Genomic DNA, 144179 nt, shown 5'->3' with positions numbered 1-144179 from the left:
TGTTCTTGGCCTGCATGTCAGTCCAGCAGGGAGGTGCTGAATCTGTCTTGCACACACCACAAAAGGCAGGATTTTCAAAAAGCGCTCAGCCTCGGCCGAATGCTGCTGTCCTTGAAGCCAGTGGGAACTTCACCATCTGCTTCAACAGGGGACAGCTACATCTAAAGCTAAACGATCTGGGTGCTAAACTCTTGGGGATGCAGTTAATCGTTTTGTCTCCCATGCTGCCTTTCCAATGTTGACGTTCAAGGCCAATGGGATGCTCACCTAAAAGTAGATGTGGTCAGGGAAACTCTAAGGTCAGTTTGCTGAGGGAGAGCAGAGGCAGACCTGCCACAGTATAAAGAATTAGGATGAGTACAGCATTGCTAAATTCTACTCACTCCCAAGTTCACAGTGAGTAATAATGTTGCGACTGACCTGAAGAACAGCTCTGTGTAGCTGGAAAGCTTGTCTCTCTCATAGGGTTGCCAACCCTCCAGGATTGGCCTGGAGTCTCCTGGAATTTGCATTGGTCTCCTGGTGACTATTGAAAGCAATCCAGGAGATTTTAATAGGATATTTTAAGAAAATGACATGGTAGGGGAAAAAAATCTCCCGAAATAGCTTCAGTCAGAGTTGGCAACTCAACCAGCAGAAGTTGGTCCAGTAAAAAATAGTACCTCACTAAGGTAAAGTACCACCATTCATTGTGAAAGATGGATTAAAAAACCAAGTCACCATTGTGGATGGGCTAGTAAATGTTCATGACCGTTCTTCAAGGTGGGATTAATATTCAAAGGGTCTTGTGTTCAAATGAGCTTTGCTGATATTTCCTAGATAGTATTTAGCCTGGTTCCAGAGATGTTGTGGAGGGCAATACCCAAGGACAATCTAATCCAAACACACAAAGCCAATAACACCTTTCCGCTCAGCCAGCTGAGATCCATCTCCTTATGAGTGTGCCTTCAGGGTGCACAACGCATACCACAGGAAATTAAATATAGATACTTGCATCATCTTCAGGCTGAGCTCAAACATTGCTGCCAGTTGCCTCTGGATACATCAAGCATGGAGAGTGAACCATTATGCTCTTCCTGGTACTTCAAGAGTTATCCCTGAGAGATGAGGTTTATGTTCATACCTCATACAGGACAACTCATGGAGATGCCTTGAATTAGCATGCTCCTTTCCTCTGTGCTGTTCCTGATCAAGGATAGCTGGAGCTGTTGCCTGGGTGTTGGAAGACCATGATTTTTAATGTCTAGCAAAGTTATGAATTTAAACTCCCAGGTTTGTCTTTTGAAGGTGTGCAGGTTTCCTTTGAGGCTGAGGAATGAGAGGTCAGATATAGAGTGATCACTTTGTGAAAAGTGTTCACACACAGATGATAACATTGTGTCTTTTTTTGTCTTTTATCATTCAGATCTGGGAATGGTACTCAGTATCACAGCTAAATACAAGGTGGAACAGATTGTTTCGCATAAGAAGTTAATACATATTTCAAAGGACCTTTCAAGATGAAGTGGACCATTTAACACCTCTCTAGGAAGGGGGAAAAAGAAAAGCGCTGAGTGGGGTGTGTGTAAGTTGGTTGTAGATTGTTGTAATAAGCCATAAATTTATGGCTTATTACAACAAAGACATAAAATCCAGTGGTTGGAAGCTGCAGCTAAACAAATTTAGACTAGAAATAAGGTGCACATCTGTAACAGTGAGGATGACTAACTATTGGAACCACTTACCTAGGGACATGGAGGATTCTCCATCACTTGTAGTTTAAGTCAAGACGGAATATCTTTGCAAAGGAGGTGCTCTGGTTCCAACAGAAGTTATAGGCCTGTTGCAGAAATTGAATGCAGTTTTTTTGGCCTGTGTTATTCGGGAGGTCCGACTAGATGATCATAATGGTTCCTTCTGGCCTTCTAATCTGCAAATCTATGAAACAGTGTCCAACTCTTGGGTGTCAGCTCACTGCAGCAGTAGGACCCTCGTCCCTAGAACTGGTGGAGCGAGTCCTGGTAAACAGTTCGCTTCATGATTTTAGCCTTTGTTCTGTTCACAGACAAACCTTCATTTTTTAAAATTTATTTTTACAAATGTATCTGTTGTTTGGAATTGGTCGCTGGACAGTTTTGTGAGCAGTATTTCAGTCTTTGGGGCAGGCAGCTTGTGAACTGTGCACCTTGCATAGGATGTGCGTGCTAATGGAAAAAACAAAGAGCAGATCCTTGTGCAACAAGAGCATCCAGCATTCACTAACCCCCAGTGCGAGGAGGTTTACAGGGAAAAGAGGCTAAAAGATTACTGCTCCCTCACAGGGAAAAGAGGAATAGCTCGCTGTGGCAGTATTGATTTACATAAATTATAACAGGTTTCAGAGTAGCAGCCGTGTTAGTCTGTATTCGCAAAAAGAAAAGGAGTACTTGTGGCACCTTAGAGACTAACCAATTTATTTGAGCATGAGCTTTCGTGAGCTACACTGAATGCATCCGATGAAGTGAGCTGTAGCTCACGAAAGCTCATGCTCAAATAAATTGGTTAGTCTCTAAGGTGCCACAAGTCCTCCTTTTCTTTTTATAAATTATAAGTTCACCCCAGTGCAGTTCTATATAGCGTTTTATGCGGTACACTCTGGAGTTTGATTGTGTTCTGCTTTAAGAAATGATGTATTTTTGGAACAGCTAGTGAGAAACTGGAGTTTTTGCTTCCTGGGAAATTCTGACACTTTATGAGAAGAAATTTTTATGAATGGGAACGAAAAGCTACATTTTCCGCAAAATTAAAATCCTGACACTTTGCTCTGGGGCCATCACAGTGCTTCATTTTTGACAGTGTTTAAATGGAATGAAACAAAACATTTCTGCTTAATATATTAACATTTAATACCCTAACATTAATTTAAAAGTCAAAATGACAAAAAGCCAGGTGCTATGTTAGAACAGCCATTCCCCAAATCCTTGTGCAATGAAAAAGCAGTCCATGAATGGCTAATAATAATTTTAAAAAGGGCATGAACGTGACGGAACAGCTGCTCAGTTCAGTACTTAAAATGAATGTTTGCAATCACTGTGTTGCAGTATCCGTCTGTCTGCATCCTTGACCTGTGGCCTGGCACACACTGGTTTAAAGTGGGTTAACTTGGGAGAGGCAGCTTGCAGTGCCTTTCACTGGCTCCTCGCCATTGGAACTTCAGGCTTAAGTGGCTAAATCCTACAAGTAACATAGCGACACTGACGTGCTCTGTTTCCACAACATGTAATTTGTGAGTCACCGCTTAGTGCTGTGCATGGCAGGCGCTCTGGAATCCTGCGTCCAGTGCACAGGAAATGCTCCGTAGGCTGCCCTGCGGCTTCCTGGCTAAGAGCAGCATTTTTGCCATTTCCTCTGGAATTCCAGCAGCGTTTCGAGACACACCCGGCTGCATAATGCTGCGCTAAGACACATCTAAACAAGTGCCACTCCACGCACAGGAGGGCTGTGTACTTATTTACCTTTTGGTTTGGAAATAGAGGGGATGCTGTCAAAGGGGAAGGGGGGCTATGCCCAGAATTTTACCTATGTTTAAAATACTATTTTTATATAATATTTTTTTCCTAATTAAAAAGTCCTTGCAAAAGTGAAGGCTGCACTGGGGTGCGGGGGGGGGGGGGGGGGACGGGACTCCCAGCATGGTCCAGGGTGAAAATCATGGCTCTGTACTCTCTGGTGGGATATTAGGATGTAGAGGAGTTGCCCTCTGCAGCATTGGAGGAGTGGGAATCTCATCTATCCCAATACCCGGCCAGTTCCTGAGGCACGAGCCAGCAGGCTGAATAGAGTGGCAAGGGGACAGCTGTCCTATTGGCTGATACCCAGCAACTGAACCAGGGACCTCCAGAGCTAAAAGCACGAACTGCTACTGGTTGAGATTAAGAGTCACTGGCCTCTAGCTGGGGCTGTGACAGACTCATCTGCTGTGGATTGGCTCAAAGGGAGACAGATAACCACACTCCCCAGAGGCTTACAGCAGCACATGGCACTAGGGTTGCCAGCTTTCTACTTGCACAAAACTGAACACTCTTGTCCTGCCCATGCCCTGCCCCTCCTCGAGACCCTGCCCATGCCCCACCCCTTCTATGAGGCCCCCTCCCCCACCACTCACTCCATCGCCCCCTCCCTCTGTCTCTCGCTCTCCCCACCTCACTCATTTTCACCGGGCTGACTCAGGGGACTGGGTGCGGGCTCCAGCTGGGGGTGCAGGCTCCAAGGTGGGGCCAGAAATGAGGAGTTCAGAGTGTGGGAGGGGGCTGCAGAAGGGGTGAGGGCTCTGATATGGGGCCAGGGATGAGGGATTTGGGGTGCAGGAGAGAGCTCCGGTCTGAGGCCAAGGGGTTCAGAGTGCAGGAGTGGGCTCTGCACTGGGGCAGAGGGTGGGGGTGCAAGTGCAGGGGGTGGTGAGGGCTCTGGCTGGGGATGCAGACTCTGGGGTGGGGCTGGGGACAAGGGGTTTGGGGTGTAGGAGGGTGCTCTGGGCTGGGCTGGGCTCACGGGTTTTGGAGGGCAGGAGGGGGATCAGGGCTGGGGCAAGGGGCTGGGGAGGGGGTCAGGGATGCAGGCTCCGGGCGGCACTTACCTCAAGCGGCTTCCAGAAGCAGGGGCATGTCCACCCTCTGGCTCCTATGTGGAGGCATGGCCAGGTGGCTCTACATGCTGCCCTGTCTGCAGGCACCGCCCCCGCACTCCCATTGGCCGTGGTTCCCAGCCAGTGGGAGCTGCAGGGGCGGCGCTTGGGGCGGAGACAGCATGTGGAGCCCCCTGGCTGCCCCTACGTGTAGGAGCCAGAGGTTGGATACGCCACAGAGGCTAACAGAGAGCCTGCCGTAGCCCCGCTGCATGGCGGTGCCAACTGGATAGTCAATGGTCCGGTCAGCAGTGCTGACCAGAGCCACCAGGATCCCTTTTCGACTGGGTGTTCCAGTCGAAAACCAGAAACCTGGTCACCCTACATGGCACATGTGTGCCTGCAAACCAAACCAAGGGGTGTAGATCTGATTTCTAGGCCTCTGATCCTTGCCAATGATCCTTTGGTAAGGAAAGCAAAGAGCAGCTTTCATCAGGGCCGAACACCACTCCTATTGATTCTGCCAGCAGAGCTGCTGCCTCCCTCGGCCACAAGCTTTGGGATGTATTTGAGTAGAGCGCACATGCTGTAAGGTCAGCCGCCAGCTGGGGCCTCTGCTAATGGGTGAGAGAGACTGGCGGGCAAACACGCCTCTGAGAAATAATTGCTGAGTGGGTGCTGGCAGTGGCACACGTATAGCAAAGTATCGGGTGGCTTGGAGAGAAGAGCCAGGATTGCCAGGCTGGGCTGGACATCTGATGCTTTACGTGCCCACTCTCTGGCAGGGAGCCCATGACTCAGCACTGTCGTAGGCTTCTGTCTCTGTAAGGCTATGGCCCACCATCTCTTTTCAGTGGAGCTTATTTTTAAATAAACTTATAAAAAAAAAGTCAGTCACAGGCCCGGCTCTATCTCTTAGTAGCCAAAATGGTGGGCGCAAAGTGTAAGCCAGCGTGTGTGTGTGTCAGGGGGAGATTTGCAGAGTTCTGGCCAACCAAAGCTGAGACCACTTCCAGAAAATCCATCCCAGGTTTCACACTTGGCCCAGTGCATGCTGGGACAGGACTTCTGGAGTTTAGCCAGTGTTGGCTGGATACCTGCAATAGTTCCTACAGCTCACATACCACCCCCATCATGTCCAACAGTGATTCCTGACCAAAGCATATCACCCAGTCATCTATGGGGGCACGCAGAGACACACACACAGACATAAACCCAGAGCAAAGAGCCACAACAACCGAGACATCAACACCAAATGGGAAAGCAGGTACACTCTGCAAAAACCAGAGCGATAAACATCCGTATAGATGCACTGGATACACACAATGAAACCGGCCAATGCCTAGCATTATAGACGAACGTGCGGAGAAATAAACACAAACCACATTACAGACACACCCAGAGATGTGAAACACTCCACACAACAGGCATGAACAGGACACTACAGTCACACAGCACAGGCATGAGCACACGCGCACACATGCGAACAGCTGTTCTCCATGGCTGAGCTGTTATTTTAGGCTTGCCTATGAGCTGACTCTGGAATCATTGCACTGAATTTTTGAACCAAAGGCAAGGACTTAACTCTGGCCTGTCAGCAGGTCCTCTGGGAGACTTGACAGCCTGCAGCTGCAGTGAGTGAGCTTGACACAAGTCAGATCCTGAGAGCCTCCATCTCGTACAAGCCCTGCAAACCTGCACCGAGGATTTCATGGTTCCTTTTCCCCAGATGGGTCACTTTTAACCCTAAAAGCCAATGGCCCTGATCCAGATCCCTGCCTGTCCAGCCTCTGGATTTTGCCAGGTTAGAAGTGTTGTACAGCCATGTTCTGTGTATCTATCTTTGTTGGGCTAGCTCTTTCTGGGCTATCCGTGACGAAACATCAGTCAGTGCAACGGCTCAGTGTGTTTCTCTGCAGCATGCCTGTTCTGATGAGCACAGGGTTGTGTTTTCTGTAAGCAGCCGGGGCTGCGGCTGGTCTGTATGACTGTTGGGTGAATCTTCTTGGAAATAGTCAGCAGCTGCTCAAGAGCTAGGTTTCACAGGCACATCAAAACCACTCAGCAGCTTCCAGCCATGGTGCCTTTTTGATTTCCCCACTTTGTTCCATTAACACTGAGCGGCATTTACTGCTCGGGTCATTCCTATTGCACAGTCCCCTTGGACATGCTGCTTTTTCTCTGGATCTCTGAGGCATTACAAGGCTTTTGGGGGGGATGGGCCTTTTGTCCTTCTGTAGCTCCTCCACTCTAAGGTTCCCTGCCAATGAAGGTCAGGAATGCAGGATCACCGCCTCCGCAAACCCGGCTGAAGGCCCCTATGTTCTTGTCCTACCTGAACAGTAGCCTCTTTCTGGACATGCTGACCAAGAAATCGCTACTCCTGATGCCTGGAGGAAAGTGCCTTCACTAACCTCCCTGCTCTTGCAAAGAGCGGTGCAGGATCTTTAGTGGGCACAGGTGTGTGTAACAATACTTGGCACTGCTAGGGTGCTTTTCAGCAGTAGATCTTAATGGGAGGGATGAGGACCCTCTGTTTTACCGACAGAATAAGTTGAGGCAGCAAGGGGCTAACTGATTCAATTGAGGGCATGCAAGGCATCCGTTCTAAAGTGGCGCAAGTCACTGACTGTGGTGTTCAGGACTCACTCTAGGCCCAAGGTACTCAAAAGAGATCCCCCTTCAGTGATGCATTCCACCTGTGTAACAATGCATGGGCTTCGGCCATGCCCCATCGCAGACTTCCTCTCCCCAAAGGTACCTCTACACACGGTTGATTGCAGCGTGGGTAGGCCCACCTGTGCTCGCTTTAATCTAGCGAGCGTTGGTAACAATAGTAGTGAAGATGCGGCAATATGGGCACCAGCGTGGACTAGCTACCCGAGTACACGCCCAGTGGGGCCTGTGGATACATAGTGTAGCCCGCACTCAGGTCTCTGCCTCTCGTCTTCACTGCTATTGTTATCTGCACTAGCTAAAGTCAAGCTCAGACCAGAAAGCAAGTCAAAAGAACAGCCCAATGATTGCTGCTATAATTTTAAACCAGCCATGTTTGGCATCTGGCTCATCATTGGTGCACACGTGGGGCTGGCAGGGCTCTTTCTGGGGGCCTGTAGATGGCCTATGCAGCAAGGCTGGAACTCATCTGTGCTTCACTCACTCACTGCTGGCAAGTCATGCTCTGCAACAGCACTCCCGCTCTAGCCTGGCTTGCTACAGCCTAGTTTGTGGATACTCAAGGCTTTGAGTGAGCTGGGATCCGGATGGGAACTGGATGGCTCAGGTCTGTCCTTCTCTAAACACACATTCTAAGTAAATTCCTCCTCTGGCAAAGCCCTTCAGTTCCACTCTTGTGGTTTATGAGGACACTGGACCTCTGACTTACAGCTGTGCAGCTCTAGTAATTACACAAGAGCAAGCAGCACACCTAAAACAGATGGGAATTATCCCTGCTCCTGTCCTCTGGCTGGGGTTGGAAGCCATCTGTATGATCCTCTCCAGGGTCAGAGGGGAGACATTCCATTTTCCAGTGTCCTCCCTAATAGAAAAATTAATTGTCTGGGCACTGTTCCAAGGCCTATATGTAGAAGGGAGGGAGGGAGAGATTCTGTAGCTGACTTTAGTGGTCCCAAATGGTATCCATTCGATGGGCCTTGGGCCCTGTCAACACATGAGCCAAGAATGTGTGTCATGTTTCCCTCAAGAAAGAACAAAAGCGAAGTGTGCCGTGCAAAAGCTCAGTGTGCATCTCTCTTTTGTACAGGTTACAGCAAGAATAGCTGCTGTCTCTATACACTGAGGGAGTTCCTGGAAATTTAAAGTACAGAACACTGGAAACAAAGATAGTGAGGCTTCAAGTTACCTACCATGCAGTGTGGGCACCTGTCCATCAGGAGCTGGACTAAGCTGTGAAACTGATTTCACAAGATGCCAGAGAGTAATGACCTTCAGTCATTGCAAACCTGATTTGCATTCAGTTAAAACCAGTCACTTGGCAGTGCCAGGCCACATGTCCCATTTCCAACCCGGACAGTTTCTTTGAAAACAATGGATTGTTCCTTCTTATGCCGGCTCTGATTGTACACCCTTAAGTGATCATCCGTTGGGTTTGTCCACGGGATAAAATGCAACATATTTGAACAATTGAGTTAGCTGACATTATGCTGGACATGCAACTGACTGCTTCGTGTAGGCCAGGGCTATTAGCTATCTGCACCATGCTGAGATCAGTGTAGGGTCACAGCTGGCACAATGGTGATTGTCCATTGTCCTGGTCAATACAGACCCCTTCGTGATTGTCTGAGCAGCAAGGAGTCTATAAGCCCAGGGCCCTCAAGCAGGGCTGGTTATCCAACAATCAATAGTCCTGGCTGGTAACCAATCAGGGCAGCAATTAGTCTATCTGCCAGGGCCCTTAATCAGGGCAGGCAATCCACTTAGAGAGAGAGATAAAATGAGTCTGCTCTACAGCCTTAGATAACAGCCAGTTGGCTTTAAGCTCATGCTGTTGAGGCTCATGCACTAAGCTCCAGAGATCCATGGTTTGATCCTGCCCACCGACGACCGGGGTCTATTTGCGTTACACAAACACAGAACAAAAATCTTACAATCTAAATATAAGACAAGAGATGACAGATGGACAGGATGCACAAGGAAACAATAAGACAATATTGACCAGCCAGATAGGCAGTGGTTTCAGCACACCAGGTGCCTCCTCATCAAGTTTATGGGACTAGTTTAAGTTTATGAAGAAATGTGGCAATTAATTTGACATGTCTGTGCCTCCAGATGACTGCTCCCCAGTGATCAGCAGTTCCAGTCGGAGACAGGTTTAGCATAGTTTTGCTGGCTGTCTCTAAGAGAGACTCCATGATGCTATTTTCAGACTATGAGGATCTTGGATTTAGTCTCACAGGCCATGGAGGATGAATGATGCCTCCTTCACTTGAGAGAGGATACCTCAAGAACAGCTTGCAAGGTGCTGTGACTCGTGTGGGGTCAGGGATGCTTGCGCTGCCTCTGCCCATGATGTGCTCATCCTGTGAACAGAGGAATTCACCCTTTATGACTGTCAAGCTGACACCTTCCTCTCTGAAGGCAGCAGCATTGTCCAACGTTCTTTGCTTGGTGTCCCTTTCCAGGTATCTTACTTTGCACCTATGACCTTCACCCTTTTCCTTGCTGTGTCATCACAGTACTTAGCTGACCCCTGAGCTCCGTGGCTCCTCCCTCACCTGACGGGCTGGGCTGTTTGTTCTGGGGGGCTCATGCTCACTTTCCCCTCCAGCCTGGAAACCACCTAACTGAACAATAACCTGAAGTAATGGGCTGATGACATGCTTTCCAGTTTCCTGAGGCAGTCTGGGAAGAAGTAGAGGAAATAGCCCTGGGACGGCCGCCTGACCTTGGATCCAGGCAGGAAAGAAAGCTCTTAACTCGCCCTGCCCCTTGGCAAACCATGAACTTGTTTTGATATGTTTAAGAAGAGTTATTGTTCATTGAGATGAATGCTTGTCGAGTGCTCCCACTCTACCTCATGGCCAGAGGTGACTCATGCTTCCTGGGGATGAGCTTATCGTCCTGCCCAGTGCTCACCCATCAGAAGAGACAAAGTAATAGACCCTGGAAAGTGCGGCCTTTACTCTTTCGCAGGGTGACCAAGTGTACACTGGCCCTTCTAGTATTCTGGTTTGTTTCCAGTCTGTTTCCTGGTTCTGCACCTCCCTACTTAGCAGCACCGCTGTGCAGTCCAAGAACAGTGTCTCATTCTCTGTTGCCACTCAACTGTGAGACTAGCTTTAAGGAAGAAACTGGGGAGGTGGCATGTGGCTGGCAGGTGACGCTAGCCAGGTTGCAGGGTGGAATCAGGTGATCCCAGATAGGGATGAATTCTGCTGGATGGGCGAGAGGAGTGGAAGGTGTAGTTAGAGGAGTGCATGAATATTCTGTGTCTCACTTGGGCAGGCAACACAGCAAGTGCCCATCCTGCAACCCAGGAAGAACGTGCTTATAATCAGCAGTGGACAAACCTCAAAAGATGTGGTGGTTCAGATCAGATTGACATCCCCAAGCTCAGGATGGCTGTGCAGCAGACGGGTCTGCGTTAATGTGGGTTCCAGGTACGTTCTAAGGGCTGCTACGCCATCTCGTGCCTGACTTTGAGAGCTGTATTGGGCCCTTAGGTGTTTGCCTTGGTACACTTCAAGATGTTGTCCCGGTGTAAATCACTGGGCCTCGTCATTTAGCATCTCTTTTGCTTTCATTATAGAAGGACGTAGGGATGGTAGAGATGAAAGGAGAAACTGATCACCTTTTCTAGAGTTAAATGTCAGCTGAACTTGGGCTGAAAGAAATAGGTGTGTGTGGGGGGGTGAGGCTGGTAACATGCATCAGTTTCACTCCCCTGCAGTGTTCTGGTAGGATCTACACAGTTTAATTATTATCAGTTTGTATTGTGGTAGCTCCAGTCATGGACCAGGTCCCCATTGTGCTCGGTGCTGTACGAACCCAGAATAAAAAGACAGTCCCCGTCTCAAAGAGCTGACAATCCTGCCTTCAGAAATGCTCTTTGGATCTGTAATGACTCTTCCCCACTCCTAAAGCCATTTTTTTTACGCTTTTGTGTTTTACTGTCTAAATAGTAAATATCCCATTTCCAAGCCCGAGCCATCCAGACCTACTTCATGTCATGTCCAAGAACTGTGCAAAATGGCCAGTTTCCACTTGGCTGGTACCATGTGTATGTGTGGGGGAAAGGAAATTGTCATTTCTATTTGCATAACAAGAGAAAGCCAGTGAGGAGAAAAAATATCTCTTTTTTTGCTTGTCTTTTCTGCAGAAATATGATTTTTTTCCCCCCAGCTGTCTTATCAGCAGTGAGAATTTGTCCAGCCAGTTCTTACTGTTTAATGAGCCCCAACGGAGAACTGGATGGTTTAGGAAGTGGGTAATAGGCTATTGCCTGCTTTTACTGCTTGATGGGTGATTCAAATCCCCAGCCCAGTTTAGTAGCAATCAAAAGCTGTTATTTTTGGGTAGCTCCTTATCTGAAATGAGTTGGTGATTTTACCGTAATCTCTAGCAGACAACTGTCCACATCACAAAGCTAATCGATGTCTGCCCTTTATTGCAACTCATTGAAGTTTCTCATCTTCAGATTCAAAAAACTTTGTCCGCTCCTATATCTCTGCTTTGGTTCCCTCCTAATCCTCTCTTCTTATTACTCACCCAGCCTCTATGTTTTGTTTCTCCGTACTCAAAGAACAAGCAGATATGTTCAGTCTGAGTGACCTCTGTTTCAAATTGAGAGAGCATCCAAGTGTGGGAACAGAAGTAAAAGGGAGCAAACCCAGTGCATGTACCTTAGGATTGCCACCTTTCTAATTCCTGGTCACTGGACCCCTGAGGCCCTGCCTCTTCCGCACAAGGCACCGCCCTGCCTCTTGCTCCCCCCCCACTTCCCCCTCCCCCGTCACTTGGGGGTTTGTCTCAAGGAGCCTGCCTGCAGGTAGGAGGTGGCGCACCAGGCTTTTGGTTTGGGTGCCATTTAGGGTTGCCAGGACCATGAAAATGGGGCACCTGGCAAACCTAAATGGCATCTGGACACAGAAGCCAAAAACTGGACTGTCCGGGTAAAAACCAGACGGATGGCAACGCTAGTGTGCCTCCTCTGGAACTGTCTGTGCTGAACTGACCACAAAATGGCTACCCCTCTCTCCTCAAAGAGAAGTTCTGAGAAAGGTAAAGATGCACACAACCAAACAGAGCCTTTGCAGTTACATAGCTCACTACGCTGCAGTCTCCTCCCTCCCTCTCACCTTCGCATCTTCTTCCTTGTTCCCCCTCTCTTTGCTTTCCCTCAGGCAATCTCCTTCCTTCCCACAATTTTCAGTGTTCATCTCCTCACCAAGTCATCCTCGCGCCCTCTGGGTATCATTTGGATCTTTCTGAATGAGAACACAACAGTGCTGCTCCTGCCGCCGGGTGAGTTATGCATTTGTAGTGTCCCATGGATGCTTAGGGTATAGCACTTCATAATAAGGCTGAAGTGTGAGGTTTTCAAAAGGAATTTAGGATCACAAGACCCACAGACTTTAAAGGGACTTGTATTCCTACATCCCTTAACCTCTTGAAAATCTCCCCCTAAATATTCGTAACTGTCACCCTTCTTGGTCATCTCAGCAAAGAAACCAAGAGCCAAATGGGTGGTCCTCCAATAGATGAAGAATTCTTGCCCCGTACTGCGTGGCTGAAGCTACAACTGAATACTCTACTATGACTTGTGAAGGGTTACCGGGCTGGCACATTCCATAAGCTCTCAGATATTAAGCTATTGACATAAAGAAACAAAATATAACAACAGTAGCTCAAAAACTTGGATCCCTTGGATAGTGTCACCATGATGTGAGAAGCACCCAGGGAGCAATGAGGGACAACGTTTGTCATGTAGAATAATCTACGGCTTTCCAGAGCTACCTCCTAGCATGACATGTAAATACTGTATATGCTTCCTACAGTAGAGCACTAGAGCCAGAGGAATTAAGGAATGTAGCTGCTTCTGCTCCATAAGCCCCTGTTTTCTTGAGGTTGTAAACTCAACTGTAAATCCTTGCTCTGTACGAGATCTCAGCCAGGGAGTCAACATTTTTGATGCAAACATTTGGCCATTATTGAGTTTTATGATTGCAAAAAATATTGACCTCATCCCAGATCCTCAAAGGTACTTAGACTCCTTATTTCCACTGAAGTTAATGGAAATTAGGAGGCTGAATACCTTCGCTGATCTGAGCCCTTGTGTTTTCCTCCTGCCCGGGGATAAATGTAGCTCTTCTTCTGAGCCAGCTAGACTGAGCTCTCCAAATGAAACCTAGAGCTCAAATGAAGAACGAGGGGAGGAAGTTGGCTCCATTTCTGCCTGTTCCTTGATATGCACTATGCTAATTTGAGGGGTTCCATCCCTTTTTACACTCTCCAGTCCCATCTCCATACAAGCTCTCATCCCACTGGGTGGTTAGGAGACTCCGTTTCCCACTTCGGGGTATGGTTTCACAGATCCAGTGGAATGGCAGGAAGTCTTTTCATGGGGGTTGTTTGTCCAGAATTAAGCAGCAACACCACTAGCTGGAAATGGACCCATTCAGGGCCTCCACTAAAGGACAGTTGACCATCTCACTCTCCCAATCTATCACATTAACAGGGCAGGAAAATTCCCTGACCAATCCACTCTTCAGCGTCAATCACTGGAAGCACATCTCCCACTCCTGCCTCCCCCCCCCACATGTATGGATTGCTAGTTATTTTAGTGAAAGGGGATGCGAGAAGTCTTGCAGAGTGAGTTCATGGGTCGGGGTGGGGAGTGTGGGCTAGAATCTGGATTGCAGACTGTGCCAGAGGAAACCCAGATTTCAGAGTAGCAGCCGTGTTAGTCTGTATCAGCAAAAAGAACACATATTGAATCTATTTCCCTGTGTTAACTATCCTCCTCACACCTTCTTGGCAACTGTCTAAATGGGCCATCTTGGTTACCACTACGAAAGTTTTTTTCTTCTGCTGATAATAGCTCATCTTAACTAATTAGCCCCTCACAGTTGGTATGGCTACTTCTACCTTTTCATGTTCTCTGTATGTGTATATATACACAGCTTCTTATTATATGTTCCATTCTATGCATCCAATGAAGTGGGCTGTAGCCCACGAAAGCTTATGCTCAAATCTCACCTGACCCAGTGCACAGCACCGTTGCTATTACTGAGCCTTGCCATGCCATTAATATAGATATTCTGGTCAGAGGGAGGGAGAGATTCTGCATTAATGCAATAACTCAGACCTCATACTTGTCAGTTGAGACAAGACTCCATCTGTCCAAAATATCATCCTTTGCTTTGCCCATAAATCTAAATATATCCCTGCAGTGAATGAAAAAGTGTATCTATGTAACTCTCAGCCAAGAGGGATGCACTGTGCAAACACAGCCAGGAACTGTAAATTACAGGAATATTTTCAAGCCATTTCTTGCTTTTAAAATAAGGACCCGCTATTCCACAGTTTTTTAATGCAATGTATTCTATGGGTAGCCCTCTTTCAGGTGAGCAAATCATTCCCAAACTGATTGGGATATTCTTTGAATGTGTTTGTGATTCACAGTTGCCATGTAGTTCATTCGGACAAATAAATTTCACACTGTTTGAGACTTGGTTCAAATATTGGTTATTTGTGGTGTGCGATTAGTCCCTTAAGCCACATGGAATTAACTGCTCTGATTGGATGTCTGTAACACTTTAAAAATAACAACAGAGAGCAAATCAATCACATTATTTTGGGTATTAATTTTTGGAGGATTAATAATTTTGTGCTAAAATTGGTCACACTTTTGGAATTCGGGAACATGCCAGCCATCAATATACTCGTGAATAATAAACAGCAGGCATCATGGCAAAGTGAACTCTGTGATGTTGTTCACAAATCAGTGTATCACTAACCAGCCAGCCCTAATTAATAGATGGATGGATGTGTGGATACATGAAAAAATTTCTTTTTTCTTTTTCCCAAACATACTCCTGCAACACTAAACCACAAATCCTTCATTTTGGGCAGTTCCAACATCATTTCACATTTCGAGAAAACTGAGTGTAATTGCACTTTGTAACTACAAACAACAAAGCTGCCAAGCAAATCCAAACAGTGCCAGGTAGAGAGATGAGTGAATTGTGCCAAGATCTTATGACTTTGTGCTTACGATGGTAATAAATTCTAACCACCCTAGCAAGTATTTTGTTAACTTTACCTTTGTGTTTTTTTTATCCTAACTGATTCATAGATTTTAAGGCCAGAAGGTATCATTCAATCATCTTGTCTGGTCTCCTGCCTGACATAGACCAAGGAACTGCATCAAGTAACTCCCGTATTGAGCCCAACAACTTGTTTGACTAAAGCACATCTTCCAGAAACACATCCAGTGTTGCTTTGAAGACTTCAAAAGATGGAGAATCCATCACTTCCCTTGGGAGTTTGTTCACATAGTTAATCACCCTCACTATAAAAAAAAATAAATAAAAAAAAAATAAAATAAAATTGGGCCTAATTTCTAATTTGTCTGGCTTTAACTTTCAGCCCCTAGTTCTTATGTCTTTCTCCACTACTTTATAGAGTCCTTTAATATCTGGTATTTTCTCCCCGTAAAGGTACTTATCCACCCTAATCAAGTCTCCTCTCACTCTTCTTTTTAATAAGCTAAACAGATTGATCTCCTAAATCTCTCATTGTAAGGCATTTATTCCAGCCTTCAAATCATTTTTGTAACTCTCTTCTGCTTCCTCTCTAATTTGCCAGTATCCCTGGGCACCAGAATTGGTAGTAAGAAAAGGAGTACTTGTGGTACCTTAGAGACTAACCAATTTATTTGAGCATAAGCTTTCGTGAGCTACAGCTCACTTCATCGAGAGCTGTAGCTCACGAAAGCTTATGCTCAAATAAATTGGTTAGTCTCTAAGGTGCCACAAGTACTCCTTTTCTTTTTGCGAATACAGACTAACATGGCTGTTACTCTGAGAATTGGTAGTGAAATCTATGCGCTAAACAAAAAGTATGTCTTCTATAAAAAAGGAGGTCCCATAACAGCAATGTGTAGCAATTATCCAGTGCTCTTCATCCATAGATCTCAAACTGATTTACAAAAAGGTTTTAACCACAGAGTGAAGACTGTCAACTTCACCTAATGGCAGAATTTATTTCTTGGGGACTTTGATACGAAGGTGATAAATGCATCACATTTTTGATATAGTGCGGAAAATTAAATGAAGAGTCCACCACATCTTCACCCATCCTTTCCAAAATATACATTTTTAATAAGGAGCGTGTTGCAGATTTCACACCCAGATTTTGACCATCTCAAGCTGTATGTCTTTAATATTTGGTTTGGTGCAGTGTAAAGATAAGGGCTATTTGCAAAATTCAGACTGGGTTTGGTGTTCAAACAGGCTCAAAGTCCACGGGTAGCTTTGGATCTAGAATTTGTTTCAGTTATTTAATGTCCTTTATCAGTTTTAAACAAGAAATAAGGCCCTGGTTCAGCAAGGTACTTAAGCAGGTAGCTTTGACTCCACTGGGACTAAATCTATGCTTCATTAGGGCCTAAATGCACCTACCCACTGCTCTAGAAAGCACATATGCACTAAAAACATGCAGATCCTGCAGCATTTCCAATTTTTAACAGAAAGTTCAGGCTGGTTTGATTTTTAGGGCAGGTGAGCACGTCAGTCCCACATGACGCTGGTAATTAGGTAACCGTTAGGATTTTGTCTTGTAGATGTGTGTGCTTGGAAAGCTGTTGTTTTGTAAAACAGAGATGAAACAGTAGATTACAGAAGAGACATACACGCTGTACTCTTCGGGGAGGGGGGCATTCCTTTAATTCATTCTTGTTTTTTTCCCTAAATCTGAGAGCCATTTGGTCTGAAAGCATACGGTTGCTCCTTGTGGACAGAAAAACATAACACTATAAAATAAATTATTTTACAAAACAAATCAGTGCCATAAGCAGTTAGGGCTAGATACAGTTCATGGGCCATGTATGCAAATCCCAGTCATGGCAATGAGAACTCTGAGTAGGGATTTAGGGCAAAATATGGCGCTGGCTCGACATCAACATGTTGACTCAGATTAGCATCCGCATGTTCTGCGGTTTAGCTGAACCTTTTGGATTTAAATTCAAGGGAATAGGCACTTCCATGAGTTTCCCAGAACTTCCTGGTACTGGGCCCAGAAGGAAAACGTCGAAAACCACTGTGGGGTTCAGACTGAGTTTGGGGCTGAGGATCAGATATTGTTTTTTTATTTTATCTGAATTGACTTGCCTGTTCCTCGCATCACATGTAGGAAGTAGTTAAGTTGTCCCAATGATGCATGAAGGACACTGTCATGGGATCTCTCATGATTCACCACAGAGTTTAGAGGACTGAAGCTGTGAACCATGGGAAAAGGGAAGACCCATTCTCTTCTCTTAGTCCCTCGGTCTCATGACCAACCCACAGTGTGTGCGCATTTCCTCAGTGAAATGAATGCCTGTAGTATGAAGAACTGAGGAGAGGGCACATAGAGGGACGGGTGCTATATTTGTCTGAAGGAGTATTGAGTGCTGAACACACATTTGTGGTGCTTGAGGCACTGAACATTCCAGGATCCTTTGGAGAGAGAGCATGAGCTAGCAGTTAGACTATGGGCCGGGGATCACAAGTCCTGGGTTCTAGGCCTAGTTCTGCCATACTCTCACTCTTGTGGCTTTAATTCCTCGGTCTGTTTCCCCGTTGATAAAATGGCAATAAATGGTGAAGAGACTTTCCTAGAACACATCAAAGAGTGTCGTGAAAAACGTGTCATTATTATGGGCCCCGTAGTCGTTAATATTTTCACTAGAGACTTGGATAATGGGGTGGAGAGCATGCTTATAAAATGGGTGGATGCCACCAAGCTGGGAAGGCAGGATTAGAATTCAAAATGACATTGACAAATTAGAGAATTGGTCTGAATTCAGCAAGATGAAATTCAGTAGAGATGAGTGCAAAGTACTTTACTGAGGGAGGAAACATTAAATGCAGAAATACAAACTGGGGAATAACAGGCTAGGTGACAGTACTGCAGAAAAGGATTTGGGGGTTATAGTGAATCACCAACTGCATGAGTCGTCAAGGTGATGCAGTTGCCAAAAAGGCAAGTATCATTCTGGGATGTATTATCAGGAGCATCATATGTAAGAAAGGGGAGGTAACTGTTCCATTCTCCTAGACACTGGTAAGGCCTCAGCTGGAGTACTGTGGTTGGTTTTGGGTGCCACACTTGAAGAAAGATGTGGGCAAATTGAAGAGAGTCCACAGGACAGCAATAAAAATGATAAAACGTTTAGAAAACCTGACCTGTGAGGACAGGTTTAAAAATCTGGACATGTTCAGAAAATATGATTGATTAGGGACCAGATAAGTCTTCAGATGTGCTAAGGGCTGAAGGGTTGAGTGATGCTAGGTGGGTTAGATGACACCTTGAGGTCCCGTCCAGTCCTACATTTCTATGATTATTTACAAATACTTGGCATTTGGACGGTGCTAAGTCCTGCATGTGACTTGGAGATGGAGGGGTGTAGCCACAACATGCAGTGCAGTGGTGCAGTGAGAATGAATGGGCAGCCTTGCCCAAAAGAAGCCGCTTGCAAGAGAGACACAAAATATTCTTCTTGTCCTGTTCTTTTGACTCAGTGGATCAGAATCGAACAGAACCCAGCTACCTGACCCTTAACGGCATTGGTTCTGCAGGGCTAATTGGAGTCATTTTGGCATTAGGGTCGGCTCGCATGACCGTGGCTCCTCAAAGGGACCAGTCCGTTGAGCTACATGGTGCCATTTTAGCAGTCACTTTTCAGAGCGCGACGGGGCCACAAGGGATGTACAACCCCGCCCTAGGCCTGCAAGCTGAGCATTGTTCTGAAGGTCATTTTTCCATCTCTGTGGTGTGTTACATTACTGTCTAAATCCTGTGATTCCATGCAGAGAGCTAACCAGGCTAGCAGTGTCTAACGGTCTCTTTTGGGGGGCAGGAGGCAGACAGTAAAATATATCAGGTAAACAAATGCTGTCTAGTGCCTCTGGAACACGGATCCAACCAAAGCAAATGCCTCCTCCTGTGGGGCTCTAGGGCTGTCTTTTATGGCAGAGTGATTTTGATGGATGCGCATACATTTGACTAATAATGTCTGCTCACCTGGTGGCTCTTATTTGCTTTCGAGCTAGCTAAACTTGGCACTCTGCACAGCCATGACCGCTATTGCTCTTGAAAGGCCCTGTATAGTCGTACTGGGATTTAAGTTATTTTGCTGGCGGCTAAGACTCGCTGCTGGTCGGGGAAGGGATGCAAATGCATTGTGGCCAACTGACTCTCTCACTAATTTCATTCATGGCATGCATGTTGTGGCAAGATCCTGCTAGTGCAGCTCAGGTTTCTCATTTCCCAGCTCCTCTTTGAAATCTGTAGAGCTGGGGGCTATATTTAGGCCTGCATTTAAAGCGAAGGGTGGGTTGGGATCAATACAAAATGTCTGGCTGAAGCATGGGTTGTTATGACAGCCTCCTGGTCTCCTCACATGCTGTTGGTGTAGGAAGCCTAGTGCTTTCTACTGAGATTTGCTGCTGTAAGAGGTTACAAAAGAGCATTTCAGTGGCAGATACTCAAGCAATAACAGAAGCTACAGTAAAGCCAGGCCCCTTGCCAGAGTGCCTGCTGCCTCTGGTTTCAAAGCAGAGAATCCATCGTAAGTGTGGAGCAAATACATTTCCTCTGGATCCTGAATACTTTAATATGTAAAAGTGCTGTGGGCTGACTGGCTCTTTCCTGCTGACATTGAGAAACAACAATAGTATCCTGCCATCTCTCCTGAGAGCTCTAGCTCCCTGGTCTTTCACAGCCTTGCACCCTCAGATTCTGAAGCCTGCAGGGTTTCTGATGCTCTTATAATAACTCAGTAAAGAAGTCTTTGCATGTCTCCCAGCTCTTGCCAGCTGGGGATTTCAAAGCTCAATGAATTGAGCCTCAAGCATCCTGTTGAAGAGGTAGGGAGGATGATCGCTATCATACTGAGGCAGGGAAAGGATAAGTGACTTGCCCTTGGTCACACAGTGAGTCCACAGAAAAGCTAGAAATAGGAGCCAGGCCTCCCTGCTCTGTCACTTTTCTTAGTCACAGCCAGCTTTGATCATGATGTCCCATTCATGTCTATGCTTCCACCCACATTGCTCTTGGCACGTGCTGGGTATCACACACCCCAGCACTGAAAGTCACTGCTCTCTGATGGCTGGTCTGTGGCCTGTGTGCTAGTCATTTGGTGATCTTGGTTCTGTTTCTAGAGGACAGATGAGCACATCACAAAAGCCTCTACTACACTACTGAGGTCAGTGATGGAAAATATGGCACGGAGGGGTGAAGGGACTTGCCCGAGTTCATGCAGCAAGCCAGTGGCAGAGCCAGGATTAGACCCCAGGCACTAAACCTAGCTCCCATGCTCACCCTGCTACTGCTACTCTACTATCTAGCTTTTACTGTACATAGCGCTTTTCATCAGTAGATCTCAAAGCACCTTACAAAGGAGGTCAGTGTCATTATCCCCATTTGACAGGTGTGAAAACTGAGGCAAAAACATAGTGTGATCTGCCCCAGGTCACCCAGCAGGACAGTGGCAAAACCAGAATGAGAACACACATCTCCTGAGCTCCAGTCTAGTGCTCTCTCCACTAGACCACACTGCTTAGCATGTTAACTCATTCATTGGTGTTCCCCGAAGAGAGAGAAAAGATGGAATGAGCTCCGGAGAGTGAACAGCCCTCTTGCCTCCACAGGTGAGCTTCCCAGTTCAGGGGTTATCGTCTTCTCCTGCTGTAGGGACGAGGGTATTTCGCAGCTGCTGCCCATGCTGTACCTAGTCAGTAGACCAGCACAGGGCTCCAGTCTTTAGAGGTAGACACTGTGATGACTAGCTCTATAGAAACAGAGGCAGACTGAATCAGATATCTTTCATTGATACTACATTAAATTAGTTTTATATAAATCAGTTACCAAAATCTGAGCTAGAAGTGATTTGGGTAATATTGGAATCAGGATTCCAATGCAATTTCCTTGCAACCAAGATAACAATATGCCTTCCCCTTAGCATACAAGCATAACTTAGTGAGTTTCCACCTCCGGTGGTTGCAGAGGTGGAGCGATAAATGAAACTCACCCTACTTGTTGCCCCTCAGTTGCTCTCAAAGTAGAACAATTACCAAACACCACTGCCTCTTGTGTAGTCCTTTGTCACAGGGCAGGATTCGCTCACCCTGGATTCCTCTCTGGAAACAATCCTCATGCTCACCAGTGGCAAGTGTAACAAGTGCGTTCTAAATGCTTGCTCCCCACAGCACAAGGTTTTCCCCCAAGTCTTTGCCCCTCACCAAAGCACATAGAGGCAGAGATCTCACCTCCCTGAGATCCTGAGCTTCCCTAGCCCTTCCCTCCAGCCTTCCCCTCTGGCCTCTTTTAACTGTCCTCAGCTGAGGAGCTGAATCTCTTTCCTAATTGGTTAATCATCTGGTGCTTATCCAATTATCTCCTCAGTTTGGCCCACAAGGGGACACTTGCAAAGTGCAGGGAGTGATGAGCCAGCCTTAAGCTACTCACACTCTGTCACATCCTCCTAGGTAGGCCTTTTTTGTCACTTTCTTGTCACACTCCTGCTGCCTCCTGCCTAGGGTGACCAGCTGTCCTGATTTTATAGGGACAGTCCCGATATTTGGGGCTTTTTCTTATATAGGTGCCTATTACCCCCCAAGCCCCATCCCGATTTTTCACACTTGCTATCTGGTCACCCTACTCCCGCCTCTTGTGCAGCACTGCAATGTTACAATCTTCCCTGTCAACAAATGGGATGGAGATGGTCAGGCCTAGAAGTTGGAGCCAGAATCAGGTGCCCAGGGTAGGGGAGGACTGAGGCTGGAGCAGACTAGGAGCAGGGCATCAGCAAGAGCAGGGCTGGAGCAGGACTAGGACCAGGGCTGGAGTAAGCTAAGGCTTGGGACATCTGTTGCCACCATCAGGAAGGAGACAGTTGGAAGGCCTGAAGTGATTTGAGCAGACTGAGCTGCTGTTCTGCTTGTGGAGCTTATATACCTGGCCTGGGAGTCACATGACCAGTTCCTGGCTTGTGGATTGACTGGAGCCTAGCACAGGAGTGATTCATCACCTTACATTCCCCTTCTGACAAAACTTCTAACCACTAGGGGATCAGGATTGAGCTATTGGCACCAAACGTCAGAGAGGCACTTAGTATTCAATCCCACTGTTAATGATCACTTTCTGATGACCACAGAATGGGAGGCAGCTGGTGGAATTCCCCACATTGTGTGAAATTGCATGATTTACCATGTTAACTGTGGCTAACTCCTAACACTGGTCATTTGACTGCCAACATCTCTGACTTGATTTTTAAATGGTTGCAGTTGCAGGTGTGTTGCTCTATCTTTGTTCTTCTCAGCTGACTTAGATGTGGGGGACGACGCTTCCCTGTCATAGGGTATATAATTTGACATAGCAGTCAAGAATGAGGTGCATTGGCAGAGCTAGGTGGAGGCCCCAGGTTGAAACAGCAGGGAGTGTTGCAAGTACCTAGGGGTGACAGTGGACGAGAAGCTGGATATGAGTCAGCAGTGTGCCCTTGTTGCCAAAAAGGCCAATGGCATTTTGGGATGTATAAGTAGGGGCATAGCGAGCAGATCAAGGGACATGATCGTTCCCCTCTATTCGACATTGGTGGGGCCTCATCTGGAGTACTGTGTCCAGTTTTGGGCCCCACACTTCAAGAAGGATGTGGATAAATTGGAGAGAGTCCAGCAAAGGGCAACAAAAATGATTAGGGGACTGGAACACATGAGTTATGAGGAGAGGCTGAGGGAGCTGGGATTGTTTAGCCTGCAGAAGAGAAGAATGAGGGGGGATTTGGTAGCTGCTTTCAACTACCTGAAAGGGGGTTCCAAAGAGGATGGCTCTAGGCTGTTCTCAATGGTAGCAGATGACAGAACGAGGAGTAATGGTCTCAAGTTGCAGTGGGGGAGGTTTAGATTGGATATTAGGAAAAACTTTTTCACTAAGAGGGTGGTGAAACACTGGAATGCGTTACCTAGGGAGGTGGTAGAATCTCCTTCCTTAGAGGTTTTTAAGGTCAGGCTTGACAAAGCCCTGGCTGGGATGATTTAACTGGGAATTGGTCCTGCTTCGAGCAGGGGGTTGGACTAGATGACCTTCTGGGGTCCCTTCCAACCCTGATATTCTATGATTCTATGATTCTAAGTCAGGATTTAGGTGCCATGGCAGAACTCCGTATATAGTCAAGAATTAGTACAGCAGGTGGTACTGCAGGTCAGGTTTGAGGTGCATTGGTAAAACTGCATGAGTTCAGAACTGGAGCAGAAACGGTTACTGCAAGTTGGGATTGGAGGGCATTGACGAAGCTGAGAGGTGCATGGACCAATGACTGTGCAGGAAGCTTACAGAGCACTTGCCTGCATGATGTGCATGAGCACCATCCAGGGCTCTTATTCCCTGACTTTCCTGAACATCAAATTCACTCACCATATTTAAAAAAAAAAAAAAAAAAAAATCTGGCAGAACTTCACATTCCTCCTTGTGGCCTTTTATTTCTGGCCTGTTCCTCTCTCTCCTTGCATTGTAATGTGACCAGTGTGACATTTGGGTTATTAGTACAATCAGTCATCAGCTTTCCCTGTCATCTGGAATCCTGCCACAACCTTCTCATTCTTTGAATATTGTACATTCCTCACTTGAGAAGGGATGATGCCTCCTTACCACACTCAGGAACGTGAGCTAGAAAGACCTCAAGAAAATATCTGCCGTGCTGTTCAAGCTAATATTTATGCATTAGAGGAAATCCCATTATCCATGCTTATGGTTTGAACCATTAATAATAGAAAAAGTATCATTATCCATGCAGTGCAATATATGTCAGTAAATTCTGCAGTGCAAACATTTAAAAGGCCATTTGTTATGTCCCAAAGGTTCCTTTAATTTTGTGGAAAGGGAAGAAGTAATATGGTAGGAGAGATCAGAATTGTTGAATACGTCTCCTTGCCTGTATTAACTCTACATCCCTTTTCCCTACAGCTAGATTGCCTTTGGATGGGGTTTTATTGCTCTTGGTTTGTTTCATGACTTGTGAAACTTTTCAGAACTTTTCTTTTCAGAAAAACAAAGGACATTTGTATCATTCCCAAAATATTTAATATGCAGCTCTACTCTGAAATGTTACTGTGTAAAAACAGTACCTTCTTTTATTATGATTAGGCTTTACTGCAATGTACATGTTAAATACTAAAGGCCACAACCCTATTAGGCCCCATTGTGCTAGACGCTGTACAAACATAATAAATGATTGTCCCTGCCCCAAAGGCTTGCATAACACATTGGCTCTTCATATGTATTCAGAGTCATAGACTGTCCTGTTAGTGATAAAAATAAGCTTTGACTACTCTGTACTACTGGTAGCTCTACAAAGCCAACCCAGCTCTAGGAGAGAGAGCTGGTTGCTGTTCTGACTCATGCATCATCACCAGAAATATTTAAAAGGGCCTAAATTCTGCTCTCACTATAAAACAGAGGAATCCATTGGCATCAGATACTCCAGAGTTACATCGGAGTAAATGTACTTTCCAACTGCAGGATCAAACTCCACCCTCCGTGATTCCTGTGCATCCCCACGGAGGGCAGAAGTTACTGATTGGGCGGGAGGGTTATTAAGTGCAGAAATGGTCTGCAGAATCTTTGTTACCATTTGCAGCAGGGTGTGTGATCCATCTGGACCTCAGAAGGACTTCAGATGCTAGACTGGTGGATGCCTGTGAAGAGTCTGACCTGTAAACTCCACTCTCTCCTATGCTTTTTGGCAGGATTCAGGGACCAGGCAGGAAAGGATTAAGAGTCTGGAAGGTGGAGGCACCAAGAACTCACCTGGTGATCAGATGCAGGAAGCTAGGAAGAGGAAAGTGGGAGCCAGAATTGGAAGGAGGTTGGTTTAATCCTAGGAGATGGTGGATCAGAAATTCAGAATGCAGACGTCTTTGTCTGAGCAGTTTCACAGCGTAAGCTGGCGTTGTTACAAAGAGCCCTTATAATTAGTATACTAACCCCACCCCAAATAGCATGTTCCAGGAAACCTGGTTCTTTCCTGGTTCTGCAGAACCTCTAACGTGGGGCTGATTAGACGCACCCAAGTGTTGCCTTCCCTCCCGCCTCCGCTATTGCTTTTGCTTGGCTGCCACTGGTGTTTTAATTTATGACTTATTTACATTTTTCGAATGCTTCCAGTTCTGGGGATCCTGGTAAATATGGAGTATGAATGCCAGATGGGCAACCACGGGAGGCCCAGGATGTGATAGCTCTTAGGCACACAACTTGCCTTAAACTGGCATGGCTTGGTTGGCAAATAATCTTGTATAATCATGAAATGAGACCTGCCTGATTCTGACAAGGTGCAAAGCAAAGGAATAGGAGGAGGCAGTGAATAGCTCCTGCTCTGCAGCCCCAGCTCCATGAGGATGGGGGGCAGAGAACTGAGCAAAATTCTCTGGCCTGGGCCATGCAGGGGGTGAGACTAGATGAACATGATGGTCCCCTCTGGCTTCTCTCCATGGTATCTCTTGCTTGCCCCGCAGCAGCCAGGGGAGCGGAGCCCAGCACTGGGTTTGGGGCACAGAAATTGTTCCCCAGAATAGACCTCTGGCACTGCATAGGGCCCTCTAGCAGAGAGAGGCCAAGATATTATTTGGCTATCTCCAATTACAGTGGCTGGGGACTGTGGTTACTCACAACTGGATTAAACAACTGCACACAATCCCAGTCAATGGGCGAGTTGGGAATTCAGCCATAAGGCTGTGGGAGCAGGGACCGTGTTTTCTCATGTCTGTACAGTGCCTGGCACATGCTGGGTATAGCTGCAATATAAATGAAGTGTAATGCCACCATCATTTTCAACATGGAGCCAAATTCACTGTTGGTATGAATTGCCCAGAGACCACTGAATGGAGCTGGACCAGTTTACACCAGCATAGAATTTGGCCCAGGGCTTTCTAATAGCTGCAAAATTGCTCATCCTTCACCCTGGTGCTTAAAGCGGCAGCAACGGTAAGTGCCATGGGTTTAGTCTGATTGGAAACAGTGTAATGTGGGAGATTTGTGATTGTGAGTTAGAAAGTTCTGCATTCGAATTCTGGCTCCGATACTGACTCTTTCTGTGGCCTTGAGCACGTTACTTCCGCTCTCTGCCTCACTTTCCCCATTATCAAATGGGGATAATAAGTGACCTACCTCACATGGGTGTTCGGGGGCTAATGTTTGTGCAATGCCGGGAATATGTTTTACACCTTAACACTTGGCATTTTATCACATGGGCAAGTGCAAATCATTTCAGGGCATGGACTTAGCCTGAGTATCAAGCGAGTGAAACATACCCCCACCCTCCATGCTCCATATCTAGGAAGTTCCCCAGGAGGAACACGGAACCTAGTCACTATGCAAACAATCAGTGTCACTGACTAATGTCAATTACTGAAGGCAACTGTCACTGCTAAGGTACACATCACACAGGCATTCGGAAAGGGAACCCTGCCCGGGACGGGAGGCTCAGAGACTGGCCAAACTCTGACGTCTGGTTGAAAGGTTAATGTGACTCTTCAGGGGGTGTTCTCAGAACAAATGATTCAATGGTGTATCAGAACATACAAGATCTGTGCCAAAGAGCCTAGCACTCAGCAGCATTCCCCTCTCCCGGCTTGCAAATATACTTGATTTCTTGCCTAACTGAAGGCCAGTGCTTAATGGTGACATGTCATATTGTCCTGTCCTTTCTTTTTGTAAGTCCTGAACAAAGCAGGGAATGTCTCTCTAAGATTCTGGGAAATCAGGAGAGGAAGAGATGATTCACTCCCAGGAATATCTGAACTCTAGAGAACTCTTGGCAGCTCTGAAGTTTCTGGTGACAATGAGTTTCCCGAGATGATGGATCACCACATCTAGCTTCACAGATCCAGTAACCACCCCAAACACACCAGGAAATCTGCTAACTGCAGCCAGGCACTCAGCTACCACAGAATACGCTCCAAAGAGAGTGTCTGGGATATACACCTTAACACACTTAAAACTGCCTTCACCAAACAAGGGCACTCCACCAGTGAAGTAGATCGCATCATGGAACAGGCCACCCAAATACCCCAAGAGAAGCTGCTTTAATATGGAAATATAATCTCCTCCAACTGCACACCCTTACTTCTGCCCTACCCTTACCAACTATCTGAAGGGGGGTTCCAAAGAGGATGGAGCTTGGCTGTTCTCAGTGGTGGCAGATGACAGAACAAGGAGCAATGGTTACAACTTGCAGTGGGGGAGGTCTAGGTTGAATATTAGGAAACACGATTTCACGAGGAGGGTGGTGAAGCACTGGAATGGGTTACCTAGGGAGATGGTGGAATTTCCATCCTTAGAGGTTTTTAAGGCCTGTCTTGACAAAGCCCTGGCTGGGATGATTTAGCTGGGGTTGGGCCTGCTCTGAGCAGGGGGTTGGACTAGATCACTGGTTCTCAAACTTTTTTTCCACGGACCACTTGAAAATTGGTGAGGGTCTCGGTGGAACACTTAATGATCTTTTCAAATGTTGTTTGTACCATTAGCTAAGTACTGTAAAGTGCTTTGGATAAAAGCGCTATATAAAAAAACCCTTAATAATAATAATAATTAATATTTTTTTGTTCTACAAATAAAAGCACACAACTCATATTTTAATATCAGTAGTCTTACCTTTCTAATGTGATGGATGTGCCCTCTCTCCCCTGCTGTGGCAGCCCCCAAGCTGGGGCTGGGAAGGAGGGGGGTCTCTCCCTCTCTCCCCCACCATGGCAGCCCCCAAGGTGGGGCTGGGAAGGAGGGGAGTTTCTCCCCCGCCACAGCAGCTGCAGAGCTGAGGCTGGGAAGGAGGGCTGTCTCTCCCTGCCAGCCGCAGCCCTGGAGCTGGGGAAAGTCGCCTCTTTCTCCAGCCGCCACAGCCCTGCACATCCCAAATTCCCCGCACCTCTCCCTCTTCTCAGCCCATTGCCCCCTCCCACCTACCCTATTCCCCCCAAGGCCACCACCTCACCTTACAGGTGTGTCTTCTCCAGGGTCCAGGCACCTAATTAGTGGAGCCACGTCTGTGCGGCTCCACTAATTAGGTGGGTGGCCCTTCATTCTCTTGTGTGCTGCCACCCAGGCACACACCTTAGAGGGAACTATCCGCGAACCACCTGAATGGAGCTCGCGGACCACTGGTGGTCCGTGGACCACAGTTTGAGAACCTCTGGACTAGATGACCTCCTGAGGTCTCTTCCAACTCTAATCTTCTATGATTCTTGTGACGGGATCCCTGGGGTGCAGCCTGGGACCATGGGACCGCTGTGCCCCCTTAACTCTCTCCAGCCTGAGCCATCTCTCACCATGCCTTTTCAGTGACCAGCAGCAAACCCCTCCAGGCGCTGTGATCACTCAGCACAACTGCATGTGGAGCCCCTGAGGAGAAGGTTCTGGAGGAGCTGGAAAAGGGGCTGCAGCCTGGTGTACTCAAGATAGATGTGCACCAGGGTCTCCCTCATGCTGCAAAAGGGGCAAATATCAGGGAGGGAGGTGAACCACACCAAATACATGGCTGTGCTCACAACTTTGTGAAGGAGCACCAACTAATATCCCCGGTAGGCCGCAGGATTAGGGTGGAATACAAACTGACCCACCGGGACTCCTCACCTTCCATGGGTGATCCCGCCACTTGGTGTCAGGGCAGGACACAAGGGTGAGGAAGGGTATGGAGCATGAGTGTGTACAGTTGTTACCCAGGCCCAGTTTGGAGACGGCCCAGCTGCAAGTCACACAGCTGGCTTAGGTATTGTAAAGTGAGCGGCTGGGGGATGGTTCGCGGGGCGGAGGTTTGATGGCAATGTCCGAAGGGCCAGGGGTAAGGGGGATCAGGGAGCATCCTTCCACAGGACCCGCTTGAGGAAGGCCTGAGAGGCGGGCATGTAGGAGTAAGACTGTATAGTGCAGAAGGGTGGTAGAAATCCGCATTGTAAATAAACTGCACCGGGTGTTTTACCAGCATAAAGGTCTCTGAGCGGTTTGTGGACTTGAGCAGAGAGAGGAATGAGTGGTCCCTGCCATACTTATTCACCTTTCTATTCTCATATTAATCCTCATCTTCTCCAATTTAATAATTTATCATGTGGAACTGCTTCGAATATCTTACTGAAATCCAGGTAGATTAGATCTACAGCACTTCCTCTGTCTCGAAAATCACTTATCTTCTCAAAGAAAGAAATCAGGAGGGTCTGGCACAATCTACCTTTTGTAAAACCATGTTGTATTTTATCCCAATTACTGTTTACCTCTATGTCCTTAACTACTCTCGCTTTCAAAACTTGTTCTAAGACCATGCATACAATTGAGGTCAAACAAATGGACCTTGCATTATTGGTTTTAATTTTCTTTGCAAGGTCCAGCTCTACCCATCTTCCGTTCCTTGTAAGCGTTTTGCTTTCTCTGAATAACCTCTTTGAGATGCTTGTTCTGTAAACCTTCCCTATGATTTTTTCCTCTTTGCTTGGAATGCAGGCTTCAGATAGCTTCTGCAACTTTGACTTAAAGTAATTCCAATCCTTCTCCACAATCAAACCGGTGAGTTCTTCAGTCTAGTCTAATTCCCTTAATATTTTAAAGTTGCCCGTTTGAAATCAAGGACCTAGTTTCAAACCTATTTTTGTTTATCCTTCCTTTTAGCTTCCTCAGAAAGCAGAGGACATTGGGTCACTCGCTGAGGGAGGGGGGCTCGCAGGAAGAGAGAAAATAGCCCTGTGTGCTGGAACAGGAAGCAGGAGTTCACTGATAGGTTCCGCCCCAATGATGATCAAGCTTACTCAGAGCCTTTACTGGACTTCAAGGGAACATACCCCAGCACAGGAGGGAGAGCTGGGGAACTGAGCACACAGCTGTGCCATTGTGGTTTCTTAATCTACAGCTCGCCCTCATGTGCTGTCAGCCCTTTTGTGTGAGATGCAGCATCACACACACAGTTCCTGAGCTGGGGCGGGGATCCTGACAAATGTATTACTTAATCCAGGCATACCATGTGGTTGAGTCTTTCCCGTGTGTATTCGTATACTGAACCACACCCAGCCTCCAGCATCAAATCTTCACCCACTCACTGAAGGTGAAGTATAATTTCTCTGCAAATAGAATTGCTCTCCATTTTAGTGTAATAGCATTTTTCCTGGCCAAGCTGCTCCCAGGCAGACACTGATCCTAACAAATACCTTGCCCTCACCTGAAGTTGACTATGAGCTGCTAAATGGAAGTTCCAGGAGGACTCATAAGCGAATAGATTTAAGATATAGAAAAGACTGGTTGACTCCACCCTACTGCCAGAGCAAAATTATTCCCTTGTCTGTGCTCTGTGTCCCCTGTAGCTACAGAATTTACTCTGTTAACTGTTTCATTGCTGATCATTCAGAGCATGTTACTAATACATTAAAACTATTAAGGTTGTTTAGCTTGCAGGATTGCATTATGCAAATATATTAAAGCCAGCTGTAGTGTGTAATAACAGACTAAGTGACCTCTTAGGTCACAATGCCTGCTCTCAGCAGTGACCTGCTGCCCCTCTTGAGAAATATCCAGACAGAGGCAGGAGCTGTGGTCCAGGAGGGCACCTGGAGTGAAGCAGCGGGGTAGAACAACAGCAGATGTTGCATGGAATAGACAAAGGCTGGGGCTTCTTTCAGAAGAGCACCCATCATGCCAAACCCTGTGATTCAATCCAGCTAGTGGACTAACACCTGGGAGAGATTTTGCAAGGAGGACTTTAGGATCCCTGCTGTGCCCTCTGATAGGACTAGCCATCTTTCTCGTGCCAAGGCAAAGAAGAGGATGGTTACAACAGCAGCAAAGGTACCGTGTACACCCCTCTATAGGAGTAAGGTAAAGGAATAATGACAGGTTTCTGAGGAGCAGCCGTGTTAGTCTGTATTCGCAAAAAGAAAAGGAGTACTTGTGGCACCTTAGAGACTAACCAATTTATTTGAGCATAAGCTTTCGTGGGTAAAACCCCACTTATTCAGATGCATGGAGTGAAAATGACAGATGCAGGCATTATATACTGACACATGAAGGGAAGGGAGTTACCTCACAAGTGGAGAACCAGTGTTGACAGGGCCAATCGGTCAGGGTGGATGTGGTCCACTCCCAATAATGGATGAGGAGGTGTCGAGACCAAGAGAGGGGAAATTGCTTTTGTAGTGAGCCAGCCACGCCCAGGCCCTGTTCCAGCCCAAACTGATGGTGTTACGTTTACAAATGAATTTCTGTTTCTGAAGTTTTTTGTTCAAGTATAGCCACTTTTAAATCTGTTATCGAATGTCCAGGGAGGTTGAAGCGTTCTCCCACTGGCTTCTGTGTGTTACCATTCCTGATGTCCGATTTGTGTCCATTTATTTTTTTGTGTAGAGACTGTTCGGTTTGGTCAATGTACATGGCAGAGGGGCATTGCTGGCCCATGATGGCATAGATCACATTGGTAGAAGTTTCAGAGTAACAGCCGTGTTAGTCTGTATTCGCAAAAAGAAAAGGAGGACTTGTGGCACCTTAGAGACTAACCAATTTATTTGAGCATGAGCTTTCACGAGCTCACGAAAGCTCATGCTCAAATAAATTGGTTCTGTTCTTATTAAAGGCCATAAAATATCCATCCAGCCTGACCTCCTCACCTTGAGAGTCATAAAGGATCTAAGCCATTTTTTCCCCCCATTCTGGTTTCTAATAAGCAAACATGGATCAGCGGTGGATTGTAATGGAAATCCCTTAGAAATGCATGGGACAGCCCCATGTGAGGCAAACAAAGATTTCAGCCTCATTGGGCTGAAATTTTCCATGCTGGGTGTCTATCTTGGGCTGAATATGTCTGGAAAAGTTCAGCCAGCCTCCTGGGAAACCTGAGTCCCAAGCCAATTCAGCAACACTGCAGGCTTTGTGCAAAGCACACTTGGCTGAAAGATCACCCCCTCCCTCCCCCCCGGAATTTTTAATTTAACATGCAAATTACACGATTCCTCTGATCGGAGGAGTTCAAAGCCCTTTACCAATATGGATTGTTTCACAACCTGTCAGTGAAGTAGGTCTCTAATTATTTGTATTATAGTAGAACCTAGCAGCCTCAATCAATATGAAGGCCGCATTGTGCTAGGTACTGTACACCCATAGAGTGGAAAGACAGCCTCTGTCCCAAGAAGCTTGAAATCTAAACAGACAAAGGAGCAGCGGGTGACGTGTCTTGGACACCATCATCGCGCCAGTCAGTGGCATAGCTGGGAACCCCTGCTCTGACTTCTAGTCCAGTGTCCTAGCCACTGAATCACATTGCCTCTGCATATTATATCTGTTATATATCTGAGAAACAGGCACAGGGAAGTGTGACTTACCCAAGGCCTTCACAATGCGTCACTCACAGCACGTAGGATGTAGGATTTGTGTCTCTGCTGAACTGCTTGGGATCTGGTCCTTCAGCCCCTGGGTCAGTGGGACTGTTCACAGTGTTGGGGCCTGGCGGCCATAACACTGACAGAAACTGCACAGCGCTTCTAAGTGGGCATAACCGCTGCCAGATTCCGTGGAACGCCAGCGTTCAGCGGCGGCTGTGAAGGTGCTTGGCCGCGCGTGTGGGGGTCTGGGAAAGGGAGAGCCGTGTCCACCCTGTCGCCAAAGTGCACACAGGAGCTGGGAGGATCCAAGGCAGTGGTATCAGAAAAGTGCCAACCTGCCAGGAATCAGGGCCTGCAGCAGAGCCAGTCTCTGGGCCACCTAACGAGCACAGCTGGCTTGTATTAGGCCCTGAGATGTGGGAGGATCCCGAAGCTCAGGCTGCAGCCTGAGCCCAAATGTCTACACTGTAATTAATCAGCCCCTTAACCTGAGCCCTGGGAGCCTGAGCCAGCTGGCATGGGCCAACCTTGGGTGTCTAATTACAGTGTAGACATACGCTGAATCTGGCTCTGACCTGGGGCTCCAATTCCTGACTCATGACTCCTGCTCGAAGCACCAAGCATGACCATCCATGTCATGGGCGGTGCATGAGCTCCCCCTTTGGGGAGGCTAGCCATGCAGCCCCCGCTCCTGCTGCTCCTACCCCGCCCCCTGTCTGCCGGAGTCCCGAACCTTCTCCTCCCCGCCACAGCCGGAAAAGCCCCACGCCAAACTGCCCCTGGCTGCCGGCCGAACCATCCCAGGTTGCTGGCCGGCCCAGCTCTGGGTCGACTGCTGACCCCAGTGTCAGCCCCAGCTCCAGGCCACCGGCTGGCACCAGCTGGCCTCCAGCGGAGCTCCTGCCGGCATCAGCGGAGAGGTTGGAATGTGAGTGGGGCCAGGGCCTGGGATAGGGGAGGCTTAGCCTCCCCTGGCCTATTATACCTGTTGCCCATGACCCAGTCCCAGTCACTGACACAGGCATATTGGATGTCTGGGGCAAAAAAAAAAAAAAAAATTCAAGCAGCCCAGGGCTATGGGACAAAGCTGGACTTTTCTCGTAATGGCTGCTCTGGGCCAGGGTGCGGCTGGGCACCTCAACTGGCAGCTGGGAGCCTGTCTCTCTTGTTTCAGTGTAGCAGCCGTTAATTGTATCCAGTTTGCAAATTAATTCCAATTCAGCAGTCTCTCGTTGGAGTCTGCTTTTGAAGTTTTTTTGTTGAAGAATTGCCATTTTTAGGTCTGTAATCAAGTGACCAAAGAGATTGAAGTGTTCTCTGACTGGTTTTTGAATGTTATAATTCCAACGAGAGACTGCTGAATTGGAATTAATTTGCAAACTGGATACAATTAATTTAGGCTTGAATAGAGACTGGGAGTGGATGGGTCATTACACAAAGTAAAACTATTTCCCCATGTTTATTCCCTCTCCTCCCCCCCCCCGCCACTACTGTTCCTCACATGTTCTTGTCAATGGCTGGAAATGGCCCACCTTGCTTATCACTACAAAAGGTTCCCCCCCCCCCCCACTCTCCTGCTGGTAATAGCTCACCTTACCAGATCACTCTGGTTACACTGTGCATGGTAACACCCATTGTTTCATGTTCTCTGTGTATATAAATCTCCCCACTGTATTTTCCACTGAATGCATCTGATGAAGTGAGCTGTAGCTCACGAAAGCTTATGCTCAAATAAATTGGTTAGTCTCTAAGGTGCCACAAGTCCTCCTGTTCTTTTTGTCTCTCCTGTGCTCTCCATGGCCTCCTGCTGGCACATAAGTGGTGTGGCGGAGAAGCCAGTGGATGCCTGTGCAGCGGGGACAAAAGCCAGACTGGGGGAGGGAAAGGAGGAGACTGAGATGAAGTCTGGTGAGACTGGGACTGGAGGGAGATGGGGAGAGAAATTGGGTCTGGGACTGGCTGGGCGAAGAGCCTGGGAGTAGGAACTGTGGAGAGCGGGGAGGATAGGACAGATTGGACAAGGAAATTGGGAGCTGGATGGAGACTGGGATTGGGAGCTGGTGAGGGAAAAGGGATTTACCGGGAGCCAGTTGGATGCGGGACGGGGGAACAACAGTGAGATCAGACAAGGAGCTGGAGGGGGGACAGTGGGACTGCCCGGGCAAGGAGACTGGTGCGGGGGGAAATGGGAATGGGGGAATGGGAACAAGGGGAGACAGAACTGACAAGGAGCCGGGGTGCGGGGAGGGACCTGGGCAAACAGACTGGGAGAAGGAGCCAGGGAGGGGGGAGCCTGTGGCAAGGAGACAGAGATGGAGACTGAATGAGGAGCTCAGGGAGGGAGACTAGGATGGGGAGTCAGTGGGGGATGAGTGAGACAGATTGGACAAGGAGCTGGAAGGGGTGAACTGAGACTGGCTGGGGAAGGAGACTGGGACTGAGAGTAGGGGGGTCTGATTTGCAAAAGTGCTGAGGGTCATGCATAGGAATAAAAATTTGGCCGCTTTTGGAGGGGCACTTTCTGTGCCCCCTATGGCCAGAGGAGCTGTCTCTTCCTCTCCCTCCTCCATGGCCCCGGGGCTGGTGGGGCTGTCATCTCCTGCCCTGGCCCGGGGCCAGGCTGATGCGGGGGGCATGTCCCTGCTTGCCCCCACTTGCGCACGCCCCTGCTGAGCACTCACAGCTACAACTGATATCAGTGGGAGCTATGCTTTGAATGTATAAAGTGCTGTATAACGCTAAGTACTCTGAAAAAATCCTATACTAATTGTCTCCAGCCAGACACCAAAATTAGCGGATAGTTTTGACTTTAATCTTTCTGTGCCTCAGTTCTCCATCTGTAAAATGGGAACAATACCATCCCCACAGCTCACAGGAGGTTGTAAGAAAAAATCAGTTAATATTTGTGAAGCACTTGGATACTGTAGTGATGAGTCATAGGCTGGGTCTGCACTTAAAATGGTACAGTGGCACAGCTGTAGTGCGGCAGTGTAGACACGACTGTGAAAGGGGTGGTTCTCCAGTTACTGTGAAGAGCCACCTCCTCGAGAGGTGGTAGCTAGGTCAATGGAAGAGCACTGAAGGAGGCAAGGGTCCTGTGGAAGAAATATTATGTGATTGTGTAATTAAAGACTATCATGCATACACATAAGGGGTCTGAATTAAAGTTGCACAGGCAATCTTCATTCTGGCATTTCCTAGTTTTTGAGTGCTTGACTTTGCAACATTAATAATGGGGTGGGTTCCCCCCTTGTATAATGTGTATTTAAGGTCTGATCCAATACCCACTACAGTCAGGGGAATGACTCTGATGAGCATTTGTTAAGGCTTTGTGCCTGGTGGTATACAAAGTAACTACCACAATTCCCCATGAATGGTAGTAATGTGACATCCCTATAGTAACACAAATTGTTTACTGGCACTTGTACAACTTCCTTCAATCTGCTCTCGGCTTGCAGGCCTCTGAGAGAGGAAAATAGCTGGAAATGTTTTTGGTTGCGTAGCCGTCTGTGATCAATGTTTTGCACCCCTCCTGCTTAGTGAGAGACAGAAATGGATGTTTTTTTAAAGGAAATCTTGGAGCCTTCTCAACGGGATGCGTTCAATCACCTGACACAGATGGAAACGGCCACTGCTTGCGCCTTTAAGAACTCAGTGAAAGGTAAGATGACTGCACTGTGGGTGATGTAGCTTGTACCTCCCCGGGTTTAATTCTGCTGCCATTGAAGTCGATGGCAAAGCTCCCTCTGAGATCTGTTGGAACAGGAGTGGCCATGCAAGCTCAAAGGTTAAATTCATCTACAGCTGAGCAAATATTGGAAAAAAAACAAGCCCTCTAAAATACAGTCAAACTTAAATAAAGTCACTTTGACTGTGCTCACTCCCCTTGTGTGCTTGCTTTATGCTGGGGGGAGGGGGATTAAGTTCTGGGATGGACCAGCCCTTAAGCTCAACTGCTCAAATATTCACCAAAACCAAATTGCAAAATATGGAGCCAACGAGGGACAGTGAGAATTGTTCTCTGTGAATTTTTCCCTTGACTATGCAGTTTGAAAGTTGTGCTCTTGTTGGTTAGTTCATTCAATCAATCAGGAAATTAAATCAATGCCATGTTTCTTACGGAACTCAGCAGGAAATTTGAATATGCACTAAAAGCTATTTGGAAATTATCTGCAGACCTATCATTATTCACTGACGAACTCTGTGATTCATTTCCAATATACTGGAGAATATTGGAATTTGTTCATGGACAATTAAACAGAAAGAGGTGATACTGATCAGATAAGTGGCTTGTCACAAATCATTTGCCCACCTGTAAATTCTGCTCTCTGAAGTCCCCACTGAGTGACGTACCTGAGTGGAGAAAATTGGTCCCAGGAATTTAAGTATTAGCTTATTCTACAGGGTCTTGCCAGTTAGGATCACAAGGTGTGTAACTTTCAGCAGATAGCATGAAGAGGATTCTCAGTGTAAATGAGTATGGCTCAAATGAGAACCTAGCCCAAAGTTGTCTAACATTGATTAGTCCTCTCTCTAAGCAGGTTTAGTATTAACACAGTCGTGGTTAAACTTATTTTCACAAGGCAGGCTTACTGTTTCCCTAGCTGAGTGCACTGTTTTGTAGTTGATTCAGTCCAGGGAGTCAAATATCAACACGTTATTTGTTTATTGCATGCTGTATGAATAGGTGCAATTGTTCTTTACTGGGATTCTGCTCTGTTGGCTCTCAGTGAAATTGGCAGTAGGAGTGATGCCAGAATCTCAAAGCAGAGCATTGAGCTGGCAAGTCACCCACTATATGACTGCCATGTGCTAGGATTGATTTCATGGAAGGACAGATGCAGCCTGGCTTCCATTCCCACCGAAGGCCTTGTACGGCCATTATGTGGTTACATACATACATGCCAAGTCTCCCTGCGCTACAGAAACAGCAGCAGCATCTCTGCACGGTCTGCTGGGCACAGGATTTTGAAGTCAGCTGTTGGTAGCAGCTTTTAGAGGAATGGCTGCGGGGTGGAGTGGGGAGAGGGTTAATCTGTTATATTTGGGCATTAATGTCATGAAGCTTTCCGTCCTAAAGAGAGGTGATATTTCACAGAGAGTACTGGTATTCTAAAGGTGGAAGAGCACAGCATAGCAAAATATGGATGTGTGACTTATTGTTTTAATTTAAATGTGTGCAAATACAGCCATACAATCTGTGATGTTTGGACATCTCTACTCCAGACCTGTCTTCTGTCCAAACTACAGTCTCAGCCTGTCTCTCTGGCATCTCCTTGTGGATGTCTAGCTGTCAGCTGGAGCTCAGAATGGCTAAGATTGCACTCCCTCTCCCCACTCCAAGCCGGCCTACTACTTCCTACTGTGGATAACACCGCCATTCCACTTGTCACTCAGGCTCGTAACCTGGGTGTCATCTTCGACTCGGACTTCTCTTTAGGTCCTCACAGCCAGACTGTCTGAGTCTTGGAGATTCTTCAGCAGAACTTCTAAGATCTGGCCTTTTCTGTCCATCCACACAGCCAACACTCTCTCCTCCTGGCTCTCAGCTCGCTTTTTCATTATTGCAGCATTGTTCTCTGCGGCCTTGACAAAGGTAGTCATGCCCTGTTCATATCCATTTAGAAGGCTGCTCCAACAGTCATTTCCCTTGCCCATTGCTTGGACCATGTCATCCCTCTCTTAGCATCCCTCAATGGGTTCCCCTTTCTCTATTGCATCAGACCTATCTCCACCTGCCTATCATCTCTCATTGGTTACTGAAAGGTCGACTCCCGCCTCTGATCACCCGGTCATGATGCCAGCCTTCACTGCCCCCTTGTTCGATGTTAAATCAAGCACCTTTCTGCTTTCTCCCATGCTGCCTCACACACTTGGGAGGTGGCTGAGCATCGCCTCTCTGTGCCTCGGTTTCCTGTCTCTCAAATGGGCATAATAGTATTTCTCCACCTGTGTGTTGTGAAGACAAATTAATCAAAGATTCTGAGGCTCTCAGACTCTACAGCAATGAAGCATGGGTGGTAGTACTGCCAGTGACTGATAGAGGGTCAGAACTTCAGCCCTGGAAGCTCACAGCAGCTCTAAAGCCAACGTAATGGTCCCTTGAGAATTTCTCCCGTGGTGGGGCATCCTCTGGGTGCTGCAGAGGTGCTGTGTAAAATAGCCATTTGTGAGAGGCTGAGAAAGAGACCAAATGGTCTGGGGGCTGGGTAATGGTCTACAGTCTCTCGGTCACTAGTGTGAACACACTTACTTGGTGGGGACTAAAAGTAGTTACTGTTCAGTATGAAATGAGTCTGTGAAACAAATTCAGCCCTCGCTTAAGTCATCATCAGGAGGAGTTACACCCGCTGGCTAATGTTACTGTATGCTCCAGAGCAGGCTGGCAGCTGGGGGGATTGAACCTGGGACTTCTAGATCTAAATGCACGAAGCTCTACACCCACTGGTGAAAGAGCCTGCTGTGTTAACCCAGGCTGCAGCCAGCTCAGCTGTTCTCTGTGACCCGAGCGCCACCCAGAGTGGGTGTGGATTACAACAGGGATGAACTTGACCTTCATGGTGCGTGGGTATATGCATCATAGAGCCCACTTCCACGGCTGGCACTAATTAATACCCTTAGTCTCAGCACAGAGGGCAAGGGCTGGTGGTGACCAGCCAGCCCTGGTGCCGATGGAGACTGGGCAGTAAGATGAGGGTTGCTAATATCTGTGCTGTGGACAGATGGAAAATGGCATCCCGCAGAGCCGTCAGCGTGACACCTTTCTCCTGTGCTAGGGCTGCGATTTTTCAAAGGCTGTCTGGCACCCAGCTCCCATTGGTCTTCAATGAGATTTGGCCACATTTTCACCAACAGCTTCAAAAAAACGGAGAGCTTAGTCCAGTTTGTGTTGGTGGAATTAGAATGAAAGGAAAACTCCAAGGAGGGCAGCTGAGACGAGGGGAACAAAGAGCAAAGGGAAGAAGAGCGAGAAGGCGTATAGTACTTTCTCCAAGAGATGCTCGTCAGAAATTGGATAGATAGGTCGGGAGCCCCTTGTGGGCCCTAGGAAGGGACAATTGAAACAGGAGGAACTCTCACTCAGGAGACCACTAACAGCACAAGACGTGACCCTGAGCCACTGGGCTAACAGGGGCTGCTGCTCAAGGCAATTAGCTTCAGTACCAATCATTAATTGGTTAATCATTAACCCTTACCCATTAATTTCCATACATGATTTAAAGCACCCCACCTGCGGCCGCTTTCTTTTAGCGAGTGCACATTGCAACAGTGCCTGGATGTCGTGTGTGTGTGTGTACACACACACGCATGCATGCACCATGCAGCAATTAACCACAGCTTCAGCAAGGCAAGCACATATCCTAGAGGTATATCTAGGAGTCACACCCAGAAAGAAGGTCACAGCCATTGTACTGTCCATAGGCACTTTGGTCTAAATCCTCTCCCCCAAGCCCAACTCACTTGGCTGCATGCTCATGGACTACAGGGGGGAGGAATCTTTCCTCCCAGGAAGCCATGCCCAGTAACCCATCGGTGAGTGTGTGACAGGTCCCCCTCTGTCCCAGATCTGCAGGGGATATGAGTCTAGCTGGGAGTCTTGGCTCTTTAGCTGTAGCAGCTTATACTTGTAGTCATGGAGGTTCCCGGTTCAATCCCACTGTGTGGGTCAAGCTGGAAGCCACCACACCACTCTGCAGCAAATACTTCAGCTGAAGATCTGGACTAGTCACTGCAGCCTTAGCAGCCCCTCTCTGTGGCATGGGGAAGGAAGGGGGGATCCACATAATAGCCTGTTCCCCATGCCTGCCCCCAGAGAACTGCTGTGCATGAGCCCCCCTGGAGCTGGGCCCTGTGGCACACAGGAAGCATGCCTCCCTGGCAGTTCCTGCAATCTAGCCGTGCACAGACGTAGCAGATCTGCAGGGTTTGCTCCCCCTCCCCTGCTGCAGAAGGGAGCAGGAGTTGGGCAATTGCATTTAACCTCCTGTGGGGAGCGAGTGTGACTCTTTACAATTGTGGGACCAGCTGGCTGAGGAAGGCAGAACCCAGCCCCCTTCCCTAATGAAAGACAGGCTGTCTCCAAAATGCAAACAACACGCAGCGGAGCAGTCACGCTCTGGACATCTTGAGGTGGGTGGGGCGAGTTTCCTTTCGACCACTTATTTTTCTTAGCTCACGTGGTACTGTACGCGTCCATCAGCCTGCAGATGTTTCTGTTGCCACCCACGCGGTAGGGGTTATAATAACACTGTCTGAACCCTCAGGCTTAGTGACCGTGGGCTGCGGAACACCACCTTAGAGAAAAGGATGCTCTTATAAAGCCAGCAAAACCATTAGCATTCACTTAGCAGGGCCAAACTTTACGGCTTCATTTGACAGGCAAAAACAGTGGCTGGTCTGCTTGCCATGAGGCCTGCAGTTTCTCCCTCAAGGCAAGGTGTGCATAGTTGGCAGGACACAACAGAGAGTCCATCTCCAAAGACTTGCTGGCAACCGCTGGCCATCAGAGTGCTGGAGGAGGCAAATAACATGTACTGTATGGAGACAGATATATGCATATGTTGTTATAAGCTTGGACTCCTGCCCAGGGGGACACAGAAAACAGATGGTGCTAGAATTGTGACCTTGCAGCTAAGCTATAGGCCTTCACTGGCAGCCCCCTGACATCAGTTTCCTTCTTACATGGGAGGGCCTAAGCAGTCTGGCTCTTGGCCTGTTACAGAGGCCACAAGGCTGTAGCTAGTAAACTGAGGCACGTTTACCACAGCTCCAGTCAGTTCAGCTAAAGGTTTATGCCTCATCTAGCAGAACTGTTAGGCCAGGTTCTCTGCTGCATGCAGAGCCAGGTGCTATCAAGGAACTGGTTAATACTCCCTCATTCTTTGCCCCAATAGCCTGGGGGCCGCTCTGTTATACCAGCTGGGGACCATACACCAGGCTGGAGTGCAGTGTGCTCTTCTGGTCACCTCCCATACATTCCACCCGACACACCATAGACTCATCGACTTTAAGGTCAGACAGGACCACCAGGATCATCTAGTCTAACCTCCTGCATATTGCAGGCCACAGAACCTCACTCATCCATTCCTGTAATAGACCCCTAACTTCTGGCTGAGTTACCGAAGTCCTCAAATCCTGATTTAAAAAATCCACCATTTACACTAGTTTAAACTTGCAAGTGACCCATGCTGCAGAGGAAGGCGAAAAACCCCAGGGTAGCTCTGCCAATCCTACTCAGGGGAAAATTTCTTCCGGACCCCAAATATGGCAGTCATGTGGGTGAGACCCACCAGCCAGACACCTGGGAAAGAATTCTCTGTAGTAACTCAGAGCCCTTCCCCTCTAGTGTCCCATCACCAGTCATTGGAGATATTTGCTGCTAGCAGTCGCAGATGGGCCACATGCCGTTATACGCAATCTCATCATACCTCCCCTCCATAAACTTATCAAGCTCAGTCTTGAAGCCAGTTAGGTTTTTGGCCCCCACTGCTCCCCTTGGGAGGCTGTTCCAGGACTTCACTCGTCTGATGGTTAGAAGCCGTCATCTAATTTCAGGCCTAAACTTGTTGATGGCCAGTTTATATCCATTTGTTCTTGTGTCCACGCTAGCGCTTAACTTAAATAACCCCCCTCCCACGCTGGTAATTATCCCTCTCATGTATTTATAGAAAGCAATCCTATGACCCCTCAGTCTTTGTTTTGTTAGGCTAAACAAGCCAAGCTCTTTGAGTCTCCTCTCATAAGGCAGATTTTCCATTCCTCGGACGATCCTAGTAGCCCCTCTTTGCACCTGTCCCACCTGCGTTAGGGGCTGCAATGAGGAAGCATGTTCAGTGAAGGATCCTCAGTTCTTGAACTTGCTTCCACAGCTGCTCGAGCAGTCTGAGGTGCATGAGTGAGAACCAGCTGGGGCGTAGATTCCAGTGCACATCAGCATGTTGCCCACTAACTGTCCGTGTAGACCTTGCTGGTGTGCAGTAAAAGTTCCCTAGCGTGTGCTGACGTAGTCCAGTTTCACAGTATTACGTCATTGTGCACTAGGGATCATATACTGCACCAGCAAGGTCCGCACGGACAATTAGATCATGGCACACTATTGTACATTAGAACTCACAGCCCAGGTGGTGTGCACTAACACATGGGGTAGCCAAGCTCTGAGTTTGTGGTGTATCTAATCAGACCTTTTCAAAAGGAAAGATGGCTGTTTGGGAGGAGGCTGTTGGTTCCTTTAGTTGAGTGTCCATTTTGTCTTGTATTAATTAATGATGTCTTTGGTATCTCAGACTACAGCTGGTTGGGGCTTGTATTTCCCCCTGAACCCCCCCCCCCACTCAAATCCTGACAGAAATGAAACCTTTTAGTTTTCTTCTAAATGTTTCCATCTCAATTTTTGGAGGTTTATTTAAAAAACTGAAAAGTTTATAGTTTTTTGGCAACAGAAATTTTTTTAGGGGTTGATGTTTGAAAGAAAACCCCCACATTTTAGATTTTAGCCATTAAAACAAGTGGTGTAAATTTCCATTTTGTTGACAAGCCACTTTTCATCAGCCTCCCTGCAAAAACACAAATGCAACCCCTCCCCAATTTCAACATACAATTTCCAACCATCTACAAAAGCATAAAGATTTATATAAATGGCGTCCGTCCGTTGTGAGTTCAGCAGCATCTTCTCTGGTCTTTGAACTCACATTTTATTTGTTCCAGGAAGTGGTGCAGATGCCAGAGGGGTGACAATGCCTGGATGATTGTCACTCACATGATCACTGCTGGCTTCTTGAGTATCTATCTTCAGTGGGTGGAATACATGAATTCAATTAGAAATGACTGACGTTTTCTTTGGGACTCTAGCACCTGCCAACATACAATGTGCTTGTTAAGTGTCTGAAGCACACGCTATGCAAAAATGCAAGGTACTGGAACCTCCTGCTGGAATAGATATTTCATCAAGTTTTCTTGTTGGGATTGGGTCAAGATTTCTCTGGGCTGGATGAAATGGGAAAGTTTCTACTGTACTCACCTAAGCCATGCTTCCCATCTACACAGTTATTTATACCAGTGCTAGCTGGGAGGGCAGTGTCTGAACTCTACATGCTTCCATAGATGTACCCTAAGTGGGTGCTGGAAAGTGATAATATTGAGGAGCTTGTAGACAGAATTTCTCTATCAACAGAATAAATAAAGCTTGAGGCAACAGCAGTGCAAGGTTCTCCACATACTACTGTTCATCTGCCTCAACCTTGACCTGGAGAAAGAAGCTCAAGGAGAAAAGTACAGTCTTCATGACTGTTCAGTCATTGGTCTCACTGCTGAGACTACCTAGATGGGAGGGTGGGTTTGGCAAGATGGACATCCGTCTGTTGGAAAATAGACCAGGACCTTGATTCGTTATTCCACACAGGCCATCAAATGGACAGTGGCAAACAGAGCTGACTGAAAAAATGTCTTTTATTTCCCCAGCAAAACATGTTGAATGAAACATTTTTATTTGAGATTCTTCAGGGAGTCTTTTGAAACTAAATAAAACTAAAAATGTTGTTTCATTTTGATTCGAATTGAAATGTTTGTTTCTTGTTGTTTTTCGAGTACCAAACTGAAATGAAAAATGCAGTTAGAAACCAAACCAAAGATTTTGTTTAGAAATTTCCTATAGAAAATATTAGTCAAAAATGTCCCTTTCTTGCAAATATATATATATATATATATATATATATATATATATATATATATATATATATATATATATATATGTTTTTGGATAAAATTGCATTTTTCGGCAGAACATTTTTTGGGAGACAAAAGATTTAGATCAGCTTTAGTAGGAACTTTTAGTCATGACTTAACTGGATGGGATTGAGGCAAAGGTTTTATATCCCATTACCAGAACCTGCGCTGCACCCTTCAAAAGCCTTTCCTGGGGAAGTGCTGCATGTCTTCTGAGGAAGAGCTGGAGAGGGGAGGCTTGGTAGATTGGAGAGTTGCCTCATAATTGGTGAGAGCCACTGATTCACATGTCCATAGCAATGTGAGCATGCATGTTTCAGCTTCATCAGACCACACACTTCATCCTTTGCAGCACATCTTCAGAGAGCTGTAGAGTAGCCCTTTGGAGACAAGGCATGGAAGAGCAGGGAAACACAAAATCAAGGGTAGGACTGGCCACATTTGAGAAAAGTTCTGTGGAGGGGAGTTGTGTCAGTGTATACAATGTCATATGTTATTATGTTCTATCCTGCAAAGTCAGGCGATGGGAATGGAAGACCGAGTGGGGCACATATACCCATGAAAAGTCTGGGGGGGGGTGTAATTGTCCCCCTTGCCCTATATCAAATAATGCCCCTGGAATAGGATGCAGCCAAACTTTATTTTTTTTAAATGGTCTTTCTGGTGCATTACAAAGGCAGAACATCTGACAACATCATTAAGCAATGATTCCATTTCAAGACTATGCAGGAAACACTTTGACCTGGCTTTTCATGTTCAGTCTCTCACGCCAGGTAGCTCAACTTGCCAAAGACACTCAAGGTGCAGAAGGATCTGGCTTCATGCATAACTTCTCTTGAGAACGTTGCTAAGCAGATATGGGTGGGGCAGTATGTCCTCAGATAGCTCTCCAGAACTCAGAAATTGTCATGTCTTCTCAATCTCACTGGTCTTCCCAGTCTTCTTTCCAGCCAGGCCCATTATGGTCATGACCTATTAAGCCCCACAGAACTGGTGTTTCATCACCAATATCCTGTCCTTATGACAGTTGTATGCAGCCCAGAATACGTTTACTAGATCAATGTAAAGCAACGTCCTGACTGCTGATCCTTTTTTTGTGTGCATGTGGCATGGCAAGCAGGTTTATTAAGAGGAACAACACTGCCCGCAAATAACAGAAATTAACCTTTCCCCGCTGTCTCTTGGGTTTCTTTCTGTTCAATATAAAAAATCTCATGAGCCCTTTCCCAAAATTAGCTTCAATAATATTGCATGATATATGTATGATGAATGTCTCTGATTAATGTGTTTTATTACAAGTGCATTTGAAGACATGAATAATGTATGTGTACTGGAGTTGTACAAAAGTTTTGTAACAAAACCAAGCCTGGAACTTGAAAGCAGGTTCACTGATGAGTTTCATAGGCTTTTGGTGATCCTGGCCTGAAGTTTGAGTTAACCTTAGGCTTATTTTAGCACGTCGTCCTGCCTGGAAACCGTTTACATTCAGTGGCTTGCAAAGAGATATGGACTGAGAAGCTGCTAGTTGTATGTGAGTTAGGTTTAGTCCAGTGTCTGGATTTGATGCTGCTGAAACCTTAGGAGCTAGTCTCATGAGATTTTGGCCCCAAGGAGCAGAAACTTCACCAAACCAGCTGGTCTCACAAGATCTCATCATCTGGGGCGAAAATCATGTGAGAACCCTTATTTCCAGGTTCTGGGGGGCACATCTACCCTGGAATCAGAAAGCGGGACACTCTGGGTTTTATAAACTGACCAGTTTCATCTGAGTTTCATTTTCGACCCATCTTCAGTTTTGCCTGATTCCACCTTGAAACGAAACCAAAACTGGTGCTTTGGGCTGAGTTTTTAGGTTCATTTGAACCCCAGGCTCAAAGTCAAACAGAAAGGGGCCAGATCCTCAGCTGCAGTCCATAGAGCTGTGCTGCTTTACCCCAGCTGGAAGTCTAGAGGGGCAGACTCCACTCTCCTTCATGGAACTCCTTTGCCTCTCACTGGTGCAAGCCATTGAAGTGAGAGGAGAATCTAGCCCAGAGGGGGCACAGAACATACACATGCATTTGTGCAAACACAGATGCCCGTATATTATTAATCGTTAGGGTCTCATTGTCCTGCCTGTGCTCATGCTGAGTAGTACCTTACTACGAGTGGCCCCTATGGACTGTATGCACTAAGGGACTAGTAAGGATGGCACAACTGGGCCCTAATGAAGTGCCATTCAGGAGGTGTAGTAGACTTCGCTCCCCATAAGATACGATGTAGTTCCTTCCCCTTTGTTTCATATTAACAAAGCATTCTTGGTTATGTCATACTACGTGTGCATTCTAACGTACATTACAATAGTCCCTTGTTTTTGCTGAGTTCTTACCAGCCCATGCAAATGAAAATAAGTAGTCACTGAACTCTGTAAACATACTAGCTAGTGTCCCACAAGCTAAAAGAAACCCAGACTCAGAGTCAGGACAGACTGCAGTCAGTGGCCAGAGGCACGCACGCCAGGTTTGTATAATTTTTGGTGGTGCCCAGAATGGGTCGTAGAGCCGTCCCATCCATAGGATGGATCGGGGCAATGGCTCTGGGCCCCGCGCTTTGGCAGGCCCTGTGCTTCAGGGGGACATGGGGTCCAGGGTGGCCTGGGGGATTAGCGGGGGGCCTGGTGCCGGCAGCAGTGAGCGACCCGGCCCCAGTCTGCCCCTGCTCCACCCTCTCCCCACCCCCATTCCACCCCTTCCCGCCCTGCCTCTTTTCAGCTTCTGTTCCCTCCCCTGAGCGACACCGGGAGCCGGCAGAGCAGGCTGGGGCCGGGTCACTCGCTGATGCCAGCACCAGGCCCCCCGCTAGCCTCCCAGGCCACCCTGGACCCTGTGTCCTCCTGAAGCACGGGGCCCCCCAAAGCACAGTAAGCCCGAACATTGATGGAGCGGGGCCCACGTTTCTAAGTATTGGTGGAGCACAGGCCCCACAGGCCCATATAACTTGCAACCTATGGCCAGAGGGGGACACAGACAAATTTCGGTGAGCTAGCTTTTCCCCATAAACATGTAAATAGGGTTAAGTTATCCTGGAACACATGAGGACCCCATTTCCTTCACATTGGTTCTGGCACCATTCTCGTACGGCTTGGATCCCTCTTAGCAAAAGTTGCTGAGCTCAGTGTAGTGCTGGCTCTGCATTCCTGGATGATGAGTGAGGGGTTCCAGTGTTTACTTTGAACACTGTTCCCTGTGTCTGAATCCACCGGGTGTTAAATTCTTCCAGATTTCTGGCTCTGTGCTGCAACTCAGACGTGGAAAGGAAACCGTTCTGCTGCAGAATAGGGAGGTCTCTGTATGAGCTACTCAGCCTACTGCTCCCTGATGTTTCTTTGAGTAAAACACAATCGAGAAGGGATTCATTTAATTCTGTTATGCTCATAGGCTCCATTTACCATTAGATTTGTAAGGGGTATCAGAAGTGCACAGCTGAAAACAGGATGGAAAAATCCCAGTAGAGAAAGCACTATTGTAGAATTCATTGATGAAGAAAGATCAGAGGTGCTCACAAGGATTGTTCTTGGGTAGCGAAAGGCAGTATTTGGGAGGTGGTTTCTCATGTCTTGCGTTTTACAGTCAGCCACATCTGTCTTTTCCAAAGGAGAAGAAAATATACTGCACCAACCCCTTAATGTGGCCCCTAGACTTTTGGAGTCTGAACTCTAGAGGCAAATATTGTGTCCATCCTTCGTAGGTTTGGGTCCTTGTGCGGGAATCAACAAAGAGTCTGGTCAAGATTTCCAGAAAAGTGATCAATGATTTTGGAAGCCCAACTTCAGACACCTTAAAGGGACCTGATTTTAAGGAAGTGTTGAGCCAACGCTCTCACTCAAGCCGAGCAACCCAGAATCACCCGTCGCTTTTGGAAATGTCAGCCAGTATTTTCATTTGTCAGCACCTCTTTTCTGAAGCACTCTGTTGTGCTGTGTATAAAGATGCTGTTGGAAAATGTATTGTATTGTGCTGGCCTTCTTTTAATTCCAAACACCCTATCATCCAGCAACAGGGGAGAAAGTGTAGGCTAGTGGTTAGAGCAAGGCCCTTGCAGAAAAAACTCCTGCATTCTGATTCTGGCTCTGCTTCGACTTGCTGGGTGATTTTGGGCAAATCATATAACATGCTGGGCCTCAGTTTCCCCATTTGTAAAATGGGACTAATTATAATAACACCTCTGTACCAAATGGAGGATGACATGAGGCTGAATTAAATGTATGTAAAAGACTCAGAAGATCTCTAAGGAAAGGCCCTGGGAAGTTCAAAGTGGAACTTTGTTGGTCCAGCCAGGAAAATGGCCAATAGTGCAAAAAATAAAAATCAATAGTTCAAATTTGTAAACAAATTCAGTTCACCTCTCTGTGTGGCAAATAAATTTCCCATCAGAAATGTTTGGTGGACCAGCAAATTTTTAAGTGACTATCTTAGAATATTTGCAAAAAGCAAATTTAGCTTTTGGAATGGCAAATATTCACTCTGGAAGCTTCCATCTGAGAGTCACATTTATTCAGTCATGCAACAGAAACATAGCAAGTGAGCTATATGTCCAATCAAAACCGCTCAAATATGACCTATGTGTCTGACCAGAATGACTCAGAATATTGAATACTCACAACAAATTGCTACAGGACAATATATGGGCCTAGAATCATCTGAGGAAATGAGTATGTATCAAGAGGGCAAATGCACCTTAGCCCATCATTGATCAGATTGCAGATGGTTTGTAAGAGACAACATTTGTCTGATAAATTATTATGAGTTGTTGCTGAGCTCTAGCTATAGCCCTTCCAGGGGTGTATGTGTTTGTGTATTGTGACAGGGTCAGGCCCGCTGGCTACAAAGGAGTGGTTGACGGTAGATACATTAGTTCCAGGTTAAGCAGGTCCCTTTTCCCTGGGTAAAATAACAGGGACTATTCCAGAACACTCAGGAACTTTCTAGAACTAATTAAGGCAGGCAGGCTAATTAAGACACCTGTAGCCAATTGGGAAGCTGCTAGAATTAATTAAGGCTAATCAGGACACCTGGTTTAAAAAGGCTCTCACTCCAGTTAGTGAGGTGTGTGCAAGGAGCTGAGAGTGAGAGAGTGTGCTGCTGGAGGACTACAAATGCTATCTGCCATCAGGTGAGGATACAGAAGGTGTTGGGAGGAGGCCATGGGGAAGTAGCCCAGGGAGTTGTAGCTGTTGCACAGGTGTTACACAAAACACTGTAGACAGCTGTGATCCACAGGGCCCTGGGCTGGAACCTGGAGTAGAGGGTGGGCCTGGTTCCCCCCATTCCCCCAACTCCCTATTGGATACAGGAGGAGTTGACTTGGACTGTGGGTCCCACCAGAGGGGAAGGTCCCTGGCCTGTCCCTGACCCACTAGGTGGACCAGCAGAGACTGTGGGGATTGTTCTCCTTCCTTTTCCCCATGCTGGCCAGTGATGAGGTTATCTGAGTGAATGGCAGATTTGAGCCATGAAAGTGGCCAAACTGAGGGCTACTGTGAAGCTCTCAGGTGAGCAAAATCCACCAATAAGAGCAGGACCCACCAAGGTAGAGGAGGAACTTTGTCACAGTATGTGTGTGTACACATGCATGTGCTTTGCTTTTTCCTGTCTCCTCCTTTCTCTGCTGTGATCTGTGTCCTCAACACCCACTTTTGATGCCTTAAATCCTTCACTGGATCACAAAGTATAAGCAAATCTTTTTTTGTTCAATCCACATGTTCAAAAAGTTTCAGAGAGTTGCTGCCACCTATAGACTAGAAAAAATACAGTAACAGAAGCATGCAAGCAGCTGCCTTCTAACTAGACAAGGGCTGCTGATATAAAGCTGGGCTTTTCCTGCAGCATTATGAAAGATGGGCAGGGGCCAGTGGACAGGACGATGGGTACAAATGTGACTCTCGATAGCTTCCCTGGGAAGCTGGGTTCTTTCATTAGCCATCTTCCTCTCTGTCTTCCTTTCCCAATAAAATTGATTTCTCATAAGTGGGCAGCAAGGTAGAGATTGGCAAACAGCCAAAGAAGCTCCACCTTTCTGGAGGCTGCTGATCTTTTTCTTTTCTCCTTCTAGAGTTACTCCTTTCTGAGGGTCCACTGACATTAATGAATGGAATCTCACTACCTGATTGTGCGCTAGGGAAGTAACATTAGCCCCATTTTACTGGTAGGGAGCACTGAGGCCCAGAGAGTTGCCCACAGTCCTGTGGCAAATATGTGGCAGAAATGTGGCTGCCTCTCAGCTAGGGGGGCTGGAATGAGGGGTGCTGGGGGTGTGGCAGCAGCCCCTGGCTTGAAGTGGTTTCCATCATATACAGGGTTTACAATTTTGTTCAGTAGCTCTCAGCACCCCCACTAGACAACTTTTTTGAATGTCACTGCTCTCAGCTCCATGCCTTAACCACAAAGCCAGCCTCACTCCCTTCTCATCTGATATTCTGCAGAGTCACAAGGATGCGCCCATCTTCCCCACTTTAATCCCCCAGGCCTGTAGATCCTTGTGCCCTAGCCACTGCCTTTCTCTGCAAGAAGTCGACGTCACATCTTTCAAAAACCCATCAGCGCAGCTCTGTGGAGCAGCTGGCAGGGGACACTGATGAGCGGTATGAGACAATCCCTTTATCTCAGAGACCCAGGGCCTGATCCAAACCCATTGTGTTCAAGAGAAGTCTTTGGATTGACTTCAGTGAACCAGCGACAACTCATAACTTATCAGACAAATGCTGCCTCTTACAAACCATCTGCAATCAAATCAATGCAGCCTTGAGAGATGGGATTTGGAAATGAACCCACATCTCTCACATAGCATACCCATAAAGAAGTTTGCCAGACTAGGTCAGACCAGGATTCTGTTTAATTCAGTACCCTGTGTCTAACAGTTGCTTCAGAGGAAGGTGCAAGAAACCCCCACTTCATGGATAACTAAGGAGAAACCTGTGAATACAGGAAGTTTCTTTCTATCTCCTAGCAGTCAGTAATTGGCTCATGACCCCAATTACTCCTTATCAAATGTTTTCTTGTTAACATAGCTGTGGATGTTCTTGTTGTTTTTATAAATGTCTTATCCTTTCTTGAACTTTACTAATTTCTTGTCCTTTGTGATATATTGTGGCAGGGAGTTCCACAAGCTAAGTATGCATTGTGTAAAAAAATTAGTTTATTTTGACCGTTTCTTATCCCAAACCGGGCCATTGGCCCGTTATATCTGTAGTGGTTCAGTGGCATCTCTGCCATCAGCATCCTACAGTCCTTAAAATGTTTTAAATGTTTAAACTTTTAGTGCACACACACACAAATCTAGAAAATGCACTATCAGTGAAAAAGTCCCTCCTGACCCCAGTTAGGAAGTTTGGTGACTCCCAAGAACAAAGCTGATTAACTCACCCTTCACTTATTAAATTCCACATAACCATCCAGATGGGAGGACAGTGGGATAGCCTAAATCTGGTATTTTGGGCCCTGATTCAGCAAAACATTTAAGCATGTGCTTAATGTTAAACATGCTTCAGTGATCTGAGGGGTATGTGCTTAAAGTTCAGTTTGTGGTTAAATGCTGTGCAGAATAGGGATGGAATTACCCACATACTTGAAGTTAAGCATCTGCTGAAAAGCTTGATCTTGATCCACTGAAGTTGATGGAAGTTTCGCCACGATCAAGCCCTAAGTGCCTTGCTGAATTTGTCTGTCATGATCAAAGCTTTGAAATAGCCATTGGCTTGATGCACAAAGCTGGATCCTGGATTCAAATTTACCCAACGTTCTGGGTTGTTGGTTTGGACCAGTCTGTAAGTAGGAATACAGCGCTTCATAGCTTCTGGTATCTAAGGGAATATTGGATCCATTTCACAACACGTGGTTTCTGTATTAATTTATGGTAAATCCATCAATGCTTTAGTTGCTTTTGGTGCTCAGTTACCAAATCTTATCCGTCAACTGAGGTCAAGAAGAGCACTGGATATATGAGAAAAAGCACTGTTGGGTCTTCGGTGTCATCTCCTGGAATAAAAAGAAAAACTTCCTTAGCCCTATCTTCACACAAACAGGCACAGAGTTGGAGAGAACTAGCTGCTTGGGGCAAAATTATTGTCTGACCAAGGATAATCTGGGACAGCAATTATTAAGGGGACCAAGCAGTAGTTAGTTTTTGTGGTCTGACCCTTCCCCCGTCAATCCAAGCTGTTCATGCCCAGACGCATCAAAACCAAACTCCCAAGCCTGGTATACAAAGGAAGGATTTAGCTATGGACCAGCTGCTAAAACATAATAGCGGAGAGTCCTTTTTTGGTGCACCCCTCTCTTGTTGTTGGGGCCTGTGCTTCCTGCACACCACTTCAAAATGCACTGCTGCTTCCCTGTGCTCTATTTAGGCCAGGCTTCTTCTCTATCTTAGGAGTTTAAAACAACATTTATCCTCTTTGTACAGACTGGCTCCTTGACTGGAGTGGCATGGCATGGAGATGCATGGAAAGAAAAAGGAGGGGCCTGCAGAGGCATAGATGGGAAAATGGAAACAAACGCAAGAACTCAAAAGCCCCTCGAGTCAATAAATGTGACAATCCGTCTGGATAAACTGAACAGAATCCTTCAGCCTAAGGGAGGTGTCTTAGCACTGAAATGTGTGACACGTAGACAGCACAGATCCCTTCCCAGGCTATATTTGGGGTCATGCGCACGTATGGTTTCCCTTTATGCCCTTGCTGTTGTTTTCTATTCTTGTTTGTTGCTTAAGAGTGAGGGAGCTGAGAGAACTTTGTCGGGTTGTACCATGTTTCCCAGAGGCGGGATCAGGGGAATGTTCTTTTCCCCTTGGGAAGATTAATAGTGCGAAGCTGACATTTCTGTTCTCTAGGCTAATTCGTTTGGTTACTGAACGTTCCCACTTCACATGTTTAGCATGGCAGGCCTGTGTCATGGCCTCCTAGTATCTTCCTCCTAAAAACAGACTCACACGCAACCCTACAGCTCACATTTCATACTACAGTCCAGATACACTGTTTTACGCAGTAGCTTGTCCACACAGATTTTACAAAGTGCGCCTCTAGGGATCACAAGGAATATGGCAGTGACGTATGGTGGACTTTCCCTAGGTGGACGTTGATGGTGATCAGAAGGACAGCTAAGGAATGATATAACCGATAACCAATGGGTCATTTCAATGAGCTGGCAGAAACCTCCATTGCTAACTCTGGGCCAACTTCTGATACCCTTATGTATATTGGGTGAGATCCTGGATCCAGTGAAGTCAATGGAAAAACTCCCACTGGCTTCAGTGGCACCAGGATTTCACCTACTGAATAGCAACTTAGTCTGTAAAAAGTCCTGTTGACTTCAAGTTCTCAGAGAGAGAGGTACTTCCCAGTGTGAGTAAGGGTAATAGAATCTGGGGCCCTCTGAAATTACCTTGATGGCCACCAGGCAGGGTGGAAGCTAGAATAATGCATGCTCTTTTGGAAATTAGGTAATGATCGCAGAACCAAGGGTGAAAACTAGAATCACATTTTCCATAAGCAAGGTGCCTCTGAGGGCTTGTCTGCACACTGGAACATCCAGGAAAATTAATCTGAATTAACCAGAGATGTGAATTTGAAGTGCAAACTTCATGAAATCCCTGAGTACACGCTGGTATTTAGCATTAAAGTGGTTTTTAATTTGATTTTATCTTAATTCATTCTGGAAGTGAATTAAGCTATATCAAATTAAGGCCGCTTTAATTCTGAATGAGGGTGTTCACACAAGGGTTTAAGAGAGTTGGTGATGCTGCCTTAGTGAAATAGAAATTGATGTGTTTGGTAGTGCTATACCCGCATCCTGACATTCTTGGTGCCTCGTTGTAATATCTCACCACAAGGACCTCACCACAGCTCTTCCTTCACTGCCACGTCAGCAGATCAAAAACCAGCTTCAAGGCCCCAGGGGTGAATGAGTGGTAGGTGTGATACCTACACCATTGAGTGCAGTGGTTTGTCTCTCGCTAGGGGGCACATACAGAGGTTGAAGCTCTTACAGCCTTGGATAACAGAGGTGTGGCTTTTAGCTCATGCAGTAGAGGCACAGGTATTTAGACCCCGAGATTTGGGGTTTGAGTCCTGCCTTGGATGATCCACCCGAGATGTAACAGGTTAACGTTGCCAGCAGTCTCCCTCGCACAGCTGTAGTTTAAAAAGCAGCTCTGTTGCAACAGGTGATGAAAGCAAGCAACACAGCACGTTGGCAAGAGGGATTTTTTTTCTTCGTTGTGAACTAATCAGAAAAAAATAGACAGTGCAAATTTCACTTCCTGTGCAAAGCTATTTCTGGAGCTCAAACTGTAGTATTGTGTGCACCTGCCTCACCCAACGGCCTGTGCAAGCCTCCATAAAAATTCCTTCCTACTGGGAAAGCTGAGTCAGACCACCAATGGATGCTGCTTCTGGGCCTGAGCAGAGGCAGAATGAAAGAGGTGGCATCGCAAGTGCATCTCTCTTTAAGGGGCAGGAATCTCTGGCAGGGATCATAACCAGCTGTCCTGGTGGACAGTGATTTCTTTTGAAATCTTTAGAAGCAGAGCTCTGTGTGACTCCATAGCTTGTCTCTCGCTCACCAACAGAAGATGGTCCAATAAAAGATATCCCCTCCCACACCTTGCCTGTCTAATACCCTGGGACCGACACGGCTACAACTACACTGCATACAATGATTTCTACCATCGACTGTCTCCTCCAACTGTGCCAACATGTTCACAAGACATTCTGTATGGCTATTGCCGGGGATTTCAGGCTTGCAGGATGAAGCTTTGTCATAGAACTTTACACACCAGGGTTTTCATCTAGAAACAGGGTGAAATCCTGGCTCCATTGATGTCAATGCGAGCTTTGCCATTGGCTTCCATGGGGCCAGGATTTCACGGATAGGGTGAAGTCTTATCTCTGCCCAAACAACAATTAGAAAGTCCAGATTTAGGAAGCGTGAGTTTTGTCCAAAATTCTCCTATTTCTGAGCAAAAATGATGATTATTCATATTACCACCCTAAGCAGATCAAGGCCTCTTTGTTCTAGCCACACTGTGTACACACCTTAAGGGTAGGTCTACACAATAAAGCGCGTCTGAATCCAGCTAATATGGGTAGAATAGCCGTACAAGCCCTGCACAGACCCTGGGTACGTGCTCAGCTTACTAGGCTGCTCTGACACATGGGCTACATTGTCGTCTCTTTATTGTTACCGGCGCTGGCTGGATCAAGCTAGCTTGGGTAGGCTAATCCATGCACAGCTTTTGCTGTGTAGACATAGATGAAGTGAAAGTCTCCTGCTCCGCCTGTTCCCTGTCCCTTCTGGCCCACTTTCCTTCCACACTGCTAGCCAGAGCAGCAGTGGTCTGACAGGGTAGAGCACTTTCAGCTGAGCCTGAGGGCTAGCCAGGCCAGCCTCCAGGCTGATTGAGTTCAGTGCGGTCGTGGTGGGATCACCTGATTTGCTGGAGGGAGCCAGCAGCTTTTAAGCTCAGCATCAGCAGTTGGTTGCTGGTTCCTCAATGATTCCGCCCACAGCTGTGATCTTTCCTGCTCCAGCCCTGCCCCTGCCTTGTTCCTATCCTGCACCAGCCCTGGATTCCCTTCCAGGCTACTGACTCCAGCTCTGAACTTTGGCTGTGGTTTCTGGTTTCCAGCTTTGGCTCAGACCCTTGTCCTGCAGCTCTGGTTCCCAGCCTCCTCAGCCTGGTTCTCACTATTGAGCAGGATGGCCAGTACCTGCCCCATAACATGGCCTCTCACTGCTTCTTAGAGATGCATCACAATCTGGCCTTCAGTGGGAACCCAGATGCTGAGAAATTAGGTGTCTTGCTAGAAGTCATACAAGAAAAGCCAGGAATAGAACCAAGATCTACTGAGCAATGTTGGTGGTCTGTGATAGGTGGGCAAACTAGATGGTCTGCTGGTCCCTTCTGCCCTTAGACTCTATGGGTGGGCCTACACTGCAGTAAAACACCCATGGCTAGCACATGTCTGCGGACTCAGGCTGCGGAGCTATAACACTGCAGTGTAGATGTTTGTGCTTGGGCTGGAGCCCGGGCTCTGAGACTCCACAATGGGGGAGGGTCCCAGAACCTGGACTCCAGCATGAACCCAAATGTCTACACGGCAATTTTATAGCTCTGCAGCCTGAGCCCCACAAGCTGGAGTCAGCTGACATAGGCTAGCCCCAGGGGTGGTATTGCATTGTAGACAGACCCTGTGACAGTAGTTCTTAATGAGGGGTACCCATACCCCTAGGGGTACACTGCAGTCTTACAGGGGGTACATCAACTCATCTAGATTGTTGCCTAGTTTTAGAACAAGCTACATAAAAAGCGCAAACGAAGTTAGTACAAACTAACATTTCATAATGATGTGTTTAGACCGCTCTATATACCATACACTGAAATGTAAGTACAATATTTATACTCCAATTGATTTATTTTACAATGATATGGTAAAAATGAGAAAGTAAACAATGTTTCAGTAATAGTGGGCTGTGACACTTTTTTTGTATTTTTATGTCTGATTTTATAACCAAGTAGTTGTAAGTGAGGTGAAACTTGGGGTATGCAAGACAAATCCAACTCCTGAAAGGGGTACAGTCCTCTGGAAAGCTTGAGAGTCACTGCCCTATGAGACCCAAACTGTGACTTAACCCCAAGCCTATCCTTCCTTTCTGCCACATTTTGCAAGGAATTTTTTAATTCAGACCATTTACATTAAGTCCCAAAGAAGTGTAAAAACCCACAAATGTTCTTTTTCCGATTTAGTTGCTAGCATTTCTCACAGCATTAGAACTCATGCAGGCAGACATGGCACAAACAGGAGCAACTTGTGACAAAAGCCACATTTGGAGTTGTGCTCATGGCTATGGAAACCAACATGGCTCGGTTGGACTGCTTGTCAGCAGAACTAGTCGGAAAAAGGTTTCTTTTTTCCATGGAAAATTTTGACTTTTCCTTCAAAAAATGAAAACCTTAAATGAAAATGGAAAGTTCACATTCTTGGTTTGGGGTTTTGTTTTGCTGATGAAAAAGTGAATTTTTCCAGTTTGGGGGCAAGGGGTTATTTCTTTGATGAAAAGCTGAAGGTTTCTATGGAATCCAGACACTTTCCATGACAATGTTTCTTTAGTCAAAACCCTGAAGTTTTCCTTCAAATAAAATTTTTTAATCAGCCTTACACATTGGTATTATTCACTGAGGATAGGTCCCGATACTGAGTGCATTCCATGAGCTGCTGGGTAATGTTCATTCCAACTGAAGTCATGAATAATGGCTAAAAGATGTTTCTTTGGTTAAATATTTATTTCACTCTGAGAGTTGTCGCTGTACTTTTGGAAGCACATCCTCACGAACAAGTGTGTGTGTGTGTATTTCACTCGTCGTTGCTCTTTAAGGGAAATTGAAGTGTTTGGTTGTGTCCCATCCACATCCTGATAGTCTGAGTCCACGCAAAGAGTAAAGAACAATTTGAAGATTGGACAAGGCTTTTTCTGGAGTAGGGAAGGGTAAATGGGGGCTGGGGTTGCTATTCTGAATTACATGACTGAATGCTGATGAGTAGATGAATAATGAACTGCATCACAGTTTGACATGGCCTGGTCCATGTGCATCTTTCCTTTTCAGAGAGCGAGAGACTTGGTACAGATAAGGCTGTATTTCTTAAGATTAGGGTCTGACCTAAGAAGACAGCTACATTTAAAGTGAAAAATTGGGGAACACAAGGGTTTGAATTAGTTGTGGGATAAAGTGGAACTGGTTTGCTTAGTGAAAATCCTCCTGGCCTATCAAGGGAGATAAAATGACTTGTAGACATGTCATCCACCATCCTTGCAAAACAGTAATGTGTTTATTAAAATTGGTCTTACGGCAGGACACAGGGGTCTCTTTGAGATCAGGGGCCCATTTTGCTGGGTGCTGCACAGACAGTCTCTCCCTCAAAGAGCTCGGTCTGTAGAGATGAGACAGACAAACAATGGAAGAAAGAAAGTCTCATTAACCCCATTGTAGGAGCAGAGATGGAGAGATTAGGTGACTTGCCCTGTGTCACACAGGAAGTCCCTGGCAAAGCAGGGGCTTTATCCCAGGTCTCCGGAGCTCCAGTTCTGAACCACCAGACCATCCTCCTTCTCTACAATATAGTGTAATTTGAGATGGGCCAAAAATAGTGGGGATGCCCAGCTCTGGATCCATCCTTCACAGCAAGACCATTCTCTGAGGCCTAGTTGGTGCCCTGAGGGCACAGCCCTGTTTGGGAGGAACAGGAGAGGCACACAGCCAGGGGAGAATGAGAGAGCCACAGAAATGTTGGGCTGGAAGGGACCTCAAGCGGTCAGCTCGTCCAACCCCAACTGCTGAGGCAGGATTACGCATATTTAGAATGCTTTCCACAGGGCTGTCTGGTGAATGGGGAAGGGCACAAACTGCTAGCCCCATGTGAGGGGTGACAGCATGCTTCTGGCTGCTTGACTAGCCAGCTCTGCCTGTTCTCCATCTCTTGCACCCCACGGGTAACCGGAGCGCTGCCCTTGTTGGACCCCGAGTGCAGGGTCTGCAATTCTGCCTGGCCCCTGGGCTCTCCCTCCCCTCCATGGCCCACAGCGCACCAGCATAAGGCCTGGTCAGAATTCAGCCCCAAGCCAAGTGCCAGAACAGAACATTGCACGTACTCAGCACATCTCTGGGAACAGCTGCCCGTCTTGCCCCAGGGCACTCTGCATAGCTCCGTTGGCTCTCTCTTGCTGACGGCCTCTCACGCAGCATTCTGTGCCATCTTCTGATTGGCAGACAACAAATCCAAAACTGCCACCACCCACCAGCTACTGTATCACTGACCCCAATGTGCCTGCTGGGGTTTATTTAAAGGACATTTCCCTGCCTCCCCTCCCCCTCCCTCTTCCCCGCCCCCACCTCTGCCACAACCTGACAGCCCACCCTGAGACTGAGCCATTAGTTCCCAGTCTAGAAAACCCTTTCTCTGTGCACTGGATACATTGTGTTGGACTATCAGAGACTGGAGGACAAAGCAGGGGAGAAGAGTCTCCTAGCACAGGACAGCAGATTGTCAGGGACTCTCAAAATCCAAAGATTCCCAGCCAGAATAAGAGGCTTAGCAACTACATTCCCTTTAGGCTGGGAGCTGAGGCCAAGTTAAGGACAATCTCACACACACACACACACACACACACACCGTTGCAGTCTGCAGTGCTAGTCTAACCAGTGGAAGTTGCTAATTAGCCCTGCCAATCACATCCACTCTTCGCTTTCTCTGCCTAATCAATATATAAATACCCAATGTGCACATTGCCGTGGCATCCCCATCACGTTTGGGTCAGACCAAACTTGCAAGGGAAGAGCTAGGCGCACTGCGTATGAACTCCTGCCCCAGCTTCCCAGCTTGCATGCGGAACAAGAAACTGTGAAAGTTCAGAAAAGGGGAACATCAGACAAAATGAAGGCTAGGAAGGATTTCTCCAGCTGCTAAGCAGGCGACAGCTAGCTCAGGTTTCCTGGTACAATGTCTGAATTATCACTCAACCCATTCAGCACATGTCTAGATTTGAGCTCATCTAAGCAAGTTCTATTTGAATGAACTCAGCCAGAACAGGAAGCTTAGACAGTGTTATCAAGCTGAGTTTGGGTCCTAGCCACCGCATATTAACACTGGGAATTCTACATCATCCTGTCTGAAACTCATTCACTGATTGCTATTAACTCCCATGCTGTCTTTTTTTTTTTTTACTAGTGCATGGGTGGGGTAGGTTGTTGTTTGCCTTCATCTGAAAAAGAATTTGGCATTTCCCTGAATAACACACTTACTTGGGTGGGAAATTGTGCTGTGATGATTGGTGTTCGGAGCCATCAAACCAGAGAAAGAGATTCCAAAACATCCTCTTAGTTCTTGTGGGGAGCCTAGGCAGGAAGGAAAAGCAGTAGTATTTGTTTATCTGGCTTTCTCCATGATAGATTACACAAAACCTCAGCATATCAGAACGTTGCCAACTAAAAACAGGATTATTGTTCCATTATACCATGAAAATAAATACGTCAAAGATATCAGGGTAGTTTTGTAAGTGGTACATAGGTGCTGGAACTAGAGGGGTGGGGGATGCTGCAGCACCCCCTGACTTGAAGTAGCTTCCATTATATACAAGATTTACAGTTTGGTTCAATAGGTTAGAGCACCCCCACTATAACAATTGTTCCAGCACCCCTGAAGCGGCAGTTATGCTTCTGAAGCAAACGTGATTTAAACATTTATCAGCACCCAGTAAAATTATTTCACAAGGGCAGTCTAATTATTTTATTCACCCTAGATCACCCAAAATGACCTTCCTTAGGTGTGTTCTTCTGTAGGCTTTTCCACCAACTTATGTATCTCTTCAGAGCGGTTGGAAAACAGAATTTTCGTTCACAAGAAATTCTGACATTTTGGGGGGAAAAGTTTGTTCTAAATCAGAACAGAAAGCCAAAATGTTGCTGTTTCCCATGAAATGAAAATTCCCCAAAATGTTTGACTCAGGACCACTGAAGCATTTCATTGTGATAATGTTGAATCATTTAGTTTTCATAAGATAAAAATATTTCACTTCAGTAATGTCCTTTCTGCAGAAGGGACCCAATACCGTTATTCTTTCCTAACCTTAGACCTTAGTCTATCCCGTGCTTTGCTGCACATTGGGCTATCCACATTTGCCATCCTTGCCTGTCAACTGCCCTTCTCTCCAAATCTTCCCATTTCACGTTAAGGTGCTGGGTGTCATTCAGAACTATTTGTTTCCATGTTATTTGTGGTCTTCCTCTCTTTCTTCTTGCATTTTCTGGCTTCCATTCAAGGGCAGTATTTGGCAAGCGTTCTTTTTCCATTCTCAGCACATGTCCCAGCCACTGATGTTTTCTTTTGTAGATTATTTGTGGAAGGGTACCTTGTCCAGTAATTTTTCTGACTTTGTCATTCGTCTTCCTATCTCTATATGTTATCCCCAATATTCTTCTCAGACATTTGTGATGAAATGCATCCAGCTTTTGCGTATCTTTCTTGGTAAGTTGCCATGTCTCACTGCTAAATGTTGTGATGACAATAAGAATTGCTTTGTACACATTTCAGAGTAGCAGCCGTGTTAGTCTGTAATCGCAAAAAGAAAAGGAGTACTAGTGGCACCTTAGAGACTAACCAATTTAGTTGAGCAGAAGCTTTCGTGAGCTACAGCTCACTTCATTGGATGCCCGATGAAGTGAGCTGTAGCTCACGAAAGCTTATGCTCAAATAAATTGGTTAGTCTCTAAGGTGCCACAAGTACTCCTTTTTCTTTTTGTACACATTCAGTTTTGACTTGAGGGAGATGTTTTTGAGTCTTCCAAATGCAGCGTTTGCCTTCCTGATTCTTCTTCTTTCTTTAGAACTAGTACCATCTTGGCTGATGGTACTTCAAGGATACCTAAAATTGTCCACCTTCTCCAGCTCTCTTCTTCAATTTTGATTTCTGTCCCTATAGTCCCCATTAACTTGACTTTACATTTCTTTGCATTGTATCTCAAACTTATCTTCTCCATTACTTCTTTTACTTGGTTTGTGCATTTTTGTAGTCCATTGGCATCTTCACTGATAAGAGCGATGTCAGCAAAGTCTCAGTCAAATAGTCTTGAATTGTTCCATTTTAGGCGATATGTATCACTGTCGCATTGTTTAATCCATAGTTGATGACTAGCATAAACAAAAAAGGAGACAGGACGCACCCCTGCCTTACACATGTCTTGATGCTGAATGGCTTACTCAATCCATTTTAATGCAGCATTTTGATTTGGCGTAGCATGCCTTCATAATGTTAATTAATTTTGTTGGAATTCCATATTGTTCCACAATTTTCCACATTGTTTCCCAGGGTACAACAATTCCTTCTACCAATCGAGAGAATGGGGAGCTCACTGGAACCCTGCTGCCCACCCTCGGGGAGGAAAAGAGCAGGGTTATTCCTCATGTTTCCCCTTCCCCCCCAAACGATAGCCTGTCCCCCTTCGGAGTCATTGATCTCAGTGGGAGTTTTGCCCTAATATCGGCTGGATCAGAACTGAGTAAAGATGGCAAGACTTGGCTCTAAAATAACAACAGGGCCAAAAGACTGCAGGTGACAATGGTATAACTGAGAGCAGAATGTGGCCCTCTGACATGACTGGAACTTGAGCATCAGGAATAATCAAATGATCAGTAGAGTTGGAAAACCACAGGGCCAGAGCCTCAGCTGGTGTAAATTGGCTTCATGCTAATGAAACTAGCAAAGCAATGCTGATTTACACTGATTGTGGATCTGGCCCTGAATACTTTAACCACATCTAATTTTTTTTTAAAAATTTCAGGTGTTTTACATTCACACCTTTGCTTTGGTCAGTGAGGTGCACACAGATTTCCCTTCTTTGGTTAAATATTTGACACAACCAAAAATCAAACAGACCCTACCCCATTCCGCCACCATCCATTGTTTTGAAATAACTCAACAAAGAACTATTCTGTCAGCAACTGCAGATTTCACAGGCATCACACGCATGAGCCTTTTCAGAGGAAAGACACTGTCCATTTAATTGGACAGATAGGACCAAATTCTACATCTCAGCTGTTCTCTGACCTGTGCTATACAGGAGGTCAGACTAGCCGATCACAGTGGTCCCTTCTGGCCTTGGAATCTATGAACCTGATGGTGACTATTTACATGTGCAAAGTGTGAGCCAGATGTCCAGCTAGTGTGTATCAGCATTGCCCCATTAGAATGGTGCCGATTTATAGCAGCTGAGGGTCTGGCCCATATTTCCAGGTCACATGTTATGGTAATCAGACAGTTCAAGGATCCATTAAAGATACTGGCTGATGGAAACCAAATAGTAAACATGCCGAGGGGAGGCCTATAGCTGGGGTATGTGGTTCTCTTTTCCTTTTTGTAGGGAGCAGGGAAGTGTGTTTTCTATTTATCCTGGTGCCTACCCCACAAATGGTATTTGTACTGTGTGTATATCACAGACAGGCCTGAGCCATTGCGTTCACATCTACATCTGGATTTTCTCTGCGTTTCAGTAAGTCCCACCAGGGGATTAGATCTGGGCCCTTCTCCGTATTGGATTGGGGAGAACGTACGTCAGACCAATCCGTTTCTAACGCCTAGAAGTGGCCCGATGTCACAGTCATTGCGATGGAGGGGGATTCCCATAGCAGGCTGCTCAGTGGCTTTGGCGATGCAGCCTGCAGCGGGACATGAAGGTGGTGACACGGCCATAGCTGCAGCTCCCAGAGGAGGAAGCATTTTGGCAGAGGCTAGGAAAGTGCCATCAGAAGAGCTGGGGGGGTGCACACCTCTCATGGGCACTACTATCCCCTGCCTGGCTCCCTTCCTCCCCCGTGGCTCTCAGTGTCCTCGTTCATATGCAGTATTCCTGACTTGTGGAGCGGTCACATCTCGAGGTATGATATGATCTTCCATAGGCCCCTTGGGTTAGAGATCTGCTTGGCTCCAATTTAAAAGCCCAAGCTGGACCTGAGCACAGCTAACCTGAACCCAACCCAAGAGCACTGAGTCATTTTTGGAACTGACCCAATGCTTCCCCCCCATACCTATGTCAGCACCGCTGCTGCCTCGTCCTCAGGGTTCAGCCTGGTGGGGGCTTCCTGCTTCCCATGCCTGTGATCCACCTCCGGCTGCCTCCTGCCCATGGGGTCAGCGCGGTGGTGGCTCTGTGCCCCTCTCTGGCTGGCTGCCACCACCTTGCTGCCCTGTGTGGGCTGCGGAGCGAGAGACACAGCAACTTGTTGGCAGCTCATGCAGCGCAGCGAGGTGGTGGTGGCCGGCAGGAGCGGGGCACATGGCTGCCGCTGCGCTGACCACCTGGCAGAAGGAGCTGATCAGAGATGATCCAACCTGAGCCCGATGCTTGTAGTTGGATCTCATTGGGGTTGGGTCAGTTTGCGAGGCTCTACTTCAGGTGCCTGCTTTTATTACTGGGCATCTCCCACCTGCCTTTGGAGCTCCACCCTTCAAGGGAATCTTAAGTCAGATGCCCGCAAGCACCTTTTTGGAGTAGGCTCTCTGTGTTCTCCCCTTAACAGGAGTGGGGTCTCTGGGGACTTTCCATGACGTTCAACCGCAGTATCAGTCTTGTGCTCAGGCTCCAGAATACAGAAGCCTTAGGACTTGTGGTATTTGGCTTTCCCAAGTCCATTGGGATGGACTCTGACTCATTTACACTGATGTAAATCTGGAGTATCTTAACTTATTATCAGGATCTGACCCTGTGTGTATATTGCTGGATGTCAAAAGCCAAAGAAGCCCTGGTACAGTGCTTTGACGGCAGCAACTGACTGGGATCCCAGCACCAAAAGGTAAACGAGAGGAGTTAACGAAGCCACAGGTTAAGGACCATGTTCTATTCAAGGGATGAGCCAAGATATGTTTGGGTCTAACTTCGTCCAGTTTAAATCTCTTGAGCACTGGGGCTTCCATTGCCCCCCAAGTGATGCTGACCAGCAAGGGGGAGATTGTGATGGAGAAACCCTTGCTGAGAATTTCCTGTCTCTTTCATGCTTCTCAACCTGAGCTCGGCATTTACCAAGCTTTTTGGCTGTGGGAATAGAGTGAACTTTTGACTCTTTCTGACTAATACTTAAGCCGTTATCCCTCTCAGCCTGCACTGCCAGCTTGGTTTGTTTTTTCCCTCATTTTCATGATCTCATCGATAATAAGTATGATCCCTTACTAATTCCCGTACAGTGGCATGAGGATTGTAGTGCATTCTAACCACCAGCCTTCTAGCCACTGCCTCATAGGTAACATGGTCATTAACAGCTTTCTAGAGCAGTGTCAGGGCCCCCATAGAAACACAAGGGCCTACTCCCTCACCCCAGGAGAAATTCACTGCTTCCTGGGGATCCACAAAGGCATAGGGCCATCTGTATGGAAGTCCTGTGCTTCTGCACTGGTTCCTGTCTTCCCTCATCCTCCCCGCCCCCATCCCATCCAGCCTCCTGGCAGTATGGCTCCTGGAAGGACTCCCCAGTGACCTCTGGCCATGATCCTTTTAAACTGGGGATGGGGCTCCACCATCTGGAAGGGGAAAGCTGGTAAGTGAGGTATGCTGCTGAAGGATGGTTGTGGGGCACAGATGATGCTGCAGACTGTGATTAGTACTTAGTCCCTGCCCCAAGGGGCTAAAAATTTATCTTTTTGTTCTGTGTTTGTACAGCGCAGAGCGCAGTTGGGTCCTAGTCCAGGACTGGGACTCCTAGGTAGAGCAGAGTTGGAAAAGGTTCTCCTATCTTATGAGAATTTTTGAGGGTTTAAAAAATTTTCTGTCTTGAATCAGGGCAAAATGTCAAAATCAGATTTTCACAAACTGCTAATCTGAAAAGAATTTCGGGTTGAGTCAACCAAAACATTTCATTTCAATTGCAACTTTAAAAAAATTTATTTTGTTTGGTTTTTGTTAGTATAAATTAACTAAAATTTCAAAAAGGAAAGTCATTTCCATGGGAAAATGAAAGTTTTCATTTTTAAAATATTGAAATGGGATGTTTTTAACAATTTCAAAACTTTTTTTTTTAAACCCCTTCCCCCCCCTCAATTGGGAAGTTTTTCAAAACCAAGCCTTCCTGTGAACAGTTTCACTTCCAAAGATTCGGTGTTTTCCTGCGAAAAAAATGCTGTCAGAAAATTCCCAACCAGAACTACTCCTAGGTGTTATTGCAATACAAATTAATATATAATAATAAAAACAACTCTGGGTATTCCCCACACACCCCGCAGCCCTTCCCCTTTCTGTATCCTGCAGCCTGAACCAAAAGAAGTTCCCATGCATGTCCTTTCATGAACTCCTAGGAAAGGAGAAACAAAGCTGCACTTATCTCCCTTGTGGAAAAGGAGTGGGTGAAATAGCCGGTAGACATCTGAATGGAAAAAGCCTTTTAGGACTTAGCTACCGTCCTGCAAATCCAGGACCACATTTTTAGGTAATTAACCAGCCTGGTTAAAAGACACCAGCAAAGGGATTTCCCCAGGAAGCTATTACAACCTCCCACCTCATTCAGGTTCTTCATGATATTCAGCCCAAATTTTCTTGGCCTCGTTTCTTCCAAAGTTTCACAAGACTGTTGATTATTCCTGAAACAATTCTGCTCCTTCCTTGGGATTTACCCTCTTCCTATTACCGGGCATTACAGTAGGATCATTTCCAGACAGAACATGCCTAAGCACCTATTGACATGTTGTGGCAGGCAGGGGACCTTAGTGGTTGGACTTTATGTTCACATTCTGCTTTGCGGCATTCTGCTGGCACTGAGCACTTGGGACCAGCTGACATCCGTGGAACTGAAACAAATGTATTGTGCTACCACTGGAGGAAACCCACACTGCTAAACTGATGGTTTACACAGCCCTTTTTGGATAGTCCCATGGTTAAATCTCAGGACTAAGACTGGAGAGAGCAGGGATCAATTTCCGACTCTGCTACAGGCTTCAAGTGTGACCTTAGGTTCTCCTAAGAGTCACTTACTCTCTGTGCCTTAGTTACCAGTCTGTACAATGGGCATCATAATACGTCCATCATAATACTGACTTGTCCATCGTTGAGAATGGGGCTCACTGGAAGTAAGGAATGTCTCTCACTGTGTGCACAATAAGGCTCTACTTTGATCTTGCTTGTGTTATGACTGCAGTCCCTTGTAATTGCACAGCCATCTGTTTGAGGTTTTCCTGTAGCATTCATCCCCATATAAGAGCGGTTGCTTCAGTGGGCATAAAATACACCCTTTTAATTAATCAGGAAAAACTCAGTTCTCAGTCTGGATACCGCATGGCCTTGGTGGTCCAGATTTGCCTCACACTTAGAATCATAGACTTTAAGGTCAGAAGGGACCATTATGATTGTCTAGTCTGACCTCCTGTACAACGCAGGCCACAGAATCTCACCCACCCACTCCTGTAACAAACCCCTAACCTATGTCTGAGCTATTGAAGTCCTCAAATCATGGTTTAAAGACTTCAAGGTGCAGAGAATCCTCCAGCAAGCGACCCGGGCCCCACGCTGCAGAGGAAGGCGAAAACCCCCCCACGGCCTCTGCCAATCTGCCCTGGAGGAAAATTCCTTCCTGACCGCAAATAGAGCGATCAGCTAAACCTTAAGCATGTGGGCAAGACTCACCAGCCAGACACCCAGGAAAGAATTCTCTGTAGTAACTCTGATCCCACCCCATCTAACATCCCATCACAGGCCACTGGGCATATCTACCACTAATAGTTGAAGATCAATTAATTGCCAAAATTAGGCTATCCCATCATATCATCCCTTCCATAAATTTATCAAGCTTAGTCTTGAAGCCAGATACGTCTGTTGCCCCCACAGGCTGCCCCCAGTGTTCCAGAATGTCACTCCTCCAATGGTTAGAAACCTTCATCTAATTTCAAGTCTAAACTTCCTGAAGGCCAGTTTATATCCATTTGTTCTTGTGTCCACATTGGTACTGAGCTTAAATAATTCTTCTCCCTCTATGGTATTTATCCCTCTGATATATTTATAGATAGCAATTATATCTCCTCTCAGCCTTCTTTTGGTTATGCTAAACTAGCCAAGCTCTTTGAGTCTCCTTTCATAAGACAGGTTTTCCATTCCTCAGATCATCCTAGTAGCCCTTCTCTGTATCTATTCCAGTTTCATCCTTCTTAAACATGGGAGACCAGAACCGCACACAATATTCCAGATGAGGTCTCACCAGTGCCTTGTATAACAGTACTAACACCTCCTTATCTCTACTGGAAATACCTCGCCTGATGCATCCCAAGACCGCATTAGCTTTTTTCATGGCCATATCACATTGGCGGCTCATAGTCATCCTGTGATCAACCAATACTCTGAGGGCCTTCTCCTCCTCTGTTACTTCCAAGTGATGCGTCCCCACTTTATAAAAAAAAATTCTTGTTTTTAATCCCTAAATGCATGACCTTGCACTTTTCATTATTAAATTTCATCCTATTACTTCAGTTTACAAGGTCATCCAGATCTTCCTGTATGATATCCCGGTCCTTCTCTGTATTGGCAATACCTCCCAGCTTTGTATCATCCCGCAAACTTTATTAGCACATTCCCGCTTTTTGTGCCAAGGTCAGTAATAAAAAGATTAAATAAGATTGGTCCCAAAACCAATCCCTGAAGAACCACTAGTAACCTCCTTCCAGCCTGACAGTTCACCTTTCAGTGTGACCCATTGTAGTCTCCTCTTTAACCATTTCCTTATCCACCTTTCAATTTTCATATTGATCCTCATCTTTTCCAATTTAGCTAATAATTCCCCATGTGGAACTGTATCAAATGCCTTACTGAAATCGAGGTAAATTAGATCCACTGCATTTCCTTTGTCTTAAAATTCTGTTACCCTCTCAAAGAAGGAGATCAGGTTGGTTTGACACGATCTACCTTTTGTAAAACCATGTTGTATTTTGTCCCAATTACCATTGACCTCACTGTCCTTAACTACTTCCTCCTTCAAAATTTTTTCCATACTAAAATTTTGCATACTATAGATGTCAAACTAACAGGCATGTAGTTACCCGGACCACTTACACCCCGCCCCTTTCTTAAAAATAGAAACTATGTTAGCGATTCTCCAGTCTTACGGTACAACCCCTGAATTTACAGATTCATTAAAAAAGTTTGCTAATGGGCTTGCAATTTCATGTGCCAGTTCCTTTAATATTCTTGGATGAAGATTATCTGGGCCCCCCGATTTAGTCCCATTAAACTGTTCAGGTTTGGCTTCTACCTTGGGTATGGTAATATCTACCTCCATATCTTCATTCCCATTTGTCGTCCTACCATTACCCCTAAACTCCTCATTAAAGACTGAGGCAAAGTATTTATTTAGATATTGGGCCATGCCTAGATTATCCTTAACCTCTTCTCCATCCTCAGTGTTTAGCGGTCCCACTTCTTCTTTCTTTGTTTTCTTCTTATTTATATGGCTAAAGAACCTTTTACTGTTGGTTTTAATTCCCTTTGCAAGGTCCAACTCTACATGGCTTTTGGCCTCTCTCACTTTATCCCTATATGTTCTGACCTCAATAAGGTAGCTTTCCTTGCTAATCCCTCCCAACTTCCATTCCTTGTAGGCTTTTTGCTCTCTCAATCACCTCTCTGAGATGCTTGGTCTACAACTCCTGTCTATGAATTTTTCCCCCGTTCTTGGGATGCAGGCTTCTGATAGTTTCTGCAACTTTGACTTGAAGTAATTCCAGGCCTCCTCCACCTTTAGATCCACAAGTTCTTCAGTCCAATACACTTCCCTAACTAATTTCCTTAATTTTTTAAAGTTACCCCTTTTGAAATAAAAAACTGGAGACCCAGATCTTTTTTGTTTTATCCTTCCATTTAGTTTGAACTGAATTAGCTCATGATCGCTCAAACTAAGGTTGTCCCCTACAACCATTGCTTCTATGAGGTCCTCACTACTCACCAAAACCAAATCTAAAATGGCATCCCCTCTTGTCGGTTCAGCAACGACTTGGTGAAGGAATCCATTAGCTATCGCATCCAGGAAAATCTGAGCCTTATTATTATTACTAGCATTTGTCCTCCAGTCTATATCTGGGAAGTTAGTCTCTCATGATCATGCAATTCCCATTAGTATTTACTTCACTAAAACATGAAAGGGGTCTCTATCCATTTCCAAATCAGATCCTGGTGGTCTATAGCACACCCCAAGCACTATCACAGGGGAGGCTGTAGTAGCTTTTTGCCCAGACAGACTCTGTCTTATCCATTCCATCACTTCTTATTTCTTTACAGTCTACCTCATCATTGATATACAGTGCTACTCCACCACCTTTGCCTTTATTTCTGTCTTTCCTAAACAGCACAGACCCTTCAGTACCTGTACTCCAGTCATGACGACTATTCCACCCTGTTTCTGTTATCCCTATAATATCTGGTTTCATGTCCTGCACCAGTAGCTCTAGTTCCTCCATTTTGTTACCTAGGCTCCTCGCATTAGTGTACAAACATCTTAATTTTTGCTGTTTGGCTTCGCTCACATTCTGTACCCGATTAGGCACAGACATTCTACCGCCAATATCACTTATTAGACTGGTATGTACACTACCCTTCCTCCTTATGTCCATTCTCCTACCCATGGCTATATCCTTTCTTACTTCATTTTCTTCCCTCTCAATGTTAAAATCTGGCGTGGAGATTACCTGGACATCTCCCAACCATCTCCCCCAGATTCCTAGTTTAAAGCTCTCTTGATCAGTTGTGCCATCCTCCATCCCAGAAGTCTATTTCCCTCCTTACCCAGGTGAAGTCCATCCCGAGAGAACAGTCCTCTGTCCATGAATACCTCCCAGTGGCCATACATCCCAAAGCCCTCCTTATAGCACCACTGCCTGAGCCATTTCTTGGAGCATCATAATCTTGTCACACCTTTGTTGCCCTTCTCTAGGAACAGGAAGAATCCTACTGAAGATAACCTGAGCCTCGATTTCCTTAAGCATCTTCCCCAGCCTGGCATAGTTTCCCTTGATACGTTCCAGCGAGAATCTAGCCGTATCATTTGTTCCCACATGAAGGACAATCAATGGATTCTTTCCTGCTCCTGCTAGGATCCTCTTCGGCCTCAGGTCCACATCCCGTATCATAGCACCCGGCATACAGCACACCCTTCTGTTCTCTGGATCAGCTCTTGTTACAGGCCTGTCTATCCTTCTCAGTAAGGAGTCCCCAATCATGTAGACCTGCCTTTTCCTGGTGATGGTGCGATTCTCCAGTCTATCCCCTGTTCCCTCTGGCTGCAAGTCCTCTCAATTCCTATTGTCCCTTACAATCCTCTGCAACCCATCCTGTATCCTCCTGGGGCTCATATTTGGTGGTGTTATCTCCATTGACTCTTCCCCTCTTTCTATAGGACAAGTTGCTCTTCTCTTCTTCCTTGACCTCTCACCTTCAGTGACCATCTGCTGTGCCCCTTTTTCATTTTCCAACCCCGCAAACCTGTTCCTGAGCTCTGTTTCTCCTTCATTAGCCCATCTTTTCCTCTGCCTGGTTCTCTTAGTCTCATGCTTCCACTGTTCACTCTCGTCACCCAGCAGTCTCCCCTCAGAGTTCTTTGGTCCTGCTTCCATCTGCAAGTCTGAGCTTTTCCCTTCAGCCTCTTCATGTCTTTGCTCCATCATCCGCTCGAACCTCCTTCTAAACTCAACCAGAGTTTCCACCTGCATCTCCAATCCTCTGATCTTTTCTTCCATCAGCTCTATCAGGCAGCACTTCATGCAGACGAAACTCTTTTCAGGTACCCCCTCCAGGATCATGTACGTGCCGCAGCTTCCACATCCAGTCACCTTCATTGTGTCTTTCACTGCTTGGGTCACTACCACTGCTGCCTCTGTATCTGTCACCGCCTTCTCACCTAAGTCCTGTTAGTCTGGGAAACACAAACCAAACCAAAACACCACCACCCACAGCAAAACAAACCCCCAACGACCACCAAAACACTGCCAGAACACCACACACTCCGTTCACTAGCCTGTCTGTTCCTCTGCCTGGCTCTCCCAGTCTTTCCCCCAAACTCCCACTCAAACTACCCTGTTTACAGCTCTGTTTGCTGGCTCCTCTGCAGCTGTCTGTGCTGCTGCCTGACTGGCTGGCTGCCTTTATAGGACCTCTAGTCAGAGAAGCCCCGCCCCCTAAGCAGGGCTCAGCTTCTCTCCCAGCACACTGCCCCTACCAGCCTCTATAAATACCAATACAAATACCTACCAATGCCTTCTCCTCCAACAGAACTTTAAAAAGTCTTTATTTTGGAGGAGGTGGAAAACATTGTATTAAAATGAGACAATTTTCAATGAAAAATGGGCCTAATTTCAAGGGAAAATGGGCCGGCTTCTGAGCAAAATTATGTTCACAGCAAAAAGTAACATGGGTTATTTGATTTTTATTTGTGTTTATTATTTGGTTTGTGGTAGTACATAAGGCCTCTGTCAGAGATCTGTGCCTTATAAACATGGCATAAAAAGATGGTGACTCACGACCCAAGGAGCTTACAATGATTTGGTAACTTCTCACAGCCACAATTACAGTAGAACCTCAGGATTGTGAACATCTTGGGAATGGAGGTTGTTCGTAATTCTGAACAAAACGTTCAGGTTGTTCTTTTCTGAACTGACCCGTCAACCGCACATCTTATTTGGAACTGGAAGTACACAATCAGGCAGCAGCAGAGACCAAAAAAAAAAAGGTAGGAAATACAGTATATTACCATGTTAAACGTAAACGACTTAAAAAAAAAAAAAAAAAGGAAAGCAGCATTTTTCTTCTGCACAGTAAGGTTTCAAAGCTATATTAAATCAATGTTCAGTTGTAAACTTTTGGAAGAACAACTATAATGTTGTTCAGAGTTACAAACATTTCAGAGTTACAAACAACCTCCACTCCCGAGGTGTTCATAACTCTAAGGTTCTAATAAGACTGGGGCTTTTCAGCTTGGAAAAGGGACAACTGAGGGGGATATCATAGATGTCTATAAAATCATGACTGGTGTGAAGAAAGTAAATAAGGAAGTGTTATTTACTCCTTCTCATAACACAAGAACTAGAGGTCACCAAATGAAATTAATAGGCAGCAGGTTTAAAACAGACAAAAGGAAATATTTCTTCACACAACGCACAGTCAACCTATGGACTCTTTGCCAGAGGATGCTGTGAAGGCCAAGACACTAACAGGGATCAAAAAAGAACTAGATACATTCATGGAGGATAGGTTCATCAGTGGCTATTAGCCATGATGGGCAGAGGTGGTTTCCCTCCGTAGGCTCTGTTTGCTAGAAGCTGGGAATGGGTGACAGGGGATGGATCATTTGAGGATTACCCGTTCTGGTCATTCCCTATGAAGCACCTGGCATTGGCCACTGTTGGAAGACAGGATACTGTGCTAGATGGACCTTTGGTCTGACCCAGTATGGCTGTTCTTATGTTCTACCGTAGCACAGCAAGTGAGAGGGAGAAGGCGGCCCTGTGCTAGCTTTTTAGCTGTCACTTTTTACAGCCATACTACTGTAAGCAGTGTCAGGATGAGCTCCACCCTGACATCTGGTGGTGAGGTGTGGCAAGTTGTGGAAAAGAACTTCAGGGGCTGATCTCATTTGCATAGGCACACCCACCACGCCTAGAATGAGACCATAGCTGCCCAAATGGTCACTTTGGCTGCTGTGGGATCCCCAGTGTCTCTGTTATTGGGGCAGGAAGAATAAATTGTTATTACCCTGATTATGGGAACTGTGCTTGGAACTGTACGTGGCCTTTTGTTATGATGGAGGGATTCACCATCAACTAAGTAGCACTCGCTAGGCAAGGGTCATGGGTTCCAAAACTGTGTGAATGGAGAGAGGCTGGGGACAAGTAGTAGTACTTGGTGGCATGGGCCCCTTGGTGAGGGCCTTACATGCTGATTGCACTTCCTCCTCTCTCCACTGTGGAATATCAGAGCTAATTTTGATTTCATTAGAAGTCTAGTTATAGGCTGCTGAGCTCACTTTGGGCTGACAGTGCACCAGCACTGGGGCTCCCCTACTATAAGCTGAATTCACCTAAGAGCTGAAATCATTGAGTGTTGTGTTAAGTAGTGGGGGAGCCTGAAGATATATTGTGGAGCAGTTTGCGGGACGGCTGGTGAAGCAGTTCGACGCGGAGCAGTGTGTGGATGGCAGGAGCTGCTTGTGGGCCGTGGAGCTGAGTTCGTGGGGCAGCTGAGCGAAGGAGTTCGTGGGGCGGCTGACGGAGCGGAGCGCAGCGCAGCTGAGCGAAGGAGTTCGTGGGGCGGCTGGCGGAGCGCCGCTATGGAGCTATGGGGCGGTCAGCTTCAGATCACGTAAGGTGCCTCTTACCCCCGTCCCATTTCCACCCAGGTTGGGAGGTAAAGCTCCGCCGATAAACTTTCGAACTCTGGGGCTGCCCTGACCAGGGACAGAGACTTTTGGGGCATTGGACTTTTGGGACTTTGGGTGATTTGGGGTTGCTGGACTCAAGAACCAAAGGGAAAAGGGCATGCCCCAATTTGCCTGGGGTGGGGTTGTTTTTGCTCATGGGTTGTGTTATGAATCCGGTTGGTGGTGTTTCCCCAACATAATGCCACATTGTTTCTCTCTGTTATTAAAAGACTTTTGCTACACTCAGACTATGTGCTTGCGAGAGGGGAAGTATTGCCTCTTGGAGGCGCCCAGCGGGGGTGGTATATATTTGTCCCAGGTCACTGGGTGGGGGCTCGAGCCGGTTTGCATTGTGTTATTGGAATGGAACCCCTAGATATTGAACCCGACCCTTCTGCCCGTCAGAGTTGGCAGCAACAAGGGCTTGTTCTTGAGATATGCAGCCCTCGTGGGCAGAGTTTTCCTTTGAACACATCGAGCGCAAGTCTCACATTTCCTGCGAACATCTTCAGCCATTCGGGGCCAATAGAACCTACTACGAATAAGTTCCAGGGTCCTCTCCATCCCTAAATGCCCAAAGTCATCATGCAGGGCCCTCATGGCCAGGGCTCTGTACTTTTTTGGCAGTACTAGTTGTGCTCGTTGTTTTTGTAAAGGGTCAGTGGTCATTCGGTGTAGCACTCCCTGAATCAGTTTTAGTTTGGTCCATTCTCTCAATAGTAGTTTACCCTCCGGGTTAGGTGGGACAACCGCAGCTGGGCTTCGCCCCTCCCTTTTGGCAAGTAGTGTATCACGAATGTCAATATCTTGCCGCTGGGCTTCTTGCCAGTCAGCCGCATTGAGCATGGGCAAAGGAGATTGGTCTAATGCAATATAGTTTACCGAAGCAGAAGGCATGCATTCAGGGGGCAGGCCCAAAGCTTCTGCAACACATCCCTGAAAGTCTTCACGGGCCTCTGGCTCTCGGCGACTCACACTGCAAATAGCTCTCACTCCATCTGTGGGTATCACAGCAACTTCTGGAGCCTGCGGACGCCTGGACAATGCATCTGCATCTACATTGCTTCTCCCTGATCGGTACTGAATGCTGAACTCATAGCTAGCCAAGGCGGCCACCCATCTCTGCCCTGTAGCATCCAGCTTAGCACTTGTTAACACATAAGTCAGTGGATTGTTGTCTGTCCACACCTGGAACTGAGCACCATACAAGTAGTCTCGAAATTTCTCAGTGATGGCCCATTTCAAGGCCAAAAACTCCAGCTTGTGGGTGGGATAGCGAGTTTCACTATCAGACAATCCTCGGCTGGCAAAGGCTACCGGTTTACATTTGCCTTCCACTTCCTGGTACAGGACTGCTCCCATCATGACAGCTCTCTGAAGCAGTCTCTCCAGTCTCTGTATGTAGGCTGAAGCCTTCTCGCCCTTTTATTGTCGGGAATTAAGGAACTTACAGTAGCTGTCTTCAGGGCCCTCTACGCTCCCAAAGTTGTGTTCAAGGGCCTCTAGGCAGTCCTTCACACTGACCCCAGGGTCAATGAGCTTCAGGGTGCGAATCACATCTAATGCTGGGCCGCCAAGGCTCTCTATAAGGCATCTTCGCTTTTCTGCATCTGGTACGGCCCACTCTTGCAGCATTTCAGTGGTATGCTCTAACCAGGGTTCAAACTCCTCCTCCCCAGCAAATAATCTTAACTTACGACAAGAGTCTGACTCAGCATGGGGCAGCACAACCTTTTCCAATATTTGCCCCAGAGCTTTTGTCCAATCATCAGCCGCGGCTGCAGCCTCCGAGCTAGAAGCTGCTGAGCCAGGGCCCAACAAACCTGACATATTAGCCATTATACAAACAGTAATTTCCTCAAAATATAAGCACAAACAAAAAAAATATATAAATTGTTTCCCAATGTAGTGGATCACTCAACAGGTGCTTGCGAGGGGTACTGACCCAGGCGATCCCGGACGAGCCCCCAAAAATGTAACCCTTCTGCCCGTCAGAGTTGGCAGCAACAAGGGCCGGGTTCAATATCTAGGGGTTCCATTCCAATAACACAATGCAAACCGGCTCGAGCCCCCACCCAGTGACCTGGGACAAATATATACCACCCCCGCTGGGTGCCTCCAAGAGGCAATACTTCCCCTCTCGCAAGCACATAGTCTGAGTGTAGCAAAAGTCTTTTAATAACAGAGAGAAACAATGTGGCATTATGTTGGGGAAACACCACCAACCGGATTCATAACACAACCCATGAGCAAAAACAACCCCACCCCAGGCAAATTGGGGCATGCCCTTTTCCCTTTGGTTCTTGAGTCCAGCAACCCCAAATCACCCAAAGTCCCAAAAGTCCAATGCCCCAAAAGTCTCTGTCCCTGGTCAGGGCAGCCCCAGAGTTCGAAAGTTTATCGGCGGAGCTTTACCTCCCAACCTGGGTGGAAATGGGACGGGGGTAAGAGGCACCTTACGTGATCTGAAGCTGACCGCCCCATAGCTCCATAGCGGCGCTCCGCCAGCCGCCCCACGAACTCCTTCGCTCAGCTGCGCTGCGCTCCGCTCCGTCAGCCGCCCCACGAACTCCTTCGCTCAGCTGCCCCACGAACTCAGCTCCACGGCCCACAAGCAGCTCCTGCCATCCACACACTGCTCCGCGTCGAACTGCTTCACCAGCCGTCCCGCAAACTGCTCCACAATATATCTTCAGGCTCCCCCACTACTTAACACAACACTCAATGATTTCAGCTCTTAGGTGAATTCAGCTTATAGTAGGGGAGCCCCAGTGCTGGTGCACTGTCAGCCCAAAGTGAGCTCAGCAGCCTATAACTAGACTTCTAATGAAATCAAAATTAGCTCTGATATTCCACAGTGGAGAGAGGAGGAAGTGCAATCAGCATGTAAGGCCCTCACCAAGGGGCCCATGCCACCAAGTACTACTACTTGTCCCCAGCCTCTCTCCATTCACACAGTTTTGGAACCCATGACCCTTGCCTAGCGAGTGCTACTTAGTTGATGGTGAATCCCTCCATCATAACAAAAGGCCACGTACAGTTCCAAGCACAGTTCCCATAATCAGGGTAATAACAATTTATTCTTCCTGCCCCAATAACAGAGACACTGGGGATCCCACAGCAGCCAAAGTGACCATTTGGGCAGCTATGGTCTCATTCTAGGCGTGGTGGGTGTGCCTATGCAAATGAGATCGGCCCCTGAAGTTCTTTTCCACAACTTGCCACACCTCACCACCAGATGTCAGGGTGGAGCTCATCCTGACACTGCTTACACTACTATAGAAATATTCTTCTTTTCCTAATATTTACTGTGGGCCGCATTTCTCATGCTGCTGTAACATGCAGTTATAAAAACATTTTGCAAGATTCTTCATGCTGAATTATGGTGAATGAGAGTGCTCTGATTACCAGAGGAAGCCAGCCTGTAATGTGACTAGTTCCAGCTACATTGCTGCAATTCTGCCATGCTAAATCAGATTTTTGGACTAATGAGGGGATGATGCTAAGTCACTTAAAGTTTTCTCAATAGTAACAGCTCCCTTGAACTGTTGCCCAGGAGTTTCCTGATTTCCAGTGCAGATTCTGGCGCACAGGGGTGATAGGCTGCCTCTGGTCTAGCTTGCTCAAGAGGAAGGCAGTCACATTCTGCACTGGGTGGTGGTTTTGGATTGCTTCTGTGGTCAGCCCCAGGTAAAGTCCAGCCAAGAAGTAATGAGAAAATGGCTGGCTATGGTTAAGACTGAATCAGAGAAGAAAGGGAGCAGTTTTCTGATTCCTGCAGAGATCAACAAATGTGTTTATGGCCACCACTGCCCTCTGAGAATCCAAGCACAGGATTCTCCCCAGACTGCGAATGGTTTTTAACAAAGGGTGAACAAAATGCCACAGCTGATGGAGTGGACATCAACACTGGCAACAGGAAGCATCTCAAGCATTGCCAATCAGCATCACCTCTGTCTTGTCTGAGTCCCTACGTCTGCCAGAAAAGTGGAGAGCAAGGAAACAGGGCTGATAAAGAGTCACAGAGTCGAGTGTCACTTGCACGGTGAGCCTGCTGTGGTCCATACCATCTTGTTCTCTCCCGTAGTGCCTGACTTCACATAAATGAAGGACAACTGGGGATGGCAAGACAAAGTCTTATGGCCCCCTTAGCTGAGAACTCACTGGAATCTCTCCAAGAGAGGAATAAAACTGTGCTGGAACTTAGAGAGCTGGTCGGCAACCAAGAAAACAATTCAGCAAACATTTCTGAAATTTCACTTGTGGTTTCAGGTTGCAAGGTTTGAAACTAACCAATCTTCTGTGTTTTCACAACTATTTCTGCCATATCTTTTACCAGACAGTTCCTTTCCTAAAAAAAACCGCCAGTTTTCTGTAAAAAGATTCAGTTTTCAGAAGGTGAAAAATTTCAATAGTAAGCAGAGCAAAAATTTTGAAAAATAATTTAAAGGAAAACTTCTATAATGTGGATAATTTTTCACAAATAGCTTTGATTTTGAAAAAAAGCCCATTTTTTGACCAAGACATTTTTGTATGAAAAATTTCGCCTGGCTCCACTTTCTGGTTAGTAAGGTCCCGTATTCTATGGCATGGCATCAGAGCGGACAAAGGCCCAAGTCTGGGGCTCCCACAGCCTGATTCTCCATTGCTCTGTGTTTCCATGATCATTTACACCAGAGCAAATGAGAGCAAAGCTGACTGTACTACACAGCTATTGCACTATTACACCCCCTTTGTGCTGGTGGAACGGCTACCTGGAATGATTGGACAGACAGAATGGGGCCCATGGCCTTCAGCGCCTGTCGCCAGTTTGCAATTCACCACCAAAATGAATTTATGAAAAAAAATCAGACATTGACTGACTGCTCATTTCGGAACAAACAGGGTTAATCACAGTCTGAATCAGACCGGTATTATAGAGGCTTGAAAATCTGGGATGTATTAAGGCTAATCAAACTGGGAATTAGGAGGAAGAACCACGTCCAGCCAGTATGAGAGTTTTCTCAGAGGTTTAGAGCCCAACTGTTTCAAATGAAGCTCTGATCTGAAGTGGCAGTGCCAGAATTTCTAACTGGGGCCTCAGGGAAATGAAGGATGAACAGGCTGATCTGTTTGAACCACCATGCTCGCCTAGCATGTCATTTTTAAAGCCTTGTTGTGCTTTCCCTGCTTGTTCCCCAGGCTCACAAAGCACCCATTGTTTAGACTGCAGCACCACTTCCTCTTTCAGAGTGACTGGAAATTGTGCAGTCGCTTATTTTTCGTGGTCTCACGTCCTGATGGATGGGGAGGTTAGTGGCTCTGTAACACAACAGAATAGCCCCTAGGTGTATAAACTGTGGTGGAGTGCCAACAGTGAAAAGCCAAGGAGGACTCACTTCCTGAGCTTTGGGGCCCCTTGATCTCCTGAGAGAAGGAGAAGGAGCTTTCCACCTCTCAGTGATCATTTCCCTCTGTTGTGCTGCTTGGACTGTCCCCTTACAACAAACTGTGCCATTAGCTTTCTATAGGGGCTACACCCCTCAAAAAACCAGGAGAGAGCATGGCCTGCTGGTCAGAGTCTAGGATTAGACAGGTGTACTTGGTCTAAGTTGACTTGGTTCTGACTCAGCACAGGGGAATGGACTAGATGGCCCCTCACGATGCCTTCCAGCCTTTCATTTCTATGATTCTATGAAACCCAGATTCCCCTCCCAGCTCTGACCGTGATTTGTTGTTTGACCTTGGGCTAGTGACTCAGTTTGCCTGTCTGTAAAATGGGGATTATAAAATCGATATGTGGCTGTGACTGGCTTAATTAGTATTTGTAAATTGATTCGAGGCCCTTGGACGGGAAGTGCTGTAGGAAGTGCTAGATATTACCATGTGTTTCAAAGAGACACAGACTCACAGCTAGTCTGGAGAGTATTATTCCGCTAATTCCTTTTGCCTTCTACCAGGCTTAACTGAGAAAGTGAAACATCAGGTCATAGTGTGGCCACATGCCAATCACTCCAGTATCATGCGATTCACTCAGCTACAAACACAACGTAGTCCATTGTCCTTGGCATCTGTGGTCCCCATTCGTATTGTGCTGTAACTGAATTACTAACTTTTCACTGGCACTAGGGTCACAATGAGCCCTTACTATAAGAATGGTGTTTTTATTTTCAGCGTGTTTCCAGCCTCACGTACAAACACTATCCTAAACTGACCTTGTTTGCTAATAGCTTTCCTTGCTTTAAGTGTCCAGTGTGGAAGCAACAGAACTGCCAGGATGTGGTGCTGTCTAGTGGTGAGTTGCTCACCCTGTCATGATCTCCAAGAGGCGTCAGGATGAGTGGCAGGGTGGGGTCCCCACTCTGCTACCTTGTTCCAAACTCTTACAACCCTGAGGGAGGCAGGAACTCAGCCAGGAATCGCTCCAGTGCACAGATCAATCTGTGCCCTTATCAGCATGGACAGAACCTCCGAGTCAGTGCACAGGGCCGTTAACGGGAGCATGGCATAAATCCATCTGCCACAATCAGTCTTGACAGGCTCTCCAGCCTTAGCCCCTTAGTCCTGGATTCAGGCACCTCGTTCTCTTTGGGCAGTGGCTGATTCCTGCATTCAGAAATTCCCACACTCAGGCTGCTCCCTGGGCCTGTCCCTCAGCCCAGAGCTTGGGCTTTCAGCCTGCTGGGCCCCTGCAGAAGCAGCATGTTCCCTCTCCTGCAGCCTGCACAGCTCCTTCTTGAACGGCATCCCCCTGCTCCATCTGGAGGAGAGCTGGCAGGATTTCCTGTTAGCAACCTACCAGGCCAGAGCTGGTGGGAAGGCAGAAGGTGAAGAGGCCAGCTTTTCCAGTCTGCCTGCCCAGAACCCGCAGGTCTCCAGGGACAGGGCCGCTGCGTACTGATCTGAGCTGATCTGTGAAGTGGGGGTTCCTGGGTGATTTATAGCCTCTTCTCCTGGGTGCCGTTTCCTTGCTTAACACACTTGTTCTCTCTGTTCCAAGCCAATGGGTGGTTGTACATTTACTACTGTACAGCAAACACGTGTGTTGTTATTTATACCTCCATTGTAAGTGACCTAATGGGATAGCCTGGGTCACACATACACTACTGTACTTTTCGTCACTTCCAGAAGACCAACTGAACAAAGGGAAGAAGGGAGGGATTGTTTGGCTGTACTCTAAGGAGCAGGATCTAATAGGAGAGATGTTTGATATGGGATAGAACAGGATGGATCTAGATAGCAGAGATCAGGGGTTCTCAAACTGGGGGTCGGGACTCCTCAGGGCGTCGCAAGGTTATTATATGGGGGGTCACGAGCTGTCAACTTCTGCCCCAAACCCCGCTTTGCCTCCAGCATTTATAATGGTGTTAAATATATAAAAAAGTGTTTTTAATTTATAAGTGGGGGTCGCACTCAGAGGCTTGCTATGTGAAAGGGGTCACCAGTAAAAAAGTTTGAGAGCCACTGGGATAGATCAACATGCAATAGGAGCGAGTAGAAAAATAAGCCCCATTTTATAGAGAAGTAATCTGAGGCAGAGAGTGCATGTGACTTGGCAAAGGCCAGCGGATGAATCAGACAGGTGATGAGACTGCAGGAATGCCTTGCTCCCAGTCCAGTTCTCAGACCACTAGACCACGTCAGATGCAACAAGACAAAACGTTGAGGGGTAAGATTTCAAAAGTGCCATAGTGACTGAGGAGTTAAAGTCCCATTGACTTTCCATGACACTTAGGCGCCTAAACATCTAGTTCACTTTTGAAAATGGGACTTAGGTTCCTAAATCACTAAATTGCTTTTGAAAATGCTACCCTATAACTCTGAAGCAGTCTGGTCTGGCTTACACTAGATGGCCCATTAGAACAGACAGACGGCTGGGACAACTGGAGATTCCATAAGCCGCTGGATCTTTGGCCCACCCCTGGTCCAGCCTTGTGCACTGCCATGCAAGAGATCCTGGAGAATGGGGCTCTGCACACGCTCCTCTTCCAGGGTCAGGAACATGACTGACTCCTAAATGAATATCTCCAGTGCATTCATTCTCTTCCTTGCTGAGACTTTACATTAGCCATGGAGTTAGTGCTCAGCAAGCACGCCCCACTGCCTGAAACAATTCTAGACTCCCAAATGTGCTGTTGGCCAATCTCGCTGGAGTTCCAGAAGAAGCTCAGGGCTTTGGAGCAACAATGGCTTTGCCCGGGTGGAGGCTGGTGGGGGTGGCACTTAAAAGAGGCAGATACAGAGTCATATGCAAACATCTTGGCCTTTGCGTCCTACTTTGTCTGTCGCTTTCCAGCACAGGACATTGTGTCTCGGGGAGAGAGAAAATCCACAGAAATTCCACAGACCCTTCCTTGGCCATCAATATGGTTTCTGTGTGTGGCTGTTGTTTTGCTTCTCTTTTAGAGTGTGAGGGGGAAAAAAGGTCCCTTTGTGTGAGAACTGAAAGAAATAGTCCAATCCCACAGCCTGCCTGAAATCTTAATGTCAACTATTTGTCTCCTTGTATTTTCAGATAAACAACCTCTTTCCCCTGTATTTCTGACCACTCCCGGCCACTCCCCAAAGTTTTTCTCGTTGCTCTGTCCTGGAGGGCACTGGCTCGTCACCAGTGGGGATTGGAAAGCTGTGCTCGCAGGGCCCATGCTGTAGGAGAAGTCGCTTTAGGGTCTTCTCCGAAGCCCATTCAGTCAGCGGGAAGGCTCCTGTCAGCTCCAGGGGGCTTTGGAGCCATGCCCTTTGGGGTTATTTGATTCTGTTTTTAAAACATCAGGGGTGAAGTCCTGCCCCTATAGGAATCAACGGCAAACTCCTCATTGACTTCAGAGGGGCCAGGATTTTGCCCTACATTTCAGATGGAAAGATATGGGTCCAGCCAGGGAACAAGACTTAGTAGCAAACAGGGAGGAGTGAGAATCAAGCTCACTTTCAAGGGACATGAACTGTGGTCACCACCTCTTTCTTGATTCAAGGGACTGATGCTCATTTTATATGCTGCTGCTATGAATCAGCACAGCTACAGTGAAGTCAAGAGAGCTACTCTAATTGATGCCAGCTGATGCTGATGTCCATGATCTCTTTGGACCATTCATTGGGCATTGGATAGCACTCACCCTAGCTAAGGTTCCCAAACAAAACTGGGTCAGAGCTTCCTCTGGTTTAAGTCAATGTAGGAAGTCAATGGAGCTACGTTGATTTGCACCAGCTGCTGGTCTGCCCCTTCGATTGTAGCTCCTATTTATGCCCGCTCGGAAGTTTCTGAAATGTTCCGGAAGGTTTCCATGCATGATGTCTGCCCCCATTTCTTTTCTCTCTCTTTTCTTTTAAAGCAAAGAAATTAGATACAATCCCCTCCCACAAAGTTCATGCAGTGGCATGGCTGCAACGCAAAACTAATGGATGCCATGAAATGCAAAAGTCAAGGTTCCGTGGCAACTGTTCATCCAGATGCATTGCACATGTGAATTTTTTAATGTTCCTTGTCCTCTAATGTATTAACAGGTAGATTGTAAAATATGTCCCATCAAACACAGAGGATACAGTGCATCCAACTTGCCATTGCTGTTAGAACGTTAACTTTTGCATTTCTTGATGTTTTCCAGTGTTAATTTTGTAAACCTAACAGCGCTTGGATATGGGATATTTTGATATGGGATATTTCTGATGGTGGCTTCTGTCGTTAAACTCTATGAAATACATAGTTTCATAGAGTTTAAGGCCAGAAACCACCATCAGATTATCTAGTCTGTCTGCTCACTAAAGCTGCTGGATTTAAAGAGGCATAGCTGTGGAAGGGCTCTATTCTATTCCGGTTCTTATCCCGCCTGCATCATGGTAATAGCTGAACACCTTCCAGTAGTGCATTAAGTGACATGACTAGCATCTGCCAGATTAGTGCTGGATCTCAGCAACTTGGTTTTTTATCACCGCAAGCCCACCTGGTGATTGTGTTTCACCAGTCAGAGGCTGATTTGCATTAAGGGCCTGATCTAAAGCACACTGGAATCGACGAGAAGGGTTCCCACTGAATTGAGCGGGTGTTGGAGCCCTTCCGATAGGAAACCTGTAAAGAAAGAAAGTATTTGCCAGGCTGTTTTCTTCCTACATTGATTTCTCACTGTGAGCTCAGACCCCAGGTTCAGCCTTTTCCTCTTCACTGGGATGTGATGCTGGGCAATGGACACACAGGTTCTCCTGTGCTGCCTTGTCTGTCATCTACTCCTCCACCGGCTTTTGTGAAGATCACTTTCTGCCCTTGTTACACAGCTTCCCAATTCACTCGCATGGACAGGAGTTTGGCTGTGAATCAGTTTATGGAGAATTTCAAGTGGTGAAATCAGATGTATGAATAAAGGGTTTTTTGTTGCTGTTATTCCTTCATCAGCTTTATTCAGTGTCAAGCAGTACTTTTAACAGATGCCGCTATATCTGGGTTGGCACTAAGGGTGGAAGCCTTATCCCATTAATCCCATTAAAGTCAATAGCAAACTACCATTGACTTCAATAGGACCAGGATCGAATGCACAGGGAATTTCTTGTTGGTAAGATGTTAAGTTGGCTCCTGAAAAATATTACTGACATCCCTTTGTACCCTGTGGAATTACAGAGGCAGAAAATGCATTGCTTTGTTCTTGGAGTTTCATATATTTTGTTCAGGAACCTTGACCGGGGGGGATGAGGAGCTAAAAAGTTGCTGTAAAAACCAAGAACCAATAAATTTAATCTCATATTGAGAATGAAGAAATGCTCCTGGGAAGATGGGTCCATTATATCCTCTGTAAAATCTAATCTATCCATCCCATGTTCATCATCAAGGTAGCTGCATCTGCACTTCAGAGAGTGGTTTTCTCCAGGACTGAAAGCATTGACAGAATCACAGGGTTTCTTGCCTCTTTTGTCAGTTCTGCTGCAAGGCCTCACCCAATTTCTCGCCCCTGGGGTGCACTGAGGAAAACAAGGGATGTTTCCAGGATCCCTGAGGAGGGCCAAGTGGTTGGAACCAGCACAAGGAAGAAAGAAGTGAAGTGAAAGATGGCAAATAAAACCACAGTTGTCACAAAGTTTGATCACATTTGTGAGTTGACTGATATTTGCCAGGACTCATCAGTGATTTCTCCTTCTCTACAATATTTGATACAACAACTTCTTTCCTAGGGGCTGATCTAAAGAAACTGATTCAATTAATGGGCCCCTGAGTGGGTTTGGATGAGGGTTGGGTGCTTATCTGAGTTGCTTTGATCTTGCAATTACCTGGGGAAATCCAGACTTTCTTGTGCATGTTCCAGCTTTGAAAAGATTGCAAGAGGAGTCGTCCTAGCATGTTTCAGTATTTGTGTGCACCATATATGGATTAATTCACAGGAATTATAGATATCAATTGGATTTAAAATATAATGTCAATGAAAGACGCAATGGCCCCAATCCAAAGCCCACTGAAGTCAATGAGATTTTTTTCCACTGCCTTTAGTGGATCAAGCCATATATCTGTGCACTTTTGCAGTGTAAACGTGTGTCTTTCGTACAATCCATTAAAGCCACTCAAAAAGCAAATGTTTTTCATGAGGCTGATTCCTGATTCCAAAGCAAAACTAAAGTATTTCTCCCTCCTCTGTCCCAGTCTCTGGAGACATGAGCTCTTTCAGATTTGCAGACCCAAACCAAGAGAATATAGAAACCACATGGTGAAAAGTAAAATAAATAAGAGATCAGCATTTGGGAGCCAGCAGTCCGTCAGAAGGGAGCAGTGAGAAAAACTGTAACTTAAACAAAAGAGTGAGAGAAAACGAGTTCTAATTATTCCAAAGGTGGGGTTTTTTTTAACCAAAAGCTTATTAGTTTGCAAAGTTTCCCTCTGCAACATGTAATTTCATTTCCCCCTCATTTGCTTTTACTACATGTTCTGGGCACTGTCAGAACAGCCTGATTTATAACTGACAGCTTTTGCTATTTTTCATGCAAGCTCTCTCTAAATATAAGAGTGTGAAAATTGTTCCACTGCCAGGAATTCCTCTTCAAATTATAACTTGCAGCAGTTGCAGCATGCAGGAAAGCATCAGTAGCTTTATGATTTCAATGTTTTTCATAAAAAGCAAAATCCTCTTTCTTTTGGGAAATTGTTTCTCTTATCTCTTTGATTACATTGACTATCTCAACATGTCCTGGGAAAACAAATCAATGGGTGTTACTGCACTGGTTCCTGCTGCCAGCAATGCAGATTTTAGATTACAGAGGAAATGTTTATTGACCAGGATTTTTTATCTGCAGTTTTGTTCCTTGGGCTTTATTCCCATCCAATGGTATCCTGAAGCAGCTTGTAAAATAAATCAGCAACACGGACATGATACATAATGTGGTGTTTCTGGCTACAGGGACCGTAACATGGAGAGCAACGTATGGACAGCAGTCAAGTGCTGGGTTTTATTCAGTGAAATTTCAGCATCGGTCAAAAATTAGCTTTTTTTTTTTTTTTTTTTTTTTTGGCTCCTGCTGTTCATGAAAAGGGTCTCCCTGTTTGTCTGCAACAATTGCTGGTTTTACAAGGCTCTACCATTGTTTTCATTTCTTTTGTCAAAATTAGAGTGAGCTCTGAATCTCACGCCTTGAATCAGAGCACTCGTGAACTCTGGAAGCGTTTGGTCTGGACTTGAAATTGACTGCTCACATTCCAAGGTGTGGGAATATTTCTTCTCTCTTTTAGTGCCTTTGATTTTAAAATTCCTAAAGAGCCTGTATTCTTGCTGGCTCATATGGAGCGACTGGTTTGATGGGGATCTTTGTGGAGATGATCACAATGGGCCAGATTCACTGACATATGCTGGGGGCTTAGGTGACACAAAACAGCTGTAAACCTGGTTTGGTAGTGGATTCGACTGGACTGCTTGTTGCTTTGCATTACCAAAGCAGTGCAAAACAATTGGGGTTTACCAGTGAAACTGGCCTAATAATTGCAAGCTTAGTAACACTGTATCCAAAAATCCAATCTGGCATGTATCAGTGACTTCCTTGGAGTAGTTGAGTGACAGGCAGACCGTAACTGGTTCCGAATTTGAATCTGCATTGGATAAGACTGCAGAAGTATGAACAAGCTCCTCTGCTATATCTGTGTGCCTCTTGCACACTCAGGGTCAAATTGTGGGTGAAGAGCATATAAGGAACCTTCATCCTTAGAAGATGATTAGAGACAAATTGCAATCCCCGTACTATGCTAAGCTCAGAGGCTGCTCTCTGCTACCACCCTCTGTGACACAAGCCATCCCACAAGGGGTGTGGAAGATGCTCCATGGTCCCCTCTATCCTGGCCAGCAGAGCGCACTGCTGAGGAGGGGAGCACATACCCTGCCCTCCCAGTGGTGCACTCCCCTTGGGCGCCATGGAGCACCAGGAGGAGTTGTCCTTACATCGCACACTCAAATGCAGTGTCTGTTTCTGTTTGTTGGAACAAAGAAGCGAGAGTTCCAAATTAAAAACCTGGATCCAAGTGTCTGTGAACAGTGGGGAAGTCGCGGCAGATCCCCCAACCTGCATTCAAACTCTGGCTTACCCCTAGAATAAAGATCAGAAGATTGGGATTTGAGTGCCTATGTGAAATGGACTCAGCTGGGGGCAAGAGGAACCCTTCAGGCAAATTGTTTTCTAAACAGAGAAAGGATCTTCAGCGCCCAGAAGGAGATGTGTTTCCAGGAAGACCAGATAGGGTATAAAATCTAAATTCTTGCAAAATGCATGCACACGCATTTAGGAACCCATCATGCTCCCCCTGGGTCAGGGACAAAACTTTGATGGGACTAGGATTGACTAAAGCCCTTCAGGGTGTGTATGAAGTTAGGTAGGTTTAGGTTGCTCAGAGGTTGAATTTTTGTTGCAAGCCTGGACTTCACATCCCCAGTTAAAAAGTCTGGTGAGTTTCTACCTGCCCTGAAGGGCAATGCTACCCAGGCCTCGTTACTAACCAGAGCTGTTCCATGAGAGCGAGGCACAAACCTTCCATGCCACATTCTTCTTTGACAAGTTACGCCTGGATATCCTCCATCTGCCAGATTGGCTGGGTGCTTCAGGAGAGGTGCCTTGTGCTGAGCTCTGGCTCACAGAGTTTCGGTCAGTTTCCTAAATTATTCAATTTAAATACAGCTTATAGGGGAGGATGGTGGGGGAGCTTCCCAGGAGAATAATAAACATCAGGGATAGATCCCTCTGATTGGGTGGGATACTGAAGAGCATTTCGTCTAACTCTGCTCCCGCTGAAATCAATAACAGCTTTGCCTCCTGCGAGTTTGACTGCAGTGGGCACAGAGTTAAGTTGAGTGCTTCTGAAATCCCATTCTGTATGAATATTGGGGAACTATATTCTCCTGAGCCTTCCCTGCAACCTTCCCATGGGGAGGAGTTTTCAGGTCTGATTTCCAGGGCTTGTGCTTTCAAACTAAAATTTCAATAGCGCCTAAGGCTCCCAACCTCAAAGTATTTAGAGATCTGACTCCCATTGATTTCAGTGGGAGTTAGACATCCAAATACCTTTGAGCATCTGGGACTAAGGGACTTAGGAGCCTAACTCCTACTGCTTGCTAACAAGCCTTGCCGCCTTTGCTTACATCCATTTCATGGTCTCAGTGGGTTCAACCAGGTTCCGCTGCTGTCTTTAAATCTGGGGCTTTCCTGGGGTCACGTAGGAAATGGGATAAATGCTTTCGAGGACGTCTCTTAACCTGTGAGATTTGATTAAAGGAACTGGCCAGATACCTACAGATAGATTCCCAGAACCACACCTCACCTTCCCACACTGCAGATCTCGTGCAGGAGAGGGAACTGGGTGTGGCCATGGGACCTATCGAGCCGAGGGATTAGGATACTTGAGTATGTGCATGGTATACGCAAGGGGAGGCTGAAGACAAGGATTGTTGGCAAAGAAAGTGAATTGGAAGCAGAGAAAGAAGGATGGAGTTGGAAGGAGAGGAGGAAGAAAGATGGGGCTTGGAGGAGAGAAAGAGAAGGGTCGGATGGAGAAAGAGGTAATGGACACATAAGCTGGGGGGGAGCAGCTGAACTCAGTGGCTGTGGTTTATCCCAACAGCCAGGCTTTTTAGAGGTTTGATTCTTGCTGATTACCAGGCAGCTGAATGAAATGTTTTTGAGGACAGGACATGAAAACATGGGCCTTATTTCAGCTGTGTGGTGCAGTGGATCACAGGCCACACCTAGCCCATGGGCAGTATGCCCCAGCTGAGTGGGCAGAGAGGCTCAGTGAGGATGCTGGGGATGACCCAAATGAATATCCTGGCAGCAGCCACTGGGATTTCCCCGGCGCTGAACCAGCCTGAGCTTGCATTAGCAGAGTATGCTGTGCTGGGCAAGGGTATGTTGCTAGAATCCGTTGTGAGGAGAGAATGTGAAATTCCCATCAGGATATACCTGGAGAGCTCCTGCCAGTGAAAAGCCAGCATTAGCATGAGACAGAAGACAGCTCTGTTAGGCTGCTCAGGCCCCTTTTGGGTAGTTTGTGAACTGTTTAATTCTCTGGCAGCTACAGATAAACCCTAGGCTGGGTTTACTAAGCACCGTCCAACTTCAGTGGCAGACAGGGACTCCTGTCTATGCCATGGGTAAAACTCCTCCTCCTAAATGAGCTCTGGGATGCATCACCAGATGCACCACAGAGGCAGCCCTTGGTAACAGCCACTTGCACAGTAGGAACACCTGAAGGCTCCCAAGATTTGTAGTGGATCACAGCCTTTTCTCTGTAGGCTGGGGGTTCAAATCCAGCCCAGGCTAGTAGCCAAACCCAAGATGTTACCAACTGATGGTTCTTCAGAACCCTCCTTCACTTCTCCCTTAGGTGCAATCCCTCCAGCCCACCCTCAGCATAAACCCCTCCCCTACTTAGTGCTCAGTCCTTCTATGACCCTGTTTCTCCTCAATGTGCCCCACACCAATGTATCCCTTCGCTAGCACCCTGGTTCATTTATCTGGTGTCCATGGTGGAAATGTATGGAGGGGCCAACTTAGAGTGACCAGACATCCCGATATTATTTGAACCATCTCAATATTAGAGGCTTTATCTTATATAGGCAAATATTACCCCCTCCCACCCCTGAAAAAGAAAGTATCCTGATTTTTCATACTTGCTATCTGGTCACCCAGGGGCGGTGCCACCCTCTTCCCAGTGGGGGGCTGAGGTGGGCTAGACAGAAAATTGGGAGAGCTGCGCTTTATATCTTGTGGGCACACACACTTTTTTTTAACAGTAGGGGGCATGGACTGTACTCTGGGAGGGTATGAGCTGCCCAGCTCTGAAGGCAGAGCAGACAGCGGCGGCTGCTGGCCAGGCACCCAGTTCTGAAGGCAGAGCTGCCGTCAGCAGCAGCGCAGAAGTAAGGGTGGCAATGCCCTACCATGCCACCCGTACTCCTCTGTAATGTTTGACCTTTCACTGGGAGGGGTGGCTGGGGCGGGGACTAAGGCAAATTTTGGGGTGGCTATAGCTCCCGCAAGCCTCCCCGGCCAATGCTGCCCCTGTGGTCACCCTAGACCAACGGCCAGGAAAAGTTATGGAAGCCTTGAGGAGTCAGACGGGGAATGGGTGTGGTGTTCCAAGCAGTCAGTGGTGTTCTCACTGCTGTCCAGTCTTGGAATGTAGCTTGTGCGTCATTTTGGTGGGTTCCAGTGCAGCGAGGACTGGAGGTGAAGGTCGGAGGAGAAACACCTGGGACCACCAGTGACATAACAGAGGGGAGGTTTGGAAATCAGACCCTGAGGCCTCATCCTAGGTTTGTTTCACCTTCACATGCAATTCAGACACCCCCCCCCCCCACACACACCCCGAAATGGAAACATTCTCACTGGCCAACACCAAATAGCCTTAACTTTGCTTTGTAGCAAAACTTTCCCACAAAAATCTAAACCAACGCTGTCCATCCATCACATAACTTTCCTAACTGTGCACAGAAATGTGAATGCCTTGCTCTTTCATCACACAGACTGAATTCTATGTTCCTATGCAAAGCATATTCAATTCCACAAAAAGGTATTTTAGCAATTTGACTATAGGCTCTTTTGAAAACCTCAGCCAACATAAATATCACACAAACAGCAATGCTTTCCTTCTGATCAAACTAATTCCATGCCACCTTAATTAAATATCATGAGATCCAAAACTATTATATGCACACATCTTCCTATTCCTAACTCTTACACATGACCATAAAGTTATCTATCCCCTTTGCATCAAAAGAGAATTTGGCTGGATACAGTTTTTGGTTGAGTGAAGCTCAGATAAGTACTCCTTTTAAAAAAAAACAATATAAATGTAATTGAGATATGCACATGCCAAAGCCAAGTCTCGTTGCTGTAATTCTTGTCTTTCCTTATTCCATCCCCTGCTATGGCTCGTTGCTTTCATTTGATAATTGTAAATTCCCTGAGGCAGGAACTATACCATGTCTATTTGTTCACTCTTCAAATCCTCTCTCACATTTTCAGGGGACTCTACATATAAACTAAAAAATAATCTGCTCTCCTTACCTCACCCTCCCACAGAGATTTTTGAAAGAAGGGCCCATCAGCTGTCTCTTTACAACACCTACAGTGTCACGTTTTGATTTGGTACTACTGTACATATCATTGACTGTTTGTGGCTCTCTCTCCAAGATGCTTGGAATGCAGCTCACAGATGTTTCATAGCAGAGCCAGTCGGGCCTGCGGTATGGGAACAGACTGTAAGTTTTGGATGTGCCTGTCTGGTGCACAGAGTTCTTTTCCATTGCCTTTGTTATTACTGTATTTAATTTACAGCTCAGTGTTGTTGAGTGGCTGGGTCCCCAGCTTTCAGCTAGAGTGTTAGTTCTTCTTTTTCAAGACCTGATCCCTAGCCTATTGAAGTCAGTGGACGGACTCCAAAGCATTTTGGATCAGGCCCTTATTCTTTGAGTCTTCAAACACAGAATGATCATTGTTGCCTTTGGTGCCAATCCTTCTGTTACACAGTGGACCTCAGTCTGCAGGACTGTCAATGCAACACTATATTTGCACACACACAGTTTAAACACATTTTCTGTTGTGCAAATGTATCCCATGCAACCACTGATTAGCAGCCAGGCTCCTTGCTAGCAGATGCCTTTTGGTTTGCAAAATGAAGGCTGAAGGGAGTTGCTTGGTGTTGTTTTCCTGGCTACGTACCAGGCCAAAACTCTCATAAATAGAGCTGTTTGGCGGGGGTGGGGGGGAATGGGATTGGCCTTTCATGGGAAATTTCAACATTTTGAAATGACTTTCTGCTCAGAAAAGGAACAAAAAGTCAAAATGTTGAGCTGGAAAGTTTCAGATTGCAAATATTGGAACGGAAAATGTTGATATTTTTCATCGATATGAAACAATGTGATATCTCACCCTGAGAAAATGTAGCTTCGTTTCAAAAAGGTGATTTCAGACAACAGGTTTTGTTTTCATTCACCTGATCAGAAAATTGAAAATTTTCATCAAAATTGACATTGTGTTGTGGGAAATTTTGATTTCAACAAAACCACGTTTTCTGACAGGAATTTTGCTGTGGGAAAAATTTTCATCACCTCTACTTATATATGGGTGGAGAAGCTTGTCTGTCTGCACACCATCTGTCTCTGGAATAGCCCATCACTCTGGCATCTGAACAATAAGAGAACAAGTGGGGAGACCAAAGCAACCACAACATTTGTTCCACAAGTCTTCCTGTTGTGTAAAGTATAGATTCCTCGATCCTAGAGCTGAGCGAAGAATTGATTTTTGATTCAGGACCAAACTGGAAAGCAAAGTGGTTCAGTTCAAACCAAAACTGATTTTTTTTCACCAAAACCAAAACAATGAAAAAAGACAGGTTTCAGAGTAACAGCCGCGTTAGTCTGTATTCGCAAAAAGAAAAGGAGGACTTGTGGCACCTTAGAGACTAACCAATTTATTTGAGCATGAGCTTTCGTGAGCTACAGCTCACTTCATCGGATGCAACATGAACATGCAACATGTAGCTCACGAAAGCTCATGCTCAAATAAATTGGTTAGTCTCTAAGGTGCCACAAGTCCTCCTTTTCTTTTTAATGAAAAAAGAAAGACCCCTTTGTTTCAGGATGAACAGAAAGGTTTGTTTGACCCCCAAGTGATTTTTTTGGGGTGGGGAATCATTTAGTTTTGGGTCATTTTTGAATACCTCCCCCTTATTTTAAATTAGCCTCACTAGTGCTACCGAGAGCCACATCTGTACATCCCAGGTAAACTCGGCTCATGCAGTAACTACATGGGGATTCCACTCAGAAGCACTAAGGAAAAGGCCTGCCCTAGACCTTGGACAGCTTAGTAATGCAGGGAAGTGAAGAAAATCTACAAGACATGCCTGCCCTTGGGATGTAATGAAAGATTCTTCTGATTCTAATCAGGTGACTGAAATTAGTGTCAACATGATCCCAGTCGGAATGGGATTGCTGACAAGCGTGGAGAGAGCCGAAGGGAGCAGCGGGAAGCAGAAAATAAAAGAGAACAGCAGCCAGTTATCTTAGTGACTTCCATGTTCTTCAGGGTGGGCAGGAGTACAGCATACATAAGAACAAATTCCAGACTGTGTGCACCCTGCATGAGACAGTATGTCACCAGGAGCTGCAGAGCAACAGAGCCAAGCAGTCCAGAGGCTGCAGGAATAATTATACAGTACAACTGCTGCTGGATTCTCTGACATTCTTGGAGCTGGGAATGCACAGAACGTGGGTAGGTGTAGAGCACTGAAAATAAACACGTATGTTTTTTTTTTTTCTGGCACAGTGCTATTCCACCAGCAAAGTGAGCAGAAGATAAGCTTGAGCAGAGCATGGTTTCCATTAGTAATTAGGCATAGCAATGTTGCTTAGTGGTTAGAATAGATGACTGAGAGTCAGAACTCCTGGGTTCTGTTTCTGCCATTGACTTGCTGAGTGACCATGGGAAAGTCATGTAACATTTCTCAGAGCCTCTGTCTCTAAAATGGGGATAAGAATACCTCCCTACCTGACACAGGGATTGTGTCTATTATAGTAGCACGTAAAGGCCCTAACTGAGAACAAAGGCCCTTTGAGTATGGCACTGTACAAATACACAGTAAAAGCTTAGCTCGAAAGAACTTCCTCTCTTTAGCTGAATACAGAGGGAGAAAAGAAGTCTTAGTATCCCCACTTAACAGATGGGAAACTGAGCCACAGAGAGATGGGGTAGGATTTAGGAGCACACCTAAGGGATTTAAGAGCACAAGTCCCATTGACTTGCACTCCTAAATGACTTAGGTGCTTTTGAAAATTCCACCCTAAGTGACATGCCTGAGGTCATGCAGAGAGTCTGTGTCAGAACCAGGAACTAAGCCTAGATCTGTTGAGTTCCAGTGCAGTTCCTCAGTTGCATAACCATATTTTCTCTTTGTGCCTCACTGCCATTTGGGGCATTGAGAGATTGACTGCAAAGCATTTTCAGCCTCTCAGATGGATGGAGCTATAGAGGTGCAGATATTTACTGGTGCTAATTCTTCCTGTATAAAACATTTCATTAGGTGTCCCAGGGGTAGAAATTACAAACACTTGATGGGCTGGGCTTCCTGCATCTGCAAATTGAACTACCACTGATTTCTCCCTTGCTCTTTTGAAAACACTGGGAGTCTCCGCATTGTCTTTAATGGGAGCAGACTCTGGCCCTAAAAGAGTGTCATACAATCATAGAGAGATGGGAAAAGGATCTATTCGTCCATCCCCTTGCCCATTACACTCCTCTTGCCAACAGTCTGTTCTCCAATGCTTAGGCCAAATCTAGTTTTAAATACCTCTACTTTGGAAGCATCCCCCATTTCAGCGGAGTGATTATACCACAAGGCGGGCCTGGTCAATGGGACCTTTTTCCAGTTCTCCATCCTCAATGATCTGCTTGTTTAACCAAGAGCATGCTTTACTCCTGTAAATATTTAATTACTAATTACATAATTGTGGTGATTTATTATGCAGCGCTAAGTAAAGATAAAAGCGATTACATGCACGCAGGAAATTCTGTCGCTGCTCGTGGGCTGTGCAATTCTTAAATGAATAATTGCTGCCAGGCAAGAATGAGCTGGTTTTGTGACAGGCTTTAAATTCAACACTAGAAAGGAAACTAAAAGTCTGATGTTTGATGGGGCCTTCAGGTCTTTTCAGCGACTTTCTTCTTTGGATTTTCTCTCCTGTGTGAAGCTGAGCGTACACCGGAGACTCTAGATTTGTCTCCTCTGCACTCCAAGCTGTGATTGCCGCACCGGTAGGCATACGTGGGCTGGCTTGACCCATGCTAGCATGGCTAAAAACAGCAGAGTAGATGCAGCACTGTGGGCTTCAGCAACACCAATAGGTACCAAGGGTCCCCGGCGTGCTGGTACAGCCCAGGCTCCTGCATTTACGTGGCTATCTTTAGCTATTTTCAGGGGCATGTGCAGGGTATGGGGAAGCAGGGGCAGGGCCCCTCCCAATCGGCAGGTACACAGAACTCCTCTGGGGCCCGAGCAGGGAGCGTGAGCTCCAACAGCCCTGGGGCTGTGGGGGGAGGGAGGAAGGGAGAGCCAGTTCCAGTGGCTGCAGGGGGGAGACAGCTCCTCCAAGTGCAAGGGATGGGGGAGGGTGTGCAGAAAGAGGCAGCTCCTCTGGACACGGGGGGCACAGAAAGTGCCCCTCCAAAAGAGGCCAAATTTTTATTCCTATGCATGCCCCCATGCTAGTGCAGATAAAGTTAGCACAGGTCTGTCTATTCCAGCTGGAGCATAGACATACACTCTGACTCTAATCTCTCTGGTCATATCTATAGCTTCTAGAGCTTTTTGTTTTGTTTGCTGAGATACCAGAGGAGAAACTGTGTCTAGTGGTTAGAAGAGAAAACTTGGGAGTTAGGAGATTTTAATTCAGTGATGGGCCCTGCTACTGATCCTCTGTTTGACCTCGGGCATGGTACAGCTCTGCAGAAATGCTAAGTATTGTTATTATTTCATTTCCTTTGCCTTTCTTCTTTTTGTTAATTTATATGTGAGGGTTCCAACTTGACCTCAGTTCCATATTGCCCTCAAGAGAATGCTGTCTGGAATATTGAGAACAACCCATGCCTTCAGTGAACAATAATACCTAGCTCTTACATAGCACTTGTCATCAGTAGATCTCAAAGAGCCTTCCAAAGGAGGTCAGTGTCATTATCCCCATTTTACAGAAGGGGAAACTGAAGTACAGAGCTGGGCAGTGACTTGCCCAAAGGCACCTAGAAAGCCAGTGGCAGAGCCAGAAATAGAATCCAGGTCTTCTGAGTCCCAGTCCAGTGCTCTATCCATTAGGTCACGCTGCTTAGATGGTAGAGTGATAAGTGCCTTAGATAGGTAGCTTCTTTTTAACATAATTGAGCAAGGGGTGATAGGCTCCAGCGGCTCGATTGTTTCCTAGGGCACTGCTGCAGTCCCTGTGCTCTCCTGAGTGCACGTCCGGCTCTCTGATACTGCCTGGTAGGTTTCTGGACAAACCAAAGAGAGTGGGGAAGAGGTAGGGCCTTGGCAGAGCTAACTTGCCATGATGAAAGGGAACTTCTGCCCCTCACCCCCAGGGGTGCTGCAGGCAGGAGCACTCTCCTTTCATGTTGGGCAGCTCTGGCAGATCTTGTGCCTTCTGCTGCTCCCACTGGGACATGAATCTGCCTCAGTAAAGGTGCAAAGGAAAAACCTTCCATGCCCTACATGGGAGCCGTTATCTGGCGAAGGTCAACCCTGCTGCAGCTCAGGTACCGATGGCAGCATCAGCAATGGGAATCTTGCAGCAGAGTAGGTGCTGGGCGTTGCACTGTTTGCCTGCCAAGCTCTGCCCACTCCGATTGGTTTCTTCGGGGTGGTGGGCTCTGAGCTCTGGCAGGTGTGGGCGTTGCAGACGAGCGCACTGATTTGTTTCCGTACTGGAAACCCAGCCTTTCCTCCTTGCACCTCTGTGAGTGCTGTGGGGAATTCCGGCCTTTCTCTGCTGCCTCCGAGGCAGTCAAAGCCAAGCAGAAGGTAACCGGCTGTGCTTGCTGCATTCTAAACTTGTCCTTATCTCTTGGGTTCCAGAACAGAGGATGTTCTCTGCAAATATCGGCCTCCCCAGCCCTTTGATCCGCCGCGGCCGCCAGTGGCCAGCCTACACCACTCTCACGTCTCCGACGGTCAAGATGCTACTTGAGCAAGACAAGCTGAGGAAGGCTGGGTCCCAAGGAACGTCTGAGGAATGCAGACAGGGAATGGGCAGCAGCAGGAACAGCAGGGGCCTCATACAAGGACGAAAGCCAAGTGATGAGTCTCAGGAAGCAGGTTTTACTGGGACAACCCAAGAGTCGTCAAGGCCAAATGAAGACAGCAGCCCCCTTAGGATTGCCAGGGGCTCTCCAGCAAACACTGAGGGCTTGTTTTTCCAGAGTAATTCATCCTCAGCGGGCCCCCCAATTAAAGGCAATAAGGTTATTTTCTCCAGTAAACCCCACTTCCGTGTGCTACCATATGGCTCCCAGATGTCTCCCAGCAAGCAGAAATCAACTGCCTGCAGTTAGAAAAATAGATCTCAAGAGTTCTGCTTCAACACTCTGGACTGCATTAAAGTTACTCTGCAACTAACTGTTCAGGGTTTGGTTTGGTTTTTAATTGTATCCTTAAAAGCCCCACTTGAACTCGTTTGGATGTAGAATGATGCGTACACAACATATGGAATGCTACTCTATTTGTTCATGAGTGTCTTAGGAAATGCCCTACAACAGGGTGTAATGTAGAACACAGCATACAAATGTTTACGCGTGTGCACACAGATATACACGTTCTGGACCTAATTCTCTGCTCCCTTGCACCATGTGTCCTCATTTACATCCCCACAAAGTGAGCGTAAGATGCTATCATTCTAATCTAGGAATGTTTTACACCCATTGGACTGGTGTAAATGCCTTTTCACTGGTATACATGACTATGCAAGGTATCCGTGAATCAGACTATAATGATAATAATTAATAATTAATAGTGTAATAAACTGGCTCTTAGGGTATTGACTTTAGGTGAATATTGCAAACCTACATTAAAGCAAATCAAAATGGAGTGAGTCCAGCAGCCCATTTATATATTTATGTGAATATCATCCTATAAAGAGTCAAAGATTCTCCATTGCCCTGTAGCTTGTGTGGTCATTTATGCCAGAGCAAAGTGGGTATAAGATGCTACTTAATCAGAACAACCTGACTCTCATTTACATTAAGGCCACTTTACATCACTTGGGCAGTGTAAAGTGATGGTTGGTTACACTGACCAAATGGCGTTGAGTGGCCTTAGTGCAAATGAGAATCAACCCTAGCCCCTTTGCACTGGTGAAAATCACTATAGCAGGGCAGGGCAATGGCTGATCAGGCCCGTATTCATTCCATGTCATGGAGAACAGATGTTCATCTCTGAAATGCTCCCCCACGGTTCTAGCTGGTTATTTTGCACTATTTTGGTGTGGTGGTAGGGGAAATGAAATTAATAAAAGATCTACCTCCCAGTTCTTCCTACAGCCTGGGGCTCATTGTAACTACTGAATTAAACCACTTTCTCCATCACCTTTCTTCCCTGGAGGAATGGGCTGCTAATTCTGCAAATGCAGGAAACCAAAGCTATTTATAATCAGCTCAGTGAGCAGAAAAAATACAGTAGGAGGCTAAAATCATCCCTAAATCCCAGAAATAGTGGCCGAGGCGACTGAAAAACACTTTTGTTTTCCTTTTGCATGAGTATGTGTTTATACATGTGCATGCGTGTGTGTGTGTGTGTGTGTGTGAATTTAGTGCTGTTGAAAGGACATAGCAAGGCATCCATGGCAATTGAGTTCTCTTCAGACAGGAAGTGTAGTCTAGTGGTTAGAGTGCTGGATTGTCTCGGACCTGTTCTCTACTTTGCTGTTGATTCTCTGTTATATTTGCAGGTTACTTAAATTATCTGTGCCGCAGTTTCCCTGTCTATAAAATGGGGATCACAATATTTAACTGCTTTACCGGGAAGTTGTGGAACTGATGGAAAACTTTCTGACAGAAGTTTTCTGTTGGAAAATGCTGAGTCATTTAAATCAAAATGTTTCATGGGAATGTATTGGCTTTGTTGAAATTTTCAACAAAAAATTATTGAAACTTTTGTTTCGATAAGGTGGAAGCATTTTGTTTTTATAATCTAATATAATAATTAATTAGGGCTTTGTTTTTCTGGGTTTATCAATTTCGTTTTGGGGGCTATTTTTAGCAATTTTTGAGTTTTATGTAACTGTCCAATAATCAGTGTGTGTTGGGGCTTTCTGTTTGCATCTGTTGTGTGCAATGAATAATCTCTTGGTAACGTTTTCTAGTGCGCTTTAACGAGGTACCGTTTCAAACAACACTAAATTAAACCACACTAGGGAACTCTCAGTGCCCACCAGCAGAGTCTGCACAGACCAATTAACATGCAGCATATTAGTGCACTATAGAAATCACACCCCTGTAGTCCGCATTACTTCTCTGTGCAGACAAGATAAAAATAGCCATTTGTGGGGTTTTTCTAGTGTTTATTGGATCAACACTGCACTGCTTTCTTTGTGTGTGTGTGTGTGTGCACGCGTGCGTGCCCAGGGTGATTTATTTGTGTTTATTGTGTTTATTTAAATCAGAAGCCCTAAATAAATAACTAAATAAATATAATATAAAAGTCAAAATGATAAGTATGAACCAAAGCGCTTCAACCTTGTTGGAGTGAAACGTTTCAATAAGGCTATTTCATTATTTCCTAAATTCAGTTTTTCAGAAACTTCATGTCTCGGGAAATTTGGAAACTTGGACTTTTCATTCTGAGTTGGGACGAAGGGAAATTTCGAAACATTGGAATGTCTCACCGAACAAAGTTTCTGAGTTTCAACCAGCTCTATCAATTAGTATTGCTAAACTACTTTGAAGGCCTGATCCAAAGCCCTTTGAAGTCAATGGAAGGACTCCCATTGACTGCAACGATTTTATATTGGGGCCTTCCATCTTTCAAAGAAACATGCTACAAGAGGGCAAGGTATTATTATTTGTTATCCAGAGTTGGTAAGGCTCTGCAGCAGCAGTGTAAGCTCCTCCATGCTGCCCCATCCTCTGTGTGGACAGGGGGTAGATTACGGTTGTGATTGTTAACCAGGATGCCAGTTAGGGCCAGTTATGTTGGTGAGTTTTGTGCTGTGGATGCTTCTCCCCTGGCAACTGGACTGAGACCTATTAATCATTTTTTATGGTGGCCACTGAACTGCCATTAAATAGTGACAACTTTCCATTAATTTACAGCCATACCCTAAGCTGGATACAAGCTCTGGATCCTGCTACCAATTATCTGAGCCAGCCAGCCCCTCTGTTACACTTTAGTTCTGGTGAAAGCCTCCAAACAGACAGGCCTGCAGGCTGTAGTTCACTCTTGCTCTACAGACCAGACTCAGCCCCCACAGAAGCAAAGCTTCCTCAGACCCTTTCTCCAACCTGCCTCAGATTTGGACCTGGACAGATGGCACCTTTCACAGAGGAGAGGGGAATTCACTGCCCATGCTTCCTTAGTTCTTGGCATCTCTGCTGAGATTGCAAGTAAGAGTGCTGATTGGAGCCAGTTATCATAGCAGTCTGTGTGGAGTGGACACCAGTTCACCAGGAACTGACAGAAAACTACCGAACAGAGAATGTAGGCCAGGATTTTCATCTGTATCCAAATCCTTCTGGAGTTGGGCAACCAAATGCCTTAGGCTCCTTTGAACATCTCAGCCTTATTTCACAAAGGCCACAGACCAGCTGTCGGATCACAACTTCCAGTTCCTACTCGCCTGAGCTGGCTTTGAATTAATGATGTTGAGGTAAAAAGTCCCATGTTTCTGTTACCATTCCCCTGTTCCAGCCAGGCCTCCGTGTTAATCCACACAGTCCGTAATTCACTCATTCCATATGCGTGTGTATATTTAGTAAAGTGTAGTCCGCCGGTTAGCACAGGGGCTTAGGAATCAGAACTCAGGGGTTTTATTCCTGGCTCTTCCACAGCCTCTCTGGGTGAAAAGAGGCAAATCAGCTTTGAAAGAGGGCTAATAATAATTAATAATTAATCTGCATCTCAAGAAGATTGGGAGGTTTAAGGCCCCACATTAGCAAAGCATTTAAGTACGTGCCCCACTTCACTCATATGCTTAAGTCCCACTGAAGTCAACAGGACTTTGGCACGTGCTAAGCACATGCTGAATCAAAGCGGAATTCATTCGTTCATTCATGTGTGTAAAGTGCTTAGATATCCCCAAGTGAAAGACGAAATAGAAGTGAAAACCTGGGGCATAACATAAAATATAGGCCGAATGAAAATCTGGACTTAGACAAAAGGAAGAGGAGGCATACCAATCTACCAGCTTTTCCATCTGTGCCGGATGGGTCGTGGACAGAACATGCCATTTAAAAGGAAAGTTGCTGTTTAATGGGAAAAAAATCAAAAGTCCCTGAAGCCGTCGATACATGTGGCAACACTAGTCAGTTATTGTAATAGAAAATCAGGGTCCCCAAAGCTAATTGCTGCTCTAAATGACCCTCATTATGTTGTGACTGCTCCTGGCTCTGGTATATTGAAAGCAGACGCTCATCTCATTAAGCAGATGTAAGCCAGGTGCTGCCTGCCTTGTTTCAGTGAAATATGGGCTGATTTCCCATAAAGGTGAGTGTGGTCAAATTGACACCCACCCAGGCAAACAGCAGGGATGTAGAATGATGGCCACTGGCTTTTATTTAGGACCCCATTTGGGTTTTTAATGTTACTTTGAGAGCTGGGGAGCACTGAGGGCTGGACACAGATGAAAGCAGTTTATAGCTTCCTGTCCTAGGCTGCCGTAGCTGAGGCAGGATCTTTGCTGTGCTCTCAGCTAGACGTGATTACCCTGGGATACTGAGCATACCCCTTGCACTTTCTTTGGTAGGCCCTTGCCAAAACAACTGACCCACTTGTGTGCATGCAGGCTCTCCGGGGTTGCCCACAAACTGGAGAGCGGAGCCATGGACGGCGGGTCTGTCTGATGAAGGTAACAAACCATTACACTTGTGTGGCTGTGGTGCTCAGGGAATATGGAGAATGTACAGTCAGTTTGGGTCCAGGTGGGGTTTGTAGGCTTGCATTTCACTGTTTTTTATCCCAACCCATCCAAAATTTCAAGATCAGCCAGTCAAAAAAGCCACATTTTGACTAGCTTGGGGTACAAGTCAGGAAGAATCTCTGAATGTGGTGTGGTTTCTGGCTTCAACTACAAAGCAGCCTGCAGTGTAATCAGCAATCCATGCCATAATGGCAAAGGAAATCTGTGAAGTCCCAGATGGCAACCCAGCCTTGTCTACAGTAGGGAAATTTCCCTCTAGGCTAATCCTGATTCACTTGGTGTTAGCAATGCTGGGAGCCCAGTGTCCATGGGCCACTGGCAGATTCAAACACCACATCTACAGCTGGTCAGGAAATGTTTTCAAATGATTCTGCAGAAAATAAATGAAATTTTTTTTGTTTTAATGACATGGGAGGGGGCTTCACTGAAAAATAAAACAAAAACCTCCTCTCCAAAAGCAAGCGGCAACAGACCTTTGGGTTTCAGTTTGCTTGGTGAAAACCGGTTCTTGTAAAAATGCCCGTTTTGTGGAAAAGCCATTTTTGGAGGGAGTGGGGAGGAGTTTTGCTGACAGATTCCCCACCAGCTCTAGCTGTGTCATCTAACTATGTGCAGAGAATGATCTAACCGGTACAATGGTGACCACCCGCTTCCACCAGGCCTCCCAGTGTTGCTCACACCAGTAGCTTGCCAGCTCTGTGGGGGCAGGGATGGTCTTTTTGTTCTGTGTTTTTACAGCACCTAGCACAATGGGGTCCTGGGCCATGACTGGGGCTCTTAGGTGCTACCATAATGCAAATAATAATAATAATAATAGAACTGAATACGTGTCACCAATGGAAGGACATTTCTGCTAAATGTCCCTAGCATGGAGAAGGCTAGAGGGAGCCACAGGGTCTGCCTGTGGCCATCAGCCTCATAAAGAATCTCAAGTTGTATTCATTACAAGTGAGTCTTGTCTCTTCTCTACCAGGAGAGAGATTACACTCAGCCCAGGTTCCCTGGATACTTGACTCAAGCTTGCCGAAAAGTTTCTGAATAGACCTTAGGAAAAAGACCTCAGAAAATATCTCGCTTGCCAATAGAAATCTCTAGAGAGAAATCTGATCATTTAAGATGCTGAATGTTCCCCGTTGTTTTCTCATGCAATGTGTTGTAACCCCTCATGTCTTCAGGTTTTAAAGCTAGGGTGGTCCTGACCCAGTGAAAATCCTGGAGATCGCTTAAGAGACGGTGTAGGGGAGGGCTTTGGAGCTGTGTATGCAGTACTTTTCTTCCAGATTTTGAAGATAGTTATCATGACTAGATGGTTCAAGACTTAGGGTGTGTCTACACTTTGAGCTGGGGGTGCGATTCCCAGCTCCCAGAGATGTCCCTGCCCTTGCTCTGATCTAGATTCTGCACTAATACAGAGTGTAGCCACAGTGGCGTGAGCAGCGGGCGGGGCTAGCTGCCCCAGGTACAGACCAGTCTGAGACCACAGACGTACTTGGGGCAGCTAGCCTTTCCTGTTACTCATGCTGCCATGGCTGTGCTATTTTTAGAGTGCTAGCTTGGTCAAAGTTAGCATGAGTATGTCTCCTTGAGTGCCTCCTTCTAGTGGGTAGGGAAGAGCCACCTCTTTCATTAGCTTGGGAAGATTGAGGGGTTGGCAATAAGATGCTTCAATGTCTTGCCATGTCGGGGTGGTATCTTGCGTGTCTCTGAAGCATAGCCATTCCCAGACGAATCTCAGTTTAGCTGCACAACTGTGAAATTTCCAGCTGGGAAAGGTGAATCCCTCATTGGCCATATAAGAAGACAAAGAACTAAATAGACTAAGCCTGCATCCTTGTGCCTTGTCTGATAAATGATGTATAGTGCAATTTTTCCTATACCAGACTGGAGAAATTATTGGTGAGATTAGAAGCATGAAACCCACATTAGGATATTTATCTTGAGTTAATAAATGCAACCACACAGAGATAAAGGGAGATTATGCCACCTTTGAAGGTCTATGGTTTCAGCTTACAATGTGAAGGAGGAATAGATTCACCATTATCAGTTTAGTTAAATAAGGTGCATTTTATGCTAACAACAAGTGATAAGAACTTTAATTTTGGCATGAAGCAGGGTTCACTGGAGAAGACTGAGTATGGTGCTTTCTTACCATCTAGCTGGAAATCAGAGCCATCCAAGATGGGAAAAATCGCTGAGAATGGAACCAAGGCTTGCACTTAGCTGGAACCAGGCAATGTAACTCCAAACCATTTAAGCAGCCTGGAGTTCAGCCAGATGACCTGTGGTTAGTCGGACTCATCTCTTAGAAACCCATATCTGTGGATTGACACAACTGGAGACAGTGAGCTAGGCAAGTGCGGTTGCTATTTGGTTATATCTCGTGTGACAGTCTGCATGAGTATTTTCTCCAAGAAATACAGGTCCCCAAAGGGAGTAGTTCAGCATGCTCTGGGTTAGAGAAATTCTTTGCAGTGACAGAGAGGAAAGAGGTCTCTGAAAGAGGATAAGGAAGTAGAGGAATTTCTGTGATGGTGATGGGCTCATGGTAGACTGAAATAAGTAATTCCACCAGCAAACTAGGCCATGGGATTTTGAATTAGTCTCTGAAGCTAATCCAGGTCTTTATCTTTAAGGGCAAGAGTGTAGCTGGTCCTGCCTGGGTATGAAATGGAGGGAAAGGTTGAAAAGAGTTGTCTTTCCTTTATGCCCAGTTCTCTAACTGGGAAGCCTAAACCTAGTGTTTCATGGAAACCTTTCAGTGCAGACCAAGACAGCGAAAATTTAGGCTTTGGAAGAGGTGTGGGAAGATTGTGAAAAGCCACGCCATGCCTGTTCTTCAGGTTCACTTGGCATTTTTTACAGGAACAAACCCACCATTTTCACACGTGAATTCCTCCCACACAAAAGTTGGTGGCTCTGGCCTTCTCAGGCTAAGTAGCCATCTTTTTTCCCCCTGCCCCATAGACTGCCAGAGTGCTGCTATGCCGTTCCGCATCTCGGGACTGACTCTGCCTCAGTAGGAGCTTGGTATGATGTCAATGTTTCGAGTGGGTGAAGCAGAGGAGGCAAAAATAGATATTCAGACATTTTTCCAGCTCTGCCTGCTTGAAAGGGAATATTTATAGTTCTGTGCATAAACACAAGCTCTCTTTGTGCATCCGTTACCAATGGCATTTTGCATGTCTTTCCAGAACAGCGCTCAGCCAGAACATTATCCTGTTATCCCATCACACACTTGTCTTCTAATCTGAGGCCTACTCTAAGCCCGTTTCACCTCACTGGGAGTAGGAATCTTTGCAGATCCCTCTTCCCAAAGCAGGCTGGACAGCATTGCTTTGCAAGGGGTGCTTCTTCTTTGGAGCTCTAAGTACCCATAAAACTCCATTTTTAAAAATATCACATCAGCTGCTTCATTATGGGCTGGACCCTACGAGGTGCTGAGCACCAGCTCTGCATTTCCCCCTTTGAGGTGTCTCAGGTTGGGTATCCAAAAATGGAGGTACTCAAAGTGACTAGGCACTTTGGTGAATCTTGACAATCCCTGGAGAGCACATGGTACCGAACAAGCAGATGCAGCCCCTGTGGGCCCAATCTAATCAGGAAGAACAATCTGAACGGAAAGCCACATACTTTTTAATTGTGGCCACAAGGTGTGATTTGTGACTTTTGGTCACTAAGCTGAATAACCTTACTGAAGCTGTCATGCCTCATCTCAGTGCTGCAGTCGTTACACAGGGACAATGAACCTTAATGTGGATTCAGTGCTGATGAAAGAGGATGAACAGATATCTCTGCAGACAGACATTTTCTCTGCATGCACTGGACTGGTACAGCTCAGGCACCACTGGTGAAATCTTTCTTCTTCTTATGTCCGTGTATCCCAAATCCTTCAGTGCCTGTACGTATGAGACCAGAGCCTCAGCTGGTGTGATTGGAATATGGCCAATTATTTTAATTAATCTGTAAACTAAGAACTGTGATCTACCCACCTACATCACCATAGAGTCTGAGTGCCTGCCGTGTAAAATCATTAGCAAAGTCCCTGGTGGATTTCATGGAGTCTCTGGCACGTCTCCCTTTTATGGGTTCAGAATTCTGCTTGTGAGGTTTGTTGGTTTGGTTTTTTTGTTTTTAGAGGGGAAATTGGGAATGAAAGGGGTATTTGAATTATGAGCATCACTTATGTGGAAAAGTTTTTCCTCAAAGAGGAAGACTTTTTGCAACATTTCCTGACACCAGTCAGACTCTGGATTAGCCTGATCTCCTCTGGGAGCTTGCCCCATATCTGGGTCCTCTTGACCCACAAGGCTTTGTCCCCAGCTCTCCCATGCTTTGTTCTGGGTGCTCTGATCTTCATTGTCCCAGAGGAGCCCTGTTGTCATCAGGGTTCATAGAGTGAAATCAGGCTTTGGCATTGCTGTAACCCCTGACTCATACAGGCAGAGCGCGGAAGGAGCGTATTTGCAGGGGTGCTGGAAAAATTTGTATAGTGGGAGTGTTGAGAGCCATTAAACCAAACGGTAAACCCTGTATATGATGGCAACCACTTCAAGCCAGGGGGTGTGGCAGTACCCCCCCCCACTCCTAGTTCCAGCACCTATGTGTATTTGGGAAGCAGAGTACAATGGCCGAGGCAGCCCAGCCGAGGAGCTGAGGCAAGCCTTTCCTTGTTTGGAGGAATGCACGCTCTGCTGCTTTCCAAGGCAGAGCTAAAAAAGGGCTTGCCTGTCTGATGCATCGCTCTTGTTTACTATGCTTATAACATCTGATCCCCCCCAGAACGAGGGAAAGGAGGGTCAATGCAAAGCGAGGGAAGATGAGACTCATTTGGTAAAAAGATGTGTAACTTCTCAGGGCAGCTGCCAGGTCAAACCGCTGCCACCCACAGCACTGTACATCCAAATAAAGCAAGCTGCATCTCTCCAGAGGCAGTCCTGGCATTCCTCAGGGAAGCAGATTACAGCCCTAATGTCAAGGTTTCTATTACAGCGGGCATGGCGGCATGCAGGGGAACAGGCTGTCACATGCTCCGCATTCTTTGGCCTCCCGAATGGAGGAAGTTGTAGAAGATGCACGTGCTGTACTGTCCTTTGTCCATACACTGTTCCTTGCCCAAGCCTCGAATCTGGGAAAGGTTGCCTCTCCCTGAGCAAAGGGACAGAGATGTATTACCCAGGGCTAGATTGACAGCCAGTGTCCACTGACATCAGGTTGATTTACATCAGGGGAGGAATTCCTGTGCTCCCTGCAGAATCAGAAACGGAGAGGTGTCACTAAGTGACAGCGAGATCTGGATTTTAAAACAGCAGGTGAGAGAAGGAACATGCCAGAAGACCTCTCAGTCATTATCAACAGAGATGGTGGACCTGTTCCTTACTGATCATGGAAGCCTTCTCCTTACAACCCCGCCCCGCATCCTGGCTATCTCCCTCCTATATCTGGCCAGGCCCCTCTCTAGCTGTATGTGGTCTGGGATGGGGAGGGCAGTCATGCCATAGAGGACATTAATTCCATGCAAGAAAGGAAGGGAATCCATGCAGCAGCCCTTCTGCCTAGATAACCACTAGATCATCTGGCCCAATGGCCCTTTCTGCTGGGTTAGGATTGCTCCATAAGTAAGTGGCTATTGATACTCATAGATTAGTTTCTATAAACAACCCCCCAGACATCAGCAGGTGTCCAGGGTGACTTGCGATGGCGCTGAACAGAGCCATAGAGCAAAATCGCCTTTGAATTGCAATCACGGTTCACTAGGGACTCCAACTCCAGGGTGGGTTTTGTCACCCAATCCTACCACTGGCACAAACGGGCCCTTTAGCGGAGTGAATGGAATGCCACGCTGCTGCAGCTATCAAAAGCATTCCACCCTCCATATTGGCACCCTGGACCCTGTTTTTGCAACCTCAGGAGATGGATGGCATTCCAGCCCCCCACAGAAATGATCCGTCAGCTAAAAACAGCCAGAGGACTGCGGAGTGTGTCAATAAGCTGTGTGTCTGGCTGTGCTGCATCCTACACTTGCTGCTGCAAAGCAGAAAAGGGAACATAATACATTACGTTTGTGCAAGATGCTTTGTTTCTTCCCGGTCCGGTAGGCTGGCAACCGAGGCAGTTTTTTTGTTTTGGTTTTGTTTTGGTTTTGTTTTCTTTTCTTTCTTTCGTGCACTTTAGAGTACATCCTAGCTCCAAAATGTATATTTATTAAAAGAATAAACAGATGATACTTCTTGCAAATTAAGGAGTGGGGCTATCCTGAGTGGTACTGGGCACTTCCTAGAAGGTGCTGGCCACTCTCACTGAAGGCAAGGGAAGAGGAGGGTGCTCAACGCACGGCACAACCAAGCTCAATGCCTTATTTCTACTGTTGTTTGTTTCCTATCGGCCCAGCTAATGAAACCCAGAGGGTTATTTGTCTGGATGCAATCAGATGTCAGCTGTGCAGGAAAATTGAACCATGCAGGTTGCCAATGTATGGATCGGGTTACAGGCACCTTTCCCATTGCACAGCCCCGCTATGCTGGGACATCTTTGCATCACCATGCAGAGGGGTTGAAGAGTGGATTAGTGGCAAACCAGCTGGGTACTGGGCTGCTCTCAGCTACTCTGCTGCAGTGTCTGAGGTTCTGTATTTTGGGGGGACTTGGTTAATGCTTGATTTGAGTTGATCTAGACGTAGGTCTGGGCCAAAAGCCGTGCTCTGAAGACCCTGACTTTTGGGGGTGCTGGTGGCTGAGAACCTGAGCCAGAATCAAAATTTTCTCTCTCAAACCTCCGTTCCAACCACCCTGAGTGTGAAGCTGTTTCAATGGGATCCTGGGTGTGAATTGCGTAGCCTAGGGCCATCTCCGATGCTCACCTCATTTGATGCTTCCTTTCTATCTTGTTTCTAACTGTTAAAGGGTTCTGCAGGCTTGGTTCCTGGAAAAGTGTAGCTGTCTTGATGTATCAAATTGTCATTGATCTCTTACATATGGAAGTGGTCTCTTCCTCTTAGCCGATGCTCTTATTAGGACCACTGGGAGCATGTAGCGGCTGGGCTGAAATACGCTCCCAGCACGTAAACTCTGTCTGTGGCCTCAGGAGCTATTCTGGGCTGCCAGCCAACCTCCTTAGAATGGATTAATGGCAAAGTACAATGAGCATAATGAGCGCTCTCACGTCTAATGGTGAGCTAATCCATAGCAAGCAGAGCGACCGACTGCTGATTCAGACACTAATGGATAAATAGGAGCGCTCTCCACACTCAAACGTTAGATGGAGTAGGGTGTGCGTGGAGAGGTGTTGCTGGGAAAGGCTCATGTTCCCTATTTTATCTGAACCCCTTTCCTTGTCCCCCAAAGAGGCACTGTGGCCCTGTGGTTAAAGCATCAGTTACGGAGGAACTTGAATACCTAGGTTCTAGTCCTGGCTTTGTTGTGGACTTAATTTCTCCATTTGCTGTTGGGCAGCCCAGGGGTGCAATTCGGGCCCTTTTGATGTCAATGGGAATTTTGCCACTGGCTTCAATGGGGCCAGGAGCTGATCCCATGTTTGGATCAGCCAAGAGGCAGAGGTTTGGTTTCATTTACTCTTTGATTTATATTTTCCTATAGAGAGAAAATTCTCTATGGCTGAAACTTTCCCTTCTGCAGTTGGGCCAACAATACTTCAGTCCCACTCAAGTCCTCAGAATAGAGTTAAATGTTGCCTAGGCCCCACCACTGCACAGGGGCAAATTTCACCCTGTGTTTGTTTATAAAGCTTAAAGGTCAGCTGAACGTCATGCTGATCAATGCCAGCTCTGAATAGACTCCACCGCAGATCAGCTAAACGCAGTACAGTTCATGTGAATAATTGCCATCACTTCGTTCTGCTCAATGTGTGGATAGAGAAATTTCATTTCTCATCAAACATCCATTTTCATGCCAAGAAGGAGCGAAATCCAAATGTTCCAGGTTTTCAGTGCAAATTAATGTACATCCCCAAAGCATTTTTTTTTGTTTTTTTTATTGCTGAACAGTAGGACAATTTGGAGGGGAAACCCATAACATCTTGCAGTTTTACTTGCATTTCAACCATTTTGGAAAATGATGAAGTTTTTAAAAAACATTTCATATTTCTCAAAATTTAATGTGTCTTTCATGTTTTCTTGCTTTGGAGACTTGGGCTTCTGACCAATGTAAATACCACTCAGACAAATGTAGTGCTTGCAACTGCTAGGCAGGTATATTTGAGCATAAGCTTTCGTGAGCTACAGCTCACTTCATCGGATGCAAGTGAGCTGTAGCTCACAAAAGCTTATGCTCAAATAAATTGGTTAGTCTCTAAGGTGCCACAAGTACTCCTTTTTGCGAATTACAGACTAACACGGCTGCTACTCTGAAACTAGGCAGGTATAGTTAATCTTATATAAAAAGGGACTAAGGCCCTGATCCCTCCATGTGTTTAACTTTACATGCATTAAGCTTCCATTGAAGTCAATGGGACTACTTACCTGGGTAAAGTTAAGCAAGTGCATACATGTTTGTAGGATAAGATATTATCTTGGATGCTTATCTAAACTGAGTCTCCAAAGGTCATCTGACCCAGCGGTGAGTGACCCCTTCAACCTCACACTGCCTCGATCACAGGCAAGTGTCTGCAAGTCCTTTGCAGATAGTAATGCACATATCTTCACAACCTCCTGTGAAGAAGGGAGGAAAACAGACGTGCAGAGAGGTTCAGTAGCTTGGCCATGGTCACACATGTCACCTCTGCTGGGTCCCAGTCTTTTATCAATAGGATCACAGAAGGTTTTGTCCTTGTTGCTGTGATATAGACGTGAGCCTGTGGTTTCCCCATCTGCTGCTCCACAGGAGAGGTATAAACATTGACTTACGGGTAGAGCTGGTCAGGAAATGATTTTTTTCCCTCTGGAAAAATTTCAGTTGTTATTAGAAAACCCAAATAGGTTTGGTTTAGTTTAGATTTTGGCCATGGAAAATGTTTTAATTTGGGAATTTCTTTCTTTTGATGAGAACCTAAATGTTTTCACTGAGAAATACCTCACCAATCCACTAGAATTCTTTGAGGGGTCAACAAGCATGTGGAAAAGGGGGATCCTGTGGATATAGTGTATTTAGATTTTCAGAAAGCCTTTGACAAGGTCCCTCACCAAAGGCTCTTAATCAGAGTAAGCTGTCATGGGGTAAGAGGGAAGGTCTTCTTGTGGATCGGTAACTGGTTAAAAGATAGGAAACAAAGGGTAGGAATAAATGGTCAGTTTTCAGAATGTAGAGAGGTAAATAGTGGAACTGTACTGGGCCCAGTCCTATTCAACATATTCATAAATGATCTGGAAAAATGAGTAAACAGTGAGGTGGCAAAATTTGCAGATGATACAAAACTACTCAAGATATTTAAGTCCCAAGCAGAGTGCGAAGAGCTACAAAAGGATCTCTCAGAATTGGGTGACTGGGCAACAAAATGGCAGATGCAATTCAATGTTGATAAATGCAGAGTAATGCACATTGTAAAACATAATCCCAACTATACATATAAAATGATTGGCTCTAAATTAGCTGTTACCACTCAAGAAAGAGATCGTGGAGTCATTGTGGACGGTTCTCTGAAATCATCCACTCAATGTGCAGCAGGAGTCAAAAAAGTGAACAGAATGTTGGGAATCATTAAGAAAGGGACCGATAATAAAACAGAAAATATCATATTGCCTCTATATAAATTCATGGTACGCCCACATCTTGATTACTGTGTGCAGATGTGGTCTCCTCATCTCAAAAAAGATATATTAGAATTGGAAAAGGTTCAGAAAAGGGCAACAAAAGTGCTTAGGGGCAGTGATGAGCTGCCAAAATCTTAACAATGGGTTCCCCCCCCACAAGGGGGTCGTTGCCTGCCCCCGCCCCCTGGGACTCCTGCCCCATCCAACCCCTCCCCCGCCCCGCGTTCCTTGACGCCCCCCCGCCCCCAGGACCCCTGCCCTGTCCCCTGACTGCCCCCAGAACCAGGCAGGAGGGTCTCGTGGGCCACCATAGTGGATGCCCACCCCACCCCTAAGAGCCAGAGGCACCTGCTGGGGGGGCGAGGTAGGGGGTCCCGGAGGTGCTTACCTGGGGCAGCTCCCAGGAAGCATCCGGCAGGTCCCTCTGGCTCCTTGGGGTGGGGGAGTGTAGCTGTGGGGGAGCAGGGGGAGCGGCCACTCCCCCACTGATCACATCAAAAGTGGTGCCTTAGGTGCCAACTCCCTGGGTGCTCTGGGGCTGGAGCACCCACGGGGAAAATTTGGTGGGTGCAGAGCACCCACTGGCAGCTCCCCACCCTGCGCCTGGCTCCAGATCACGTCCGCTCCTCCTCCTCCCCTGAACACACCACCCCGCTCTGCTTCTCCGTGCCCCCCCACCCCCACCCCCCGGCTTCCCGCGAATCAGCTGTTCAGCGGGAAGCCGGGGAGGGTAGAGAAGCAGGTGGCGGCTTCCCACTCAGGCCGAGGGTGGCTGAGGTGAGCTGGGGCGGGGAGCGGTTCCCCTGCGTGCCCCCCGGGTTACCTGCTGCGGCGCAGGCGGCCCTCCTCGCGCCCCCCTGCCCCAGCTCACTTCCGCCTCCCTGGGCCTGAGCGGGAAGCCTGGGGGGGCGGAGAAGCAGGGCGGGGCAGCGCGTTCAGGGGAGGAGGTGGAGGCGGAGCGGAGGTGAGCTGGGGCCGGGGGTGGGGCGGGGAGCTGCGGGTGGTACTCTGCACCCACCAAACTTTCCCCTGGGGTGCTCCAGGGCTGGAGCACCCATGGAGTCGGCGCCTAAGGCACCACTCTTGGCCTGTTAAATTTAGAAGCCCTTTTAGAACCGGTTGTCCCTCGTGGAACAACCGGTTCTAAAAGGGCTTCTAAATTTAACAACCGGTTCTAGCGAACCAGTGCAAACCGGCTCCAGCTCACTACTGATTAGGGGTATGGAATGGCTTTCGTATGAGAAGAGATTACTCAGACTGAGACTTTTCAGCTTGGAAAAGAGAGAACTAAGGGGGATATGACTGAGGTCTAAAAAATCATGACTGGTGTGAAGAAAGTAAATAAGGAAGTGCTATTTACTCCTTCTCATAACACAAGAACTAGGGGTCACCAAATGAAATTAATAGGCAGCAGGTTAAAACCAAACAAAAGGAAGTATTTCTTCACACAATGCACAGTCAACCTGTGGAATCTTTGCCAGAGGATGTTGTGAAGGCCAACAGTATAACAGGGTTCAAAAAAGAGCTAGATAAGTTCATGGAGGATAAGTCCATCAATGGCTATTGGCCAGGATGGGCAGAGATGGTGTCCCTTGCCTCTGTTTGCCAGAAGCTGGAAATGGGTGACCGGGGATGGATCACTTGGTGATTACCTGTTCTGTTCATTCCCTTGGGGGCACCTGGCATTGGTCACTGTTGGAAGACCGGATACTGGGCTAGATGGAGCTTTGGTCTGACCCAGTATGGCCATTCTTATGTTCTTATGAGTTTTGAGATCTAGGGATGAAAAGTGGTGTATTAATGATGGAGTAGACCTGCATCTGCCACTGGTATCAATAACCCATCCTCTTTATATTATTTCCCCCTGTGGATGAGTCAGTCTTTCCACCTCTCCTTGTTTGCAAACACACCCCACCCAGGTGCACGCATGCAGTTTGGATGAGCAGGTGGACTGTAGGAGATGATTTGAATAGACAGTGTGGGCTAGGCAGCCTCCATTGAAGCAGACAGGGCGGCAGGGATTGTTCATCAGGATTCAAAGGAGGCAGGAGGGGAGTTTTCATTTATAACTCAGTCTGTCCTGTCCTCTGCAGCCAACACACGCAATAAGACAGGAGATGAACCTACTCTGAAACAAGAGCCTTTTTCATTGACATCAGGTTAATTCTGTTGGTTTCAGTGGCATCTCTCCTGATTCCCACTAGTGTAAATGTGATCAGAATTGGGCCCTTCGCCCTTGGACTCCAGCAATAGCATTAATGAATGAGCAAACTCAACGTCTCTACAGGAGGGTACAGCAGGGGATGCGCGGCTGCCTCTTTTCGTTTGGCTTTAAATCCTGCCCCCTTTTGCTCCACTTAACAGTCTGTCTGATAGTCCCTTGCTCCTCTGAGGGAAATGTGCTGGAACATTAAGGCCTTGCTCCTACTGCAGCCTGGCTCTGGTGACTTCCTGACGTCCTGCTGAAATCAGTCAGGCTCTGCAGGGGTGCAGAGATCTGCTCAGAGGATCAGATTGCAAGAGTGGGGTTTAAGCTCCTTAATTGCAATGGCTATTTCTGACCCTGTAACTGGTGCCATTTGTTTTACTATAAAGGGACTTTCTTAGGGACACAGGCAGTGCAGCAGGCCTGCATTCAAGCCTATGAAAATGGCTCCATCCTGCTCTGATCCTGTCTTGTGGAGTCACAGGTACAAGATTGGGAGAAGTAAATGTTCGGGGAATTTAGGTTGGAGCTGGAGTGGGTGATGGGGCAAAGGGTTAAGAGACCTGATGGGAGATCCAGACCTAATTATTTCTAAAGCCCCCTCCCCCTGTAGGTTGGATCTGCTGCTTGCTTTCAAGTAGTAAAGGGATTTTGCGTCTCTGAAGAAGGCGGAGTAGGGAGAACCTGGTGGAAATGCAAAATGTAGGGTTAAAACTCAGTGAGAGGAAAAATGTGTCTAATAAGCCAAAAGCAACTTTGAGGAGATTAGAGAACACAGAGAGGAAAGGCTCAGTGAGAGAAATCCCATATCCTCATCAGAGAGAAACTGATCCCCTCCATGTGGGTTTAGAACAGCAGCCAAGCAGGAATCAGATAAGGGGAGGATTTTCCTGTTTTCATAGCACAACAGAGCATTGTGGAAACATTAGAAGTGGAGGAGGAATTCATCAGGGTGAATTTAAGGTGTCTAGGGTTCCTGGTTGCAGAAGCTGGGAATGGAGCAATCCAGCTGTCTGCAGATGAAATCCAACTGTGTCTTTTGTGGGACTGAACCTCGTTTTAGTTCTCTATTAAACTCTCTGTCGTGTTACTATCCCCATAGTACCTAGGCAATGTGTATAATTTAAAAGGTGTAATTTCCATATTAAATGACCATACTCTCCACTCTTTCCCTATTATTCTGTTTTCTTCCTAAGAAATCTTCTTACTTTATTTTGGTTTGAATGGAATGTAAGCACCATTGTGATGGGGTGTACATACCCCGCACCAGGCAGGAAAGGGTTTCAGAGCAGTGTTGGGCTCAGGCAGCCCTGTCCCACTGCATACTAGTCTTGCAGAAGGATACTGACTAAGGAGAAGCCAAATTTACAAGGGCCAGACCTGGGAGGGGGTCAGACCTCTCCAGACTAGCTCCCAGGGAGGAGCATTGTGGAAGAGGATGCTGACAGATGGTTCCTGCGAACCCTGCATGACAGGACACTGAGCCGGCTACGGTTTGTCAGGGGTCCCTGAAGGGAGGGAGGCCAGGGATGTGTTTGGACTATTTTTGTGTCCTGCCTTTCCTTTGTTACTGTTCCTCTGAGGCCTGAAGAAGGCCTCGAGGCAGGCCACAAGAGGAAGAAGCTGGAGCTCTAAAGTAGCAGACCTTGCCTGATACAGGCAGGGCTGGCTCTAGGTTTTTTGCTGCCCCAAGCAAAAAAATTTTTGGCTGTCCCCCACCCCAGCCCTGGGCTCACCCGTACCCCTGCCACTCCAGCTCTGGGTTCCCACTCTTCCCCTCCACCAGTTCCCCCCCCCCCACCTGCACCCCCCTGCTGCCCCAGCCCTGGGTCAAAGGTCATCTGCACAGACAGCCCTTGGTAGAGTGGAAAAGCTGTGGGTAGCCTCCACACCCTATGTGCAAGGGGAGTAAGACGCGGTGCTGGCTCGCAATATGTTGCTATGTAGAGGAGCACTGGGGACAGGCTGAGGAAGAGAATCTTTGCTTCCTGATGGCCTGTAGCATGCAGGGTGTGGATGAGAAGCAACCACCCTTCCATCCAGAGGGTTAGAGCAGATGCAAAGGGTCAGAGCTCCACCCCTTTGCCTTCAGCCCCAGTAGAGTTCCTTTTCCAAAGGGGAGGATGAGGGCAAATTCCGGCCTCTAGGAATCTGCCCCTCAGGAAATTAAGGTTGATGTCTCCACGTGAAAGGGAACGTATTGCACAGTGATAGCCAAGATTTAAGCTGCACTGCCAGTGTTCAGAACACCCCGCCTGAAAGGGGATGCTCTGTGAACTCACCACTACGTACTTGGCCAAAGAGTAGATCAAAACCAGATGAAGAACAATTCTGAAACGCTGCTCCCCCTAGCTGGAGCTGGGATTATGTGTGTTTTGGGTCCGAAGGAAAATCCCCTGTCTGTTGTTTCCCTTTGCCAGGCCTGAGCTGGGATGGGATGCAGGGTGTTTGTATGTTGGGAGGTGAGGTTCCCTGGGCAGCCGGGAGGAGCAGCTGCAGTCCGCTGGCCCCTGGCATCTGGTGCTGCTGGCCCTGGGTGCTCCCCACAGAAGTGCCCCCCATGCTTCCTCAGTGTCCCCTCCCCAAGATTTAATCACAGGTATTTTTAGTATAAGTCATGGACAGGACACTGGCTGTGAATTCTTGTTTATTGCCCGTGACCTGGCCATGATTTCATTTAAAATACCCATAAGTAAATTGTAGCCTTAGTTATTAGCCACAGCAGCATGAGGAGCATGCTGGCCCATAACCCAGAGGTCACAGAGCTGAAACCATAGCCTGTTTCCTTTCCTTGTCTCATTGCAGTGAACTTTGGAACGGATAATCAGAGCGGAAGAGAAAGGGGGCTGAGCCCCCTGAAGCCCTTACTCAGTTTTTTGTCCCCCCTCACTTAAATCAACAGGGCCCTCTCTCCACGAGGTGATATTTCCATAGTTGCCTAAGGACTTTGGTTGCCCAATTCCAATTAACATGAATTGTGTGTCTAAATCTCTTAAGCAGCTTTGAAAATCTCAGCCCATAAGCCTATGTAGTTTTGACACCAGGTCAATATATACTAGGGAACTAGAGGGATTGTTATGGAAGAAAGAGAGGAGGAGTTATTACATGTTTCTATAGTACGCTAGGGATACCATTTTCAAAAGTGTCTATGTGATTTAGGGACTTGCATCCCATTTTCAAAAGTGACATAGGCACTTCGGAGCCTAAGTGTAACTGCTAGTCACAGTGCTTACAGCAGTCTGAAAAAAGTGGTGGTGGTGGTGGTCTATCATAATCTGGGAGCAGCAACTTTGCTAAAATATTGCTTAAAGTACACCCCGTGGTGACCTGGCTCAATTTAAAAAATATATATATTTTTGCCAGGTCTGTGACCGCTTTCACCTCCCACCCACCCACTCTGTAAACACGGGGAAGTCAATATGACTTAAGCTTCTAAGAGCCCAGATCACTTTTGAAAATGGGTCCTAGCCTTCCAAGTGACTTAAGCGTTTTTGAAAATATTACTCAAAATAAATCTCAGTTTAATCTTTCAGTCAAATCAAAACTCCCAACTTGCCACTCGGGAACCATATCTGGAAAGGTCCTTGGTTTGGGCTCTGTGGACCATACAACAACCGGTGTGATGAATAAGGCCCTATCACAACACAGATGTGTCAGAAAGTAGAAAGTGTTGATGGAACACATTCCAATCCTAAAGTCCCTATGGAGGTGAAAAGCCTATTGAATAAGGCCTTCAGGGTCCTATATAAACACACAGACACATGTTAACAACTACATAAGAGGTATATCCAATATATCGCTACCAAACATCAGCCATCCACTCTGTTGTTTTTCCCCCCCATCTGTCTGGATTTGGTTTTCTGCTATTGCCCATCACCATAGTAGCTAAAAGAAAAGGAGTACTTGTGGCACCTTAGAGACTAACCAATTTATTTGAGCATAAGCTTTCGTGAGCTACAGCTCACTTCATCGGATGCATTCAGTGGAAAATACAGTGAGGAGATTTATATACACACAGACCATGAAAAAATGGGTGTTTATCATGCACACTGTAAGGAGAGTGATCACTTAAGATGAGCTATTACCAGCAGGAGAGTGGGGCTGGGAGGGGAGAAAACCCTTTGTAGTGATAATCAAGGTGGGCCATTTCCAGCAGTCAACAAGAACGTCTGAGGAAGGGGGGGGGGGATAAACAAGGGGAAATAGTTTTACTTAGTGTAATGACTCAACCACTCCCAGTCTCTATTCAAGCCTAAGTTAATTGTATCCAATTTGCAAATTAATTCCAATTCAGCAGTCTCTCCTTGGAGTCTGTTTCTGAAGTCTTTTTGTTGAAGAATAGCCACTTTTAGGTCAGAAATCGAATGACCAGAGAGATTGAAGTGTTCTCCGACTGGTTTATGAATGTTATAATTCTTGACATCTGATTTGTGTCCATTTATTCTTTTACGTAGAGACTGTCCAGTTTGACCAATGTACATGGCAGAGGGGCATTGCTGGCACATGATGGCATATATCACATTGGTAGATGTGCAGGTGAATGAGCCTCTGATAGTGTGGCTGATGTGATTAGGCCCTATGATGGTGTCCCCTGAATAGATATGTGGGCACCGTTGGCAACGGGCTTTGTTGCAAGGATAGGTTCCTGGGTTAGTGGTTCTGTTGTTTGGTGTGTGGTTGCTGGTGAGTATTTGCTTCAGGTTGCGGGGCTGTCTGTAAGATTTGTGAGAGCAATGGGTCGTCCTTCAGGATGGGTTGTAGATCCTTGATGATGCGTTGGAGAGGTTTTAGTTGGGGGCTGAAGGTGACGGCTAGTGGCGTTCTGTTATTTTCTTTGTTGGGCCTGTCCTGTAGTAGGTGTCTTCGGGGTACTCTTCTGGCTCTGGCAATCTGTTTCTTCACTTCAGCAGGTGGATATTGTAGTTGTAAGAATGCTTGATAGAGATCTTGTAGGTGTTGGTCTCTGTCTGAGGGGTTGGAGCAAATGTGGTTGTGTCCGAGAGCTTGGCTGTAGACGATGGATCGTGTGATGTGGTCTGGGTGAAAGCTCCATGCACGAACAGTGTGCATGATAAACACCCATTTTATCATGTTCTATCTGTATATAAATCTCCTCACTGTATTTTCCACTGAATGCATCCGATGAAGTGAGCTGTAGCTCGCGAAAGCTTATGCTCAAATAAATTGCTTAGTCTCTAAGGTGCCACAAGTACTCCTTTTCTTTTTGCAAATACAGACTAACACGGCTGCTACTCTGAAACCTGTCATAGTAGCGAAGACATTTTGGCTCTTAATTTTGTGAATGGAGGTACTAGTTATGAAAAGGAATGACTGTGAATGCTGACATAAGACAGACATAGCACAGGCAGGTGTTGTGCAAGTTTCTTTTACATTGCTCTGCCAATTCATGGCAGTCCTGACCTGCAGCATATCCTGCTATTCCTGTCCTGGTCTGCTCATGAATAGATTGCCAGCCGTGTGGTCGTTTTATGATGTGCGCAAATAAAAATCCACCAAGCTCATTTTTTCACTCAGGCAGGACTGGACCTCAGGTCTCCGGGATTTCCACTGCAAACCCTGATAAAGCAGAGATGGACCCAAGCTGGGAAGTTTTATTTCAAATCCAAAGTTCCCCAGAATGAAGTAATACTATATTTTGGATTGGGTCCGTCTTTATTTTTCTTCATAATTGATGCACGTTGATTTAGCAAACATGAACACGCTGTATTAATCCAATGTAAGGAATGACGCTGTGAACAACTACTTTAAAATATACAATATTACCATGGGGGCCATACTGTGAGCGCATTACTTGCACTGGTGAGGAGTTACTCTCACAGTCATCCCAGTGGCTGCTAAATATCAACTCAAGGTTGGAGTAGACCAAGGGGGACTACCTGAGTGAGCAATTGCTCACCAATGGGAGTAAGGTGTTCCCAGGATGGTTTAAATAACCTTAAAATAAAAGATGATGGGTTATGGAGTGTAACTCCATCCTTGCTCTGAAAGAGTGAATTGGAGGAGGAAAGCCCAGTTAGGCCATTTGATGGCACCTGGAAGGCAGGCCAGGCCTAATTAAAGAAGTCCAGCTGGGCAGGAGCTGGGTGGTGCTATAAAGGCAGGAAGTCTGAAGCAGAAGGGGGCAGCAGGACGAGAGGGAAAGGAACTTTGCAACCCCTCTCAGGGTGTAGAGAGGCTGTAGCAGAACTGGGGAACCCTGCCAGGTAGAAAGAAGGCTTTTGTGGAGGACCCGAGACCAGGGGAAGAAACAACTCCACCAGGGAAGGCTGAACCTACGAGTGGAAGGTGATTTTGGAGTTCAGCAAGGGTAGGACTCATGCGGGGGTCCTGAGGGAGTGGACCAGTACAGGGAGCCACTTGCAGGAGCCCTGAGGGGTGGCTTGTGGATAGTAGGAGGAAGTCCAGGAAGGCTGTAACAAGGAGTCCGAGGGAGCAGATCTTGGTTGCTCATTACAGGGTCCCTGGACTGGAACCCTGTAGAGAGGAAGGGCCTGGGTTCCCCTCCCAGCTGCTGGGAAGGTAGAATGAAGCCCCTGAGAAAGGGATATGGACAGCTGAAAAACCCTTAGAGGAGGGGTATAAGGACCCCAGGGCTGAAGGCAGAAGATCAGACGTAAGGATTGAGACTATTATTGTGTTGGACTGTGTTACTCCAAAAGAGGTGAAATTCAAATGTGACCTGGCTGGAGGGCCAGGTCGCATGAAGAGGCAGTTCACTGCAGGACCAGAGGGACTGTCGGCAGGGGCCTTACAGAGGAAGGAGCTGTTACGCCATGCCCAACCATCCGGAGATATGCCTGGCAAGTGCACTCTTCTGCAACACGACCTGCCATCAGTGCTCCACCGTTACAGCACATAGCTTGGCTTCTGTGTCATGCTGGCTGCATCTTTGTGGCCCATCCACAGGGAAATACTTAACCCAGCCCCTGTCCATGGCTGGTTTTCACTCGTAGGATTGACCACATCCAATATACATATTTTTTCTGCTGACTGAAGCTGAGTTGAACACGTCACGTTCTGGTTGCATCACCCCAGCATCAGTCTATTCTCACTGGAAAATATAAAAAGCCTGACACCCAGTGAAACCACAGCTTAGTTCATAGAATATCAGGGTTGGAAGGGACCCCAGAAGGTCATCTAGTCCAACCCCCAAAGTTCTTGGAGTTCATTAAAAGGGAGTTTCACATCATTCATAAATGCAGGGTGGAGAAGTAGGGGGTTTGATGCACACGTTGGGGTGGGTTTGAGTTGCAGGAGGGTGACAGTGTGGGGGTCAAAGGGAATGACTAGGGTAGGGTGTGTGTGTGTGTGGGGGGGTGTTTGAGAGTGACTGTGTGTGCGCCATTTTAAAAACTAATCTTTAGGCAGAATGTATTAGTGGCCCTCAACCTTTCTCTGTGACTATTTCCCACAGTACCCCCCTGAGAGCTCTGCCTGAGGCCTGGCCTTGTGCAGAAGAGGTCTGTGCCTACAGGAGATGTTTTCTCCCACCAGCTTCCAAACAACTTTTAAAGTCTTTCCCTCTTACTGTTGGCTGATATTTGCCTAGCCTGGGGGGGCATATGCAGGTTTAAAGGAAGGAATCCGTGAGGGAGGGGAGGAGAGCATGAAGCCCTTCGAATCCCTCCACCTTGCGAACTCCCATTGGTCCCATCAGCATTCTGCAATCCCCAGTGGGCTTTGGAGCTCATTTGATTAGAGGCAATGATCTGCTGCTGATACAGTAACAGGGATGGTGGTGGCACCTAAGAAGGAAGCATGACCTCCAGGGGGAGAGGTGTCTCTGTGTATTACAGCTGCTGATGGAGAATACAGGAACCTGAGTTACGGCTTCCAAGAGCAGTGAAAGTGCCACACTTCAGTATCCTTAATTCCTGCACACTGGCATTACAGGAACAGCTAGAGGCCCAGGCAAGTTCGGGCCCCCATTGTGTTGGCACTGTACCTCAGCTTGATAAGAAGGAGCCCCTGTCTCAAAGAGCCTATGGCCTAAATGGATGAAATGGGGGAGGGGAAACAGGCACGGCAAGGTGAAAGAAGTTGCTTAAGGTTGCACAGCACCTGAGTGGCCCAGACAGGAGTAGAGTCCCAGTCTCCCACGTCCCCATGCAGTGATCCATCCACTGCACCATACTGTCTTCCATTGTGCTAGAGGTGAGAGGGATTCCTTGAGTCTGAAACTCCCCTGTGGTTAGTGCCTTGCCAGAAGGGAGACCTCGGCATCATTCCAAGGTCCTGTCCCTTGCTCCTTCCTGGGCTGGCAGGAAATGGAAGTGCTGTGGCATCAGATTTTCTCCTTTTGCCATTGCAAACCCTCTTTGCTCCCTCTGTGGTTGCAGTGTGATCTACTGAGGATGACTGTGGAGCACAATTTGTACTTTGCTGGCAGCTGTTGTTGCAGCTGCATCCTGCCAGTACGGTCACTCGGTCAGAACCTCACAAAATACCAGCCCGCTGATCGTGTGGTTTGAACATAACTGTCATCCACTTGTGCCACTAGAGATGTGACCTTCCGGAGTGGGGTGGGGAGAATGGCCAAGATCTGGGAGCTCGCCATGCAGAGAAAGGAATGAGCAGAGAACAACTGGGGACACAGGCCTGTTTTGTTACACACAGTGCTTACTGTCTTTAACCTCCCTGGCACTTTCGATGGCTGTTCCTGCCTGTGGCATCTCTGTTTGTCACAGCTCTATGCAGTGAAACCCCATGACCGGCAGCCTAGGATTTATCTGCCTGCCATGAGTAGGACAAATGACATGCTGCATTGTAATCTTTCACCTCAGCTTGCATCTGGGAAATCTAGCTCTGCATATCTTGAGTCTTGCTGTAAAGGGTGGTGACACATACAGAACTCTCTTCCCCTCTCCAGTTTTTAATGAAAAGGGTAATATTACAAAATCCACAGTACATATTTTGTGGCAGTAACTTACCCTCCGGTCTGGCCCTGGATATGCATGGACCCTGCTACCTAGGGGTGCCCTGAATGGAAGCAAGCCTTAAAATGGACCTCATTTTTCACCATCCTCTTAACATACACATACTTGTGTGTTTCCCATGACATGTGAATACCTCCCTCTGCCTGGGAATTGCTGACCTGGTGTCTCTTGACTTGCCTCTTCCAGCACAGAGGAACCTGCACAGAGTCCATACATCTGAAAATATTCACATAACACAGATGGTACCTCGATATTCAGGCAACTTAAGCACGTGCAATACTTGCAGACAGAATCTTTAAATTGTCAGGAAATACTGGTAGCACCTGGAATACCCTGGTAACAATAGTAACATCCAGCGTACCCTGATAGCAATGATAGCTCCTGGAATATATTGGTAACCCAACTATCTTGGTAACAATAGCAACATCTGGAATACTCTGGTAAGCAATGGTAGCACATAGGATGCAAATAAGTGAGTGGAAGATTCTGATTTGGTAGCATTTTGCACCCACTCTGTCCTCGGTGGTGTAAATGATGACACAAAGGGCAGGGCAGGGGAGAATTGAGACCACCAGTCTGGTTTCATATTTGATAGTTGTCAGTCAATGCATCAGAAATGAGGAATAATGATTCTGAGGCCATGTAACACATCACTGATGCTAAAGAAATCCCACCTCCATTTCACACTTCCTGTCTCAGGCATTTGTCTCCTGTCCGTCATGCTGGGTTTCAGCCCCAGACGCTGTACCCATTGGGGTCTTGACTGAGCAACAGGCTTATAGTCCTATGATGCGTTGGTGAAAGAAGAGCCAAAGGGTTGTGAAATTGAACCACAAGTGCCCTTAATGCTCCAGGGACTTGGCTTTGGCTCCCTCTGACCAGGCTACCTTCAGATAATTTTTTTTTTTTTAATTCCCAGTTTTTCCCTTTTGTTGTCAGTGGAACGAATTCCAGTGTCCCACTCATGGTTTTTATCTTATTTTAAAAACTGCCTTGGGCTGTGGCAGCTCAGAAGATCTCGGCTGTCTGCAAAAGGCAGGGCTGAGCCTGATCAATACTTGCATGGGGGCATTGCCAGAGAGAACTTGGGATGCTTCCAGAACTGCTGTAGCCAGCAGTTTTTCTCTCTCCTTATTGAACCAATTCCTCAGCAAGGCGCTAGGGGGTGCTATTCTATTAGAGCTATGGTCTTTCAGAGGAGATAAAGAACCCGGGTCCTGCCCACTTGTGGCCATTAAAGATTCCAGCACACTTTTTTGGAAGAGTAGAGTTGTTAAGCCCAGTTTTCTGACCAAATTCCAATGCTAACTCTCCCTTTTTTGTACTGGCCAACTTTCTGCTGCCCTCTCCTCTGGCTCCAAACGAAGGTTGCTGTGTATGGTTAAACAGCTGCTGCGTTCCACCCCAGAGCCATCTGCATTTTATTTCTGGGGCATGTGATTGCTGTGTAGCACAGCTGTACTTTGCAAAGCCATTTTTTGGAGGAAAGGCACGAACTCTGGAAAATGAACTGCAGGGAGCAATCCTGTGTTTTCAGAGAGGCAGGTTGAATGATTAACTGGGGATTTCCCCTCTCTAAATTCTATATGTGAGATTCTCTCTCCTGCTCAGGCCCTTCTACACTGAATCAAGGAGCCAGCGTGACATAAAGGGGTTCTAAAATTTGGCTGGGGAGAATCCACACAGCAGGAACTGAGGAAGACAGCTGGGGTCTCAGCTGGTTGTGGAAGGGTTGTGTCTAGGGGAGAGTCCAATAAAAGATATCACCACCCCCACTTTGTCTCTCTCATTCCATGGTAGAGTCCATTGTAGAATCAAATGTATTACAGCCTTCCCAATAAAACTCCTGAAGAAACCCAAGGAGACCTCATTTGGGGAGTGCATGTGTCTTTAACCACACATGTACACCAAGAAAAGTGTCCAAAGATGCTTTTATCCCTTTCTTATGGTTTACTTTATGGGATTCCCTTTTACCATATGACTAGAACTTCGTGCTCAAGGCTTCTTGGCTTTGATTTTCTTTCACAAATCAGGTCTCCTGTGGGGAGTCCCTTTAACTAAGACAATCATTTGTTTTGGCAGTCACTTGTGGGTGTGGGCTCTTGTTTGTTATTCAAGCCTTTCCAGAGATGTACTAAAAGTTGAACTCCTCAATCCAAAGAGGCAACAGGGCCCTGATCATTAACCTGAGCAAAGCAAACAGGTTGTTAGCGCCCATCAGAACAATAACAACCAAATGAAATGGCTCTTTGGTGCTTTGCAACCATTCCCAGCCAGGAGAATATTCCTTTACACTGCCAAGAAGTATAACTAGCCTAAAGAACATGGAGCAGGGAGGCTGGCTGTAATCAGTTTGTTTGGGAGTAGCTGATTTTTAAACATCTCTCGGGCCAGATCAAGACCTTGACTCCTAATCTGTGATTCACTGCAGCCCAAATTCAGCAAACAGCAAGGGCAGGGCATGTATCATTTAAGAGACCATGGGGGCTTTGTCCAGCTGTCCATTAACAAGGTTGGTTTAAGAGCTTTTTGTGTCTCAGGGGAGACCAGATCAAAATGGAAACAAAATTGGTGAAAATATTTGGACTTTTTTTTTGTCCTTTTCCCAAATGGGTTTGAATATTAACACTTTTCAGAGTAGCAGCCGTGTTTTTCTGTATTCGCAAAAAGAAAAGGAGTACTTGTGGCACCTTAGAGACTAACCAATTTATTTGAGCATAAGCTTTCGTGAGCTACAGCTCGCTTCATCGGATGCATTCAGTGGAAAATACAGTGGGGAGATTTATATACATAGAAAACTTGAAACAATGGGTGTTACCATACAGATTGTAACAAGAGTGATCACTTAAGGTGAGCTATTACCAGTGGGAGAGTGGCGGGGGGAAAAAACCTTTTGTAGTGTTAATCAAGGTGGGCCATTTCCAGCAGTTGGTCTGTTCCTCAGACATTCTTGTCAACTGATGGAAATGGCCCACCTTGATTATCACTACAAAACTTCCTCCCCCCCCACGCTCTCCTGCTGGTAATAGCTCACCTTAACTGATCACTCTTGTTACAGTCTATATGGTAACACCCATTGTTTCATGTTTTCTATGTATATTCCACTGAATGCATCCGATGAAGTGAGCTGTAGCTCACGAAAGCTCATGCTCAAATAAATTTGTTAGTCTCTAAGGTGCCACAAGTACTCCTTTTCTTTTTGCAAATAATAACACTGTGACTTTGCCACACCTGAGGTCTCAAACAGCTTACAGAGCTGAATACCCCCACAGGATGTTGTGAATCCCGCTTCACAACGTCCCATGAGGTATTTCATATGGAGAAACCAAATCTGGATGTCCCTACTCAGTTTTTACAATGCCATCGGCACTGATCTTGTCCTGACGTCACTGACCCAAGCAAGTCTGTGGCAGCGCCTAGACCAGAACTCAGACCTCTTCAACCACAAAAGTGCCCTTTCTCCTGGCACAGTGGTTACAGGGGCAGGCTAAGAACAAGCAAAGCACCAGGCTCTGCTCTTTTGGTGGCTTCACATCTCCACTCTCACAAGAGGCTTTAATAGGATGTTTTCAGGGTAGAGAATGAGGAAAACCTCATGATTTCTCAGCGCTTCTCAGGTGAGAAATGCAGCATCTCTCTGTGTTGTCAGGAAGAGAATATGTTAATTCAGGAGCCATCAAAACTGTTCATAGTATGGACCACATCTTAACAGAGAGTCTCATAAACAGCACTGGTTGGAAATCTTCAAACTGCGAACATTTTGGCATTATTTTGCAAAAGGCTGTGGAAAAAATGTTTTGCTGCTTTTCAATCATCTTTTTAGGCTGGTCAAAAATCTCCAAGTTTCCAAAAAAACCCCGAACCCTGGTAAACTTGTATTCTTTTCTGTGTGTGTGTGTGTGTGTGAGAAAGAGAGAGAGAGAATGTTTCATCATTTTCTGACTCGCTCTGCTCCTGAAACACCTCCCCACCCATTCTCCATCATGTAGAATATCTCCTCTTCTGTGCTCAGCCATTGATTTACAGCATTTCAGGCTAGAAGAGACCATTGTCTAGTCTGACTTCCTGTATGAGAGGCCAGAGAATTTCACCCCATTACCATCGCACTGAGCCCAATAACTTGTATTAGACACATCCCCTACCATTCTTGATTGTACAGACCTCATACCTGAGTGAGTGGCCCATCTCCTCTCCTAGCCATGATCACATGGACACTTCTGCTCTGGTTTGATTTCCCCTTACCACTGCAAGCAGGGAATTCTTTCCTGTGACATGTACTAGCCAAGCTGTGGCATAGCTTTTACCATGCTAGTTAGCCTACGACTCCCTTGACATCACATATAATGTAGTGCCACCATATTGTAATATAACACCCATTCTATGACAAAGTTTGGTGGTGTCTGTGTGGATGGGATCAAACCCTTTTCTAACAATTTTATAGATGTTCTAAGCCAGGGGCGGGCAAATTTTTTGGCCTGAGGGCCTCAACAGGTTCTGCAACTGGATGGAGGGCCAGTTAGGGGAGGCTGTGCCTCCCGAAACAGCTAGGCATGGCCCGGCCCCTGGCCCCTATCCAACTCCCCCCCCCACGCTTCTTGCCCCAGATGCCCCCCCCGGGACTCCTGCCCCATCCAACCCCCCCTGTTCCCTGATGGCCCCTGGGGACCCCTGCCCCACCCACCCGCCCCCCCGGCTCTCAGTCCCATGACTGCTCCTGGACCCCCTGCCCCTAACTGCCCCCTGCCATCCCATCCAACCACCCCTTCTCCCTGACCGCCTGTGGACCCCTCACCCCTAACTGCCCCCCCAGGACCCCTGTCCCATCCACCCCCCTGCTCCCTGTCCTCTGACCGCCCCCTGCTGCCCCATCCAACCCCTCCTCTCCTTCCTGACTGCCCCCCTAGGATCCCTGCCCCCATTCAACCCTTGTTCCCTGCCCTCTGACCGCCCAAACCCCGTCCACACCCCTGACCCCCCCCCCGTTCCTACCCCCTTACCTCGCTGCCTGGAGCACCGGTGGCTGGTGGCATGGCTGCGGGGGAGGGGGAACAGCCTACCGGGCCTGGAGCTCAGGGTCCGGGCAGGACGGTCTGGCAGGCTGGATGTGGCCCGTGGGCTGTAGTTTGCCCACCTCTGTTCTAAGCCCTGGGGCTCTGTGAAAGAATAACCAACTCCCGCCAGGTATGCCCCCAGGTGGCAGATAGGGGAATGTCCTGTCAATGTGGGACTGCTGTGAATATCCAATAAGCAGTCATGAGCCAACTGGTGGCATCTCTCAGCAGAGCATCGTGGGGTAGTTGGTGGCATGGCTACCTCTACAAAAAGCTGTGTAGGCCTTATGATGAGAAAGCCGAGGTGAAAACAGGCTGCCTTAAAATAAGTCTTGCTGGGACGGGGGGTTCAGTAGCCTCAGTAGGCAGCTCACCTCGGAGAAGGGAAACACTAATTTCAAACTCAGGATGTGGATGTGAACAGCTGACCTTTAAAGCTTGTCTAATTGACATGCTCATAGGAACATGTCCAGTGGAGAACTGAGAGTTATATAGATAGGATGGCCTTTGCACTGGTTGTGGATGGAAGATGACCAAGAGGGAGACCAGGGCTTATATTCAGCTGGAGCTGTCCAGAGCAGAGCTCCAGTAAATACTTTCAACCCCCCCAGAGTTTTTATAACGTGTTGCGAGGGAATGTGGGGGGCTCCAGGAAATACTCTATGAGAGTTTAAGCTCTGGGGGAGACCAAAACTCGGTATATGGAGCAAATATCAATGGACCTTAGAGAGATCAATTTGCATGACAGCCTACAATCATGAGTTCCGGAAGAAGCTACAAAAGTCACTGACCTTGTATAGGGAAGTGTCAAGAAAGAAGCAGCAGCAGGAGTTCTAAAGTCCTAGGGCCAACTTATAACCTGCTTGGCCTATGTGGCCTCTTTATGTATTAGAGTTAAAATTACTATTTTTTATTAGTATTCATCTTCAGCATTATTATTACTGTACATGGTTTTTTTTATAGTGTCCAATATCCAACTACCTTGTAGCATGGATCTGTAACATGGTCCCACCCATGCTGTCAAGAACACATGATGTTATAAGACATACAGCACTGTTGTGTAACAACATGGTGTCCCATCTAGGGCTGATTTTTCAGTTCAGTGGAATTTCTGAAAAATTCATCCCAACCCATCATTTTTGTTCGAAAATAAAAAAAAAATGTCAAAATGTTTGCCAAACCGAAACATGGAGAAAATAATTAGTTTTGGATCAAATAAAATGTATCCTTTGACAGAAAAAGGGAAAAAATATTTTTGAGCTTTAAAAGAATGTTTCTATGAATAAAACTGAAGTAAATTTGGAAACAAAAACTTGTTTAGAATAAAAAAAAATCAAAGCATTTCAATTTTGGTGGAATTTCATTTTTAAGGTCCCCCCTTCTTCCCCCCCTCCCCCAGCTGAAACAATTCAGTGAAATTGACATGAATTTGTTAATACCCAAATCTGGGTATTTTTTTGTCAAATAAAAGTTTCAGCTGAAAAATTTTGCCTGGCCCTTGTTATAATGCAGCATTCTTGTGTTACAACATGGTGTCCCATTCCCAACACAGTATGAGGGAAAAGAAAGGATCTATAGTGTTCTAGCCAAACAGAGCGGAGAAATGTCCACCAAGTAGGTGGCAGTTGTCCAAACAGACTAACATCATCACAGGTGAATCTCCAGAGCTCATTGGGAGTGCAGCTGCTGAGGTTGACATGCTTTCGAACGTACAGAAGATTACATCTGAATTTGTTTTAGGAGGTTACAACCACACGTCTCTAGGACATCAGCCAAGGTTAAGCACAAAGCCAAAGAAAGAAAGATAAACAACAACTCAAAGAAAAGAGAAAGACCAAGCCTGAAACCAAGGAGGAGGGAAAGGTTAAAGTCAAATAAAAGAAAGACACTGAAATAAAAACTCAGTAAGAATAAAAGTTCAGTGTTGATTGCAAAACAAAAGCATTAGCAGAGTCACAAAGAGATTTAAGGAGATGAATGTAAATCATTTGAAAAGATTTGAGTTTTATAACAAGCTGTTTATTGGTTTATATTCTTAGGTAGGAAAAGGTTTAAAAATATAAATAAAGGGAGATGTGGGGTAGGGCTGAACATACAGAATTATTGGTCTTCCGCCTATCAGAGTGGACCATAGGACGTTGTAGAAGGAACTTAATAAAATGAGGGACTTCTGGGTAGTAGGGTACTCTCTAGTCATCTGCTAAAGTCCATGGAGTCTGGTTTTAATCTTCTGTCACTATTGTCTCTTAATATGCAGGGCAGAGGAGGGCAAATTGAATGGGCTTAGAACATGGTTCTCAGAGAAAACTCCACCCCACTCTTGCCTTAGAGTCCTTCATTTACACTTGTTTTCAAATAGCATGGTTCTGCTACTAGTGTGAACAGGTTCCCAAAGCATATGCTGTCTTAAGAGGGACAACAGTATCTGGTAGAAAGAAACCTAGTCTATTCTGAAATATGCATTTTTGTGTGTGCGTTCTATGAAAGAAAAAAGTCTTCCGTTACTCAGCTTTTGCTACATCCCTTGGGACTTTGGTCCACCGATAAGCAATAATAAAATACAGTAAAATAATACCTTGCATTAATACAGAACCTTTCATCATATGGGGACTCAAAGGACACTTCGGTCACCTCTGAACTACAACCACCTCTGGGGTAAATGCAGCAACTGTTTAACAGCCCGCTGCATCGCTACACTTCACTTTAGGACATGGAAGTAAAGAAGACAACTCTCTTGTTGGAACAAGTGAATGTCTTTTCTCAAAGTGGATTCCTTATAAACTCGTCTGTTCGTGAGAATCTCTCTCAAAGCCCATCTGACTAAGATTTTCCTTGCCTCACTTATGTCTCAGTGCAATATTTTAACCACTGCCGTTTTCTTTTATTTTTTAATCAGGGATAAAATACAGGTGCATTCCTCTCTTCCACCCATTTAGTGGATTAGCCCATAGCAAAACAATGCCTTGTGCAATTAGGCATTTTTCTGGTGAACTGAGGCCTGTAAACAGAATTATCACCACTTCAGTTCCTATAACTGTTGCGTCTGGGTGGGTCTTCACTTAATGTCACAGGTAATAAACCAGGAGCTTGAGAGATGCTGAATGACTGCAGGTCAATATGTGACCTTCTTCCTTTCACAGTCACACCTTGGATATCACTTTCCATCTCAGTGTGATACAAACCCCCGTCCATACGCCATTGCCAGTTTTCTTATGCAGCATGACGCACATGAGGGGCTGGAGTTTGGTCTCCGGTTCAGTTATCCCAATAAACCAGTGTTTTATCATGACAAAGTGGAGAGGTTGTGCAAACATGCTCCCACCCTGGAAGTTTCCATCTTTCGTACTGATTGACCCCTCAGATGACCCTGGCATTGCAGGGCAGTATCTGGGGCATAAATAATTTGATGGTGAGCTTTGTTTTTAACAAGGGAAAAATTGCAGCTAGTTGTAAAATGGGTATTTTTTCCTGAAAATTCCAGCTTTTCAGCAAAACCTGGGTTGCTGGTTTTTTTCTGGGGGAGGGGAGGGGAGCTGCAACTGCCAAAAACAAATGTGTTTGATTTTTTTTATCATAAAATCAGTTATTTTTTTGGGTTTCAATTTTCTAACCTTGCTTGCCTTTAAAAAAAAAAAAAAAAAAGACACTGTCCACAAAAATGTTCTTGGAGTCAAAAGCTAATTTTCTTCTGGAACTAAGTTTTGATGGGAAAAATTTCAACTAGCCCTCAAAAAGTATTAACCTGGTTCAGCTATGGGCCAGATTCACTGCAGCTGGTGCAAAGATTTTTATATTACAGCTCCCTGCAGCCACCCTGACCCCCATATAGAAGGGAAACTCACCCCACAGGAGGATAAGCAGTGAGAGTAGTTTTAAGATATTGTTGGGGCTTTATGGAGCCCACCAGATGTGTGGAAAGGATGGTTTCCTCTACAGCAGCCCTTCCCTTTGCCTGCTGGACTTTCTTCCCTGGAACTTCTATATTCAGGTTTATGCTGGCAGAGATTAGGATGAATCCAGGCTGAGTATGGCCTTGTGCACAGTGAAACCAATGTCCACCTGGGCTCCTTGGTCAGACTACATCTCCCATGATGCACCACAGTCTCCTCTTATAGTGAGGGGAGTTGCATCATGGGAAGCTCTGTCCATGCTGCATCATGGGAAATGTATTCCAGCTAGGGGAGACAAGCTTATAGGGGAGAATGAGGACACACAGAAGCCAAACTACATCTCCCATAAAACACTATGATGGTATACCCAAATTTGAAATATTTTGGTTTTCAGGTGTTTGGGTTTTTCAATGAAAAGCCAAACATTTCTGTGGAAATTGGACACTGCATGGAAAATTTTGTTAGTCAAAAACCTTCAATGGAAAATTGAAAACTGGCCCTACTAAATTATCCCTCTTCTCCCTGTCTGTCTAACAAGGTTTTTCTAAGGAGTCTTTCACTGTGGTACATAAAGGCCAGATCATACACCCATTTAAATTAATTGCCAAGCTCCAATTAATTTCAGAGATGCAGATTTGTGCTTACTCTAACCTAGTGTTACTACAGCCTTGTCCGCTTGTGTGCTATCTAGCCTCTCTTTAATGTAGACTGAAACATGAGAGTGTGGATAGGTGGATTCAGAGTAGAAGCCGTGTTAGTCTGTATCTGCAAAAAGAAAAGGAGTACTTGTGGCATCTTAGATAAATTTGTTAGTCTCTAAGGTGCCACAAATACTCCTTTTCTTTTTGTGGATAGGTGGAGTAGCTCTCGTTGTGTAAGGACGTGGGGTGTGGCTGCCGAGAGCAAAGGTCATCGTCCATACTGGAAGGTTGGATTCTGGACTGGACTGAGACCAGTACTGGGGCATTTTAGCTGTCGCTTTGGAAATGGACTGAGAAGGTTCTACTGACCCCATCTCCCTTTAGAACAACATTCCACTGGCCATAAAACAAGGTGACCAGAGACTTAGATTGCAATTTGGGGCCTGATCTGAAATGGAAGGACACACGTTTACTTCCATGGACTTCGGATCAAGCCCTGACAGCATTAATCCAACTCCCCTGTTTTTTTGTGGGAAAGGCAGAATTAGCGAGCAAATCTCAGCCCTTGGATTTTCCAGAGAGCACCAAAGAGATCAGATTGAAATGGACCTTTCCTTGCCTGCTGTCCACTCAGACATATGTCAGACACACAGGCTTTCTCTCTTGAAAGTTGTCTGTGTCCCAGACTGTGTTTCACTCAGATGCAGCTCATGAGGCCTTTTGGCTTAGAACACAAATCTCTGCTAATTAGCTATACAAACCCATCTCCCTTCGTCTACAACCACCCTGATGCGGCATCAATTCAGATACTAACTGCACTCAAGTTACTGCTTGCTGGGGCAGTGCCAGGTGCAATGGGCTCATGATGGATTGCAAAGTGAAATGTAAGTGAATTAGGACAGGCAGTTAGATAATTAAATACAATAGATGGTGCAATTAGATCTGCTTTGCATGAGTGCAGTTTTGGATGCAAGCCTACAGCTCTGAGGCTATGCTTATTAGTGGAGTCTCTTCTTTACAGGCTTGGAACACCTAGCTCACAGATGAGTAAGTCTGTATCTGGGCTAGGTCAGCAAAAGCTATTGAAAATAGAGAAGGCCTGATCCGACTCCCATTGAAGTCAATGGAAATGCTCCCATTGACTTCAGTGGGCATTGAATTGGGAGCATGCTACTAATTTCTACTCTCCTGGTGTCACACTATAAAATACACACGAATTGGTCTGTTTTAGAACTAGGCCAGAGACACCAAGTTTGGATATGAATGTCCTTCCGGATCAGGAAAGTTGCGGTCCAGGATTTGCTTTTGGGTCCAGCTCTGCCCTTATGGGGCAGATTCTCCTAGAGAATTTTATAGGGATGAAATCTATGGGCACTACAGAGATTTAATAGTGTTCTATAGAAATGACTCTACAAACCTATGGAATTTCATACAGAAGAATCATCTTTCCATAGATTTTTTTTTAAATCGCCCTCTATAATCCTGTAGAAGGGATATATTTCTGTATTAATTCAGAAAACCTGCAGAAGGATAATCATTTCTATTACATTCTGTAGGAGCAGCTCAGTTTTAATTCCTTCCTCCCCACCCCATAATTTTAAGTAGGAAAATCCACTTTTCAAATGTCTTAAGAGGAAGGTCCAGTTCCATATTTAGATACTCAAACTCACACTTACCCATATAAATCCCCTACATGCTGATTCAAGCATCCAAAAGCAGGGTGTGGGTATGCTTCTGAGCTTCCCCACATTTGCAAATTGCAGCTGGGCATAAGAATACTTAGCTGCCTTGCACAGTTGTTCTGAGGCTTCTAATTCATTAATAGGAAATATTTACCCCTGTGCAGAGTGCCAGTTTAAGGGCTATGCACCTCTTAAGCCTTATAGGTTAAGTTCAGGCCTTATGAAGCCAGTGGCAGTGTTGCCATTGACTTCAACAGGGCCAGAATGACACCTTATGGGTTTAAAGGTTGCCTAGGCCTTGTGCTGGTCCTGCGTGTGGGGGTGTATTTTGTCATCCTATTTGTAAATTGTTTTGAGATCCTCTCATGGAAGGTGCTATTCAGGCATGATGTGCTAGCCTTACTAAATTCAATTAAAGAATTAATTAATTATTCTATATTGTTACCGGAGCAAGTGGAAATCTACTGACGGAACCTCAGAAACCTTCCTGTTGTCCTGGCAGCTTGCTCACCTCCATGGAACTCCAAGGTCTCACCAACTCCGAAGATCCTCAGCACCTCCAGACTCCTCCAGGCAGGATGTCATTTTAAAACGATCTAAAGGAAATGTTGTGATTTTTCTAAATGTTTTTTTCTCCCCAGATTTCTGTTTCACGGAAAGCTTCAAAACATTGGGGAATGAAAACAAAAATTCAAAATATTGAAACCCTCTGCAACACCGCCATTCACCGCTCAGCTGAATTACCATTCACTGCCCAGCTGTAATAATTTTCCCAGTATGATACAGGCAAGGGGATTAGCATGTATGGGACTCCACAGAGTCTGAAATGAGCCAGTGGCCTAGAAGGTGTTGAAATAATATGTTTGTGACATATGAAATGTTAAGCTAACCCATTATCTCCACTGACTCTCGGGCACCGTTAGCAGATTATCGAAGGGAATGTATCCATAAAGGTCTGACTGATTTGTACAGAGACTCAAACACACAGGTGTATTTATCTTGGCTACAAAGTAGCCATTGTTTTTCTTGCTTCTTAGCGGTCACCGTAATGTGTTGGCACGGTCTCTATTTTCTCAGTTGTTACCTTCTTACCGGCACAGGCAAACAGCACATTAAATGCGCTAGAAAAGCAAAGGAGAGATGAGATAAACTGGGTTGGGGGCAGCAGCTCAGCTCTAACCCAGAAGCGGCAGGGGAGCAGGAAAGGCAGTTGAATTAGAGCACTGCACTGGTGCCCCAAGGCAATAAACGGGTGAAGCAGAGTGGTCTAGTGGTGACAGCCTTAGCACCATACTCAGGAGACAGCCGCAGGCTCTTCACGTGAGCTTGGGCAAATCCCTCAGGTTTTGCGTTCACTGCAAGAAGAGCTGTGCTTTTTTCACCTTGCATTAGCTGTCTTGATGTAAAATCCTGGTGGAGACAAGGCACAAGAAATTTTTACCTCAGAGTAGCCAGTCGAGGTCAACTCTATATCCCTCATCTGGGATTTCCCTGGATTAGTTTCATTGAAGTTAAAAACTACCAGTGCATTGTCTTGACCAGGATTTTACATCAAGATAGCTGTCTTAAATTAGCTATCTCCAGGTAAAACGCACCTTTTCTCATTGTGAAGACATCACCTCAGATGCTCTGTGCCTCAGTTTCCCCACCTGCACAATGGGGATAACAGTACAGATCTGCTTTGTAAAGTGCTTTGCGATCTACGGATGAAAGGTAGTGTGTAAGAACTAGGTATAATTGCTGGTTTTAGCAGAAACTGAATTAGGCTAATGCTGGGCATTGCTGAATATCACACCCCCATCTGGTGGGGCAGATGAAGTGTTAGAAAGTGTTTGCAGTTCCCTGGGAAAGATAAATGTTTTCTCCCAGGTGGTCTAGATACAATAGAAGCCAAATATGTGTCTTTTTAACAGAGTCCACTCACTTCTATATACAGTTCAGGTGTTATACAATTTTCCACTCCGATGGGAATAACACTGTTATTTCTATAATATTTTCTATATTGCTGAGCCCCCAACGTGCTTTGCAAACATTCATTCTCCCAACATTCCCCTCATGATTATCCCCATTTTACCCATGAGCGGCCCAGAGAAGACCCAGAGCCATGGAGTTGAAGGAATCTGTGCAGATAAGCTCCGAACCAACAAAACCCTTCAACATGGGCTTAACTTTAAAGTGTGTGAGTGCTCCTGCTGAAGTCAATGGTCTCCTCCTGTGCTCGCAGCTAAGCAGGTGCGTAAGTGCTTTTCTGGATCTGGGCTATAAACAATAATCTCAGCATCCTTTTGCCAGCATAAAAAATATCCAGAACACCTCACTGTAGCAGCCTGCTTTCTAGACTCTGTCTGTAGAAACTCCCACTGGGCTGGAATTCTCTGCTGGAGCTTTCTGACAGAGGCTGTTACAAGGGAGCCCTCTTGGCTTCTGAGTTTGGCTGATGGCTTTGATGGAATGCACTAATTGCTCCTGGGACAAAAGCTACTTATGCTTCTTTCCGACCACATGGCTCTTCTGTGCTGATTCTTCACAGCCACCGTATGAAAACTCCCATTGTTTTCCACCATATGCTCTGCACACATTTGTAATGTACTTTTGCTGGGAAAGGACTTAGGTTTATCCTTTCTTGCTCTGCTCTGTTTATAAGGCTCTTTGTTTGACATGCATAGATGCAGAGGGAGCTGTCATGAGAACCCCCCATCTCTTCATTTTTTCCACCTTGTCTTCAAGCATAGATAGCTTTCCAATGTGGATCCTGTGCCTATGGCTGTGGAATAGATCCTCAGCTGAAGATCTGCCTCTAGGTCTATATTTTGTAATATTCTATTAGCAACTGAGTCTGCAAGCCCTCAATATGTGAATTGCCATTGACTTCAAGGGGAGTTCCACATATCCTGGCATGAAATACAGCATGTGAGATTTCAAGGACACTAATTTCTGTCGGGGGAAATTCAGGAGGTGGGTTGAAAACAGGATTTATAATGGGAAGCTAGCTGCAGTATTTGCTGCCACTTGAATGTAGAGCTGGTTGAGAATTTGCTGATGAAGCATTTATTTATGGTTGAAATGGAAACTTTTCACTGGAATGTACCCGGTTCGAGGGGAAAGGTTTCTCAGGTCCAGGATGAAATTTCTGGTCAAAACGAGAGAGAGAAAGAGAGGGCTACTCTAGAACAACCAGGAGCCTGGTAGTGAGAGCACTCACACATGGGATGTGGGAGACCCACATTTAAGTCCCTGGTTTGCCATTCTCCTACGTACTAGGTGAATACCTTAGCCACCAATCTGTTGGCTATTCTGTGGTGGATCTCTTTCCTCTTTCTTCCCCCCCCCCACCCTGCCCCCCAGAAAAACTTCAGAAGGTCTTGGTTTCATCCCAATGCAAAAAGGGAGCACATTGGAAATCTCCAATAGCTTCGTGGGATGGGAAATCCATTTCCCACCAGTTCTTCACTAATGTATCTTCTCTGTCTATCTACTGTAACAATCTTATCTAAGCTGGATACCCTATCCCTTCATATAGCTTCCAGATCTAACTATCAAGTTAACATGTGTCATTATAAGTTTTCCAAACTACTGTGTGCACTTGCTCTTGCTATTTATGCTTGATTATTATTTCTCTTACCTTATCTCGCCACTCTGAAACTGTATGCATTTTTTCCTGCAGCATTCTCTCTGGTATTGCAAGCAATGACACAAGCAGGATGCTATCTGCTGACCTCTTTCCACCTTCAGTAAGCAGTGGGATTATCAAGAGAGAGCCCTGCACATTCTGGTTTTTCTTTACACATGCGTCACTCCCCGAAGACGTATTTGTACCCAAGGTCTCAGAGCACTTTGACGTTGGGGCCTAGCTGCTTCTTAAACAGGCAGTGATGTAACACTTATTTCAGCTGGACAGTAGGGAACACTGTATCTGCTACTTGTACAGGGTTATGTATGCTGAAAGGCAGATGCGGACAATACAATGGCGATGTCCCATGGAAAGACAACAGGAAAATCACAGCATTTCATGTCCTGGCTGGACAGACCATGGTGGAGTGGGAGAACCCACCCTGGAAATTATGCTCTTGAGTTCAAATTACCGCTGGAAGTTTATGTTTGTCTAGAATCTGTGCTCAGGTGGAGGAAGAACACTCCTTGGGCAAAAAAAGAGGGGACGGGGGACGGGACAGGAACTTGTTTCTGAAGGAGGCAGTTTACTTAGCCCTAGTCTACACAACAGTTAATTCAGCATAGGGCAGCTTACATCAACCTAACCCTGGAAGTGTCTACACTAAAATGTAGCTCCCACCAATGTAACTCGCCCGTTACAGCAACTTAATAACTCCACCTCCATGAGAAGTGTAGCGCTTAGGTCGATGTAGTTAGGTTGATGCAGTGTCAGTGTAGACACTAGGTTGCTTACATCAACCGTTGTTGCCTTTCAGAAGCTGTCCCACACTGCAAGCGCTCCTGGTGAGGACATGCATCGCCGACCCAAGGAGCGTAGTCAGTGTTTAATTTGTAATGAAAGAGGTGCTGGGGCTCAAGAAATTATGTGCCAGGGCACAAGTAATTATTTTACATTCATAACTGATTCAGCAAGCCCAGAGGTGCCAGGGCTATGAACTGCCACGCCACCAAGCGTAGTGCAGACATGCAAAAGCAGTTTAATTACTGCAGTGGCTGCATGTCAGCGTAACTTAGATTGACTTAATTTTGTCGTGTTGACTTGCCCTTAGACTGCACTCTCTTTGGGGCAGGGACTATGGTTTGGTTTGGTTTGGTTTGCACAGCCCCTTGCACAATGGACTCCTGATCTAACAGTGTGGCTCTGAGGCACTATTGCAATACAATAGATGCCTCTGCCACATGATGTGCTGCCGATATTTTACCAAGGGGATTTTGCAAAAATCTCTCCCCTTTAGCTTATCTCCCAGGCTGCGTATTCTCCGAGAGCGGGGGAGTGAGGAACTGGATGACATATTGGTTCGTTTCCATGTTTAAACAAACTCATCACCAGCAAAGAGGCAAGGCAGCTTGGCAAACAAAGTGTCTGTGAAGTGCGCTGCCTGGAAAAGTTTATACTTTGTTCCTAAAAAGTACACTGAGCATACCCAGTGTCCTCATCAGACTGCAGGGTGTTCATCTTGCATCTCTTAAACCTCTCTGAAGACCTTGTTGACAGAAGTCCAGAAGCAGCCACCTCTACTTCCCCGGCCCCGCCGCTCCACCTCTTTTTTTTTTAAATACCTGACACTTGATTCATTCCAGAGGGGAAAATTAGCCCTTCCAAAGTACCTTTCTGAGTCCTAGGATGAAGCAGCCTTTAACAGTGAGATTTCCCATTTTATTACATGTAGCATTTTATTATGAGGCTGGGAGCACCGCCTGTTTTTCAGGAGACCTTTCAGTTGCTTATAATTTGGCCAAACGTCAGGCATTGGGGCTGAAATTTTCCATGCTGGGTGTCTGACTCAAGGGGTTTGTTTTATTTGGTTTTGTTTTTTTAAAATTTCAACCAAACTGATTCAGCTGTTTCAGAGAACAAGGCTAGGGGAAAATACATTGCCTGCTTTAAATTCAGGGTGTGTGTGTGTGTGTCTTTGAAAAGCTCTAGCAACCCCATGCTGGGGAGCAGGGACTTGACATTTAGCAGACAGGTCTTTGTGACAGGGATGTGCCTTTAGCTATCCCCATGAAAATCTGCCCACATTTGGCTAAGTTATAAGCCTTTGAAAAATTGCAGTTCACACATGCTCAGAAATTGACTTGCTAGAGCTTTGCAGCTAAAAAATTTGAAGATTCCATGCGCACAGAGCATGCTCCAGCCAGCCACTATCCAATTGCACCCTGGGGCTGCTGTGGGCTACTTCAGGGCCAGGTACCGGACCTGAAAGTAGGGAGGCCATTTATCCTGGGTTTTCAATGACACCCCCCTTCTGACTCCCAGCAGCTCGGAGGAGGAAGCCGCCTGATTTAAGTGCAGAGGGCACAAGAGCCAGAGCTGGGGGGGATGTCTATTGGGACAAGGCACCTGGAGTGGTGGAGACACATGGCTGGGGCTGCAACTTCAGGATGAATTTGTTACCTAGACCTGAATCTAAAATTTGTTCTGGTCTTTATCTGTCTAAAGGATCATAATGAAACCTTAGCTTGAAACATTCCCAGACTTGTGGTGTGGGACAGAATATTGATTTAGATTTGAGGGTTACAACTCAGGCTGTGCGCGGTGGGGGATGCTCCAGTTTGTGTTAATTAACTAAAATTAATAATGGGCTAGACACTGAGGTCCTTGCTCCATTTTTTCCTCAGTCCTCCTTCAGGCACGCTCTGGCTGATTCCCCTAGAAGAGTACAGTTTCCGGCCCTCACTTGTGCTTCATTCTCATTCTTGCTTTCTGGCTTTCAAGTGACGGGACTAAGCTAAACGGGCAAAGTTTTCCTTTAAGGTTACAAGCCAGCTTGATGTCACAGCGCTTCTGTTGTACTTAAATAAACCCAGCCCTATTTAGAGCGTCACTCTCCATTTCCTGTTTCCTTAGGATTAGCATAGGAATGTTTCTCAACAGCTGGAGTAACCTGCAGAAAACCAACACCCACATTTGGTGCCCGCAGAAGACAAAGATTCGGCCACTGGCTTAAAATTAACATTTTCCTTGACGGCGAGCTGCCAGAACAAGGAACAAAGAAGACTCTCTCTTGGGGGAGAGACAGGTCACGTCAGTATTCCAGGGCTATTACTGGAATGCCGCATTACCCCTGCCTGCTTTTAGGCAAGCTAATTTTTTTAATTTGGTGCCTGGATATCACAATTATAGGTCCTTTATAAATAAATAAGGAAGGCAGACAGACAGACCACAGTAGAGTCCTGGAGCTTCAAATTCCTCTTACCTTCTAAGATAGTATATTTTTTTATCCGGGAACTCAGTGTTACTCAATGGAATTCATCCTGAAGAATAGGTAGGATATTTTAAGCTAAGATTTCAAAACCACATAAAGGATTTGGATACCCAAATCCCATTCCTTGGGGGTCACTTAGGTGGCTTTGGAAATTTCCACCTCAGTAGTCCAGGGTTGCAGATTTTCTGATCTCAGAGTCAAACACTTACTGGTGAGGATGGATGAATTTATCTGGATAAAACACAGGTCAGAGCAAATTTGGACCACATCTCGGAGTGCAGAAAAGTTCAAGTTACATTTGTGTCAAATGTTTATAGTTGATATCTTGTTGCCAGAAAGAAAGGTACACTTTTTCTTTGCAAAATGGCCTCTATTCTTTGTATCCTGGTGTCAAGCTGTCAGAAGTCTAAGTGCTCTCACAGTAAAAACAATAACCAGGTCTTATATAGCACTTTTCATCAGTAGATCTCAAAGGTCCATATCCTCAGAAGTATTTAGGTTCCTAACTCCCATTGATTTCCAAGTGCTTTACGGAGACCAGTATCATTATCCCCATTTTACAGATGGGAAACTGAGGCCTAGGGAGGGACAGTGACTTACCCACGGTCGCCCAGCAGGCCAGTGGTAGAGCTGGGAACAGATCCCAGGTTTTTTGCATCACTGCCTCCCCTCCAAGTAGACTGCCAGGCCACAAAAATGAAAACCGGGTGAGGCCCTTTTGAAAACAAGGCCCAAAGTAGATTCAAATTGTATTCCCAGGTTCTGTGTGCCTTGGTTCAGAAGCAGACGCACCATACTACCACCTAAGAATGCACAGATTCCAACGCCAGAAAGGGCTGTTAGGATCTTATACCAGGTCCTCCTGCCTAGCACAGGCCAGGAAATTTCACCCCACATTTCCTGCATTGAGCCTAATAACTTGTGCTTGACCTAGAGGATGTATTTTAGAAATACATCCAGTCATATCCCTGACCTAATGCACCCCTCTCTCAGCTAGGGAGCATGGGAAATCTCACTAGAGGCTAAGCTACAGTGGCAAAGACCCCAGCCCAGGTCCTGTACTGAAGGGGCTCAGGTGAGCATCTGACACTTTAGACACTTTTCAAGTTCACTCATCACTGCAAAACCAATTTTTTGAAACACCGTGCAGTCAAGTTAACTGCTTTGCTTCCATGATTTCCAGGCAGCAAGTCATAGACAGTTGTTGGCTTTTGATCAGTACCAGCTTCAGCCAGGTGCTATGTCTTGCCTGATGCTGAACATCAAAACACACCTAAACCAAAAGCCCAGATCCAAATAGCCACAACTGGTGGAAAAATTTGATCTGATCTGCACGGCTTGACCACCTCTCTGCTAATAATCAATCAGTCATCTGAATTCTCTGACAAGAATGCTCTCTCCATAAATGTGTTGTCGCTGTCCTCTTGTTTTCTCCGGTCTTACTTTCCCCCTCTATTCCTCCACCCAGCTAGGGGCGTGAAGTCAAAGGGAGTTCTCTGTATCCTGTGGAGGGAGAAGAGGGCCCTATCTGTTGTAATCCCTTGTCATGTTCTTCATCCAGATTGCTCTGTAAGAAGCTTGGGGGGGAGTGAGGCAGTGTGGTCTAGTGGCTAGGCACTGCACCCCGGGGTGGGGGGTAACAGAGCTAGGTTCTAGTCCTGGCTCTGTTATTTGTCTATCTGCTGCCGGTTGGGTAAGTCACTTAACACTGTTCATCAGTAGATCCCAAAGTGCTTTAGGAAGAAGATCATTATCCTCATTTTCCAGATGGGGAAATTGAGGCACAGAGAGATGATGAGACTTGCACAAGGTCACCAGAGGAGCTGGAAATAAAACCCTGTTTTCCTGAGTCCCACACCAGTGCTATAGCCCCTAAGCAACACCCCATCCCGTTGCACCATTTGTCTGTCTTGTCTATTTAGACTGCCTCTTACGATGCCCTTGTTAAGCTTCCAGGCAATAATAATTGTCTTCTTTCCTTTTGTAACACACTGGGCACACCAGTGTGTTATGAAAATAAAATGGTGATCAATAATACCCAGGAGCAGGTGTGGTCCTTTCACTGAGTGCCGCCATGTGGTGCTTAAAACCAAAATATTATTTATAGATATGGTGGTTTATTTGTCTCTGGCCAACTTCTTACTTATCTCCATTGCCTGACTTCCTGTGCCCATGCTCGTCCCAGTAATGTCATTAGGAGCTCCTGTTGGCAATGATAAGCTGTAACGCCATGGTGACAGTGAACCCACCACACAACTGAATTCATTACCGTGCCATGGCCACTCCGCTCATTTGTATAACACCCTCCCTGACCGTGCTGCTTTTCTGTGCCTTAGTCAAACCTTCTGAGCTGCCCAAATCCACAGAAGACCCTGCAAGAACCTGCATTCTCATAAGGCTCCCAACACTTTCTGCCTCTAGCTGGGCTGAAAATAGCTCAAGAGCAGCATTCCCTTGCTGAATGGTGGGATGGGCACTTCTTTCTGGAACTGGTATGTGTAGGGTGACCATATTTCCCTATGCGGAATATGGGACACCGGGTAAAATTACTCATATTCAAGTGAGATCAACAGCAATCAATCAGAACTATGCAGTACAAATGTTCAAATTAACATCAAGTTGACTGAGCCTCTGTTAAAAAGAAACATTGTGTAGTTGGATTTTTTTTTATTTATCTTCTTATCTTTAAGCCTTTAGGGTTCACACAGTGAGGGGTGACACACACCCCTCCCCTCCCCCCTCACACACACA

The 144179-nt window shown here is 46.3% G+C and overlaps 1 protein-coding gene across 1 annotated transcript; it reads left to right on the top strand.

Annotated features, from left to right (window-relative positions):
* Positions 1–36020: 36020 nt before the first annotated feature.
* CDRT4 (CMT1A duplicated region transcript 4) lies at positions 36021–98267 on the top strand. Its single transcript, XM_073311109.2, has 2 exons — positions 36021–36307; positions 97368–98267. The coding sequence occupies exons 1-2, from the start codon at positions 36199–36201 to the stop codon at positions 97841–97843; spliced, it is 585 nt and encodes a 194-aa protein (XP_073167210.2). The 5' UTR covers positions 36021–36198; the 3' UTR covers positions 97844–98267.
* The last annotated feature ends 45912 nt before the right edge of the window (positions 98268–144179 follow it).

The sequence above is a fragment of the Lepidochelys kempii genome, chromosome 14 (assembly GCF_965140285.1).
Source record: "Lepidochelys kempii isolate rLepKem1 chromosome 14, rLepKem1.hap1, whole genome shotgun sequence".
Lineage (NCBI taxonomy): Eukaryota > Metazoa > Chordata > Testudines > Cheloniidae > Lepidochelys > Lepidochelys kempii.
This window is presented reverse-complemented; position numbering and strand designations above follow the sequence as displayed.

Coding starts and splice junctions, on each gene's coding strand:
- CDRT4 (XM_073311109.2), top strand. CDS start 36,199: ATGGATGTTTTTTTAAAGGAAATCTTGGAGCCTTCTCAACGGGATGCG. Junction 36,308..97,367: donor CTTTAAGAACTCAGTGAAAG/GTAAGATGACTG, acceptor CTTGGGTTCCAG/AACAGAGGATGTTCTCTGCA.